Genomic DNA, 131,168 nt, shown 5'->3' with positions numbered 1-131,168 from the left:
GCCGTCCACATACTCTCTGTTCGCGCCGCTTAGGGTTATAGATTTAATCGGGAGCGACCGTGTTCGGCAATTGACTCGGTTGTGGGGATTTTCTGGAGCGCATTTTGGAATTCGGATCTCGGATTTCCATTTTCTACATTCCGGGTGAGCCAGTTATTCCGTCGATCTTGACCTTGCAAACGGATTTGGTTGGGCTATCTCGCCTCTGCGACACATAGTTGCGGAGATCGATTCCTGTAATTCCTATCCACGCGGGTCGATTTGCGGTGGTTCATCACGGCCCCTCCAAAGCCCTCCGCGCAGTCTCAGCTACTCTTGGAAGCTATGGCTTCGGCGGAGCAGCGTGAGGAGGAAAAGTGGGAGCACCTCATGGCGAGCGTGGACCTCCTATTTGCCAGAGTTGGCTCGATTGATCGCAACCAACAGCAGATCAACGCTCAGTTGGATCTGAGTGCTCAAGTGATGGAGCGTGTGCTGCAGGACCAACAAACCCTGGCCAAGCAGATGGAGCTTACTGGCCAAGCGGTGGCTCGTCTCACCTTGGATCGCCATCCAACTCCACCATCATCACCGCGTCCCATTCATGGAGATACTCGTTTCACAGAGTTCCATCACGGGGCTTCTTCACGCAACAGGGAAGTACCACCTCCTGAACATCGCGACTCTCATCGGTCTCACTCAGATCATCACAGTTTTTCCCGTAATGCACTTCCTAAATTGACTTTTCCCATGTTTAGTGGCGTCAATCCTGTGATTTGGAAGGATAAATGTTTGGATTTCTTTCACTTCTACAATATCCCTGAGACTCTGTGGGTTACATCTGCATCTTTGAACATGGATGAAAATTCTTCTAAGTGGTATAAAACTTACAAGCTCACCAATGGGATAGGAACTTGGTCCGAATTTATTGCTGCTGTGGAACAACAGTTTGGCTCATATGAATATAGAGATGCTGTAGGGGAATTGGTGTCTTTATATCAGGAGGGCACTCTGGAAGAATATATATCTGCATTTGTGGATCTTCAATATCAGATTACTATGCACAATACAGGAATGGACCAGGTGTACTTTGTCACTCAGTTCATCAAAGGGCTTAAACCTGAATTGAGAGCTGGGGTGCAGTCTCAAGTCCCTGAAGATATGAGGAAGGCAATTATGTTAGCTCGAGTACAACAACAGATTGTAGAGAGTAAGCATTTCAAACCACCAAAGTATCAGCACTTTTCTAAGGCCAGCAGTCAGTCTACCAAGTCTGATAGCCGTAGTACCACTACTACGGGTTCATTGTGGAAGGAAAGGCAGCTCCGCGATTACAGGAAGGCTAATGGTCTTTGCATGTACTGTGGGGACAAGTTTGATGCTGCACATGCTGCTAGTTGCACTAAACGTCCACAAGCTCAGGTTCATTCTTTGGTGGTGAATAACCTGGATCAACCTCTCTCTGATGATGTACTGACTCAGTTGGCTATGGAGGACTCTCTTACTGAAGACTTACAGCAGTTGTCTCTGAATGCTTTGGCTGGTACAGCAATGGGTGATGTTCTCCAACTTAGATGCAGAATTCAAGATAAAGTAATGCTGGTCTTGTTGGATAGTGGCAGTTCTAACAGTTTTGTCAGTGCCTCCTTCTTGGAGCGTGTGGGTATTACACCAACTCCAGCAGCTCCCAAACAAGTCAAATTAGCCAATGGCCAGTTGCTGATCACTGACCAAAAAGTGCACCAAATGGAGTGGTGGTGTCAAGGACAAACTCTGGTGCATGATATGCAGGTCCTAGAGATGAGTGCTTATGATGCTATTCTAGGGTATGATTGGCTCAAGTTGCACAGCCCTATGAATTGTTTATGGGATCAGTATGCTGTGGAATATATGGACAGAGGCCGTCTGATCAAGTTGCACGGGGTACAACCATCTCCATTAGCTGTCTCCCCTATGTCAGCTAATAAGTTGATGAAGCTTCATAAAGGAAATGATGTCTGGGCATTGGCTATGGTCCACTTGTCTACTCCATCAGACAGTAATCAACCTGAGGAAGTCAAATCTTTACTACAATAATTTGAAGATGTGTTCTCCAAGCCATCTAGCCTCCCACCCAAGAGGCCTTATGATCATACTATCCCATTACTTCCAGATGCAGTGCCAGTGAACTCTAAGCCTTACAGATATTCTCCTATGCACAAAGATGAGATAGAGAGGCAAGTAAGGGAACTGTTGGCAGCTGGACTAATCACCCACAGTAACAGCCCCTTTGCTTCACCTGTTTTGCTTGTCCAAAAGAAGGATGGCCAATGGAGATTCTGTGTGGATTATAGAAGACTCAATTCTCTCACCATTAAAAATAGATTTCCTCTTCCTATCATTGAGGAAATTTTGGATGAATTGGCAGGCACAAAGTTTTTCACTAAGTTGGACATGACTGCTGGATACCACCAGATTAGAATGGCAGAACAGGATGAGTTGAAAACTGCCTTCAAGACCCACCATGGGCATTTTCAGTTCAAGGTGATGCCATTTGGGCTCACCAATGCCCCAGCAACATTTCAATGTGTTATGAATGAGATCCTTCAATGTAGCAGCACCGTCCAAATTAAACCGGCTTAAATGCACTAACCATCATCTTAATACTTAATCCAGTTACTGTGCACTTAAAACGGTGTAACCTGACAGGCTGTCGGGTAAAATCCCGATTAAACTACCGTACTCCAGGATCACAATTGCACTTAGACCCGTACGAAGACGAGCACAGGTGATACCAGCACACAGAAGTCTTTAAATTAATTTACAACACCAGTTTTACATAAAAGATTCGAATACAAACGACAGAGTTCAAACGCACAGCGGAAATTTAAAACTGAGTTTGAAATACAAAACGATAGCTACGACGACGATAAAAGGTGAGCTCCACATCCTGCCCACCGATGTGATGCCAACCTGCCCAATCTTCACGGGGAAGACGGGGCCCACTCGACGGTCCAACCTGGAGGAAGCGGCTGTCCAATCCAGGACGCACAGATCTCCTCGAAGTCCGCCGGGACACAACCTGCTCAGAAGGTTTACAACAACAACCCTGAGTATACTAATACTCAGCAAGGCTTACCCGACTCTGGGTATACTTAGCCCATTACCTAGACATGCAAAGCTTTTTGGCTCTGAAGTTCCTTTGCTGAAAAGCTGCTAGAAGTGAATCCTTACTTTCAATATTTTAGCTCCGTTTAGTATCTCAAGTATTAACTTAAGTTTGCCTAATCATCTAGAGCACACATGGTAGATTAGATTAAATCTTCAGAACAACAGGTAAAGCATTCCATTGCTACCTTTCCATACTTATTCCACTTCTTACTACGATGTGACGCAGTGACCAAGGTTCTCTTAACCGAGAGAGACGGCGAATCGATCCGATTTAACCTTGCAAGGTGGACCTAACTCACACGACACATGTAAGCCCCGCCGGGCCATGCGCGTCAACTGTTCCCACATTACCACGGCATCTGAACTACGCCTGCTAAAACCCAGGTGATGGGCCCCTCGCGGTGAACTCCCGGAGAACCCGGAGGCGGCATCCTATCCAACACCCGCCAACTCCCACGCCCAGCGTAGCATGGCGGAATTCAAATCACCGCTGTAATGTGGTACACAGCTTACCGGTTTCGACTACCTCCTACTTCCGGTATGTGGTTAGTACTGTTCAAACTCGGTCATCAGGGCCAACAACGGTACGGTCCTCAATCGACACAGGCGGGAGTCCATTTTCTCACATAAACCAACTCATTCCCGCCCGGTCTCCAATTCTTTTTACTCAACAACGAACTTCCAAGCCAAAGCTAAGGGATCAAGATCCTAAACTCGCGAGTGACAGCAATCACTCGACTTCTACCGAAATCCTATTTAGCAAAGCATTTCTATCGACACCTGCATACTAGTATAGGCCCACGGTACCTAGGGAAACATGCATACTATGGTTCCATTCAACTCCTAGAACATAAATGCACAATACTTAAATAAACATTGAGTAATTTTAAATTATGGTTATGCTCCGGGGCTTGCCTTGCAGGTCAGCGGGGTTAACTAGGTCTCCGGGGGCGTGCTCAACGGCGTCTTCCTGCTGCGCTCCTGGTCGTGGCTCCTGGACCGGCTCAACGATCAGCTCGTGGACAGCTTCGTTCGTAGCGTCTACACGAATAAAATATGACATGCAACAGTTAGGATATGGTGCAATGCATACGTGCTTACGATGCGAAAACCAAAGATCAACATTTAACCTGAAGTGCTTCCAACGAAAACAACTACTAAAACGACTTAGGTTAGCATGGATTAACAGGAGTTTGCTTTGCATGCATAAAACAAGTAACTAGCCCTAGCAAAGCAATTAAACAACAATTAGATCCACACACTTGCATATAGAACAAGCACCTGAAACTTTTTCAGTGAACTACACATATCAAGAGTAAGCTACTGCAAAATTTTCATAATTTTTAGAGCCATGGAACTACCTACAATAATTAAACTAGGTTTAACGCAAACTGAATTTTTCATCAGAGAAAAAGTAACAAAATATAGGCACAAGTATTTTTCCTCAGAAGCTTGTGATTTTAGAAACCTAACAAAATTAGTTTGGCATTTTTCGCATTTTTCTGTGAATTTATACGGATTTTTAAAGTTTCAGCTAAAAAAATGAGAAAATGGAAAACATTTAAAGGGGGCTGACAGCCGGGGTCCACCCGTCAGCGACCCGGCCCGCCCCCTTCCTCTGCTTCGCATCCGCACGCGCGGGGCGCGACCGAGCAGCCGCGGCGGCGCTCCCCGCCGGCGGCGCTGCGGGCCGAGCCGTGGCCCCGGGGCGGCCGGAGGTGCGGCGGCAGGCGGCGCGCACGGGCGGGGCCCAGGGCGCGGGCGCGGAACAGGGGCGCGGGCGCAGGGCGGCACGCGGCTTGGAGCGGCGGCGGTAGGGGTGGCGCGGTGGCGGCGCGGCCGGGCCGGCCAGGGCAAGGCCAGGCGGCGCGCGGGGAGGGGCGGATGAGGGCCAGGGGCCCCAGGCGGCCGTGCGGCTCGCGGCGGCGCCGCACGAGCGTGCGCAGGGGGCCCCCGCGGCGTGCGGCAGCGGTGGCACGCGGCGGCGGCTTGCGGCGGCGGCGTTCCGGCCGCCGCGGAGCTCGGCGGCCGCGGGAGCGGCCGGCACGAGCACCAGGGCGCCCGGGTGGCCCTAGGGCGCGCGTCAGCGGCGCACGGGGAGGCCCAGGGAGGTCCGGCGGCGTGTGCGGGCGGCGGCGGCGCATTCCGCGGCGGCGCAGCGGGAAATCGACGGCGACAGCCGCGGATTCGGGTGGGGAAAAGGCCGGTGAGCGAGGGGAGGTCGCGATTGAGCTCACCGTGGGTCGATTTTGGGCGGAGGAGACCTCGGAGAGGGAGCTCGACGAAGAGGGGCGGAGCTCGGCGGGAACGACGATGGCGAGCGGCGGTCTGAGCTCGGTGCTAAGTCGATTCGGCCGAGGTAGGGCACGGCCGCGCCCGTGGAGGGATGGACGAGCTTCGGGGCGAGGTGTAGTGGTTTGGAGCGCGACGAATCGAGTTGCGGCGGCGAGGACTTGCCGGTGCGACGAGCGGCGGCGGTTGCTCGGTGCTGCTCGCTCGAGCTTGGCTCGTCGTGCACTGAGGAGGAGAAAGGAGGATGGGGACGGCACCAGAAGCTTCGAGGTCGTCCGCGAGGTGAAGAGCGGCGCTCAGCGCGATGGCCGACGCGTGGAAGCTCGCCGCCGGCCACAGTCGCCGGTATGGCGTCGAACGTCATAGTGACGAGCACAGTGGAGACACTGTTCACTCGTTTAAATGATTTTAGCTCGCGTTTGACCAGTTGAAACTCAAATTTTCATATGGGAACATGAAATTTGGCCAAAATAGAAGTTGTAGAGGATTAAAAGATCTACAACTTTCGTTTCGGGCGGAAGTTGATTTGGAGCTCAGATCAAGGACAAAAACGAGATCGAACACGGCTAACTAGATGTTTACTAAGCGACGCGATTAGCGTTAACGACGAATTTGAGTCCACGATTAGCGAGATAAATCGTGATTAGCAGGACGATTAACACAGGGGTGTTACAGCCTTCCCCCCTTAAAAGAATCTCGTCCCGAGATTCAGGCATGAAGGAATAAAGATAGATGAGAGGGTTCGAAGGCGAATTACCTGGATGAGCGTTTAAAAACTCCGGATACTTGGATTTCAGAAATTCCTCCTTCTCCCAAGTCGCTTCATCTTCGGAGTGATTACTCCATTGTACTTTGAAGAATCGGTTGGTTGTGCGACGAGTAACTCGATCCTTGCGATCAATAATCTTGATAGGATGCTCAGAATAAGTGAGATCAGATTCTAATTGAATTGAGTCACTTGCCACAGCTTCAGTCGGAATTCTAAGGCACATTCTGAGTTGCGATACATGGAAGATGTTATGAACTGCAGAAAGATTTGCTGGAAGGTCCAACCGATAAGCCACAGGACCGCATCGTTCCACAATTGGATATGGACCGATGTAGCGGGGAGCTAACTTTCCTTTTATTCCGAACCTTTGCACGCCTTTCCAAGGTGATACTTTTAAATATACATGGTCACCGACTTTAAAGATGAGTGGATCTCTTCTTTTATCCGCATAGCTCTTCTGTCGGGACTGTGCAATCTTTAAGTTGGCTTGGATAAGGCGGACTTGTTCTTCTGCCTCTTGAACCATGTCGGGCCCAAAGATTGTTCTTTCCCCGGTTTCAGACCAATTCAGAGGTGTACGGCATCGACGACCGTATAAGGCTTCAAAGGGAGCCATTTTGATGCTTTCTTGATAACTATTGTTATAAGAAAATTCAGCTAATGGCAAACATTGATCCCATTTCTGTGGATAGGTCAAGACACATGCACGAAGCATATCTTCCAGAATCTGATTAATTCTCTCTGTTTGGCCATCTGTTTGAGGGTGGTAAGCAGAACTGCGAATCACCCGAGTTCCTAAGCAAGTATGCAATTGTTCCCAAAAGCGAGCAGTGAATTGGCTACCACGATCAGAGATGATAGTCTTGGGTATACCATGCAGGCTTAAGATACGCTCAACATATAACTCAGCATATCTTTTTGTGGAATAACGAGTACTGACTGGAAGAAAATGTGCTGATTTGGTTAGCCTGTCGACCACAACCCATATAGAGTCATAACCCTTTTGAGTTCGAGGTAAGCCGACGATGAAATCCATACTTATATCTTCCCATTTCCATTCTGGAATATTCAAGGGCTGGAGAGTCCCAGCTGGTCTGAGATGACTGGCTTTAACCCTCCGACAGATATCACACTCCGACACATACTTGGCTATTTCCCTTTTCATCCGAGTCCACCAAAATCGTTGCTTCAGGTCTTGGTACATCTTGTTGCTACCCGGATGAATTGATAGTCGTGAAGTATGGGCTTCATCAAGGATCTGTTTTCTAAGCTCAAAATTTTTAGGCACCACTAGTCGGTTCTTGAACCATAGTACATTCTCAGTATCCTGGTGGAAGCAATTCACTTTAGGGTCGCCTTCTGACAGTCTTCTCTGAATTTCCTTCACCCCTTTATCTTGCTTTTGTGCCGCTATGATGAGGTCACGAAGAGTAGGAGTAAACTCTAGATGAGTCAATGTGCCATGTGGTACAATACTTAAGTTCAGCTTTTCCATTTCAAAGCAAAGAGATTCGCTTAATGGTATAGCTGAGATGCAATGACAGTGAGCTTTGCGACTCAGCGCATCGGCAACTACATTCGCCTTGCCAGGATGATAATGCACTTCGAGTTCATAATCTTTAATCAATTCAAGCCATCTTCTTTGACGCATGTTCAAATCAGCTTGAGTGAAAAGATATTTGAGACTCTTGTGATCGGTATAGATGTTGCACAATGAACCTAAGAGATAGTGTCGCCAGATCTTTAGTGAATGGACCACAGCTGCTAATTCAAGATCATGAGTGGGATAATTTTCTTCATGCCTCTTGAGTGATCGAGAAGCATAAGCAATCACTCGGTTCTCCTGCATCAAGACACAGCCGAGTCCTGTGCCTGAGGCATCACAGTACACATCGAATGGTTTTGTAGTATCTGGTTGGGCCAAGATTGGAGCAGAAGTGAGAAGTGTCTTCAATTTCTGGAAAGCTTCCTCACATTGATTACTCCAATAGAACTTGACACCCTTTTTCAGAAGTTCAGTCATCGGCTTCGCAATTCGGGAGAATTCTGGAATAAATCGTCGATAATACCCAGCTAAACCCAAGAAACTGCGGATTTCAGGAACTGAAGTGGGAGCTTCCCAATCGAGTACATCCTGTACTTTACTGGGATCCACAGAGATGCCCTCAGCAGATATGACGTGACCGAGGAATGGTACTTCCTTCAGCCAGAAGTCACACTTGCTGAATTTGGCATAAAGTTGGTGCTCTCTCAGACGCTGAAGTACTATATGAAGATGCTGGGCATGTTCTTCCTCATTCTTGGAGTAGATCAAGATGTCATCAATGAAGACCACGACGAACTTGTCTAACTCCGGCATGAATACCGAATTCATGAGGTACATGAAATACGCTGGAGCATTGGTTAATCCAAAGGACATCACCAAATACTCGTATAACCCATAACGAGTAGAAAATGCTGTTTTTGGTATATCCACCGGTCTGATTTTTATCTGATGATAGCCAGATCGAAGATCTATTTTTGAAAATACCTTAGCTCCGGCTAGTTGATCAAAAAGAATATCGATACGAGGAAGTGGATATTTGTTTTTGATGGTGACTGCATTCAGAGGTCGATAATCCACACATAGCCTCAGTCCGTGATCTTTCTTCTTCACGAACAGAGCCGGACAACCCCAAGGTGAGGTGCTCGGTCGGATATAGCCTTTATCCAGCAACTCTTGTAACTGGATTTTTAATTCAGCTAACTCACTGGGAGTCATTCTATATGGCCTTCGAGATATGGGCGCTGTGCCAGGCTGTAACTCAATGACAAACTCAATATCCCGATCGGGAGGCATGCCTGGCAAGTCCTCCGGAAACACATCGGGGTATTCACAAACCACTGGAATTACCTCTAGGATTTTCCCCTCAAGATGGTATATGACAGTGGCTGGAATTGCATGCTGGGAAAGATGAATTTCCATAGAACCATACATGGAAGAGTTGAACTGAAGGATACGAGAAGAGGTATTGATGATAACGCCATGCTTCTTCATCCAATTCATTCCAAGTATGATATCTATCCCTTGACTTGGAAGGACAATGGGAGTGAGTGGAAAATTTTTCCCACCCAAGGTAAGGGGAACATTTCGAACTACTTGGCCAGCATTTAACCGGGTGCCAGGTGTCTGAATAATGTATGGTCTCTCTAAGCATGTTACTTGTAAGTGAAGTCGTGTCACACATGCTTCACTGATAAAGTTATGAGATGCTCCAGAATCAAATAGCACAGTAACAGGGCAGTGATTAACGGAGAACGTACCCGCCATCACTTGGGTGCCCTCCGGAACTTCCTCCAGAGTAGTGTAGTTCACACGACCAGTCTTGGCAGGTACAACCTTCTTTTTCTGATCTTTCTGGCTGGAACCTTGACTCAGTGCTGGAGTCTTGTAGATATTCTGCCGAGGTGGCAGACGGCAGTCACGTGCAAAGTGCCCCAGGTTACCACAGTTGTAACAGGGGTAGTTGTTGGGGCGTGGAGCTGGTAGCATTAGCGGCCTCTGCTGCTGTGTCGGGAAACGAGGTACCCACGGTTGCTGTTGCTGGGGTGGCCTAGCGACCCAACGGCCCTGCTGTGGAGGACGGTTTGAAGCCTGCTGATTCCCTGTCTGAACCAGCTTGTACCTCTGGGGTGCATTGCTGGAGGATCCAGCAGGTGCTTTTCTCTTCTTATCAGCTTTGTGTGCCAGTGTGGCATCTTCCTGAGTGATAGCTTTATTAACCAGATCGGTAAAGTTGTTGCACGTGGTGAGAGCTAGTTTGTCCTGAAGTTTTGTGCTGAGTCCCCTTCTGAAGCAATCCTGCTTCTTCTCATCAGTATCCACATGAAAACCGCCGTACTGAGATAGCTGATTGAAGGTTTGAGCATATTGCAGCACGGTGTTAGTTCCTTGTTTCAGGGCTAGGAACTCTGCCATCTTTCGCCTCATTAAGCTCGTAGGGATGTGGTGAGCTTTAAACGCTGCCACAAACTCATCCCAAGTGAGACGTGTACCAGCGGGAAGTAAAGCCTTATGATTGACCCACCATATTTTCGCAGGACCTCGCAGCTGTTGCGCTGCAAAGGCGGCTTTGTCCATCTCTGTGCAATTGAGGATGCTGAACTTATCCTCAATGGTGCGAATCCAGGCATCAGCCTCAAGGGGATCATCGGCCTTGTGGAACAGAGGTGGCTGGGTGGCCAGAAAACCGACATAGTCAGTTTCTGCTGGTGCTAGCGGGGGAGCATGTCGACCTCTGCCGGCATTGACTTGGGATTGCACCAGTTGCCTTATTAGCTCAGTCTGCTCATTACGATCCGCGATAAGAGCTGCAACAGCTTGAGCCAAAGAGGGAGGTTGTTGGGGCAGTGCCTCGTGATTGTCATTGTCATGATTATCACCCATCTGCAAAAAGAATCATTCCCCTGGTTAGCCATTTCGCTAGCAAGACTAATCCATGCAAGTAAAGAATGTGCATATATAATATGAACACACGGCATGAATCATTTCTCTCGCGAGATGGTTCACCAAGGGAATTAAAATTTACTTGCTTTGGTTGAAAATGCATCAACACAACAAGTTTCGTCCAACGTAGCTCTAACGTATGCAAAACTGAACCTCGCTCAACAATGTTTCAGATTCGAAGACGATCCAAACACAACTCAAATCTGAAAATTCACACACTGACAGAAAAGATCATTACGGAAGTAAAATTTACATTAAGCAGCCACGCTGCTTCAGCTGGAACAAGGTTCAGTACAAACCAAGCCGTGCTACGGCAACAAACTAACATGGGAGAAGGGTTCACAAACGACCCTACAACACACCACTACGGGGTCTTACACGACCCGGCTACACACCACACTAGGAGGGTTATCCTACATGACTCGAACTACTGAGCCACAAAAGAATTCTCAACCCAAGGTTAGCCTAAAGCTCTATGTTGGTCATCCTACCCAACTATCCTACAGTAAGGCTACACTGCAAGGGGAGAATCAACACTATCCATCCACGTCCTCAGGGAGTCCCGGGTCCCGACTCGACTCCAGACACTCCCTCGATCTCCTCAGGGTCCTCTTCCTCTTCTTCTTCTTCTGGCTCCTCCTCTGCTGCATCAGCCTCCATCTCTGCTGCTGCCTGCACCTGAGCCTGGGCGTCCTCAATCCACTCCTGGGCCTGCTGAAGCTGCCCCTCAAGGTGCTGCACCATCTGAGTTCTGTTCTCTAACTCCTCCTGCAACTCCTGAATCCTGATCTTCCTTGCTCTGGACTTGGCCTTCAGGGTCTTGATCTTGTCCTGGGTACCAATCATGTGCTGCTCATGAAGGTGAGCCTCTCGAGCCTTGCTCCTGCATATCGCATTCTCCTCACGAAGCTGCTCATACATGTTGCTCAAAGCTGAGGAGTAGCTGAACGAGAGTGCTGTCCTGACGCTATAGTCGGGCATCATGATGTTCAGGTTGCGGTTCACCCGATCTGTATAGGCCTGAGTGGTCTCATCCCTCAGAGGAAACACACTGTAAGGAGTATCTATCACCTCTGCATTATGCTTCTCTGAGAACTCCTCAATAGCCCTCCTAGCTGCAATCTCCCAGGAGTCTGCCAGCTTCCTACCATAGACAGTGAGCTGCCACGAGTCCCAGTCCAAGCGAGCGGGGCAAGCAGGAATCTTCACAATCATCTGACAGCGCTCGGTGCCCAGCAAGCTAGACTCGTGTCCGGAGTACTGTGGGGGCTCAGTGTAGTCAAACGCCCTGAGCATCTGCCACAGCAGACGAGGAAAGTGGCCGGTGTGGAGGGCACTGGAGTGCGCCCAACCCTCAGCGTCCACGATCACGTGCGTGAAGCTAGCCATCTGTAAGAATACATAGCGCTGACGTAAGTGACAGTTTTCAAAAGAAACAGGTTTAAACTTGGCAACGCAACACAAATAAATTTTTAAAAACACACAGTAAAAACATGGTGATCCAAATAAATTTTTGTGAAGCGCAACCGAAGGTAACAAAAATAAACAACAACTCAGGAATGCAAGATGCAAGATGCATGCCACGTTCTAGCGTATCTCACCCAAACAAGTACCAAAATATGGTATACGAGAGCAATCGGTGGCACAATTACGTTCTCTCCCTATATATAGACTAGTCGTTCCTACAATCAAGGATTTTATAACGCGCTTACGGAGTTAGTTTCCTGCAGAAGAACACAGAGACAGATATAAATATCCATTTCTGGACCCTTCGTGCCAGCACACACGAACGGCCCCCATGTGTCCTACGCCACACGGGTAACGCATATGCAGTTTCCCACATATTCACACATACATTACCATCCACTATAGAGATGGCACCCAGACGTTCGACGCTGAATGGGCAGCGCTGCATACGTCATAACAACGTATTCACTTCCCGTACACTCGCCTTACGGGACATCCAAGGGTAGACGTGTCCCAAGGGTCACGGTCATGGCCAACCGCATGACAGGTTTACATCTCGTAACATTGCCTTACGAAATGGCCGTGATCACAATCACACGACATGAAATCCGCACTCCATATCAGGCGGCAGATAGCGACAGGCTCGTTTGAATCGAGCCTTATCACCTCCTCGTATGCTCAACATACGGGACCCGCGCACGTATGAAACACGTGGGCTATTCTAAGGACTACCAGAATGCTTACCTTGCTTACCTCAGCGTAGGTGCGTCGTTACCGAAATAAGGTTTAACAAAAAGGAAAAGCTGGAAGTGCTGGAATAAAATAGATACTTAGTTGCCACCTAACTTATATAAAACATAATTAGGGCATACGAACTATCTATTCTATTCCTTAGCGCATCTAGCGTCAACTTTTCGAAAACCTTAAATCGTTGCAAGGTAATCACCCCAGTGCAATTTAGAGCTCTGATGCCAGCTGTAGCAGCACCGTCCAAATTAAACCGGCTTAAATGCACTAACCATCATCTTAATACTTAATCCAGTTACTGTGCACTTAAAACGGTGTAACCTGACAGGCTGTCGGGTAAAATCCCGATTAAACTACCGTACTCCAGGATCACAATTGCACTTAGACCCGTACGAAGACGAGCACAGGTGATACCAGCACACAGAAGTCTTTAAATTAATTTACAACACCAGTTTTACATAAAAGATTCGAATACAAACGACAGAGTTCAAACGCACAGCGGAAATTTAAAACTGAGTTTGAAATACAAAACGATAGCTACGACGACGATAAAAGGTGAGCTCCACATCCTGCCCACCGATGTGATGCCAACCTGCCCAATCTTCACGGGGAAGACGGGGCCCACTCGACGGTCCAACCTGGAGGAAGCGGCTGTCCAATCCAGGACGCACAGATCTCCTCGAAGTCCGCCGGGACACAACCTGCTCAGAAGGTTTACAACAACAACCCTGAGTATACTAATACTCAGCAAGGCTTACCCGACTCTGGGTATACTTAGCCCATTACCTAGACATGCAAAGCTTTTTGGCTCTGAAGTTCCTTTGCTGAAAAGCTGCTAGAAGTGAATCCTTACTTTCAATATTTTAGCTCCGTTTAGTATCTCAAGTATTAACTTAAGTTTGCCTAATCATCTAGAGCACACATGGTAGATTAGATTAAATCTTCAGAACAACAGGTAAAGCATTCCATTGCTACCTTTCCATACTTATTCCACTTCTTACTACGATGTGACGCAGTGACCAAGGTTCTCTTAACCGAGAGAGACGGCGAATCGATCCGATTTAACCTTGCAAGGTGGACCTAACTCACACGACACATGTAAGCCCCGCCGGGCCATGCGCGTCAACTGTTCCCACATTACCACGGCATCTGAACTACGCCTGCTAAAACCCAGGTGATGGGCCCCTCGCGGTGAACTCCCGGAGAACCCGGAGGCGGCATCCTATCCAACACCCGCCAACTCCCACGCCCAGCGTAGCATGGCGGAATTCAAATCACCGCTGTAATGTGGTACACAGCTTACCGGTTTCGACTACCTCCTACTTCCGGTATGTGGTTAGTACTGTTCAAACTCGGTCATCAGGGCCAACAACGGTACGGTCCTCAATCGACACAGGCGGGAGTCCATTTTCTCACATAAACCAACTCATTCCCGCCCGGTCTCCAATTCTTTTTACTCAACAACGAACTTCCAAGCCAAAGCTAAGGGATCAAGATCCTAAACTCGCGAGTGACAGCAATCACTCGACTTCTACCGAAATCCTATTTAGCAAAGCATTTCTATCGACACCTGCATACTAGTATAGGCCCACGGTACCTAGGGAAACATGCATACTATGGTTCCATTCAACTCCTAGAACATAAATGCACAATACTTAAATAAACATTGAGTAATTTTAAATTATGGTTATGCTCCGGGGCTTGCCTTGCAGGTCAGCGGGGTTAACTAGGTCTCCGGGGGCGTGCTCAACGGCGTCTTCCTGCTGCGCTCCTGGTCGTGGCTCCTGGACCGGCTCAACGATCAGCTCGTGGACAGCTTCGTTCGTAGCGTCTACACGAATAAAATATGACATGCAACAGTTAGGATATGGTGCAATGCATACGTGCTTACGATGCGAAAACCAAAGATCAACATTTAACCTGAAGTGCTTCCAACGAAAACAACTACTAAAACGACTTAGGTTAGCATGGATTAACAGGAGTTTGCTTTGCATGCATAAAACAAGTAACTAGCCCTAGCAAAGCAATTAAACAACAATTAGATCCACACACTTGCATATAGAACAAGCACCTGAAACTTTTTCAGTGAACTACACATATCAAGAGTAAGCTACTGCAAAATTTTCATAATTTTTAGAGCCATGGAACTACCTACAATAATTAAACTAGGTTTAACGCAAACTGAATTTTTCATCAGAGAAAAAGTAACAAAATATAGGCACAAGTATTTTTCCTCAGAAGCTTGTGATTTTAGAAACCTAACAAAATTAGTTTGGCATTTTTCGCATTTTTCTGTGAATTTATACGGATTTTTAAAGTTTCAGCTAAAAAAATGAGAAAATGGAAAACATTTAAAGGGGGCTGACAGCCGGGGTCCACCCGTCAGCGACCCGGCCCGCCCCCTTCCTCTGCTTCGCATCCGCACGCGCGGGGCGCGACCGAGCAGCCGCGGCGGCGCTCCCCGCCGGCGGCGCTGCGGGCCGAGCCGTGGCCCCGGGGCGGCCGGAGGTGCGGCGGCAGGCGGCGCGCACGGGCGGGGCCCAGGGCGCGGGCGCGGAACAGGGGCGCGGGCGCAGGGCGGCACGCGGCTTGGAGCGGCGGCGGTAGGGGTGGCGCGGTGGCGGCGCGGCCGGGCCGGCCAGGGCAAGGCCAGGCGGCGCGCGGGGAGGGGCGGATGAGGGCCAGGGGCCCCAGGCGGCCGTGCGGCTCGCGGCGGCGCCGCACGAGCGTGCGCAGGGGGCCCCCGCGGCGTGCGGCAGCGGTGGCACGCGGCGGCGGCTTGCGGCGGCGGCGTTCCGGCCGCCGCGGAGCTCGGCGGCCGCGGGAGCGGCCGGCACGAGCACCAGGGCGCCCGGGTGGCCCTAGGGCGCGCGTCAGCGGCGCACGGGGAGGCCCAGGGAGGTCCGGCGGCGTGTGCGGGCGGCGGCGGCGCATTCCGCGGCGGCGCAGCGGGAAATCGACGGCGACAGCCGCGGATTCGGGTGGGGAAAAGGCCGGTGAGCGAGGGGAGGTCGCGATTGAGCTCACCGTGGGTCGATTTTGGGCGGAGGAGACCTCGGAGAGGGAGCTCGACGAAGAGGGGCGGAGCTCGGCGGGAACGACGATGGCGAGCGGCGGTCTGAGCTCGGTGCTAAGTCGATTCGGCCGAGGTAGGGCACGGCCGCGCCCGTGGAGGGATGGACGAGCTTCGGGGCGAGGTGTAGTGGTTTGGAGCGCGACGAATCGAGTTGCGGCGGCGAGGACTTGCCGGTGCGACGAGCGGCGGCGGTTGCTCGGTGCTGCTCGCTCGAGCTTGGCTCGTCGTGCACTGAGGAGGAGAAAGGAGGATGGGGACGGCACCAGAAGCTTCGAGGTCGTCCGCGAGGTGAAGAGCGGCGCTCAGCGCGATGGCCGACGCGTGGAAGCTCGCCGCCGGCCACAGTCGCCGGTATGGCGTCGAACGTCACAGTGACGAGCACAGTGGAGACACTGTTCACTCGTTTAAATGATTTTAGCTCGCGTTTGACCAGTTGAAACTCAAATTTTCATATGGGAACATGAAATTTGGCCAAAATAGAAGTTGTAGAGGATTAAAAGATCTACAACTTTCGTTTCGGGCGGAAGTTGATTTGGAGCTCAGATCAAGGACAAAAACGAGATCGAACACGGCTAACTAGATGTTTACTAAGCGACGCGATTAGCGTTAACGACGAATTTGAGTCCACGATTAGCGAGATAAATCGTGATTAGCAGGACGATTAACACAGGGGTGTTACATTCAACCCTTCCTCAGAAAATTTGTCCTTGTTTTCCTAGATGACATCTTGATTTACAGTCCAACATGGGAATCTCATTTGCAGCATATCAAGGCAGTCCTGCTTCAACTCAGGCACCATCAGTTTTATTTGAAAAGCAGTAAGTGCTCCTTTGCCCAGACAACACTGGAGTACCTGGGTCATATCATCTCACAAGAGGGAGTGGCAACTGACCCCACTAAAACAACAGCCATGCAGCAATGGCCTACTCCAACCAATGCCACTGAGTTGAGGGGTTTTCTAGGCCTTACTGGCTATTATAGAAGGTTTGTGAGAAACTATGGTGTGGTGGCTAAACCATTGACCAATCTTTTAAAGAAAAATCAGTTCAGCTGGTCCCCAGCAGCAGATCAAGCATTTTACAACCTGAAACAACTCATGTCCAGCACTCCAGTATTGATACTGCCAGATTTTTCCCTCCCTTTTGTCATTGAGACTGATGCCTGCTCCACAGGCATTGGAGCAGTGCTTATGCAGCAAAACCGCCCTGTGGCTTATCTCAGCAAAGCCTTGGGACCCAAACACCAAAACCTATCCATTTATGAGAAAGAGTTTTTGGCTCTCATCATGGCAGTTGAGAAATGGAGGTCATATTTGCAAAGACAAGAGTTCCTCATAAGAACTGATCACAAGAGCTTATCCTACTTGACAGAACAGAATATACATTCGGATCTACAGAGGAAGGCTATGACACGGCTGATGGGGTTACAATTTAAAGTGGTCTATAAAAAGGGAATTGATAATATAGCTGCAGATGCATTATCTAGAGTGGGGCACTTGATGGCGTTACAAGCAGTATCTGAGGCAACTCCACTATGGATTCAGGAGGTGCTGAACTCCTACTATACAGATTCTGAAGCTCAATCCTTACTGCAGTCCCTTGCCATTCATTCTCTCAATGCTCAGGGCTACTATCTGGACAATGGAATCATCAAGAAGGACAACCATATCTGGCTTGCCAATAATTCTGCTCTTAGAACCAAAGTCATTGCTGCATTTCATTCCAGTCCCATTGGAGGCCATTCTGGTATTACTACCACTTATCACAAGGTGAAACAGTTGTTCTTTTGGAAGGGCATGCGCCAACAGGTGGAGGATTTTGTCAAACAATGTGGCATTTGTCAGCAAGCTAAACATGAACATTGCCATGTACCTGGACTGCTCCAACCATTACCTATCCCAGCAGGAGCTTGGCAAGATATATCTTTGGACTTCATAGAAGGCCTTCCTCTCTCTAATGGAGCTAATGTCATCCTGGTTATTGTGGATCGTTTTACCAAGTACGCTCATTTCCTGTCCCTCAAACATCCATTCACAGCTCATCAAGTTGCTCAATTGATGCTGGACTCTGTGGTTAAGTTACATGGTATCCCAAAAACCATAGTATCAGACAGAGACAGAATTTTCCTTAGCCATGTGTGGCAGGAGCTGTTCACTGCATTGGGTACAAAACTGTTACACAGCACGGCCTATCACCCGCAAACAGATGGTCAAACCGAACGAGTTAACCAATGTTTGGAAATGTATCTCAGGTGTGCTGTCCAACAATCACCTCATCAATGGAGGAAATGGCTCCCTTTAGCAGAGCTGTGGTACAACTCTACTTTCCACACTGCACTTGGTTGTTCTCCATTCAAAGCTTTATATGGGTATGATTCCAATATGGGAGTGCTTCCCTCCCAGACTGATCCACCACCCACCGAACAAACAGTGCAGGAGATGTTGAGTGACAGAGAAGAACATATTGCTATGTTGAAAAATCAGTTGGCAGTGGCTCAAAACCGTATGAAGTTGCAGGCTGATAAACATAGAGTGGACAGAACCTTTCAGGTTGGAGAACAAGTGTTACTTAAGTTGCAACCCTACGTGCAATCTTCGGTTGTCAACCGCCCATTCCCAAAGCTGTCCTACAAATTCTTTGGCCCTTACACAGTGTTGGCGCGAATTGGAGGTGCTGCTTACAAGCTGGACTTACCACCCGATAGTAAAGTTCACAATGTTTTCCATGTGTCCCAATTGAAGCCTTTTAATCCAGACTTCACACCGGTGTTCTCTGATATTCAGAAATTGGTGGATCTCAGCGTCCACAATCCACAACCTGAGGCTCTTCTGCAACGTCGCTTAGTAAAGAAAGGTAACACAGCTATCCCTCAGGTACTAACTAAGTGGACTGGCTTTTCTTCAGACAATGCTACCTGGGAGGATCTTTATGTGCTCAAGCAGCGTTTTCCTCTGGCTGCCGTTTGGGGGCAATCGGCGTCTCAAGGGGGGGAAGATGTCATGGCTGAGGCCACGCCAAAGGAGTAATGCGCCTACCGGAGATGAAGACGTATAGATATGATTACGTATTCTATTGTAATGTGAAAGTGAGTTGGAGTCGCTGACAGTGGGCCTGAGGCCGTGTCGCCCGTGTGAGCTTTATAGGCCGCGGCTGAACATCTTGTAAGACAAGTAATATGCTATGAAACAAATCGGAAGAGGAAGCTGTCCTCGTCCCGGCGAATCCCTGTGTTCTTCTGTGATTTCTCACGTCTGGATTTGATCCAAGGCTACGGGTATTACACAGCTCCGGCCGGCGGGTCGAGTCGCCACGCTGCGGCAGCAGGAAGGCTTCGGCGGCGGGGGCTCTGTTGTTCTGCCGCTCGTCGGACGCCGTCGACGGGGCTGTCACGTTGGCCAAGAAAGGCAGCTAAGCCTAGCTGGCTACCCATCAATGCGCCCGATTTGCTGATGCCTTGCATGTTGTAGCCGTTGTGCCATTCTTGATCGGCCGATCCTCGGAGTGCAGGGTTGTGGTTCTTGTGTGATTTCCTTTGGCATTCTTTGCAATGCCTTAGTATGAACTGTACATAGTACGCCAATTCTTCATCGAGGAAAAGAATTACACAAGATGTTATCTTGCTAATTATTCATAGGTCATGATATTCACTGTCGTTTGAGCCCGACACAAATTCAGAAGCCAACGGGCAACAAGTTCGTTAGAGATCCACGGTACGGCCCCCCAAGAGCAGTCTCTGCAACACTTGAATATCTGTACGAGTACGGAAGGCAATTTCTTCAAACAACGGCGCACGAACCATCACATGCCTTGACATCCAGAGTAGTATTCAACAATGAAAGGACACAGCTAAATGCTCCAACAGGACAGCGTCATGTTTTTCAGAAATTGTTGCGTGACAACAAACAAATTTGGTACTGGTGTTGTACCAGTTAATGGCCTAAATTTCAGCACTGCAATTTGTTGGCCAATGGCCAATGCAGTCTGAAACTCAGTGTTATAGCAAGACACTACTTTTGTACAAGGTCTAGTGAAATTCTTGTTGCATTGATGTTGCTACCAACGATACATCCTGCATTTAACCGCTTCCGTCGAGTTGCCCATGGGAGAGGAGATGTGCCAGGTATTGCTGAAAAATACAGATAATGTATATATCAAAACTGTATATCAGGCAACAAGATTTGTTGATGGTAAGCATGTATAGCAAACAACCAGATGAAAGACAAGTGGGTAAATCCTTACAGCGTGGTATGCATAGGGTGGTTTCCCCTGCCTGTCAAAATGCTTTGCCATGATGGAGAATTCAATCGGGCCCCAGTCATCTATTTCAAAACAATTACCTAATGCGGCCTTGTAAAGCTGCAACCACCAAATGAAATCAGAACAACTCCTTGTGCAAGTTGGCATGGGAAATAAATAAAATATCACTTTTAACATCTTTTAACATCTTCGTATCATTGGCATTTACAAGCACTCCGGGGCATATATTGATAGCAAGAAGGATATTCAGACCACACCTTTGCAGTGTCAGTTAGTAGCTCAGTACCAGCAGGGTAGGAGGCATAATACTGGTCCGCTCTAGAGATCCCAGCCCTTGTCCTATGAAAAGCTCAAGCAGAGAATACTGGCAGGTGAGAACAATTGAAGAAGTAATGTGGTTATGAAATTGTTAAAAAGAGAGGTAATCTGATTCGGCCGTGACATACGTATTGCTTGTGTAAGCATAGGTAATGAGGGTCGTGAAGCAGTAAAATCCAGCGTAGGACGCTATCCGTCGAAACTTCTGGATCTTCAGGATCTCTTTACACTGATAAAAGATGTCCATCTCACTTAAGCTCGATGCTGGTTCAGGAGGTAAAGGAAACATCAGTCAGACAGAAACTTAGCTCTACAGAATAGCAAGATGATAAGAAGCTGCATGTAGTATAACTGTAAAATAATGAAAGTCACTCCATGTAAAGATTCAGTATCTTAAACTGCTTATACTGAATCCCATATTCCTAGTTCAAATACCATACAATCAAATTGACAAAGGCAAAGCATTTGCATAAAAAAACATGGCAAGTAAAGAAACAATTTGAGCATGGTTTCTTCAGAAGGTCACAGAATACCACATGGACACGCAACAAAAAGCAAAGGACCAATTGACAATTGTTATTCGTTAGTCGTTACTTAGACCGGATGCTTACAGTTACAGGGTGCACAAATGGTAATGGCATTACAGATGATGCACATTCAACAGGTGACGAGCTCCCAGAGCTCTGTCAAAATCAATCTGCAGAATCTTTGCAAGAATGACATTCATTATCGTTCCCTAATCATCTAAGAAACAACAAAGGTTTTTTTTTATCAAATAACCAAAGTACCGAACCATACATCCCACATGACCATATCAAATGTAAATTTTGCTGTCTTAGCCATTGCTCTGAGAAATCACTTCTGGCCCCCAATCACCATTCCCTATACTCCACTGGACTCTTGAGTGTCACATCGATTCAACACATCAGTTGATCCACATACAGCTCACATGGATAAAGGATATACACCTCTACAGCTCGATGCTGGTTTCAGAAGGGGAGGGGGAGACATCACTAACTTAGTTCTAGAATAGCAAGGTGACAGCAAACTGCGCGTAGCATAATATTGACAGCCATGCCAAGTCAGCACAAGAATCAGTATCTTAAACTACTTGTACTGAATCCCAAGTTGCTAGTCCCAGAGTGAAAAAGGGTGTTTTGCATCCCCAGAGCTTGGCAAGTTAAGCAATAGTTTTGGTATAGTCTGTTGAGAAGGTCATGGAAGTCAGAATACCACATGGATATGGAATAAAAAGTTAAGGGCCAGCTAAACAAGCAATGTTTGTGATTATTATTTCTGCTTAGACCGGATGCTTACAGGCTGAGCAAATGGCGATGACATTACCAAGGTTTTCATGTTGCTTTGAATTTTGGTTAAGCATTTTTGCTACAACATCAACAGCAGCAGGCGCATTCAACAGGTGATCAGCTCCTAGCGAAGTTATCACAAACTAAACCAATATGCAGAACCTATGCAAGGGTGAGATTTCAATTTCAAAAGTTATCCATTCTATATTCCTATAAACAATTATGCAGTTTTTTTTATCGAATAACCAAAGTACCAAATGGCACATCCCACAATCAAATGTAAAGCGTTCTGTCTTAGCCATTGTTTTGAGAAACCATGTCTGGTTCCTAATCCTTATTGAGTATATTTCATATATATCACTAGGCACAGGCTCACTACAGTGTCTCGGTGTCATAATGATTCAAAAAATGAGCTGATCCAGCTCGCATGTCACATTGATTCAAAAATTCAGCTGATCCTGATCGCATGTCACATTAATTCAATCTGAACATGATAATCTAACGAAAGCGCGCAGTCAAAATCGAAAAAGAAAATGCAAGAGCATTCCTCTCGGGAATTTCCACAAACACCTGTGCTACATTCCTGCTAAATGCCCCTGCATCTAAGATTCTTTCCTCTAGACTCTAGAGAACCTTAGAACTGCAACCATGTGCCAATTATGACTGCACAACTCCACGTGAATTCCAAAAGGCAGGAGGATTTGATTTTAGCCAACTCTTTGGCTATGGGGCATCCTGCTCTGAAGTCCAGACTCGAGTGCTGGATGTGGTTGTGGAGCGGTGGAGGAGGCAACGGAAAACGCAGAATGGGAGTGGAGGCACACATAACGAACCTTGACAACCGGGCGTCACCGCCTCCGTCTAGCAGCTCGGCTTCCGAAGGCTCCGCCGGCCACCGCGGGCGCCGATGATAACAGTGGGACGAAAGGGAGAAAGGGAACTGGGCCGTGGGTCCAGTATGTTAAGTTCTCTTGGGCTTTAATGGGCCCGGTGCAGGCCTGTCCGGGCGGGCGCTTTTTTCTTTTTTATATTTAAAAAAATAAAAATTTCAAAAATTATGTCCGTTTTGAAAAATTTCAAAACTATACCCCGGTCGTCCTATGGGGCGACATGCCCTAAATGTATTTTTTTTCTTCAAATTTGCATCGAGAATCCTGGCTGGGGCGCACGCGTGCAAGGGGGCCTGTCGACCCCCCGGGCGACCGGTGGGCCACGTCCACAAGCGCGACAGGGGGGCCTGTCGCCTTCCCCCGCGGGCGACAGGGTCTTGCCCTCCTATATAACCATTCTACCCTCATTTCCTTCTCATTTGAGCCAAAAATTCCACCAAAAATCCAGAAAAAAGAGGGGTGAGGAGAAGGGAAGCGGCGAAGCCCTGCCGGATTCCGCACTTGTGATCTGCAGGTTAGTACATTTAGTTTATGTATTTTTGCATTGATATTGTAGAGTAATTTAATTTAATTAGTGCTATAGTACAATTATGCAGGTTAATACGATTTAGAATAGAATTTCGCATATGCAGTATAGAATTTGAGTGTCATCACATAGTTATGAATACTTATATGTTGTATCTAGCTGCGAGTACGAGATCACAGGTTGCCACTGTTCAGCACGGCGATCACGAGTTTTCCAAATGTCACATTGTTTGCCCAGACATACGTGACAAAAGACGACAACTCAATAGCAGTGCCCTTCCACTATTTCAAAAAGATATGACAACCCGGCAACCACACCAGCTCACCTTCAAAGCAGTCTCTCTGGCGAGGACGACGGACCTGTCATTTTACAGCGAAGGTCTGTGGCGTGTAGTGGGGAAGGCGGTATCTAGGCGCGATCGACCGAGCGGCAGCAATGCAGTGCTGTGAGTCTGCATGCACTTAGATGCTCTACATGCACAAAGAGGCATCGAGTAGTCATTTCGAGAAACGAATCTAGCTTTTTCAGTGTTAGGTCTGCTACCATCTTCACTGTGTTGTCATGTAGGCTTTTTAGGTGCATTTACACTCCACACTCCGGGTATCAGACCTTTGTGCGGCTATAAATACCCCGAAGTTTGTGAACTCCCAGCAGCACTCAAACATCAAAGCTCATTGTATACCCAATGTCTGGAGGTGGGTCTAGCAGGAAGAATTACTACGGTTTTGAAAAAGAAAAAGGGGGAAGAAAGGGGGACCTCATAATATGGGAGGGGCCTCTTGGACCTGATTCCTTTCCGGAACCGGTGTTTGAGTTTCCGCCACAGCACAAGAGTGAATTTACCAATGAAACTCATCTTCGACAATATGATAACCGTAGAGAACCGTGACCAAAATGCAGACATGGTGATGACTGCTTTAGTGCAGATGTGCACCGACGGGATGGATGACGGTCGACGTTTCTTTAAATGTCCACACACATGGGTAATACTCGGTTGTTTCATTTCTTTATCTTCAATGAGACAGCTTATATGAAATTTGTTTTGCAGTCTTCCGATGCTCCAGAAAACTGTGGTTTTACTAGGTGGGTCGATCCTGCACCAATTGATTCTGTTCAGGAGTTCATCGAGTACCTCCAGATAAATATCTTTGATCTGGAATGCAAGGTGAACCATTATGAGGAAGTGAGCGAGGGTAACAAAAACGACGAAGATGATGATACCAGCAATGCTACCGGTTCACAGGATGAACCATGCAATATTCCTTATTGCAACTGCCCTTGTCACAAGAAGAAGGGCCCTGCGCCTCCGGCACCACCGCCTGCACCACCTGCAATGGGTGGATACTGCGGAGAAGGCTCAACGCAGTTTGCTACGTGAGGGTACGGCTACTAGGACTACCCTAGTGCTAGTGACATGCTGCATCGTTGTGTTTGTTGTGTGTTTTTTTTAAATTACCTAAGGCATGTTAGGTTAGTCCAGAATCTGTTTACCATAGTTTGCAACGGGTTCTGCCATGCCACTGCATGTGTGACGTGTGTTTCATTACCGTTGTATTATGATGTAAACTTGATGGTTCACATTATGTAATGCATTTCTTAGTTCTTATTTCTTCTCGTTATATTAATTAAATGTGTGCTTTTTAGTATTCTAGTGACATGAAAAACTCCGAAAATATTAAGGACAAGTTCAAAGATTTCATAGATTCCCGGCCACAACTGCAAATTAATGGTAAAAGTTACAACACACAGAGTCAAGCTCTCAACTAAAAACATAAATAACTAATTGCAGTGGCATGTGCACGCGACAAGATAATTTCTTGTTGCATCTAAACCTACCATACCTTATGGAATGTAAAATGCCGGGATTACATGATACTACTCTACTGAGTGCACCGAGGATATTTGCCCTTCCTAATTGCTTCGGGCCCGGCTTCCTTCGCACGGCGTGCCCTCTCTCGCTTTCTCTTCCTGTCAGCTTCACGTTCCGCCGCCGCCTTACGATCCACCTCCTCCATCCTCTTGCGGATCACTTCTTGCTCTTTCTTGCGCTTTCTTGCGCTTCTCCTCTTGCTGTTCCTCGTGCTTCATTCAGCGCCAACGTTCTGCAGCCCACCTTGCTTGTTGTTCCACAAAGTCCTTTGCCTGCTGCGACTGTACGGTGTCGAACCACTGCATAAAATCACAAAGAGGCGGAGGAGACTTTGTCCAACAAAAGTTAGAATCATAACTCAATGTTAGGTCACAAAGAAAAATAACATCTGTTGTCCTGCTACCTTGGCCCGGTCTTTACCGTATCGCTTAGGTGGATCATATTCGTAGTTCTCACACATAAAGAACCTCATGCCGTAGTCATCTCCTAAAACCTCAGATTGCATGAACTTGCATAACGAACCGCAGAAGCACATTGGCACATCAATTCCTTCAGGTACGGTGGCTTCACACTTGCTCCACGGAATGTAGGTTGATCCTGACGAAGACATTGGCGCTATAGTGTGGTGCGCCAAATGACGAACAATGATTTCAATAATGCACATATCGTATACCAAATCAATGCGTAAAAATATAGGTACTGTCCTAATTCTATTGTCTTATGCTGCAATATTAATAAGGTACTATCATATTTCTATTCTAATTCATAATTAATTTAAAAATAAGTCTGTAATAGTACTCAAATTGTAATACTAAACGAGTGTTCTAAAGCACCAAATCTAATTCAGCTAATCCGCTAATTAAATTAAATTATTATATAATATCAACGGATTCATACGGAAGTTACCAGTAGATCACAAGTGCGGAATTCGGCAGAGCTTCGCCGCTTTTCTTCTCCTCACCCCTCTCTTTTTTCTGAATTTTTAGACTCAAATGAGAAGGGAATGGCGGTCAGGGCTTATATAGGGTGGGAGAACCCTGTCGCCCCTGGGGGGCGACACCCCCGGGCCAAGGACCTCTTTGCAAATTCAAAAAAATTACATTAGGGTCCTGTCGCCCGTGGCTTGGGCGACAGGACCCCTGTCGCCCCCCCCATAGGGCGACAGGGGGTATTTTTGAAATATTTCAAAATGGACATATATTTTTTTAAATTTTGATTTTTTTTAATATAAAAAAGAAAAAAGTCCTCCGAGCGGCGCCGCGGAAGGGAGAAAGGGACAGCGCCGGCTCGGGGCTGCCCGGGCGGCGGCGCGGAAGGCAGCTCGGAAGACGGAGGCGCGAAGGCGGCAAGGAAGGAGGCGCGGGGCGGACGGACGGCGGCGCGGGGCGACAGGGCGCGAACCAAGGCTCGGACAGAACGGCTGGACTGATAAGCCCAGCCAGAATCAGCCGAGCCAGGTCTTCTATGGGACGGCGTCTGCGACGGATCTAGATTGGCAAGTCACCAGGTAACTGGCGGGCCAATCTCAAGACGCTCATGATGAATCGAATGGCTCCAAAAAGAGGAAGGCAAAAGCTCCCCTGTTTTTTCACCGCTGAACATCGATCCCAGGCTCGGTACCGCCGCACCGCACCCAGCCGCCGCCAGGGAGGCCGGCCCGGCGCTGAACCCGGCCTCCGCCGCGCCGCACCCGGCCGCCGCTTCGCTGCGAGGGAGGCCGGCCCCGTGGCGCACCCGGCCGCCGCTCCGCCGCACCGATTCGCTAGCGGGCCGGCCTCCCACGCAGCTCGCTTAATAACAGAACGAAGAAGATAACTGGAACGAAGAAGACCACGTGGTGTTGATGTGGTCGGTTGCGGCAGCGACAAGGTCTGCTGGCCTCCCGGCTGCCTCTCGCCACGGGCCTGGCGGCCTCCCGCAGCGGACGCCCGGCGGCAGCGCAGCGGCGGCCTTCCGCGGCGGGCGCCCGGCGGCGAGGCACGGCGTAGGGCGGTCCGGCGGCCACACGCAGCGGCCTCTGGCCGCGGGCGTCGGCGGCCTGACGGCCAGGTGCTGCGGGGGGCGGTCCGGCGGCCAGGCGCGACGGGGGGCGGCGACGCGCGCGTGATTTTGGGTGCTGGCCTGCCCAGGGAGGAGTTGAAAACGGAGATTTCTTTCTGAGCCCTTAGATTCATCATGGACAGTTAAGATGGACCTGCCAGACACGTTGTGACTTGCCTACCGCAAGTCACCGAATCTGGATCCGTCTGCGACGTGTTTCAGCGGAAGAAGCAAAATAAATCCCGCCAAACGGTCTGTGGCGAACGCGCGTTCGACAACCGCGCTTAACGTGAGAAGCGAGCAAATGAACCGGGAGCAGCCAAACGCGAGAAGCGAGAGGAGAGCCATGTTCGGCTTATTCGCAATCCGCTTCCGCACACCACGGTCCCAAATAGGGCTTTAGCCCATCCGAACAAGTTGATTACTGGAGGAGTGCCTACTCTGCGACCGGTCAAACGCAGCCCATCTCCTACGCTATCTTCTCGCCATCGCCAGATTCGCTACTGCCATCTCCACCCAACGAGCTCGCAGCAATTTTCTCTTCTCATCCTCACACCGTCCTCCACCATCATCTCTGATGTCCGGAGCCGAATTCACCACCGCTACCTGCCGCCACCCAACCTAGCTTTAGCGGTTATCTCATCAGAACACCTTTGCCTCCACCATTGCCCATCAGATATCTAGCTGCTGGAGGAGGAAGAAGATGGTGTGCGCTTGGATCGTCGTGGGCCATAAGTGGATGATGCAAGCGGATTTGTAGCGCATCCGAGCAACACATATACCCCGCCGTCCAAGCTCACCTCTGGATGCAGCAGCCCCACAATTTTTTTCCGACAGCATGGCCATGTTTAGTTCCCAAAATTTTTTCTATAGTACTCATCATATAGAATCTTTGAACATATACATGGAGCATTAAATGCAATTAGAAAAAATAATTAGTTATATAGTTTAACTGTAAACGACAAGATGAATCTTTTAAATTTATTTAATTCATGATTTAATATTAATTGTTAAATAACATTAAAAGTGCTACAGTACTCATTTTCGCGAACTAAACAAGGTTTATATTAAGTAAAAAAATCAGTGTGACCGTTTCACTGCCATGGAAAATACATTTCGAAGTAATACAAACATGCCTAACTTTTGTTAGATGATTGGTAGCAAACCAGATGATAGCTAATTTTTGAAGGCGCTGCCAATATTTCGCATAGTATCTTAAGAAAGTTGTACAATAAATGCATCATTCCGTGTTCCAATTTAACATATAGTAGGATCCCTAGAAGATTTTGCAAAAGGATAATACTATATCTACACCACGCCTACTGTATTTTCTTGCTTTTGTTTATTGTAGCCTTTTTTTTCTTTGTCAAGTTCTGCAACGTCTATATTTAATGCTTGTCATTTATAAATTGGCACGATTTTGGATTCTCGTTTTCCAAGAAGACATTCAAGTAATTTCAAGCCTTCTTTATCAATACATAAGGACCCAGAGAAAAATATAGATTTTCAATTCCAGTCTCCTGCCCCACTTGATGATCTCTGCCTACAGGCTACAGCCGCCTACTACAGCCACAACCAGGCGAGCGTCCACAGTCCACACCACCACCGACTACCGCCACCGCCCATGCCGGGCCTACTCAGCAAGGTGTCCAGCGCCGTGGCCGCCTGCGCCCGCTGCGTCTCGCGCGCGACGCGCCGCCTCCTCCGCGCGCGGCGGCCGCGCCCGCGCCGCGACCGCAGGCAGCTCCTGCCGGCCGATGACGACCACCAGGAGTACTCCGGCGACGACTCCGGCGGGGAAGAGGGCGGCCTGTGGCGGCGGGCGATCCTGATGGGGGAGCGGTGTAAACCGCTCGACTTCCCCGGCGCCATCCACTACGACAGCTTCGGCCGGCGGCTCCCGGCCGCGCCCGCGCCCCCGCCCCGCGGCGGCAAGGCGGCGCCGGGCGCGGGCGCGCTGCTCTGCCGCTCCGCGCGCGACGTCGACGAGGCCGCCCTGGCGTACAAGGTACAAGAGGGCTAGCTAGGCACGCGCTGCCGCTCCCAACCGATCGGCGTCAATGGCGGCGCGGTCCGTGCTCGATCGACCCGACGCCCATGGCGTTGTGCTGGTTTTTTTTTTGCTAGATCGATTTGCTAACTTTCGTGCACATGTTGCTTGTGTTCGTCATGTTTTTCCTGTTGGACTCTGCAGTACACTAGAAACCTCGCGGCGGCCAGTGGATGTACCCGTGATATGCTTGATTTTTTTCTTCGCGTGCGGTTGTATAGCTATTTTTATAAATGAATTGTAGAAGCACTTTGGATTTCGGGCAACTTTTATATCGAGCACTTTTTTATTTGAAGACATTTCGGTGTTCCAATTATAGGAAGAATAGCTTTGGTTAATTTGTATGCATTTGGATGAATTTATAGAATGTATTTAGAATTTGTTCTAATTAAATAATGCATAGAAGGGCAAAAATGGAATATTTAGAATGTAGTCATAGTATTTGTTCATATGAACATCATGGCGGTGGCGGGGCCTGTATTACGATGTGGTATTATATTTGATGTAGACTTTATTTCGTGCATAGAGTAAAAATAATTGTATGTAGACAGATGTACTTTTTAAGGTACTTAGATAAGACGTAATATATATTATTTATTTATTGGTTTACTATACAATTAGTTTCTGCAGATTTATTCATAAAAGAAAAAGATTAATAGGTATAGAAAAACCTATTCATATGCTAAGCACTCATGTTCTACTAAATAGTGTTAAGTAAAATTTACTTAAGTAATTCGTAAATTTTGCCTACATTTGAACAAATGTTTATAAGATAAGGCACTTGATGATTACTATGTGAATTTGTGGACCTTATCAAGTGAATTGTTTTTTTTGCATACGCAAACAAATTTAAATGTCCAATTTTTTAAAGGTACATTTGAATTGATTGTGGTATATATTTAAGTAATTTAAATTATTGTGAGTAAAGTGAACTCAAATATATGGCGTATTGCAAGAATCTAATGAATTTAAATAATTGCAACAAAAATAGAAAGGGAGCAAAAGCTGTTCGATTTGTCTTTCCACAAATACTCTGAACATTATTTTAATTCCTAACACAATAAGCGCGCTGATTTTACATGGAAATTCCAAAGGATTTGTGATTAATTGGCTGCTGTAGTCACAAGTTAGAGTCAAATGAGAAATGGTCCATGTGTTGCTGACGGTCATTGCCTCTGAGCCTTTGACTGGCCGGTACTGTTCTGTGGACCCGCTCGTGAACCATTCTGTGAACTCGCGTTGCTGAGTGTGGTTCACGTGAGGCAAGCCTGAAGGGGGTTAACCTCACCTGCATCCGGGTGGCGTGCTCCCATTGGTCACGTTGACGTGGCCGGCTTATCCTCTGCTCTACCTCACGTTCATGGGCTTACGGCCCCTCTGTTCTGTCCGCGCGCGAGAGAGAGAAAAGAGAGAGGGAGAACGAGGCGAAGGGAGAGAGCAAAGCGGAGGGGGGATGTGCCGGCGGCACAGGGCAAGGCGGAGGGAGCAGGGGGTAGCGCGATGGCGTCTGGCAGCGGCCTCAGCTCTGGCGATGGAGGGCCAGGCTGTGGCGGCTCGTGGCTCCGGCGTGCAGAGGCGAGCGTGGCGGCGCTCGGCCTCGAGCCGAGCTGAAAAGGAGAGTAGCGGTGGCGAGCTCCTCGGCTTCGGCGCCGATTTCTTCCTCTTCCCCGTCGTTGCCGAGCAGAAGAGGGCTGTGGCCGGAGCGATTCTAGCTGGAGGGGCAGCGGCCGCTGGCGCCTGGCGGCCATGGCGGGTCCGCGCGGGGCCATGGCGGCGGCGGCAGCCTCGAGGGCACCTGGACGCGGCCCTGGAGCTTCCTCACGGCAGGATCCGCGCGGGGCGCGGCGTCTCCTCCCTCCCGGCCAGCGCCTCCCTCTCTGGCCATGGAGGTAGCGGCGGTGGCGGCACGAGGCCGCGCCCCCTTCCTTTGCGGCGGCGTGGCCTCGAGCTCGGCCTGCGTGGCGCGGCGGCGTGGCCTCGAGCTCGGTCCACACGGCCTCGAGCTCAGTGGGGCCACGGGCGACGGCGACGAGCTCGCGGCGGCGGCGTACGGGCCTCGGCATCTGGCCTCCCTTTCTCTCCCTCCTCTCCCTCTCCCTCTATCTCTCTCTCCTGCGGCTGTCAGATCCGGCTCCGGGGAGCCGTGACCAGGCGGCCGGAGCTCGGGCCGGTGGCGGGCCCGCGCGGCGCGCGGCGGGGCGCGAGGAGCCTCGGGCCTGCGCTACGAGGAGCCGGCAGGGCGTGGCCTCGGCCAGCCGCCGGCCGTTGTTCGTCGGATGGACGGGCACGATTTTTTTTTGATGACGTGGCCACGCTCTCCTGCCTTCTTTTGGTGCGGAAATCGTAGGTAGAGATTTCTCGGTGAAAAGTGAAAAGTAAAATGTAGAAGGCCATTGCTCGAGTTTATCCCGTGAATTCCCAAATTACTGCCAAGTTTGAGGCTTAAAACGAGTTTGCGTTTGCTGTGTTGTCCATATATGTTTCAACGGATGGCCCACCTTTAACAGGTGGTTTCCTAGGCCACACGTGCGCTGCACAATGGCACCACGAGAGCCACGTGTTGGAGTTTCAAAGATCATACCAAAACAACCGCAAGGTGCCATTTCTGCTGAGGATTCAGGTGCACGTACAACTCGCACCACAGCGTGTACCATCGAGTTCCATCAGGCAACAGCTCACGAACTAATGTAATATGCATTGATCGAGAACCAAAGAGGCATTATCCAACGGCAGAAAGGGCAACATCAATGGTTGAATTGGGCATTATTAATTCAACATGATCTTCTCTGTTTCTTTTAAGATCCAATGAAACCTCAATTTACTGATGGTGCCGGCATTACAGTACTATAGTTGAGCCTCACAAATTTCAACTAAAAGCATCATGAGTTCAACCACTTCCATCGAGCTGCCCATGTGAGAGGAGGTGCGCCATGTATTGCTGATAAAAAGTAGAGGTAAATATAAGGCATACATATAGTGCAGGAAGAATATTCAGATAAACATGGAAAAAGGAGCTTTTCTCCATAAAAATAAAAAACATGTGAATGCTAAGTATGAGAATAGGACACACTAAATGAAACTAGGAAAGACAAGAGGCCAACAACTTACAGAATGGTAGGCATATGGTGGTTTGCCTTGCCGGTCAAAATGCTTTGTCATGATCGAGAATTCTATTGGGCCCCAGTCATCTATTTCGAAACAATTACCTAATGCTGCCTTGTAAAGCTGTGAAGCACCAGATGAGATCAATCATTAACGCTCCCTAAGCGATCATTTGATACAGGGAAGAAACAAAATCAACAATTCTGACATTAACAATTCTGACATCAACATACTATTTGAACTTGCATAACTTCGTGGTCATAGGCAATGGCAACAAATTTCAGTGTGTCCATATATATCCATACCTTTGCAGTATCAGTAAGTAACTCAGTGCCAGCAGGGTAGGAAGCATAATACTGGTCAGCTCTAGAAATCCCAGCTCTTGTCCTACAATAAGCTCAAACAGGAAATATTGTCAGGAAAGAACAAGATGCGTGGAGATTCTGTAAACATGTGCAAGGGAGGTGATTCAGCTGTGACATACGTGTTGCTCGTGTAGGCATAGGTAACGAGGGTACTGAAGCAGTAAAATCCAGCGTAAGACGCTATACGTCGAAACTTCTGGATCTTCAGGATCTCTTTGCACTGATAAAAGATGTCCATCTCACAGCGGCTTGATGCTAGTGTGAGGACAAAGAAAGAAACAAAGAAGAAAGTCAGTTGACTTACAGAGTATACAGAATTGTCAGTTGACAAGATAATGCCATCTGCAGCGATCGGGAAGTATCAAAATGGAGTGCTTATCTGCTTCTAAAGAGCACAAGTCCTAGGTTTGTGTGTTAATGGCAATAATATAATTGGTGCACAAAATTGAGAAAGGCAACGTGGCTGAATAAATCTTGGCAAATAAAATAACAAGATATAGGCATAGTTTCTTGAGTAGATCAGTATGCAAACAATAGCCAAAGGTCATTAACATAAGATCTTTTATGATATGCATTAATTCCTCACACTAGATTATTAGAGATTGCAAAGTGGTTTTATAACACACTAAACTAACAAGCAAAGTACTTATGGCGAGGTTAACATCATCAAACCTATGGCGATCGGCTGTTGGGAACCAATCACCCCATTCATCATTATGCATGAAGCATAGAAACTAGCATGGCAATTTGGCAGAGCCTAACATAGAACTTCAAGTAAACGTCCCATTCTGGCATTTCCACGAACACCTTCCCTTCATGGGTCCAACAAACTCCATGGAACAATGCACACTACCACTACGTGCACATTCCAGAGGCTGGAATTATTAAAGCAACCAGGGGAAAGGAGGGAACACCCCCACGATATGATAGTTTACCAAGCTAATTAAGAATCGCTGCTTTACATTCCCACAAGTACAAATTTGGTCCCGAATCAAAGGAGATAAAGAAATAGGGAAAGTAGACTCTACCAAGAGGACCTCCGGCGTCTGCGTTGCGCAGCGAATTCCCTGGATAGCAGGATAGGTCAGTAGCCTAGCAGGCCGCTGCCGTCGCCGCCGCCGCCGCCGAGATCATGGTTGTCATCTCGTGGTGTAGTAGACGCGAACCAACATTGCGAAGAGGAAAGAACGCCGAGAATGCCGGAATGGGCTGGGTTCTACAGAGTTTGCCACTAGTGCAAGTTGGGCCAGGCCGATGTGACGTGAAAGAAGTATATGGGCCATTTTTGTGTCCTAGCTGGCTGTTCTTTTTTTGTTGTTGGCAAAATTTCGAATTTGCACCATCAGAGTGTCAACTGTTAAAGAGCACGTAGTCTAGTGGTTACAAAAGTCTCGGTAGCACCTGAGATCCTGCGTTCGACTCCCCATAAGAGTGAATTTTCTAGAATTTAATGTCGTTGTGCATTCAGTGATAGGGGACGTTCCCGTCGACAATAGGGGTGTGAGTGTCTGAGTTGTATTGTGTAATTAAAAAAATTGTTAAGTTTCAGAGAAACAGGGAGAGTCAAATTTCCACCAAAACTGAACTAGTACTGTAGCATTTTCTACATGCAAGGTTTTAGTTTGAACGTAAAATCTCCACATGAAGAATTAGCAGACAATATCACAAACAAAATGGCTACTGAATCTTGCGAAGAACAAGGCAAGAAGAAAAGATATGAATTGGAAGTTCTTTTTGTTTAGCGGAACAATTTTTAACTGAATGCCTAATCAAGTGCTTCTGAAACCTTGCCGTGTAACCTTGTAGTTTCTTTGGATCTTTATAGAAGAAGAAAAAAACAAGTCTTTCGAGAAAAAAAAAGAGAAGAAAAACAATGGCGCCAATCAAGAGCAACGGACGCACTCTGCAAACCTATGGGCTGGAAGACCTGTCACAAGCTACTGGTCGACTCGTGGTGTTACAAAAATTGCATAAAACGCAGGCCTGCCCAACAGGTCGTCGCTGGTGACCCACGCAGTATATAGTACCGTACGATGCCGAGTACAACTGATGCACAATTTTGTTGGTAGATTCTCTATGAGCCGTGCAAGATTAAGCAAGTCGGTTTCCTGTTCTTTTTAGCATTCTTTTTTCTTCCAGGAAGAGCGAGTAGAGCCAGTTTTGTGTTCCAACATTAGAATGAGATGTTGTACCTACCCGTATCATGTGAGGTTGGTTATTAGCTTGGCGAGGTCGAGGAGCTTCTGTTTGTCATGTTGTACCTGATGTCCGCACCTTGTGTGTGTCATGTATGCTTGGCGTGCCTCTGAATCCGCAACTGCTACTCACGTTTCTCTGCCGAAAAGACGGTTTTACATAGTACCTCGGTTGTTCAGTACTATGTCCCTACCTGCAACACACATGAGCTTTGCACTGTAGGAAAAGCTGTTATGAAGTAGCTGTATCCCAGCGTCACCTGATATAGGCATCGCTAAACGAGAGACGGCAATGACACGTTATGAATTCTGAGCAAGGTGTGCGTACCAAGTTGGTGACAAAATGCTGACAAAGCTGTAGTAGCAGCAGATGATTCCCTTTGCAAAACATAGAGCTTAGCTTGCATGATTTGTTTACAATGTATAGTGCACGCAAGCGGAGGGAGCCACCCACATCCCGGATACCATCATCCCGTACTGCTCATTGTCCGCGCTCCACCCACACGCCTATATCCCTTTCGACAGAGACAGGTCCTTCATCACCATTTATCCAGATTGACTATATTCTTTGCCATTGCCAGGTAAGTTACGTTGATCAATCCAAATTGATCATCTTTTCGCCGCGGTAGGTTCGTTCATCTATCCAAAACTCCAAATTGACCCGAAAGCACAACTTTCCCGAAACAGGACGATGAGACCACAGAATCTGTTGCGCAACGTGGCCGCGTCACAGCGAGCGCCAACAAGGCATCGCTATCTCCTCCCCTCCAGGGCGTGCCAGCAGCTGCCGACCTCTGACCATACCAAAGTGCACCCCCGTCTCCTTTTCGCCAACTCTGGCGGACGAAAGAGTCACCACCAAAAAAAAAACCATGGGGCGAGTAAAACGCGATTCATAATTTCAACAGGATGATCTGAATCTGTGTCACACTGAAGAATCGAACAGCCAATTGGGAACCAGGATTAGAGGCAGCAATCGGACGTGATTGTCATTATCTCAATCGGCGAATATGGATACACATTAACTGTTCATGGCACGACACACCGGGCAAAACTAGCACTCACTACTGAACCATCATCCGGCCGGAGGAGCGAGCAAACCACGACTCAACACCAAGGCAAAAACTACTACTACAGGGACTAGAGTACTAAACCACGTCTCGTCGAGTTCTTCCTCGACGGTCGCCGGCGGCTACCTGCCGCTTCCTCTCATCTATCGCTCGACGGTGACGGAGACGTTGCCGCCGGCGCCGGCGCCGCCGCGGACGTTGCCCGAGACGACGGTGGGCAGCTCCACGTTCTTCTCCTTCTTGGGGGTGGTCTTGTAGTAGCAGGAGTAGAGGATCAGCTGGACCAGGCCGAAGAAGGCGCCGAGGGCGTTGGGGATCTGCATTATTTTGCGGGCACAAGCAGGACAAACAAAATCAAATTTAAGGTCATCAGAGGTTCGAGTTCAACTTGGATGTGTCTCGAAAAATGAGAGATCCAATTCAAAAATACTCCTAATTCATGGAAGATTAGATAGAAAGGTGCTGACCGTGACGTATAGGTCGAAGCGGATGAGGGCGTAGGCCGTCCAGCAGACGCCGTTGAGGAAGCTCACGAGCGACAGGGAGAAGGGCATGTACTCAACGCTCTTGGTCCTGATAACGTTCCCCTGCACAAAAACTCGTCGTCAGTTCAGAGTTCGAAAGATGACATCCATCCATAAACATAGTATAACAACCACATGTATCTGCAACTAGTGTTCGGTATGTTTCAACACGGGGTGCTGTGGAACACACAGGTAACGGTGACCACGAGAAGGTACCGGCAGCATACTGATAGTGGCCGCCACTGTACCTTCCTTTTATCTGCAACGTGACGGCTTCACAAAAGTTTGGCAAAGAGAAGGATCACGAAAAGCTAGCACAGCACATGTACTCAGCTTCCATCCAGGGAATCCCAAATCCATGTAGTATCAGGCACAACCACTACCCCGCATACGTTTGTGATGAAAGGTAACTGCCAATCGAACCACTAACCTGCACACGTTTGCGACGGAAGGTAACCGCCAATCGGTTCCTTTCGTTCCAAACCCGTCACCTCAGCACAACGCGAGTTTGGTGAGCGCAACAGAACAAGTTTGGTTTGCTCAATCCAATGTGCACAACAAAGACAGAGACCCTATATGGAATGCAAGGACACCAGATGAACGGGCACGCACCACGTAGGCTGCTGGCTGATCTATCCGGTAGAGACAATAGCCTTTTTTACCCAACACCAAAGGAAACCATCTTCTGAAAGATCACGAGGTGTCCCTTGTCCAGGAATACAGAGACAATTTGACTCTAAGCAGGGGCACGTTGTTTTATACCCAGAGAGCAAAGATTTGACACGATAGTTTAAGCTTCAAAAAGGCAGTTCAATGCAACTTTTAGAGATTTTAAACGAAATTGGCTTTCCCATCTCTTCTTCAGAGACAAACAACTAATCTAAGCTTTTCGGAAGAAAAAAAAACTAATCTTTGCTGCTAGTACATGCATATATCAACTAACTACAACCTGATGACTCACACTTGGATGCCCTGTGTAGCCTGCAAAATCCCTACCAAATCCACTCGTGTCTAGATCATGCAACAAGTTTTAAAGGTGATGTGAACTCCTGACCAGTTAGCAATCAACTAACGCTATAGCTTACGCACATAACCTGGAGAAGATGTGTAAACATATTTTTGCATGTTCCAGAACAACAAGCCCAAAATAACCTGAACTGGAAACCCCTGAGCCAATCCAATCAGCAGACAAACATTTCACTGGCAAGCAGGTCCACCAAATCCTTGCTGAACCCACCAGCCAGTGACCATGTATACCAGATTAGGCACACGCATCCTTTACAATTACAACACCAGCAGCGGCCCCCAACCAAATTAGGCACTCATACCTCGATATCTCCCCCCAACAGTATCAGAGCTGTACTAGTAACTCCTATCCATATCGATAAAAAATTAGCTAAACTTCCACCGACATGTGGGCCCCAAAACCCATGCAGATAAGCACTCACAGAGATATGCCTAATTATTGCACCCTGATCGATTTAACCGGCAACGGCAAATATTATCCACGCAATTAAGCAGCAAAATCAGGCAGGAGACGGATTCAAACACACCACTACATTCCGCACAATGAGGGAGAGGCAGAATCGGATGGATGTTCGTTCACGTACCATGACGGTGAGCGGGGAGGCGTACATCATCGCGCCGAAGATGACGCAGAGGATGCCGACGATCATGGAGCGCTTGTCGTGGGTGTGCGCGGTCAGGAGCACCGAGACCACCACGATGACCATGAACACAATCTCCACGGCCAGGACGGCGAACGCCCTTTTCTGCACACGCGAATTGAGGCACACGAATCAAACTCGAAACCAGATCGATCGGATCGATAGAGGGGGGGGAAAAGCATGATACGCAGGATCGCGGCACTCACGCGCTTCTTGCTGTCGCTGTAGATGAAGAAGATGGTGAGGTACGCGGCCTCGATGACGAGCCCGATGCCGTTGATGGTGACGACGAGGATGCTGTTGGGGTGGACGATGGGGAGGCCGTAGAAGACCCAGAGCATGCAGTTGAGCAGCGTCGCCAGGTAGGGGTCCGCCTTGAACTCCTCCACATCCTTGGCCTTGCAGATCCGATAGAAGGTCGGCCTGCACACAACACGCGGGCGCAAATGCGGGCGCCGCCGCCTCACCGTCAGCACGAACAAAACCCTACCCAGAACCACCTAGCTCGTCGGAGGCGGATGCGCGCGGCGCGGCGCGGGGAAGGGGGGCTTACACTGGGGAGAGGAAGAGGCCGAAGGAGATGACATTGCCTGCAACCAAAGCAAAACCACTCGTGAGCCGCCGACCCGGCGAAATCGAACCAAACCAAACCAAACCCCAGCCCCCGCCGTCGATCGATCCAGCGTTTGGGTACTTGGATCGCCCCCCTAGAAGGTCCCAATCGAACCGAACTACAACTTACCGATGATGCCCACGACGTTGCGGGCCGCGTCGGCGGAGATCATCTTGCTCGCCGGCGGTGGGGGCCCCTCGCGCAGTCCTCAGAGAGCGAGACGGCTCGGCTGCGGCCGGCGAGGTGCGGGTTACTTTTGGAACTAGGCTAGACGACGAGGCGTGGGCGCTGGAGGACGCGGCGCTCTGCGATGCGCGATTGGGGATTTGGGGGGCAGGTGGTTGGCGGCGGGTTCGCCCCGGCGGCCTTTATAGGCGCGCGGCGCGTGAGGGGGTGCCGCCGCGCCGCGCCCGAGTTCCTGGTCGCCAGGCGGCGTGTGTGCTTGTCCCGTTATCGGGAGTTCGGGACGGACGGGGGGCCAGGTGGTTAACCCCCCCCCCCCCCCCCCCCGTGTTACCGTTGGGTGATTAGGGGCTGGGGGAGGCTGGCGCGTGGGACCGGACGGAGGTGAGGGCCTGCGGCGCAGTGGCTCGGGGCAGGAGTTTCGGGCAGGGAGGATATCTAGAGAGCTATTCACACGTCGGGGGATTTTTGACCGCAGGTGTAAACCGTTGCGAGCTGTAAATGTTAATCTTGATCGGCAAGAAGAAGAGAGCCAGGTGTTGATCTTGATTACAATCCGATTAGCATTACACGATCTGCTAAATGTTTTTATCCACATGTATTACTCGGACTCCTGTACCGATATCCTTATCCTAGGAGTACGTCCTATCCACAGTACATCATCGGAGTAGTTTTGTTAGGATAATACTACCAATTCCTAGTAATTACTTCTTATCCGATCCTTATCCAAATCTCTCTGAGCCCCGAATATTTACTAGCTAGCTGGCTGTGTACTAATCCGATGTTTATCGTATATCATAGTAATGATGTTCTTGATTGCTACCATCAATGCTCTTGTCTGTATACCCCCATCCAAATCTTTTTTTTTCGAGGATTCAAATTTTATGTCTTTTTTTTTTGCTGGGATTCAAATCTTCGTTACAACCCCGGAATCTAGATAGATCTATTCACAAGCCGAGGTCTTTTGAGTTTTGACCGCATACATGTGACCCGTGAGCATGCAGCCGTCAACACATTATTCTTGAATCTTGATCAGCAAGTAGGTAGAGATCCATGTACAGGCCAGTACCTAACTAAATGGACTTGTTGTTGGATTATCATCAAGTAAGCAATCGCATTATCGTGCAATGCCTAGATGTTATCTTTAGATATATGTCCGTTTAATTTGCATCGGCAAAACGAAGATAGGCCCTCATCCATTTTCATGTCAGATGTACTCCTATTACTTGCGAAACAATCCTTTCCTCTTCACATCTTATTGCATTCAAAGCAATATCAGGAATCGCCGAATCGGCCAACCCAAAACCGTCGTCATCCGCAACGGTACGAATCACTTCGCTCATTTTTTGCGATGACGGTTCCCCTTACCGGTGGAAACCGGTCCGGTTCCGGTTTGGGCCGGTACCAAACCGGCCCAAATTCAAAATTCAAATTTAAATTCAAAAAAATGAAAAATTCCCAAAAGATTCCTAAAAATACTTCAAGGTGCGACGAATCTAATAGTGTCAAATTTTCTCAAAAATTCGTTCGTTTAACATACTTTTCGGGCATTTAAAGTTAAAACAAAAAAGAAAAGGAAAAAAATGAGACGGCCCATTAAGGCCCACTTGATAAACCGGTCAAACCGGCCGGTATACCGGTCCAAACCGTTTACACATGCGATTTTAAATTTGGATTTGAATTCAAACCGGTCAAACCGGCCGGTAAACCGGTCAAACCGACCGGTATACCGGTACGAACCGGTTGAACTGAGTTTTTTGAATTCAAATTTGAATTTGACCGGTTTCTACCGGTAACCGGTCCAACCGGTCCGGTTTACCGGAACCGGAGTGCTCCGGTTTGGGGTGTCCGGTTGGGAAAAAAAAACTTCTAGCTAGACCGGCCCAAATATCTAGTTTCGCTCAGCCCGGGACAGGGACAGCCTTTGGCCCAACATCTAGCCTAGGGTTCCGTTACTCGAGCTGTCTGAACGGGCAAAAGGATTAAGGGACACACATGATCAGACCGAATTTCTTAGTTGGCGTTCGTTCGCCGGCACCCATCGCAGCGAACGGCCCATATCAGTCCACGCCCTCTACTCCACTTTCTTTTTTCGGTATCTGTGTCGCGTTGTTGTCCATTCCCACTTCTATTTTTTGAATTCCGTGACGTTTTTACTCCCCCTGCCTGCCGTCCGTTACCAATTCCGATTCCAATCCGCCCCTTCAGTGTCCCGATATTTTTCACCACCCCCCAAAATCAGACGCGCCACGCTCAATCTCGCTGCCGCGTTGAGGTTCTCGCCGGTCGGCGATTTCCTTCCTCGCCGTGCGGGATCAGAGCCGGGCCGAGAGAGGAGGGGACCCTCGCACGTTCGTCCTGGGAGAGTGGCTCGCCGCGTTCGCCCTCGTCAAGCGCCAACTACCGACTTCAATCTCGGCGCACGCAGCATCATCCTTGTCGGCCGCCGATTCGTCCTCATCGAGCGGAAGTCACGACGAGAGTGAGGTCACGTCGGCGATTCGTTATTGCCGAGAGGGAGGCGCGCGGCAGCGAGGGGGGCTCGTCGTTCTCTTCGCTGGCGATTTGTGGTCGTTCTCGCCGAAGGGGGAGACGCATCGGGAGTGAGGGCGGGTTCACGCGTCGATCTCGTCGCCCGGCGATTTGTCCTCACCAAGGGGAGGCGCGCCGGGAGCGAGGGTGGCGCACTCCCGTGCGTGATTTTCTCCAGCGGCCTGGGGGTGATTCATCTTTCGTCAAGGGAGCACGTTGCGAAGGGAGGGACGACTCCGTGCGCAGGGACCTGCACTCCATTCGCAGGTTTGTCCCCCCTTCCTCGCGGGGTTCTTACTTTTTTGATTGGAATTCATGTCAGGTAGTTTCGTAGGATTTTAGGTGTGAAATTTTTCATGCTACACGCAGAGCTTGCCATTCGAGGTTTGGTCAGTTTTTGTACATCTACTTTATTTTGATTCGACTACATGGTTGAGAGAGGAAAAAATACAGAGAAGACTTATAGTCTGCACATGTGACATGTGCAAGGAATGAGCAGTAGGGGAAGCAGAACATTTCGAAATTTCATGTTAGCAGAAATAGTTTTAATGGGGACCGCCTATTTCTCCGGACTCTTTTTGAATAGCAATACAAACTAGTAATATGACTTGCTATCTGTGTCCAGATAAATGTACTAAAAACAGAAAATAAAATAGAGGAGGGTGTTTGTGTGGTTCAGTTGCCCCGCACCTACATAACACCATCGCCCAACTTAAACTGAACAAGAATGTTAAGGAGTCAAGGACCCTGAGCCCACTATTTTTTTTATCTACGAGCCCTTTTTTTGCATCTGCCTAAGATTTTGCCTAAACTCACTGACTGGGATGAGCTTGATTAAATTATGGTATTATCAGGTTTTGTGAGCGGTTCTCATAAGTTGAGCTATTAAATGTATTGCTAATCTCTCAATCAGATAGTGCTTTCTCCATGGAAGGTTTTATTTTCTTGGTAGGTTTGATGTTCTTATTTACTTAAAAGTAACTGCCTATAAAGTTTTGGACCTACGGAGGATAAAGCGTTCAAATGTTCTAGTTAAATATGTTAGAAGGTTCATAGTCTTATATCTGAAAAGGTTTTTGGAACTAAAAGTTTGCTGATGTGGTAGTACAGAGTTTATAGTGCCAGGTTTGAAAGTTTTTGGAACTACAAAGTTTTATTAATCAGATACCGAGTCTTGGGCCGAGACAATGAGAAAAGATTGAGACAAGGCTGAGCATCATTTTCTGCATTTGAGATTTCTGCGTTTTCTACAATGGATATGCTCTTTTTAGGAGGCCCTGGGGATCATTTTTTATTCATATCAAGTTTCTGTAGTTCTCTGTGGGGCCCTACTTGCTATTACCTGTGTTCCACGCAATATGGTTACTGCAAAGATTCTGATGCCGTATCTATCTTATTCTTGCAGATAGCATTCTTACACTAGTTCAGGTAGTTAAGGAATCAATTCAAATACAATTGTTTTCCAACTGATGCGCCTAAGCTTAGATTCTGGTGTGATCAGCAGTTAAAATGTTCTACTGTTTTCTAGCTACCATATCATGAATTTGGAACATACACAATATATTAATGATGCATCACTAGTTTATAGAGAACAAAGGGAATTCATTTCAATATTTATATATGATGTATATCATGTGGCCATCTAAACATATCATTTTTCTATACGCTTTGCTCAATAAGCTGTTTGAGCTATCCAATGGTTATGGGTGTTTCAAGTATTCATTCTGTTGCTAGCTGCACCAGTTGGTAGTTGGGTATTTGCCATTAATTGAAGACCCTGATTGCAATTTGGGTCCACGTGGCAGTGGCACATTGCCTCTGCAGTTTACTGCAGAGGATTTTTTGCCCCCCCTGCACTACATGTATGTAAGGACGGATTGACATGCAAATGCAAATAGTTTTGTTGGAGAGGGACATGACACTGAGAGGGGTTTTCTAACTACCTTAGAGGGAGGGTTTTCCTGTCCCTTTCATCTTATTTGCTCTCCACCAACTCTGATGAATTAGGCCACTGCCTGGTCTGTGTTGTGTGTGAGACTGGTGTGTGCTCTCTATCTCCTAGTGTCGTATAGATGAGAGATCTTTCTCATTCAGAATGCACAAAAATAGTAAAAGATATCTAATCTGTTATGTTCAGTCAATTGTTAGTAGTTTAAGTTCTACAGCATAGGCAAGGGCCCTCCCTATCACTAGCAAAATGTACAACCAATTTTTTTTCAGCGTCACGACTTTAATCCTGTCTGTTTTCGAATATTCTTTTTTGGCAAGACACTTATGCTTAACTTTCACCAGAAAAACTTTTAAGCCCTAGTGAGCTATTCTAGGAAACCGGTAACCCCTAGTGAGCCTATACGACTTATGTGTTACTGGTCACTTGTTGCAAGCATTGGTCAGGCACCCACTTTTTGCTATGTAGGGATCTTTTTCTTTTCTTTGAATGCCTTCTTCCCGATACTTCAGCCATCAGTTTTTATACAACTTCATTTTGGAAGTTTTATGCCCTACTAGCCACTTCATGCAAGCATTAGTCAGGTAGCTATTTTTTGCCATGTAATTAAGTACCCAAATTTTTTTCATGCCACAACAAACTCCCAAGGAATTATATATGTAATAATCTCATCATTCTCCAATAGATAACTTGCTAGTAAAAAAATTATATGTATTTAAAAGTTTTAAGTATACCATTACAAAGTTTTACTAAACCATGTACAAAGTTTTCTGATTGTGGTTTTAAAGTTAGTGGTGTACAAAGTTTATAAATGTATATCTTCAAAGTTGCTCTATATAAATTTTTCTGATATGTCTCCAAATTTTGCTAAGTTTTTTTAGAAAGTTTTTCTGTGTCTATTTAAAAGGTTTGTTTCCATCTTCAAGTTGTTAAGTTTTCTGGATTCAAATTTATGGCTTTCTACCATTTTTCTAGATTCAATGTTCCGATAATCCAAATTTTGATTATAATACAATTTTTTGATTCAATGTTTTGGATTCAATGTTTTTACTGAACTATGTAGAATTTTTTATTCAATGCTCTGGATTCAAGTTGGTCAGTTGTGATCGCAAAGTTTTTTCAAATGATGCTGAAGCTGGACTTTAATAATTTGAAAGTTTTTCATATCCAGTCTCAAAGATTTATAGGCATTTACTTAAAAGTTTTGGATTGTGCACATTTATTTATATATGAAGTTTCAAATTTGCCCTCAGATAAATTTTTACTAAAAAGCCCCTAACATGTGCTTTCAAAGTTTTTGTATTTGCAAAGTTTTCAATCCAGGTGTACAAAGTCTATAATATGCTTGCATAAAGTTGAAAATATTTTAGTATAAATTTTTCAATCCAATAGTATAAAGTTTTTGAATTTACTGTATAAAGCATGTCATTGAAAATATTTTAGTTGAAGGTTTACTGATTTGTCTTGTCAATGCCTTTTCTGCTCATTGTGTATAAAGTCAAGATGCTCTGAACATGTGTTTTTACAATAACCATTTTTCAAATGCGCTAGTACAAAAATCCTGCAGCCGTTACTGCAAAGTTTTAAGAACTGCAAAGTTTTCCGGATCAGCAAAATGTAATTATGTGCTAGTACAAAGCTCATAGTTTTAGATTTCAAAGTTTTCTTTTTTCTTGTTGTTTGTCTGTGGGGGGAGGGGGTGTGTGTGGGGGGGGGGGGTGAGGTGGGGGGGGGAGGGGGGGCTATAGCAGTTTTACTAGTGTGCTAGTACAAAGTTTAATGTTTTCAGTTTTCCAAAGTTTTTTGGGGGGGGGGGGACCAGGGGAGTCTATTATTGTGCTACTACAATGTTCATAGTTTTTCATTTTTCAAAGTTTCTATGGCTGCAAAAACTTGATTACTGTGGTACTACAAAGTTCATGGTTTTGTTTTCCAAAGTTTTTTTTTGGAGCTGCAAAAGTTCATAGGTTCGTATTTCAAAGTTTTGTGGGAAGCTAAAAAAATTTATTAATGTCATAGTAAAAATTTCATAGCCTTAGGTTCAAAAGTTTTTCAAACTAATACGAAACTCCCCTTACTGTGACATAAAGTTTATAGCTTCAGAGTTCAAAGTTTTTGAGAACTATAAACCAGAGTTCATAGGTTCTCTTTTCTAATGTAGAAAATATCTTAAATAGAATTTTGTGTTTTTTCTCTCGCACAGGAAGATGCAAAACCACTGCGTGAATGCATATCCTACTACTTGCTGACACACCCATGCAACGAAAAGTACGAAACTCTTCTCGAGATCAAAAATATATTAAACATGCATGTAAGTTCATCTATGAATATCTTTTTTTCTGTTCAGTTTGCAAACTTATTATATATAACAGTTGAGCACAAGAGTCACATTTTCATTTCCAAAAATTTTTCAGAGCGTGACCATCGAGTTCTATAAGTGAAGATGGTGGTGTGCAGATTTATGGTTACAAAAAAAGATGACCTTATTGGATAAATATTATGGACGCATTGTTTATTCCATGTTCGAGAACAACAGCCAATCAGTTTTTTCCTTTATTTAAAAAAAATTCACCCCCTGTACGCCCGAGCATGAGATTCTGGAGAATTGTTCCACATTTTAATTAAATATTTGGGACCTTTTTGTTTCTATTTTCTCAATGTTCTACATTTCATATGTATGTGAAACCCCCCGCCCATTTTACTCACCCACACACCCGCTGTCCCGAAAAAGAAAAATGTAGAAGGCAGAGTAAGCACGGAACCAACGGTCAAATCCGAAAAAGAAAAAGGTAGAAGGCAGAGTAAGCATGGAACTAACGGTCAAATGATATTCGCTGCTACTTACTAGGGCTGCACATGCGCTGCTTGCTACCCACAGCGCTCGTTCGCCGCTTCCTTGCCGCGGCGCGCGATCGCCAAATAGCGGCCCCTGATCAGACACCAATCACCCAACACGATTTGGCATGTTGCCAGTACTCGTTATGCAGCCGCACGCAATTCGCGTCAGGAAGCCATTGGGGGCACAGCGCAAGCATTTTGTTTCGCTCGAAACAGTTAGACACATGCACGGCAGTGCCGCTGCCAGACCCTTTTACAAACTGGAGGATTCTGTACTTCACGCATATCAGATGTTTCAGTCACAAGTGAATCAGCGAGGCGTCAAAATAGTTTCACATATCAAAATTCTTCCAGGGTTTAACAGTTTACAGGCGTTTGTGCAGCAATATAATAACGAATGCAATATAACAACATTACTAAGCTACAAAATCACGGTGTGTATGCCCAGCGAAGGTGGTTTCAAACGGGGAAGAGGTAAGCAACTTCTACATTTTCAAACCACCACAATGAGAAGTGGAAGCTCAATGGTTTTGGCAGTATCGCTCTGGAACAGTTGATCAAGTCACGAATCCTTTCCGTGCATCTGCCCGGAAGCATCTGTACGTCGCACAAATATCAGTGGAAATTTTTCCAACTTTCAATTCATATGGCTTTCTGCTTTTGTGCCTTGGTATGATTAACTGTTTGAGTTTGACCCCCAGCTTTTCGAACAAGTGGATGCAGTTCTCAGCTCTTCTCTGATGGCTGTATCCTCCGCCTTTTCGGAGGTGGTGTCATGAAAAGCTTTCTAACAGATGTAAGAGGGTCATCCTCCTGAACCATAGAAAACCAACTATGAGGTATGTTCTAGTGATACAAGGCATGATTAATGGAATACAAGGCATGATTCAATGGAAGGAGCCTACCTCATCCAGAAGGCCAATCTGAACCTCCCCTCGCGAGTCCCCATCAGATCTTTTGTCCTGAGTAAGTAATGCTGCGAGAGTCAGCCTCCATCCAGGCAAGGATTTGCTGTCATCAGGGGAAACCCAAGGGCAGAATGTCCGGTGCTGCTTGATAGGATCAAACTCATTCATTCTGTCATATAATCCTTGTTTTTCTGTCACAGAAAGCGAAAATTCGCGATTAAGAACTGTGGACACTGATGAAGAATTTTCATTACATTACATAACTAGATTGAAAACAATGGCAAACATGGTAAACATGCAGAACCTTCAGTCTAATTCTTTAAGACAGTAGTAAGAAATAAAAAAATTATGCCTCAAGAAAGAAAACTCAGCACCATAAGGGCAGTTTGTGCTAAACACTTTTTTCCTTTGCATATGCTAATTATATTCAGAAAGTTACAGCAATATGAAGTTAGGGCGTTAGGCTAAATGACATTTAATAACGTTTTTTGAACCTTGAGTTAGGCTAACAGACCGCTATCAAGTTACTTGTACTATCAGCCTTTTTTTCCCATCCCCTTCAATTTCACATTACTACTTGTTTAGTGACTTCAATCCCTTACAATTGTGACAACTACAAAGAAATGACTTATTTACCTGATGGCCCATATGCACCTTTTTCCTTGTTGGCTAATGATTTTGTTACCGTGCTGAGCTCAGTTGGCCTGGAATTGTTGGCATGTGTCTCTGCCAGGGTTGCTCCATTAGAAGGTTCTTCGTTTGTACCCTGAACTGATGGAAATCTAGGTTCGGATCCATGTTGATCAAGTGCCGCATCTGTGCTTGTTATACTTTTTCTTGAAGGAGAACTTGATTCTGGTTGTTTTTCATTGGAAGCTCCATCCATATTAATATTCTTATCTGTATCTGAATGTGAACCACCTTGTTCCTGTCCATTCCCCACTTCTGAGTTTGGTATGCTCTTTTCAGAATTATCCCCAGGCTGGTGTGGCTTTGCTCCTATGGGGGATGTATCAACATCATCGGTATCACCTTCCAACAAATCAGGCTGATCTGTGCTTCTTTTCCGTTTCATGGAACCTGAAGTCTCCGAAGCAACAGGAACCATGTGGCTATCACTTCCAGAGGAAAGCAAATTCCCACGGTAGTTCAAGTCGGCTTTCAAATGTCGACTAACAACAGGAAATGAAACCTTTGGTCGGAAACTCTGTCTAGTTGGTGGAGGACCACCAGCAATGGTGAAATTAAAGCCAATGTTTGCATCCTTTGAAAGTCCTACTCCACTGACTACATTGGCATGTCCATTATCCTTATCATCTTGTCCATTAGAATCTGAAACCAGCTTAAAGAGTTGAAGAGGTCGTTCTACAAGATAAAAAGGCCACAAGGCAACACATGCTCCGCAGAATTGGCAATCCAAAACAGCTGACAATGGATCATAATGCTGATCTTCTTGATTAGCATCTGCAGATGCTCGGGCACCATTAGCATCATTAGGTGAGTAAAGTATGACCCGATCCTCCATAGTCTTACTTATTTGATGTGGTTGGGCCAATTTAGGGGTAGAGCTGGCATCCGAATGAGACTCAGTTCCACAGTCAATAGCATAAGGAAGTAGGCGGGGCTCCCATCCACATAAACTTATTATCTTCAGTGCCTGCTACAAAATTAAGTGTTAAGTTGGAAGAGAGTTGAATGATTTGATGCAGCATTGAAAAATCATTAAAAAAAAGATTGTAAAGGAATACAGATATCTACATGAACGAATATGGAAGGTTTTTGGTGTTCTTGCCCCCTGCTTCGAAGTGCAATTGTGGTTTTGCCCTCATTTTTTTGACTTTGTTATTTTGCCTTTACTATTCACAAGTCAACGCAATTTTACCCCTAGCCAACGGTCAAAATAGGGGCAAATACGCAAAGACCAAGGGTCAATGTCTATCTAGATAAAATAATCTAATTCCAACAAAACCAACAAATAAGCTTGCTACAGATATAATTAAGTTCTTAAACATGCAGTTCAGACCTTATTCTGTTTCAGCATGCGTCTCATGTATAGAACATATAAAGAAAATTCTCACAGCACCTCCACACATAGATGAAAAAGAAAATCACCTGATAGTATGTGTCAGCATCTTGAAAAGCATCATCCAAATCCTTAATTGTAGAGTCTTCAGTAAGCACAAATCGCCCTTTGAGGACAACTGATGAAGAGGATGGTTCTGATAGGAACTGCTCTAGCTGTGGACTCCTCTTTTTCATCATCTCCAGAGAAGAGCACGAAATTCTAGGAAGTGCTAAAAGTCGCAGCAGAGAGGAGAAACACTCATAGTAGTTCTCAACTAAAACAGGTGGAGGCGTCGGTGGGAATAAGGCAAGTGATTCATCACATATATTATCAATCCATGGGCATAGAAGTTTATGTCCAGTGTCCAACTTCAGGCTGAAAACAGCAGCAGCCTTTTCAACTGCATAAAACACAGCTCCCGATAAATAAAAGTGAAGTGAATATAAACAGAGATGTCATATCAAGCAGGTAAATGAAGCCTATATGCTCTCTTACAGATGAAAATGGAATGTGTTATAATCGTTCAATTAATCATCACAGACGTTAAGGACTTCTAGTTTGTCGACATAAATTCACAGATGTGTGTATTTCATATGAGAAAAGCACACACGGATGTCTTCTTTAGTCATAGACTCAGCATAGATGCAGACCTTGCTGTGTTGTCCACGAGGAAGGAGTGGAGAACAGGAGCCGGGCGCCACAAGCTTCACATGTTATAACATCTGGCTCAATATTAGTCCATCCTCTTCTAGCACAGTTAACTGGACTAATAACCTGGAAAAAGCAACTAGTTATCAACCGCCAATACAAACCACCTGAATGCACGATCATCAGCGGCAATGCTACATCAGTACACAATTACTCACTCTGCTCTTACAAATCCTTTACCCACAATACAATATACATACTCTGACCAATCCACAAAATTACAGAACATCCCAAACCTTCATTTGCATTTTAACTAGTTTACTCCCTCCGTCCTCGAAAGTAAGTCATTCTAGAGTTTTTAGAGCAGATTATGGTTGTGTAGAAAAGACTCTTCCACCCCTAATTATTAAGCACTCTTCTACCCCTAATTATTAAGCATTGGGAATGTGCTAATTAAACTAGCATGCCTTTTTCCATGCACCTCCCCCACATGTACCTCCCCCTACATGGTTGCATGCACATCTTTCTATTGGGAAAGACCCGAAAACGATGCACAATTAAGATGGTTGGATCCACTCTCAACCTAGAATGACTTACATTTGAGGACAAATTTTAAATCCCAGAATGACTTATATTTGAGGACGGAGGGAGTACTAAGCAAAAAAATGCGGTGAACAGCTCATTTGGTACCCAAAAAAGTTAGCTCAGTATTCATCATTCAGTTACAAAATATGCGACGTCTCCAAAGAGGAGTAAAAGGTTTACAAAAAATTCAGTGGCAGGTGCCCACCTGAATACCATCAATCCAACAAGCAGCACAAAGCTAAATAGTACTGTGCAAATGTGTCTGTACCTTGGGCTTGGCGAACCAGGTCATCGCCTTGAATGACCCGAGCCGGCGCATGAGGTCGGCGCGGTCCCAGGGGCGGCACGGCGGCGGCGGCGAGATCGCCGACATGGCCGCCATCTGCGGCGGGAGCCGCGACCCGCGCACCACCCCGAACCTCCTCGCCGCCTCCGCCGCTGCCTTCCCCACAGGCCTCCCGGAGCTGCCGCGCCAGATCAGATCAAACGCACGTCAAAGCCACAGTCAGATGGAGAGAGAAAGACGCACGGGAGAGGCGAGCGAAAGGGTAGGGCAAAACCTTGGAGCCGGGGCCGACGAGGAGGAAGGCTTGGAGCCGCTGGGCTTGGGCTTCGGGAAGTGGTAGAGCTTGTCCATGGCCTTCTTGAGGCGCCGCTCCGAGTCGGCGCCGATGTCCCCACCTCCGCCTCCGCCGGCGGCCATAGAGGTGGCTGGCGCGGGGTGGGGGATCGGCGGTGGAAGAGACGGCGATGGGGTGGTGATGCGCTTACAAGCTGCCGCTGCTGGTAATTGCTGCCTGCCATTAGGCATAGTAGCGGTGGGCCGCCCGGTGCCGATGAGCCTGGGCTCTGAAACTGTTGGGCCCTGTACGCATCGTGTTTTTATTTGGGCCCTGTAAAACAAGTGCTTTTCTATCACCGTTGTAAACACCTGTATTGTTTCAATCATATATACGCCAGCATTTTTCAAACCTGCTAAATAGAGATGCATCATGTCTTAGCTAGTCGCTACCGTATCAATTATATTTGTAGGTCGTCCAATTTACTCCTCTCACCAATTCACTTTGTGCACTTAATCCTCCGAGCAAAATTTAGGCTCAATTTATTGGTTCGACAGTTTCAATTAGTCCAATCTACCCTCTTATGATATTTCTCTTTTTTTACATTCAAATTTTGCAAGTTTATATAGAACATGATGCCCTATGTGTTAAATAATATATTAAAAAATTTCATGGTTGTTTTCATATGTCGGAAACATTTAACATGAAAATTATCACGGAGATACAATTCAGAATGAAAAATATTCATAAAAAATTAATATATTTTCTAGCATAGGGCATTATATTATAGGTAATGTTACAAAATATGATGTTAAAATTATATTGTAAGAGAGAATAAAAAAGATAAATCTCAGTAGAGGTAGATTAGACAAATTAAAATAGTTTGGGCAAATAAATTGAGCCTCAGTTTTGTTCAGGGAGTAAGTTGACAGTGTAAATTGTTGAGGGCAGTAAAATGGATTTTTCCATACTAAAATAATATTACACACTATAGCTTAATATAATATTTATGTAGAGTTGACCAAATATATAGAAAAAATATAAATATATAATAACAACTACAACACTAAATAAGTACATTATGTAGATGTATTTAATGTTAGATTCAATGAAACTAATTTGATATTGAAGATGTTGGTGTCAGATAAGTTTAATTTTGAAAAAAAACAATGTAAACTATAATTTGAAACTAATGGAATACTAAGTTACTAACCAACTAAAAACATTTTGACACACACAAAAAAAAAATCCAAAATTCCACACGGGCCGACTTCTATTTACTGCAATAAGCCATAAGATATGCCCCTGCAATGATAATATGTGCGCCAAATTGAAATCATCCCATAATTTTGTTTTTTGAAAAAACAGTGACAGGAGCTTGAACATTGTTAATTCAAAGAGAGGAAGAAGGTACACAGTTTACCGCAGATTGCAGGGATAAGAACTCATCTATGCAGAGCAAAGGGCAGAGAAAAATATCTCATTTAAACAAAGGAGAAATACAGATGAAAAATGAAATGCAAGGAAAGTTCAGTCTAGAAGCAGTTGCACGACAAGTTGCTTTCCTGAAGGCTGAAGTCCGTCGATCCATGAAGAATTGTTTGGGCAACCTAAAAACAATAATTCACACGTCATCGAAAATCCAAACAGAAACCAGTCGAATCACTCACTCATGACTCATCATGCCCAAATCATGCGCAGATTACGCGTCAGTTTACCTGCTGCTAATCCGCCGCATCATCATTAAAAAATCAACACCGCCATGGCAAGTCAAAATGCACACGACGAGCACGCGATCAGTGAGCCCGCGGGTCCTCCTGTCAGCGAGCACCTCTCGACCATTGCTGGGCCAGGTCCCAGCGCGCAGGCGAGAGCTACGGACCCGACCGTTGGCGCTCGATCCCTCCCCGGGATTTCAAACCCCCGTCCCACGCATCCGCCGTCCGTCCCCGACCCCGTTCTAATCGGACGGCCGAAGTTTCTTTCGAAAAAGATCGGACGGCCACAGGGCGTCCCCCCCCCCGGTTCCCACCACGTCGTCCCCCAGGGCCCAGGCCCCAGCTACCCTACTGTTACCACTCGCTTTACAAGAGACGAACGCCTTCTTCCTCCGCGTCCCCTCCCAGATCAAGAGACCCCTGCCCCCGTCGAGCCCGGAGATTTTGCGAAATTCGAGGGCGATTCGCGTCGGTGTTGAGAAATTGCTCGATCCGGTGCGCCGGTTCGAGCATCTTGCCGGGAATTGGAGGAGGATTCTGCGAGGGAGCCCGAGCGAGCCCGTTTCTTGGATCTTTTGTCTTGAGGAACGGGGGGGCCGTTGGGTTCGATGCGGAGGCTGAGCGGCGGCTTGTGATATTCAGATTTGGTGCGAGGACAAGGATGCCGGTCGCGACGCGGTCGCGGGTCACGGCTGCCTGCGTCGGCGGCGTCGGCGGCGAGGGCGCCCAGGCGTGGGGCTCGGCGTCGGCGGCGCCGGCTCCGCGCGATGGCGTGGCTAGCTACCACCACGGGCTCAAGGAGAGGATGCTCGCGCTCACGCTGCAGCACCAGCAGCTGGTCGCCACGGCGCAGGCCGGAGGGGCCGCCGCGCGGCAGCACCGCCGCAGCATCCGGTCCCCGAGCGCGGCGGAGGTCGTCAACGACGAGAACGCCAAGAACGCCGAGGAGGAGGAGGACCAGGGCGGCGGGGTGGCAAGGCGCCACCATGACGACTCCCCACGCGTCCCCGAGGCCGCGGTGCTGAGGGAGAACGTGGCGCCTCCGCAGCCGCGAGCGTCTTTCAATTCCAAGTACAGCCGCGTCGTCGTGTTCCCGCGGTCGGCGGAGCCGCAGGAGAAGGACCCCATCAAGAAGGCGGTTCGGGTTCCGGTGCTCCCGGCGCCGCCGACAAGGAAGCTGTCGCTGGGAGGCGTCGTAGGCTTCAAGGCTGCAACGGAGGTCGGGGCTGGCACTGCCGAGGCGGCGGAGAACCGAATCCTCGTGTTCGTGAGGCTGCGCCCGATGTCGAGGAAGGAGGAGGCCGGGTCGAGGAGTTGCGTGAAGATCGTCAACAAAAAGGAAGTGTATCTCACGGAGTACGCCTCCGAGAACGACTACCTCAGGCTGAAGCGCGTGCGTGGCCGCCATTTCTGCTTCGACTCTGCCTTCCCTGATTCGACGACGCAGGCGGAAATCTACAACACCTCGTAAGAGCACAAAAATCCCCAGGCTACATGCAAATGGAGCACCCAATTTTCGATTAGATGCACATATTCATATTCTGTAATGTTATTTGCTCATCCGATGATGCTAACATTTGAATCTGCCGATGAAACTGCACAATGTGATAAATTTATTTTAGATACGGGTCGCTCATTTCGTGACAATTATTGAAGTATAGGACTAGTATTGTTTGCTTATTGTTTGCTTATCACATCTAAATGACAAAAATCCCATGCCTCTACTTCATGCAAAATTCATATCATTGTTTACTCAGTTATCTGATAGTGACAGCTCAATTTACTGTTGGAACTGGCCAATATTCATGACAACTGTTCCAATCATTTGCAAAGTTATCACAGTAATTTGTTTAAACTTAATTCTCTGTTTCTGATTCTGCAGAACAGCAGATCTTGTGGAGGGTGTTCTTCAAGGTAGGAATGGGACTGTTTTCTGCTATGGTGCTACAGGGGCCGGCAAGACCTACACCATGCTTGGGACAATGGAAAGCCCAGGCGTTATGGTGCTAGCAATAAAGGATCTGTTCTCCAAGGTGAGGCAGAGGAGCTATGACGGCAACCACTCAATTCAGCTGTCGTACCTTGAGATATACAATGAGACGGTGAGGGACTTGCTGTCTCCTGGTAGACCCCTCCACTTGAGAGAAGATAAGCAGGTACATGAATCAAAGTCAAACTGCTTAAACATGCTTTCAATGCAAGTTTTGTTCAGTGAATTGATTACTATTAGTGAATCCTAACTAGTTGTTAGTAGTTAGTATGGTAAAAGTAAACCCTGCTGCAGAAGAACCTCAGTTCTGATAATAGCAAGTGCTAAATTTAATTACTACCAGTGAAATGAGTAGTCAAATACATCAATTTTCAGTTCTGAATATGTGTATTTTCCATAAACCTCATTACTAATGCTATTGTAACAGAAAACATATTTGTGGTATTTCAGGGAACTGTTGCTGCTGGTCTTACTCAATATAGAGCATATTCCACTGACGAGGTAATGAGTTATCTATTGGGCATGGTTAACTTGCTTGGCTTTCAAGCAAAAATGGTAGGAATCTTCATACTTGAATATTTGCTTCTTTTGTAGGTTATGAAATTACTTCAGCAAGGTAACAAGAATCGAACAACTGAACCAACTCGAGTAAACGAGACCTCATCACGCTCCCATGCGATACTGCAGGTAGGGTTCCTACATTCACTTGATCTGTGATGAGTAATTTCTAGAGCAAAACCACTCACCGCCTTTGAAAATTTGCAGGTTATTGTAGAATATAGATTCATGGATGGAGTTAGCATAGTAACACGAGTTGGAAAATTATCTCTCATAGACCTTGCTGGATCTGAAAGAGCTCTTGCAACTGACCAACGTACACAGAGGTCGATTGAAGGAGCAAACATTAATCGCTCTCTTCTTGCACTCAGCAACTGCATCAATGCCCTTGTGGAGGGGAAGAAGCACATACCATATCGCAATTCCAAGCTGACACAACTCCTGAAGGACTCACTTGGAGGATCCTGCAATACTGTGATGATTGCTAATATTAGCCCCTCCAACCTTACGTTCGGTGAGACGCAGAATACGCTTCATTGGGCTGATCGTGCCAAGGAGATAAAAACAAAGGTCTCATACTGTCATTTTGTGATTAAATATGTTACGTTCTACTCAATAGAACCATGATTAATTGTAATCATCTTATGATTTTATAGGCACTTACCATTGCGAATGAAGAGGTTCTAAACGTACCAGATTCTGAAACTGATCAAGCGAAGCTATTACTGGAGCTGCAGAAGGAAAATAGTGTCTTGAGGGAGCAACTGGTAAAGCAGCAACAGAAGCTATTGACAGTTCAGGCTCAGTCACTTGCTTCAAACACATCACCACAGCAATCTCCGGTTCCCTCGTCTCACGTTTCAACTCCATGCTCAACTCAAAGAAAGGTCAAGCGATCAATCTTGGCTGGGAACTGCTTCAACACACCAGATTCGAAGAGGCCCGCAGCCGACTACGCAAAGGTTGGGGAGCTCCAGAGGAAAGTGAAGACATTGGAGGCTGAGATCGAGAAGATGAAGAAGCAGCACATACTGCAGCTCAAGCAAAAGGACGAGTTCATCCGTGACCTGATCAACAGGAAGGCTTCCAACTACTGTGAAGAGGCAACAGGTGACAGAAGAGTCATCACGAGAGCAAGCCTGCGAAAGGCACAGAGAGATGCATCAGCTGCAGGTGAACTGAAAAGCCCGAGCCACCGGTTCACATCGCCAGCCCCAACTGCGAAGAAGCGTACTTTCTGGGACATTGGAGGCAACAGCCCTTCAGTTCTTGCTGCCAATGGAAGAAAGACTCGAAGCCATGTTGCTACAGAGACACCTAAGAAAGGTCCTTCCATGCTGCGTCAGGTATAGACACATATATAATAACCGTCTCAGTTCGTCTTTCGAAAAAAATTCAGTTCTTGCATCACACGAGATTATTGCTGGAGGCTTTTGAGCATCTGTATTGTTTTTATTGATCATTCCATTTCACTTCCTTTCAGCCGGGATTTGCACGGCAAAGAGCAATCAATTGAGGCATTTAACATGAACAGGAGGAGACTGCCTCCAGAGTCCAGAGGATAGAGGTGTTCATAGTATTTAATTTTAGCATACCATTTTCAGCTTTTTTAATCGGAGTTTAGTTGAAATTCATTATCCTAATTTGATTTCAGTTTCTCTGAGAAAATTGAACCAGCATATTGTTTTTTCTTCTTAGTTTTTTTTTTCAAAACCATTTGAGCCACTGGAACTGTAAAACATTTGTTCAAGAGAGAGAAATGAGCTGGTGTTTAAATTAACTTGACACAGTTTTCAGTTCTTGCATCACACGAGATTATTGTTTTTTCTTCTTGGTTTTTTTAAACCATTTGAGCCACTGGAACTGTAAAACATTTGTTCAGGAGAGATAAATGAGCTGATATTTAAATTAACTTGACACAGTTTTCGTTGGCTTCAATCTTTGCTTAAGTTTATACCTTTTTCCCCATCTGATTGCTGTTGAAACCGAAAAGGTGGCAATAATTTTGACTTTTAGAGCCAGCTGAGCTTGCAGAAGTGCTGCTCTTCAATCGTGCAGTGGCCAAAATAATAAGATGAATAACAGGGTCCGCCTGCATGGATTTGGCTGTGTGTGGCTGTAGAGGCTAGACATTTATCCATTGTTTTTAAAAAGAAAAGATAACAGGGTTCCGCATCTCTTTTTCTTTTAAGGCCTTGTTTAGTTGCACTTGTAAATTTTTTAAATAGAATCTTTTCACATTTAAAGTATTAAATATAAACTAATCAAATTAATTACAAAACTCGTCTGTAAACTACAAGACGAATTTATTAAGACTAATTAATCTGTCATTAGCACATGGTTAGCAATTACTGTAGTAATTTAGTGTCTAATCAGGGTGTAATTAGGCTCATTATATTTGTCTCGTAATTTACAAGCAAACTATGCAATTAGTTGTTTATTTCGTCTAGATTTAATACTCAATGCATGTAAGATTCTCATTCGATGTGATAGTTTTGAAATTTTGAATTTTACAACTAAACAAGGTCTAAGTAAAACGAGAGGGGTTGATCCCCTACTCAGCCAAAAAAATGTTGGCCCTGACGGTTCTGAGAAACAGGCCTAGCCTGTTGTGGTGGTCCTATGCATGAATTGCTGGTCCAGAGTAAGAAATTCGCACCACAACAGGCTAGGCTAATCAGTTCAAGATTCATAATCAAGCGATTTTAGCCAAACAATTTCAAAAGTTAACCGAATAAAGAGACTGTTCCTGAATCCGGAACGTTTGCCACACAGAGGCCGAAACAATAAACATGGGGAAGAACAGGTAGTATATATGTACATATATATAAATAGAGGGAGTCTTTTATGTGTATGCCCTTATGAAAGTTGGTGTCGACCTGTGTGCCCCTAAAAAGTTTGGTTGCATGTGTATGCCCTCGCTTTTTTTTTCCGTGACCTGTGTACCCTTTTGGATGAAACAGGGGGTAACTGGGTAAAGGCAGTGTAAAAAGACCTCTTTGCCCTTCTATGAGAGAGACAGTGAAACTTTGGTAGTTTACCTGTATATCTTTATGAAAGTTGCTCCTAACCTAGATACCCCTAAAAAATTTTGATGGCACCTGTGTGCCCTTCCGTATGTAATGTTGTTTTCATATTGTTTAAAAAAATTAGATTCAATGAAAAATAATAAATCTTGTCAACAACTTCATCGACCAAATCTTTGAAGTTGGTGAAGTCAGCATCTACGAATTTATCCAAGCTGTACCAACTACCACATATGCAACAATCTGAATTTCTAGCTTGAAACAACTATTGCCGTCCATCCTACAGATGAATAACAATGTAGTCTCATCACATATGCAAAGCAAATACAAGCAAATCTTTCTCTTTACTTCTAGTATCAGTCTAACAATCCATTCTAATGAACAAAATAAGCAAACATTGAAGTAATATACCTGCTACTCGCTGCTTATCGCCTGCAGTCACGGCCGCTCCCTCCACGCGCGGGGCCTCCACGCGCCGGCCCCCTGCGCACTCGCCCAGGCGCCGCGGCCGGCGCAGGAAAGGGCGGCCCCTGCGCAGGCGCCCAGGCGCACGCAGCGGGCTCACGTGACGCCGCGCCTGCGGCCCCTGGCGCGGCACGAGGGCGCCTCCAGGCGAGCCCCCCGTCCGGATCTGGCCTCGGGCCCCACGTGCGGCCTGGCCGCCGGAGGGGGAGGCGGCGGGGGATTGTGGGCCATGGTGTGCGCCCGTGACTAGTAAAGGATACGGATAGCACAAGGGTGCCACGTGTCAGAGTTTTTTTACCGTTCGATTCTAACAGAAGGCCACACGGGTAAAAAAAAAGAAGACATACATGTACGACCAAAATTTTTAGGGTGAGTTGGATCCATGCCACTCTAATTTCTTGAAATTGGATTTTATGTTGAAAATCATGCCATTGAGTGGCATGATTTTCAACATGACACCCAATTTCACGGAGTTGTGGTGGCATGAATCGAATTTTCCCAATTTTTTAAGGGCACACAAGTTGACACCAACTTGTATAAAGGTATAAACGTAAAAAACTCGTATAAATAAGAGAAACACGGAGGGGTGCTGATCAAAGTTTACGCCGATTCGGCGATCCAGATAGGCACTTCTGCATCTCCGCCGCTACGCCATGGCGGGCGAAGGATCTCCGACCTATCCGCCGTCGGCGAAGCGCCAAAAGAAATCGAGCGCGACCACCGCCGCCTCCCTCGGCCTCGACGTCCTGCTCGACATCTTCATGCGCCTCCCCTCCCTCGCCACGCTTGTCCGGGCCGCCCACACCTGCCGCGCGGTGGCCTCCTCCCGGGACTTCCGCCGCCGCTTCCGGGAGGCGCACCCGGCGCCCCTGCTCGGCCTCTTCTTCGACCCTCGTCCCGGCGCCGCCCAAGGCCCTGCTCTCCCCGTCTTCCCCTCCTTCGTCCCCTCGCGCCGCGCCGACAGGGACCAGGCCGCCGCCATCCGCGGCGGCGACTTCTTCCTCAGCTCCCTCCAGGAGCGCCCGGGCGGCCTCCACGGCTGGGACATCCACGACTGCCGTGGCGGGTACATCCTCGTCGGTAACAGCCATCACAAATCAATGGCAGTGCTGAATCCCTTGGCGCGACGGTTCTTTGATCTTGGCCGCCATGGCCACGAGGACACCCTTGATGTTGATGGTAACTGCGGCCTCCCGGTGCCCCACGACGCGTGCCACCTCTGCTGCTCCAACTCCGAGGTGTCCCTCAACGCCCGTTTGCTCTGCTCCGAGGAAGACCCCATGTCGTTCCGCGTGGTCATTCTTGCCCATGACAAGCCGTCCAGCAGGGTACGGGCGACGGTCTTCTCCTCGGACACCGGCGAGTGGTCCGTTCATCCGTGGGTGGATGTCCCGCCGCTGACACCACTGCCAGAGCCCTTCAAAGCGTGGCCTCTCAACAGCAACATGCAGGCGAATGGGATGCTGTGTTGGGCTTACAACTATCTGACACACATGCTCACACTGGACACGGCGACAATGGAGTTCTCGGTGGCCGAGCTCCCTCGATGTGTGAGTACACGGGAATGCAGCTTTGTCGTTGGCGAGACGATCGACGGTGCGCCCTGCGTTGTCTATGCTCTGAAGTTCAGAGTCTGCCTGTTTCTGCAAACATTGGATGGTGATGGCGTCAAGAGGTGGGTAATGGACAAGGCCGCTTCCTTAGGCCGTCCACAACGGGCCGAGCATCCTAAGGAGCATCTCCTCCTCGGTTTCCACGCCCTCTCTGTCTACAGTGCCAAACAGTGCGTCTACAGTGCCAAACAGTACATTTGCTCCTCCATTTGCTCTTTTCGCTGTGGGCGGTCTTAGACACACAACTTGATGGGGTCTTGGGAAACTTGAAGAGCAAGTACACCGAGCTGAAGGTCGTGGCAGTCAGGGATGGCTTCGCATACTTGGCAACATCGGTGAGGTACCGTTCCGACAAGAGCCCGAGCTGGGTGTTGTCCCTCTGCTTGGAAACGATGCCACTGGAGAAGCTGTTTCAGAGGCCTTATGAGTGTTGTGTGCACCCCTATGTTTGGAAACTGCTTGGAAACTGCCTCGTTCGGCTGGCTGGTGGCTGGTGGCTGGGCTGATCTGGCGTGAGAGAAAAACACTGCTGGCTGGCTGGCTGGCTGGTGGCTGGGCTGATTTGGCGTGAGAGGAAAACACTGTTGCTGGCTGGCTGAAGCTACCAGCCGAACAAGTATGTTATGTCATGGCCTCTTTCATTAGTTGGTAACTATGGTTGTTTCGCACTCAAAGATGGCCCATGAACTGTCCCTCCACCGAAGCCACTATTTTTCGCGAACGTGCCTTAGCACGTATTTCATTAAGAGGGAACACCGAAGCCACTATAAAGCTTGCTAGTTCACTTTACACGCAGTGTATGTGGCGAAAGGATCAAATGTTTGATAAACAGAGTAGCCTATGAAAGAGGAATAATTTTTCTTCAGTTAAACTCGTTCTGTGTGTTTATTTATGTGCAGCTTTCAACCAGCAGAGTAGCCGTTTTCAACTTTGTTAGTGGGAATTCAGTTGAAATCTATGTATCCATGTTTAATTTCAGAATGCCCGAGCAGATTGAACAGCATAGTGTTTCTTTAGCCTTTTCAATCCATTTGAATTATTGAAATCGATTTTTAAATTAAGACCCAGTTTTGCTTAGCTTCTACCATCTGAAGTACCTTTTTCTATTTACTGTTGTTAAAACTGGGAAGTCTGCGATAATTCTGTGCTACTTGGGTAATTGTAAGTGTTCATTCTTGTCGGTTGTCTGATGGGATATCTGAATGGGGGTCGTATGCACTTCAGTATCAACCTACACACAATATAACAACGAAAATCCTGATTTTTTGGAACATGGCTACTCTGCATAATGAATCCAAACTAATGCTGGAAAGACTCAGCAGCAGTAAAGATTGAAGATTTACATTGTATCAAGTTCCAAGTCGTAATTAACACTGCCATCATATACGGAATTGTCAAGGTACTTCAGTTAGTTGAAGAAGTTCGCCTCCTCTTCAGCGAAAGTCTCTTGATGGAGATAAAATCCTTTACTGTTTCCATCCGTTCTTCCTTCTGTGATAAGGCATTGCCACTGCTTCCTGTGCATTGCTCCTCAACGAACGAAGGGTTCGTGAAAACATGAAATGGGGATTCCACATCTGAGGGGCATTCTTCCTGAACTCTCTCTGCGATGTTAGCAGTGTTGGAAGGTCCAGCCTCTTCTACCGACTTCAATCTCTCGTCGATATCCGTACCTTCGGAGCTAGTAGAACTACTCTCGCTATCGTCAGAGCTGCTGGTAGAGGTATCACTCGGAATGTTGAAAACATGAATGCTCTCGTCCGGTGAGCTGTGGAAGGAATGGCTCTTGTACTTGCCATGATACAGTGGCAACATGGGGGAGCCTTGCTTCAAGCCGAGCCTGTCCCTGCCCAGGCTGTATGATGCGTACAGCTTCCTCTCCACGCCTTCCTTTGCTCTCACCATTTCGCCCAGCTCTCCCAAAGTTTCATTCGAAGCGGCGTCTTCTGCTGCCTGCTGCTCAAGCTCTGAGATCATCTTGCCCAAACCTTTCTTCTTACTCTGAAGGGAGCGCTGCGTTTCAGAAGGTGGAGTGCAGGTGAGTCCTAGGTCAGTGTCAAGCTGAGAACTCTGAACAAGATGAAATCAAAGGATAAGTGCAGATTCCATTGTGCCTACCCGCTTCTCCAGGAACTTCTGCAAGCCTTTGCCTCGGAGCTTTTTCTTCCTCCAAAAGATGCAACAAAAACAAAAGGCTTCGGCTTGTATTACAATTATGATGAGTAGGAAGACCAACGGCAGAAGAAGAACAATGTTATTTTCACCTAATGGACAGAAGTTGTTCAGTCTGTAATGATGTCATTTTGACATAAAAGCATAAGTGGAAGCAGTTAAAGTTCACCTGGATCAGCTTGCGCAGACTTGGTTTTAGCTTGCCTGCAAGTCCAAGCAATTGTTTGTCCTTGCACAGCAAAGATGTTAGGACCATTTTGTAATGACAAAAAAATGTGATGCTTAAGAGAAGAAGCATACTTTTCGTGTCGCACTGCGTTGCGTTGCCGAACCCTGTGCCAAGAAATTTCAGGAGAGAAAGTCATCGCAGATTAGTTGATTTGAAATATTTTGGTTCTGTCAGTTAATTTAGATGTGTCAATTTCAGAGCTATACAAAGACTTACTTGATGCAGATAGAAGAGTGAGAAGAATAGTCTCATCTACCGCGAAGTCATTCAGGTCACTGGACATGAAATTTGATAATTCCCCTGGAAAACAATTGGTACCGCATATGATACTCAATGTAACTTTCAAGAGAAAAATGACATTAACATTTCAAATTTGATTTATAAAGTATAGAGGAACAAACCAGGATACTCTCCAGTCCAGTAGATTGTTCCATTCGCTGGATCCAGCAAAGTTACCAAAATGCGTGATGGCTTCATCACCGATACAGAGGCATATTCACCAGTTGTCCAGATTAATTTTCCTTCCACTATGGTCTTAGCGACATACATGGAAAACCCTGAGCAGTCAAGAACTGGATCAACAGGGATCACTGAATCAAGTGCTGTTTCTTCAAAAAGTTTTCTCATGTCACCATCAGGAGATATTGAATAGAGGATCCCATCTAGTGAGCCAATCGACATCCAACCTGTTACAGGAATTGAACAACTTACCATCAGAGATAAGTATAAACAAAATTGAACAACTACGAAGAGAACAGCAAAGAAAAGAACAGAGAAAAGAAGGGAGAACTCCATTTGGTTCTGATCAGCCACACGTGGTGCAGCAAGACGGAATGACCTTCTGATTGAATTAAGAACATGACAATTTTGGGTGTACCAGGAAAACAAGAACATGAAAGATAATCGTGGAACACGAAAATACTATGGGCACAATGAATTTTACTAAAGTAAAAACCAGTTAGGATAAATATGATCTGGATTATAACGAAATAAGGCATTTCTTTACCGTTGTTATCTACAGTTGGAAAACTTTTCTCATTACTTAGTGGACCAATACTCTGCTTCCAAGAAACGTTTCCTGTGGAAACATCCAGCCCCACCACAATAGACTTCCGTGGAAAGACAATGTATAGGCACCGATTGCTCCCCGGCACAACCGTCATCACTTTGTCAAGTGAGGTCAAGTCCTGGATCCACCTCAACGCGTGACTTTGAAAGTTGAAGGAATAGAGCAGGCCTTCAGTGTTCAATATCTGCAAGAAAATGATTGATGAATCCTCGAGCTCGTACAGAAACTTCCAAGACAAAATTATGGGAAGCGTAAAAACCAGATCAGTAGGAAGGAACCTTACATAAAGGGCGCCCGCAGAGTGATCAAGGACAGGAGCTGAATCGAAGTAGCAGACGGAGATGTTCCCCTTGCAGCCAAGACGGTAGCCGAACCAATCGAGCACGGGCCCAAGGCTCCACTGGAGGTCGCCCTCCAGCGAGAAGACGAAAAGCCCCAGGTTCTTGATGGTGAGGAAGAGGGACGAGTAGCTGCCGGTGACCGACAGGCCGACGATCTCCTCGGACCTCCCCGGCGTCGCGTTGTAGCTGAAGAACACCTCGGATGCCGGCTTCGCGGTGCGCGCGTTCGGCGGCGTGACCTTTATGACCTTGTCCTCTGCCACCAGATACACCTGCAGCGCAGCAGCCAACACACTTGATCGTCAGATATCACAGTTCACAACTCATGTTTCCTCGAGGAAAAGATGGGGAAGATATCAGGCTTGATTTGCGTTTCGATAATAGTATATAGCAATGTGCTGTCAGATCACGCAGAGCTTCAGATACTGAATGGAAAAAAATTTCCTCAGGGGGAAAGAAAATGCAGAGCTTCAAGTAGCACGATGGGTAGGCTTGCCTTGTGTCCGTCGGAGACCGGGCTGATGGTGTCGTTGCACCTGAGGCCGAGGGGGGCGACCCACGCGAGGGAGCCGTTCCCTTGGAACGCGAGGAGGTCCTTGCCGGAGCAGGCGACGACGCACCCGTCGCCCGCGATGAGGGGGCGCGACAGGACCCTCCGTGGCGCACGAGCTGCAACGGATCGGAGAACCGTCAGCAACCGCGGCCATGCCACCACGGCGAGGACCCCCGATGGCCCGGTCCCGTACGGCACGAGCACGAGGAAACTGGGAGAGGCCTCTTACCGTTCCCGGCGGCGCCGCCTGCGCCGAGCAGGAGGCAGGCGAGCAGGCACAGGGGCCACGGCACTCCCACGGCCATGGCTTGGAGCGCGTGCTGCGCCCGGTGATGATCGATGGACCGACGGGGGCACTTGCTCGCTCGAAGTCGAAGAACGCAGGCTTCGCGGCGAGAGCGCGAGAACGCAGCGCAGGGCGTAGGCAGTGGTGAGGGCAAACCAGCGGTTGGGGCAGCCAAAAAGTAACTGGAACCGCCGTCGCCTGTCTCTTGGGCCATGCACACTTGTACAGACAGTTACTGCCTTTGGGGGCGGGTACCGCTAATTTGCGGTCAACCGTGCGGAATCGATGCGTGCGGTCGATTTTCCGACACGATATATTTCCATATCTGGAATGAAGTTACCCCGCCACGTGTTTCCAAATTTGGGATCCAGCGAACCCCACGTCCACCTCCCGAACGGGCCTTTAGGTTCTCTTTCTGTGGGCTGTTTTTTGTGGGCCGTTTCATTCTCTTTGAGGCTTCTAGATTGAATTTTCTTTTAGCGGCCCACCAGCCGCCCTGGGCGGGAGAAATTGAGATTCCCTTTCTCTTTTAGCGGCTGAGCGGCGGGATATATTTGAAATTTTCTTTCTGCGAGCAACCACCACGCCAAATTGAAATTTCCATTTTCTTTTACCGATAATAACATTTTCTTTTATGAAGCTATACTTTTTCGGGGCCATGGGAAATGGGTATTGTTTTGGGTTGGGGGGGGTGTAACATAGAAGTTAGTTTCAATCAGGAAAAAATTATTGAAACATAATATTTTGATTTGTACGTACAAAAATAGACTGATGGTGAAAAAAATGTTACATGAAACAAAAATAGACAATTCATTCATGTACCCTCTGTGTGAGACCAAAATATAAGTACATTGAAACAATAGACAAGGATGTTTTTCAAAACAAATTTAGTATCTCTCTGTGCGATACGGAAAAAAATAACATCTTCCAATGATAGTTGTTGCGAATCACTTTTTGCTGTACCTGACAGTGACATGATATATAAAATTTGTCGTGGAAATTAAAAGGAATGCATAAAAAATGAATAAAAAATGGCTTAATCTTTTATTCTTGCCTTTTGAAAGTAAACATTTTTTTGAACAAGCATATATTCTCAACAAAAAAACATTTCGTACGGGAAAAAAAGATGATGACAAAACTTTTGAGGTAAAAAATATAATTAATGTAAATTTTTTGATTTTGCAGGAAAAATTAGGGAATGAAAATTTTTCAAAGAATAATTGATTTGTACATACAAAAATAGACTGATGGTGAAAATAATGTTACATGAAACAAAAATAGACCATTCATTCATGTACCCTCTGTGTGAGACCAAAATATAAGTACATTGAAACAATAGACAAGGATGTTTTTCAAAACAAATTTAGTATCTCTCTGTGCGATATGGAAAAAATAACATCTTCCAATGATAGTTGTTGCGAATCACTTTTTGCTGTACCTGACAGTGACATGATATATAAAATTTGTCGTGGAAATTAAAAGGAATGCATAAAAAATGAATAAAAAAATGGCTTAATCTTTTATTCTTGCCTTTTGAAAGTAAACATTTTTTTGAACAAGCATATATTCTCAACAAAAAAACATTTCGTACGGGAAAAAAAGATGATGACAAAACTTTTGAGGTAAAAAATATAATTAATGTAAATTTTTTGATTTTGCAGGAAAAATTAGGGAATGAAAATTTTTCAAAGAATATTTTTTAAAAAAAAATTAGATAGAAAGAAAATTTGGATAGAAAAATTTTCAAGAGGTAAGATGAAAAAATATTGTATAAGGAAACTTTTTAAAGTAAACTTTAAAGAAGCACTATTGTCAACAAAAAAAGAGCATGACAAAAAAGTTGAGGACAAAATTTTATACTAGAGAATTTTAATATGAATTTTTTTGAAAGTAAACATTTTTTGAACAAGCATATATTATCAACAAAAAACATTTCGTACAGGGAAAAAAGAGATTATTAGAAAACATTTGAGGTAAAAAAATTTAATTAAACTAATTTTTTTATTTGATGATTTTGCAGAAAAAATTAGAGAGAGAAAATTATCAAAGAATAATTTTATTAAAAATATAAGATATAAAATATTAAATTATTAATATTTTCTTTTATGAAGCTAAACAAAAGACGATATTTTTCTTTGTACGTCCAAAAAATAAGCTGATGGTAAAAAAAATAGTACATGAAACAAAAGACCATTCATTCATGTAACCTCTCTGTGTGAGACCAAAAATAAATACAGTCATCAACAAAGCACGATGTTTTTTGAGAGAAAAAATATAAAATATAACATCTTCTTCCAATGTTAGCTGATGACAAAATCACTTTTTGCTGTACCTGTGAGTGACAGGATATATAAAATTTGTCATGAAATAAAAAGGAATGTATAAAAAATGAAGAAAAAGTAGCATAATTTTTTATGCTTGCCTTTTCATCCTTGCTGTGTAGTTGTCCAACTTGATTCCCTAAAAAAATAGAAGCAGTATGAGGTAACATTCAAAGTGTAATATTAGCATTATGAGATTTTGATGCTAATTATCTAGGTCAATGCTCCACTAGTACAGTTAGCAGTTAATTAGGTCGATGCTCCAAAAAAGTAGCTAATTTAATGGTCCTGACCCTTCTGAATATTTGAAAAGTTTGGATTCGAGTAGAATTCAGTATATGGCCTTGTTCAGACGGGGCATGCATGTATAGGGCCTTGGTTTCTGTAGAATTCAGTACAGTTGCATGCTTACCCCCGCTGATTGGTAATCAATTAAAAAATATGGTCAATAAATTGTATATTCTAATGGATTAGTTAAGAATTTAGGTGTATAATATTAGTGTATGAGGTAATCAAATCACTGACAGTCTGCATGATGAAAAAAAACATATGGTGGTTCTGGTGGACACTTCTGCTATAATATACCACTAAAATGACAGCGATAGAGATAAATTTCTGATTAGCTGCTAGTGCTAATCAGTTGGGCCGAGTATGGCAAGTTAATGAGGTGGGGCCTAATCAGTTGGGGAGATTATGGCTAGTGTAAAAATGATTGTCCCTAATCAGTTGGGTCGTAGTATGATAGTATGACGTGACTGACCCTAACTAGTTAGCACAAGAATGGAAGTATTACGTGACTGACCCTAACCAGTTAGGACGAGAATAGCAGTATGACGTGATTGACCATAACCAGTTAGGACGAGAATGACAGTATTATGTGACTGACCATAACCAGTTAGGACAAGAATGGCAGTACTACGTGAGTAACCCTAAAAGGAAACCATGTCATCCATAGTATATAGTAAAAAGCCATTTTTAAAAAAGTAAATGGTCATGGAGTCGAATCCTAAAAAAATCCAGAGCACCCTAACTCGTTGGGCCGAGTATGATAGTATGACGTGAAGTATATGGTCTTAGTGAAGTACGAAGAAAGACAAAACAAAAAAATGTTGACAAAAATATTGTACTGTTGGATAAAATTGATTGGGCAAAAAAATTTAATGATAAGAAAAATAATTTAAAGTAAACTTTTTGATAGCAAAAAAAGGTGATGACAAAACTTTTGGGTATAAAATATAATTAACAGAAAATATTAAGACAAAACTTTTCCAGGAAACATTTTAAGAAAAATGAAACAATTTGGAAAAGATATTTTTCTAAAAAAATAAATAGAAAAAATATTAGTTGAAAAAAAAACAAGATGAGAAACAAATAAAAAAGCCTGGGCAAAAAAGATATATAAAAATTTTGCTCTAGAAAATTATAATGATGAAATTTTTTAAAATAAATTTTTTGAAGAAGCATATTGTCAACAAAAAAAGAGCAGTACAAAAAAAATTGAGAAAAAAACTTTATACTAAAAACTTTTACTTAGGAAAAAATTTTGAAAGTAAATATTTTTTGAACAATCATATATTCTCAACAAAAAAACATTTCGTACGGGAAAAAAGAGATGATGACAAAACTTTTGAGGTAAAAAATATAATTAATGTAATTTTTTTATTTTATGATTTTGCAGGAAAAATTAGGGATTGAAAAATTTTCAAAGATAGAAAATTTGGACAGAAAAATTTTGAAGAGGTAAGATGAAAAAAATTGTATAAGAAAACTTTTTAAAGTAAACTTTAAAGAAGCATATTGTCAAAAAAAAAGAGCAGGACAAAAAAGAGTTGATGATAAAAATTTTTAGTAGAAAATTTTAATATGAATTTTTTTTGAAAGTAAACATTTTTTGAACAAGCATATATTATCAACAAATAAACATTTCGTATAGGGAAAAAAGAGATGATTAAAAAGCTTTTGAGGTAAAAACTATAATTCAACTAAAATTTTTGATTTGATGATTTTGCAGAAAAAATTAGAGGGAGAAAATTATCAAAGAATAATTTTATTAAAAATATAATATACATAAAAATTTGGAAAAAGAAAAATTTTTCAAGAGGTAAGGTGAAAAATATTGTATACTTTTTTTGTGGAAAAGAATGATAAAAATTGAATGGAAAAAAACTTTTGAAAAAAAAGTGTGTCCGTAAAAATTAATGAATGCATAAAATTTGAAAACTTATACTGACCCTAACCAGTTAGCACAAGAATTGAAGTATTACGTGACTGACCCTAACCAATTAGGACGAGAATAGCAGTATGACATGATTGACCCTAACCAGTTAGGACGAGAATGACAGTATTATGTGACTGACCATAACCAGTTAGGACGAGAATGGCAGTACTACGTGAGTAACCCATTCAGAGCATCGCAAGAATTAAACTGTAGAAGCTTCCTTATGCAATCCAATTAATTAATAAATTAAGTGTGACCAGTTGGTGAAAATGAGATCAGATGGTTCATATGCTGGGCAAAGGTATAAGCGCAAAAACAAAAATTCCACACATGATAATCTAGCTGATAATCTGATAATCTGCCAAAAATTCATAACTGACAAAAATGAGATAGTATGGAGTTGTGCAGTACACACATCTAGCTCACCTTGATCATCCCCCCTAAGGACTCATCAAATGAATCATTGTCATCCTCATATTTCCTTCTGCTTGACCAAACATCCAACAGTTCTACAACAAGCAAAAAAAATAGTTGTTTAGTAGGGGGGCTTGCTTAAATAAGAAATCGTATAAAAATGTGGATAAAGTATATTACCATTGCGAACTCGGTGCTAAATGTACCACACAGATTTATAGACTCTAGTATATCAACTTTGAACTGTAAGAAAACAAAGGAAAATAAAGTAATCAATACTATAGGGGCCAAATTATCTGAAAACATTGCAGAAAAACAAAATGCACTATTATTAAAATTGGCAAGCACCTTGTGTCTATTTCCACACATATAAAATTCTACAGCAGTAAAACAATGGCCTCTTTGTATTAAACAACTGGCAAGACAACAAGGTTAAGTAAGGTATTACTGGATCTAATCAGCAAGCAACTAAACTCATGTCACTCAGTAAGACTGATTAGGAACATCATCAGAGTATATGAATAGTATTGCATCCAGCATGAGCATCAAAAACCATGTATGACACTGACATGTAACCTAGGTAGGAAATGTTCAGTGCTTAGCATGTATAAATTCTCTGGTAAAAGAAATTCTGCATTGCTAAGAACTAGTCGTTCTTGTTTAACTGAATTCATGGCTTCAAGTTCCAGAAAACATGAAATCTGATCAATCCAGAAAACAACGTCCAACCAAGTATAACATTGTTCAATACAGAAAACAACGTAACAGGGGGCCATTGTTTTAATGGCGTCAATGCCCCACACACTAACTAGCAACGTCCAACCAAGTATCACATGAAATCCGATCAATCCAGGAAACAACTTAACAGAGGTGACACACACACTAACACTGATAACATAGATGGTGCGTCAGTGCCCCACATAGGCAATTCATCAATCATTTGACGGGCAAACCAAAAACTTACTTGAATCCATCAATGACAGCCTTGCACACCTCCCCTGCCAACAACACAGAGATCAGAAATGCATTAGGCATGGGGAACAAAAAAGACAACGAGGTGGAAGGCTCACGAATCGCAAGTGTAGTATGCTAGCAAATGTCTGGGGTCCCTTGCTTGTTGCGTAAGCGGCTCAGCGTTGGCCTGCCAAGCTACCACCGTGTCTGCTGCCTGATCCAGCCATAAGCACTGCGCATAGAGTCGGAACAACCATCACTGCAGGATCCGCCGCCTACAACGCCGTGCTCCGACCACAGCTCGTAGGAAGCGGCCCGCTCGCATCGCATCGCCCTCTCGCGGTCGAAGCTTGTCACATCCGCCTTCGCTTCTGTGGGATCCACGCCATCCCCAGCTCCGTCTCCGTTTCCAGCACTGGAGCGTGTCGAGGTCGAGCCCGAGCCGCCTCCTCGGCGAGCAGCAACGAACGATGGGCGCGGATCGACTCAGCTCTTGGCGGCGCCAGGAAAACCTAGGTGAGGGAAGACAATGGAGGAATAAATGGATAGGAAACGAGAGGAAGAGGTTGGGTGTGGGGGGTAACCGCTGGACGTTCGCGGCGGAGTGCGCCGTCGGCAGCGCTCGAGCCGCCTCCCGGCGGCGCCGCTGTAGATCGGGAGGAGGGAAGGGAAGGAAATGGGAAACGCGAGAGAGGAGGAAAGGGAATGGCAAATGAAAGAAAAACTGGGAAAAGGAAACAAGGGCACATGTGGCGGACGGTCGATCCTAACTAAACTAAATTTACGTCGGGTCGATCGTAGAATTAGCATTGGGTTTGGGGGCGCTTGCTTTCGCGTCGCCGGCCGCATTAGCGCGTGCCCGACGCGCTTCAACTACAAGTGCATTACCCTTCGGAGACATCCGACAAAAAAAAACAGCAAACTAAATTCGGAGACATCAGTGCAACAAAAGGATGTTCTTAGAATTTAGTTTCCAACAAAAGGACCCCCCCCCCCCCCCCCCACCCACAAAAAAAAAAGGATCCTAGCGTCCCGCGTTGTACGGCGGCATCGAGTAATCTAACACATTTATGGCAGGATCTACAATACAGAAAGAGACATAACTTACTAGAAGTATATCGGAATACTCGTCTTCTTCCAAGGATTTACAACGCAGCATTAGAAAGAGCAAGAGCTCCGAGGGAGGGTGACATTAGGTTCTCAGCTTTCCTGCCAATCGTTGCCGCATGAGTGATAGCCTTGATCTCGGGGGCCTTTCGCGTTCGTCCTCGCTCTCTTCACTGTCTGAAACGACGATGTTCTCCACGGCAACCGCGTTTTGTTTGACAGAGGAATTGCCTGAGCTGGCGTCTTTCTGTCCACCAGCAAAGCCGTGGGTCTTGGCTTGACTTTCAAGGACTGTTGGAGCTGACAATGGCAGTTCATTGGGTGCCACGGCCTCACCTTTGGGGATTGGTGCTGGTGGTGCTGGCAATGGCAGTTCATCGGGCTTCTTATAGGTTACAGAACAATTGGGTGGCTTATACTCCTTGTCACAGGCACTGTCCGCTCCAAGCAGCTCAGATCTCAATGACAGCCTCCTACTTAGTGAACACAGCTTCTTTCGACCTTGATTGCACTCTTCATTTGTTACCATCTGAATGTTTGACTGTTGATGTTCCGTAATAGGATCCTGTTGAACCAGTGCAGGACCTCCGCTGAATTTGTTCCTTGAAACAACATCTAAGGGCCTTTTCTGCAATTTGTTGAAGCCAGGCTGTGGAGGCAGGTGATTTGGAGCCATATTTTCCTTCCGATCATCATTCTTCTTTTCAGGCTTTACTGATTTCAGCGACAACTTCAGGCCCAGTGTCCTGATATTCCTTCGATTTCCTTCTGGTGGTTTATATGAACTATCTGATGATCCACCAATGCTCCATGGCAAACTGTTCCTTAAAATGTCATCAGAAGATTGCACGGCGTGATCATTAGCATCGGATGGTGATGTTGGAAGATGATTAGGTAACATATCATTGCCATCGCTCCTTTTGCTAGGAGCTTCTGACTCTGAGATAACAGAAAGCCCCAGGCCAGGTAACTGCAAGTTCTTATTATTTCCTTGGCATTCTTTCTTTGAAACCACTCCACTAGCAGTCCTGACAGACATGTTTTCTGAAATGTCATTCTGTCTGCCTGAAACATCAGAAAAACAAGCAGTAGGATTGATGGCTAGGGCCGTGGATGGTAAGTGGCTAGCAACTGGATCTTGCTTGACAGTTTTCATATTCTCTTCAGATCTTTCAGACTTCAGCAATAACTTTTGTCCCAATAACTGCATCTTCCTTTGATTCCCTCCACAATCTTTTTTAGAAGCATTTGGCAATGACCCTTGGCTCTCTGTGTCCTCCATTTGTGCATTCTGTGCCTGAAGTTGCAGAACACAATAAATGCTCAATAAAGCATCAAGAGAAGTTCTGTTATATGTTATAACACAAAAGTAGCAAAATAACAGTTGAATTCTTGTTTACCAGGACACCAGCATCTACAGAACCCCAACTGCTAGCACCAACAGCAGAAGGACTAGCATACTTCTCAATCCATAACCGAGCATTTATGTCAAAAACTTGCCTGTTGTATTTGAATTCTCGACTCTGTCTCAGAAAAAAAATGGATGGATGATGAGCAGAAGTGCATTTGGTATCAATATATAATTGACCATGCAGCCACTGCTACAAAAATGTGCTTACTATTTCAGCCATAAGGCCATCATCAGGGTTTGGTTCACTTAGCAGCAAGCCAATACTTGTCAAAACAGTAGCAATGTTCAGTGATGGTTGCCAGGCTCCCTGTGCAGCAATAATCATCATCATCAATGACAAAAATTGTTGGTATTAGTAATATGAGTTTCGAAGATTTCTAAATTGTTATTCAGCATGTGCCCAATTCCTATCAATTACCTTTGGGGGTAAATTGAGAATATCAAGGCAAATGCGTCCTCCATTGTCAATATTGGGATGATAAATGGGAGTGACAAAAGTCACATTGGGTGGTTGAAAAGGATACCTGCATGTCAGCAAAAGTTTGAATATCAGAAATGATAATATAAGGGGGGTAAAGATGAGCTTCTCTTCTCTGTGAGGCATAGGGTTTGGTTTCCATATTTATATAAAAAAATCACACACCTTTCAGGAATTTGTATCTTCAGAATGAAAACTCCCTTAGCATATATCGTTCCCTCAGGCCCCTCAATTCCTTGATTTAAAGAAAAGGGAATCAGCACACAAAACGATGAGCATCAAGTTGCAAGGCCAAACTTATAGAAGATTAAAAGTAAATCAGAAGTAATAAAATATAAAGGACATACTGGCTTCAATACTTGATAACGAAGATAGGACATTTTCATCTTTAGAAAGATTAAGCGAGACCCCATGGGGTGGATCATCCAATAGAAGCTTAATCTCTTTCTGCATTCTAAGATTCAGCCTTGCAGCCTGAGCCATCTTGTGGTTTACAGAAAATTCTACCTGGACAAAACACAGGGAATTACCTTTCAGTGTAAGCATATTAACTTTCAGGCAATTAGCTCAACTGCATAACATAAGATAGAAATCCCAGTTATCTTTTCAGACATAAGTCACAGATGGCACCATATTTCATCGTGAGTCTTCCGTATCAAGTATGCAGCTATTTTATACCTTTTTGAATAAAAAAATGGTACTATTTTATAACAACCAAGCCAGACCATTAAAAACAAAAATTGAACTACAATACTGCAGGATTCCGATAAGTCTCCAAAGTCTGACATAACTTGTTTATAGGTGAATGAACCCAGGAAACTGTTTACGCTTTAATATATATATATATATATATATATATATATATATATATATATATATATATATATATATATATATATATATATATATATCCACAAAATTGCGTGCAATATAATCAAGTCACGTATTTGCTTCGCTAAGGACGATGGCTTCACCGCGAGCTGTGCAACTATACAACTACATATCAGTCCCCTACTTTGAGGAAGCATAAATAGAGTCATCCAACCATCAAATCAGCACTTCCCCAGATCCCTAATTCGAAACCAACCTACCCTGCACACCCCACCGTCGCATTGTCCTACCAGCGACCTGCAGCGCATATTCGATCCGCACAGGCCGCCCATACAGCAGGCCGCTTCCGTATCCCTCTCCACGCCGGTGGGTGGGGAACTGCGCCGAACAGCCAGAGGCCGTGCTCCAAACAAGGAAATAATAAGCACAGAGAATAGAGCAAGCGCCCCTTTACCTTCGGCGTCGACAGCGACCGGCTCCGGCAGCGAACGAGCGGGGATTTCTCAACCGCGCTCCGCGCAGAGATCGGGGAGCTCCGGACCCCGCTCCCGCTCCCGCGTCTCAATTCTCAATTCGAATGAAGATTTTGGCCGCCGCGGCGGGAATGAAAGCGGCAACACGCGCGGGGAGGTGGAAATGAACGGGGCAAATCGGCGCTGCGTGTGGGCCCACCGGCTCAGAAGGGAGGAAGCGCTTGCTTTTTTGCTGGACACATGGGCTTTTGCTGGGCCTCGCGTACGGTCCAGTTACTTGTTCAGGCCCTTTCTTCCTTTCTCCTCCTCGCTGACGGCAAGCGAATCCGGTAGGCGGCTATGGCGACGGCGGCGGCGGCGGCGTTCGGCTGCTCCTCGGCGGCGGCGCTGCCGCCCTTCTCGGCTCTCCCGGGAAGCCTATGCTCGCGCCAGTCGCGACCCCCTCCCCGCGTGTCCCTCATCGCCTCCTCGAAGCTCGGGGCGACGGCGCTCGGGTGCGCTTCTTTTTGGCCTCTCCCCGCGTCGGTCTCGGCTCTCCGGTGTCTAAGCTAGCGCTCCTCTTCTCGCAGGTTGAGAGTTTCGTGCCGTAGAAGGAAGCTAGTTGTCTCTGCTTGCTCCTCCAGTGAGTCCAGTTCGGACGCGGCGGCGTCCCGGACGGTAAACTCTCTCCTTCGGCTCTACTGTATGATTTTTCGTGTGAGTTGGTCTGAATTCAGTACGCTCGGTGATGGGTATTTCATATTTGTAAGATATTCAGGGACTGCGGATGGGATCAGGCAGCCGGTGGTAACTGGGTCTGGGATACAGTAATTAGTTGGCTTATTGAGGCAAAATGTTGTCTGAATACTTTGTGGATAGAAATAGGTAGCATCGTGCATCATACCTGATTTTTACTTACAAGAGAGTGATTGTGCAGTACTATGCAAACGAGATAAGACCTGCTGTTATCATCTCTCGTTGTATGGTTGATGATCTACCCATTTTAAGATTCTTGGGTTCTGCCTTTCCTATTGTAAGGATAAAGTGTGTGTTTTCTAGAATCATGTCTTTTTTCTTCATTTGGTAAAGTAAACTATACGCAAACACAACAATATTGTTCTTCATATGAAATTGCTACTAATTTTCAAGTATTACTCTGGAATGATCTTTCATTGTTTGGGTGGGTTACAGATTATGGCGTTCAAAAGATGACATAATCTTTAATCTGTAAAGTTTTTAGGTTGAGAGCTTACTGATGTGAAAATATGGGGGGGGGGGGGGGGAGGAGTGGTCTTGAATTTTATTAGAATTCAGTGGTCGATCAAACAAAAACAGTGTGCTTGCTGATTGAGGAACATATTAGCTTCAGAACAGTAGTTTCTCAAATTGCTAGTACATGCTTCAGAAGTGCTGATTAAACTGTAGGCCAGAATGTCTGTAATGCAACTTTTGTGTGTGATGTTTCAGGAAGCCACTGTTGATATAAAGCTTCCAAGAAGAAGCTTGCTTGTCCAATTTACATGTAAGGCATGTGGTGAAAGGACCCAGCGGTTAATAAACAGAGTAGCCTATGAAAGAGGAACAGTTTTTCTTCAGGTAAACTTTGTTTTGTGTGTCTATGTGCAGATTTGAGTCAGCAGCTTTGCTCAAATTTGTCCAAACACCAATCCTATTGGTTATTCTTTTGAATCACTATATTAGTCAAAATGCACATCTGTGTGCTCATCTTTATTCTTCATTACAATGTAAATTTGTGTTCTAAGGTCCTGTTTAGATCACAACCCGTAAACCCCGTAAACGCAAAAAAACGTCACATCGAATATTTCGACACATGCATGGAGTACTAAATGAAGTCTATTTACAAAACTTTTTACATGGATGAGCTGTAAATCGCGAGACGAATCTAATGAACCTACTTAATTCATGATTTGCAACAGTGATGCTACGGTAACCATCCGCTAATTATGGATTAATTAGCATCATTAGATTCGTCTCGCGATTTACAACCCATTTGTGCAAAAAGTTTTGTAAATAGACTTCATTTAGTACTTCAAATTAGCAAGATTCCATCGCAAAATTTTTTTGCGTTTCATCTAAACAAGGCCTAACATACATTGCATGGACAGTGTGCAGGGTGCCAGGTGTACCACAAGTTTGTGGACAATCTTGGTCTAGTTGTTGAATACGATCTGCGAGAAGAAAATGTGCTACAAGAAGACAATGTGGTGAACACATATTCTGAAGATTGATAATATCTTGAGAAGCCATGTCGGTATGCAAACTGTTGTCTGTAGATTTCAACAATATTTATTGTTTGGGTACTGTACACATATTTATATTAAATGCAAGTTAAAATTGCTGCATATACTCATGTGAGTTAACCTGGGCCCATATGTACTTTACAATGTGGTATCTGATTTAAAGAGGAAAATAAAGTACCATAATACCAGAGTTCTCTAGTTCCAAAAATGATCTCTTATTAATACCAAAACAATACATTTTTGGCTGATTTTTCCAGTACTAAGTACTAACATATAATATGCACACTACTTGGGCATCATTCTTTGCCTGCATCGTTCAGCTTTTGATCGCCTGAGATGTCTTATTTAGTCATCATCTCTTTCGCATCCTCTTTGGCCACATGGTCTACATTCTCACCTTTGCTATCCTTGGCATCACTCTTCTTTCCCTTGAGGAACTGGATAAGGCCCTCGAGTGCAATGTCAGTGTTGTCATTCCTCATAAGCACTTCTGCAACCTCTGCTGGAGTCACCATTACCTCCTTGATCAACTCTTGTATCTCAGGGTACGTGTCGTGGTCACTGATGGAGTGGTAGTTGGAGGCCAGGATTCTGAATGACTCGGGGCAGCAGTACCCCATGTGGATGTGCATGTCCATCCTGCCTGGGCGAAGAAGCGCTGGATCAAGTCGCTCCTTGTAGTTTGTTGTGAAGATAATGATTCTCTCCTCCCCACTTGTTGACCAGAGGCCATCAACGAAGTTGAGGAGCCCAGATAGTGTCACCTGTTTCGCAAAAGTGAAGTGCCCAAAGCCACATCAGCACTGCAAAAAGGAAGCTATGGAGCCAAGAAAGGGAGTGTATGATTCCAAGTTTCTTACCTTGTCCTCTGAAGGATTGGATTTGGTACCGTCCTGACCTTCGTCCCGCTGTTGCAGATTGATAGAGCAGTCAATGTCCTCGATGACAAGGATTGACCGGTTGGTCATCCCAATGAGCAGGCGTCGAAGTGTTGAGTTCCAGTTCACCTCAGTCAGCTCGAGATCATAGACATCGAACTTGAGGTAGTTGGCCATGGCTGCAATGAGGCTGGACTTGCCCGTCCCAGGCGGGCCATACAGGAGGTACCCCCTTTTCCACGCCTTGCCAATCCTCTTGTAGTACTCCTTCCTCTTGACAAACCTATCGAGGTCATCCATGACCGACTGCTTCATCTTGTGGTCCATGGCGAGCGTGCTGAAGGTGGATGGGTGGTGGAGGTCGATGGCGAACCAGGACTCGCCCTCGTTCATGTAGATCTTGAGCGTCCTGTCCTGCTCCTTGATCTTCTTGGCCGTGGCGAGGATGTGCGGGAGGTAGGAGGTGATGGCCTTGTCCTTGTGCTTCTTGTGGAAGCTCATCTCGAAGGAGCGCACCTCGACGCGGTAGCTGCCGTTCCCGCCGCGGCCGCCGTTGCCGTTGCCGGCACCGGCGCCCGGGTTGTCCCGGCAGACGAGGCGCCACCTGAACTCGGCGCCGTCGTGGATGTCGGCCATCTCCTCGCCCTCCTCCATGCTGAATATGAGGCTCTTGCCCTCGTCGACGCGGCTGACGCGGAGGCACTGCATGTCGGTGTTGATCCGCGTGGCGAGGTAGGCGCGCGCGGCGTCGTAGAGCTGGTTGGCGGCCCAGCCCTCGGTCTCCTCGATCACCACCGTGTGCTGCGACGACATGCGCGACCGCAGGTAGCCCAGCCCGGAGGTGAGCAGGTCCCGCACCTCGTACGGCACCAGCTCGTTTACCACGCCGCGCACCAGCATCGCCGACGCCGCCAGCGACGCCGCCGTGGTCACCGCCTTCTTGTACGACTCGATGGCCTTGTCGTAGGTCGCCATGGCCCGCCGCGCGCCGACCCACCCGGTGCTCGGTGCTTCCTCCTCACCCTCTCTACCCTCCGACCTCGAATAATTCTCTCGCTCGAAATGCAGGGAGAGGACTGGTTCAGGCGGCTGGTTAGTTGGCAGTGCTGGACGACGACGGTGGAGGGGGTGAACAAGAACAATGGGCTGGGTGCTGGGATTTATGGACGCCGGACCGGCTTGGGCGCGCAGCCAAGTGACTGATGAGTCGGTCAAGTTACCCTTAGAAAATGGGGATTATCCCTGTGCGTTGTCCACGGAAGGAGGCCTCTCGCCCCTTGGGCGCGAGTAGAAAAGTAGCAAGGCCAAGTTTTCTACTAATTTCCACGCGTACGGGCATGTTTTCCCCCTTTTTTTTTTGGCCGTGGCCCGTGGGTGGCGGCAGGACGGAATAGACAGACGCAAACATCTGTTCGGCTGACCGCATAAATAGTATAGGGTTGATAGAATGAATAGTATTTTGTGAAAGAAAATAAGTTGAAATAAACCGAGACAAGACAAGACAAGCCGAACAACCTCAAAGCCCGTTGTTAGTTGGGTACTAAAGGCTTTGGGAAAGCTCGGAAACCGAACTGGGGCGGCCTCGCTGGACGACCCCGCTTTAGACGGTTCTATGTGCTCGCTTTGGACTTGCGGATGTTGACCTGCACGGGTCATGATCGACGCATTAGGTGAGGTCTTAGGCCGTCCACAGTGTGAGTGATGCCCAAAACTATTCACTGGTGCCACGTCATAGAGAAGCTAGAACTGCTTTTAGGTTGCAGTGTTCAAGCACCACTCAAGGCATCGCTCATGGTCCCACAAACTGAACAAAAGAATCTGCGTATGGCTTCTTTTCATCTACCTGCTCACTGCCTTACCTGTGCAGCAAAGGGAATCAAGGACACAGATTTACTTTTCCCTTTGTTTAATCAATGGAGCATCGGTGAACCTACAGGCACCGCTGCTAGAATTTTTGGCACAGGCATCACTAGCTGCAGCGTAGACAGCGATGCTTATATCTTCTCTTTCATGTTCAAGCATCACTCTGGACCAACGCTGTGGAGGGCCTTAGAGTTCAGAGGCTAAGGAATCCGGTTGTGGTTGTGGTTCGGTTGGGCATCTAATTTGCAGCTAGCTCGTCTTGGGTGTAGTATAGTACGTGTGGTCTTGTGCAGATTGTTTTCTAAGAAAGTCTTGTGCGGATTTTGATGTTAAAAAATCAGTTTGAATTTGTTCCCCCCGGGTGCGAATCTGGGGATGAATTTCTGTCGAATTGGCCTTGAAAACTTGCAATTTCTCGCAAATGTGCACCAAATATTTAGCATTCTTTTGGAAATAGCAGCTCATATCAACAAAAGTGGTATTCACAATTTCATGCGAATTGTTTCCTCTTGGATGCTGCTTTGTGGGCAAGTCTCCCTCTGGTTGTTCTCAGGAGAGAGCTGTCGCCTGTACAATTGCCAGCGCGGCGTTCTGCCTCCATCCCTGCACTGCACGGGTGCCACAGTGGCGCCACTAGAGAGCGGGAGCGCCCAGCGCCACCACCGTCCCGGGTCGCGTTTTCCACGGTCTCCACGCGTGCTGCGCTGGCCCGATTCCACACGCCTTTGGATCGCTTTGGATCATCCATTGGTTCGTTCCCATCCGGTGGTGTTTGAGTTGAGTGAGTGAATGTCGTTTTGGGCGCTTAAATTAGGCGTGACGATGGTGGGTTTTCTGGTGTCGGTTTTTGTTGGTCATTAGAGAGCAGCGTGTGCCATGCTGTTCGAGATTTACCGTTTCAGAATACGTACATGTTCGCTGAGTTGCAACATCGTCGTGATAGGGGAAAGATGCAGCGACGAGAAAAAATTGGCGCAGTTTGGCGAGGAGACAAAAAAGTGGGCAACGGGCCAGGGGGAAGCATCAGCTCGATGGAGAAAAACTAGGAAACTCCTTGCCAGTTGCGACGCGGATGCGTGGCTTGGATCAGTTCCGGCCACCCACTCGTGTCCAGCGTCCACTCCGGCAGGCCCAGCCAGTACTAGTGCCCCCTGGCCAGTGGCGCGCCAGCCGGTGAGATCTTTTGCCCAAAAAGGGTGTGACAGCAAGGGAGCGCGGGCGCGGGCCCGGTGCCCTCCATTGCTCTCCACGTCCGCGCCTGGCCCGACCCGGAGCGAATCGGAGCAGCCGCCGGTGGTGGGTGCACCGTATTACTGAACCAACCGCGCGCAAGGCGGCGAGCCCTTCTTTCCGCCGCCGCCCGGTCGTCGTCGGCAGAACGAGGAAGCGAGGAAAGGCAGGCGACACACCGAGGTAGCAGTATTGTATAGTGAGGCCCTACGTGGATTCTCCAAACTTATTATAATTTATAAGTTGCAGTGGCCGGTAAAAGATAGGTTTATAATTTTTCATAAATCATAAGCCGGACAGTTTGGATCAGCTAAGCTTTTATTAGCTGTGCAACTTTATTTTTAGAGAAGCTGTTGGAGTTGCTCCGGTTATAAGCCGAATCGTTTGGATCGGCTAATAAGCTTTTTTTAGCGCTTCTTCTGTAGGTGATCGAAATGGCACAACAATATAATGTAGCCACTATTGTTTTTCCTCGCAAGGTTTTAGGGGGCATGCGGTGTCGAAAGAATAGTCGCCGAGAGGATCTCATGATGGTGCCTCGTGGGCGGCTTGCAAGTTGCAACATGGATCGATCTGCACCCATGGCTAGTGTCTTTTAAGCCTTGGTTTGATTGGCAAACGTTGGATGAACAGCTCTCATCGGTGGCGTGTTTGCTGGGTGGGAGTATATGCGAGCTGGAGGGCATGCACGGTCATATGGTCGATCCTGGGAAGACGCCTTTAAACACTTTCTGACGAGACGGCACATGAACTGCATGCAGACATCGAGAAAAAAGCTCGCCGGGGCCGATCTGAAAGTTGTCGATGCACATCCCGTGGTCTCTTTCTTCTTGGATCGTCTTTTCCTCCGGTGACAAGGGAGGATGGCAGCGTTGCACTTGTTCGCCCGTTTGCCGGGCGGCCCCCTGTATGAGGCCGTGCACCTGACGACACGTCATATATAGGACTTGACTACTAGCTTTGGAGCCTTTTCCTTTTTTTAGGGTTATTGATAAAGGAGATAGAGAAGTATAGACTGGCAGATTCGCACAGGCGAACACTTTACTTGTCAAAGAGCACAGCTCTACAACTTCTCAACCAGCTACCATGATCAGATACAGCTGAATGGAGATAAAGAAAAAAACGAAAATGAAATTCGGGCATTCAAGAGATTTCACAGTAAAAAGGATGTTACTATTAAGATGCTAACCTTTGGAGGAAAAGTCTGCCCGACAGCTACCACTAATACTACAGAACAGGCCTTTTGTCCCGGTTGGGAAATGACTTTTGTCCCGGTTTCCCAACCGGGACCGCTAAGGCGGGACAAAAGGGTCCTCTTTTGTCCCGGATCAGGGAATCGGGACAAATGAGGGCCAACCGGGACCAAAGGGTCTGCCAGCGCCGACGTGGCAGGCACACCCTTTGGTATTTTTTTCTGTTCCTTTTGGGTTATTTCTATTCCATTTCAATTGAATTTTGTATTGAAATTTAAGCGGAGTATGAACTGCAGTAATATAAATATAAATATATATTCATTTACTCATATAAAGTGCAACACAAAAGTTAATTATATACAAAGTGCAACAAAATTTTTACTTAATATTGTCATATTTACTCCTATTATCTATATTTGATCTTCCATCATAGTAGAATTCTCCTACCGGATTCAGGACCTCATGAACAATAAATCCGCACATGGCTTCTTGAATCGCCAGGATCCTTTCCTCTGGTATGAGTGTGTCTCGCATATCACTGACATGTGGAAAAGTGAGAATATTAATTACAACAATTTACAAAACGAGTTGCAGGCAAGCTAAGTTTGATAAAGTTTTTTACTTCCTGCTGCCATGCGGTAAAGGTCCTTTGAGGACCCATTTGGGTATGGATATTCTCTATGACATAGTATGCGCATAAATTAGTTCCTTGCGCCTGCCTCCGACACTTCAAAAGAAAAAAATGAAGTAATTAGCTATCAATGTATTCATATATACTAAAGGATATGGAACATACTAAGAAAGTAGAATCCCACCCGTACCGGATAGTTTTTCCTCCTCTTTAGTTCGGGACTGAAATTATTGCCACTATGGTTCCAAACGAATTTCTTCCAAACCCTGAACACGAACCAAAACGAATAAATATAGTTGTCGTTGATTTCAAAATAATGGTGATTGAGGTGGTAAATTACTTGTCCAACATGTCGGTCATGTCTTTGTATTGTTCTGGATCTCTGCGTAATGAGTCCATAACAATCGCCAAGCTCTTGTCAGGATATATGTTAATTAGTATCCAGTGATCTCTGCAAGATTTCATGCAGGGTTAATAAAATTCAGTTATATAGAACTAAAATAGTTACATGTCAGAAAAGACTTACCCAAAGTTGTACGGAAATGCAATGGTCGACTTATAGTGCTGAACGGCTAAGTATTTGTACAAGTTTTTGGAAGTTTTTTTAGGATTGCTGTTGAGATTCTTGCAATTCACAACTATTGGGTCGACGAAGCCGACATGGTAATACCCGTTTTTCTGGCAAGTTTGAATCTCCATCCTACGAGATACAAAATGAAGTAAGGAATCAATAGGTTTGGAACTTGTAATGAATCGGGACTTCAAGAACACACTTACAGCAACCACAAAGCAACGATAGAGATGTCGAGGGAGTCCTGATGGTATAGTTGGTAGATTTCTTCCCAATCAATCCATATGATGGCCTCTCCACGAAAGAAATCTTCGTCTGTAATCTTTGCGCCCTGCATGAAGTTACAGTCACTCATCGCCTTCATGTACAAGTCATGTAGCCTTCGCATTTGCGTTGGAAGCAAAGGCACAATCTCTGGGGGGACAAGGCTGGTGCCCTCCTTATATGCCCATCTCACCACTGGAGCTATCAGATACTCTTTCTCCGGATCTGGATTTCAGTTCGAAGCCCCTGTTATGTCATCAGTAGTGAGCCTTGATGATTGCAAGAACCCCAGAAAGCCTTGTTGTTCCTGGTTTAGAACAACTAGCGGTTGTATTGACTGTTTCTCTTGGGCCCCCAGCTGTGGAACATCGGACGATGATGACCTTGATTTACTCTTCTGGTATGATTTCTTAATTGAGCGATCGTAGTTTGAAAGAGGTTTCTCAATAAACTTTCTCCTATTTGCTTCTTTCATTCCAATAAAAAATTTTAATTTTGAAGGGTCCAGTGGTTTATCCTGATTCTCTGGCTCCGTCTTTTTTTGCTTCTTTGGCGGTGACGGAGGAGGTGAGCCAGGAGATGGCGGCTCAGCAGGAGTAGTCAACGGCTGCCTAGGAGAGGCGGCTCAGCAGCAGAGTGTTCTGGGGCAGCTCCCGGAGACGGTGGCGGAGGAGGTGAACGACGATCGGGTTGCGGCGATGTCGGCCTTGATCCCTGATCGGTAGGCTTGAGGATGATGTACTGCTTGTCCCATAGGATGTAACCATGAACAACGTCTGCTAGTATTGTCTCCCCGTCACCTCCAGGAATATCGAGCTCGAGATTCTTCCAATCATTGCACACCTCCTCGACCCCAACTTTAGCGTATCCAGCCGGGATCTCCTGCCCATGGTACACCTCGCCTGGTGTGCTTGGCATGGCGGAACCGTACGCTACCGTGAACCTTAAGTTCTTACTGCAAGTTTGAAGCACACAAGGTGTTCGCTGGGTGATCTCATCCACTGGATAGTGCTGCTCGGCCGTCGTATCAATAATAGTGATTCCCGTATCGGCAGGGAGGCCCGTGGAGGCGCAGCTGCTTTCACGTTGAGATAGGCCGGCCGCATCGACAATAGGCTCTGCAGGCTCCGTTTGCTGTTGCTGCTGCTGGCTCATTGCTAAGGCCACCTGGCGTTTAACCTCTTCTGCCATTCTTTTATCTTGTGAGAGGAGTTGTTCCTCTAGCCTTCTCAAGTGCAGGTGCTCCTCGTTCTTCCTTCTATCCCGGCTTCTATATGTATCGATGTAATCTCTGAAGCCATATTTCCACGCAACCACTCCCTTGCCCCTTGTACGCCACGGATGTTCTGGGTTCTGAAGGGCGTATGTCAGTTCGTCCTTTTCTCTATCGGGCTGGAATGTGCCTTGGCTAACTGCTTGTATGGCCTCCTGTAGTCTGCGGGCCACTTACTGAATTTTCTGGCCAAAGATGCACTCACCCGTCTCTGGGTCCAATGTTCTACCATGAGCATAGTACCAGTTCTTTGAACGTTCAGGCCAGGTGATGGTCGCAGGCGTGATATCTTTGTCAATCAAATCCTGCTCCATCTTCTCCCATTTTGGTTTTGCCATCTTGTACCCACCTTGCCCTAAAGTGTGATGATATACTTTCTTCGTGGCATTTTTCTTGGCCTTTTCCACGTTCCGAATTCCAAGCTCTAAAGACATATGCCACAAAGGCATTCCAGTGGTCCTTCTGCTTTGCAAGGTCTCCAGTGAACTCTGGCGTTTTCCCTTTCTTGATATAATTCTTCGTCAGATTCTTCTTAAATGTCTAAAGTTGTTCGTCCATCTTGCTCAGGGTCCAGCGCTTAGCTGCTTCTTCTGATTCAGCCGAAACCGTGAAGCTCTTCTTCAGCTCCCGCCAGAGCCACTCCTTTTCTCTTTCAGGCACCGCATCCCTTTGCTCGCTTGGATTGTTAGATTTCCATAACCTAAAGCTGATAGGGATGTGGCTCCGGACAAGACAACCACATTGCCTAACGTATTTCTTTGCGGCTGCTTCTGGAGCGATTGGTTCACCATCTAGAGCCACTTCAGTTATGATAAATCGCCCTTCCAATTTCTTGGTCGGGCCTCGCTTCGTTTTTTTTGTCTGCTGACTTGATGATCCAGATGGCTTCAAAAAAAAATAAATATATATTCATGGATATGACTCATTGTAAGTATGACTTAGAACACAAGGATCGATGTTCAGGTATATACATTTGCTTCCTGGTCAGCAGCAACGGCTGTATTTTGATCAATTTCCTCGCCACCGGACATATTGAGGTATATGTCGGTATTGGTGGTGTCGTCGGCATGAGAAGTCGCGGCCGTGCTACCGGATGCAATCATGTCCGTTAAGAATTGCTCATCATCCATCTCGTCACGTCGCGAGTCCATCTCAACTAACTATTGAATATACAAATTATTTTGATCAAATTAAAGTAAGTATTCAACTTTGTCGTGGTGTGCAAACCCACAGCCGGGTGACGTAGTGCACCCGTCTAAACCCAGAGGGTGAGTACTCGGGGGTTAGCTAGGATTAGTCCAATCTAGATGCAAGATCACGATGAACACAACTGGTTTAGAGTGGTTCGGGCCGCCGGAGCGTAATACCCTACATCCACTATGTGTTGTATTGCTTGCGCTGTGAGAGTCTTGGCGTGTGTTCTGCTTATTCTCGAGAGAGCCTGAGAATCTCGGGAGAGTCTGTAATGTGCAACGAGCGCCTCCCTTTTATATCTCAAGGGAGGCGCGTACATGGTCGTTGGGTTCCCGACAGGTGGGCCCAACGATGTAGTATAAAACGACATACTGTTAAGACATTATGGTGTTGCAGGCGAACGAGATCTCATTATGGTCCAGCATATCCATGCCCTGTCTTGTCGAAACGGCGCCAGGGGGTAGCTTGCGGCGTTGCCTGCCGCGTAGCTGAACGGGCCGTGTAGCTTGCGGCGTAGGCGGTTTGATGAAAAGGTGTCGTGCCGTCGTATCCATTTAATGCGGCAGACGGGCTCTGCGCGGATGCGGTGCATGTGGTTGTACTGTGTACCTCGGTAATATGCGGTCTTCAGTGAGGCCTGACAAAAGCTGCCCCGCGTGCCGCCGCGGCAGAACACACCTCAACCACCCGCATTGAATGCGGTTGGTGGGTGAGTCTTCCAGCTGAAGACTCGCGCCCGCGCCTGCGCCTGCGGGGCACGTGGTGCCCCCGGACCCCGCCCCGGCGGTATGTTGGTTTTATGCGCGTGGGAGGTCCGGACGGACGCGGGGAGGTCCCGGACCCCTATGCGGGGTCCGAGCCCTCGGCTGTTGGCTTGGAGCTTCCCCTCCTCAGGGACACGTGGCGTCACCGGACCCCTCCCAGAGCGGGGAGCGGGTCCAGGGCCATTGGCCCGGTGAGGTAAGAGCCTGACTCATGGGGCCCGGCTGCTCCGCCCCTTATGGCGTAGTTACAGATGACTACGCGAGTCCTGGCTTGCTGCAGTAGGAGTGGGTATCCCTGCTACAGGGTACCGACAAACTTAATTTCCATCCAAATTTAAACTAAAATTCCAATAAATTTCAAACTAAATTTTAAACTAAATTTCAATCTAAATTTCTAAAGTAAATTTGTATATTAATTTTCAAGGATAAAAAATTCCAAGGATAAAAAATTCAATGTAAATTTCTATCTAAAATTCCAACTAATTTTCCAAACTAAATTTCGGGCTAAATTTCTAAAGTAAATTTCCATACTAATTTCTAAGGATCCGAAATTCCAAGAATAAAAAATTCCATCTAAATTTCCAACTAATTTCCTAACTAAATTTCCATCTAAATTTCCAATGTAAATTTCCATACTAATTTCTAAGCATAAAAAATTCCAAAGATCAAAATTTCCATCTAAATTTTTATCTAAATTTCCAACAAATTTTCCTAACTAAATTTCCATCTGAATTTTGAAACTAAATTTCCACGGATCCAATTTCCAAGGATCAAAATTCCCAACTAAATTTCCATAAATAATTTCCAAACTAAATTTCCAAGAATCCAACTAAATTTCCATATATCAATCATTTCCAAACTAAATTTCCATCTAAATACATCCAAATTGAGGTTAAATTACAAACAAATTAATGTGAATCACAACAAAGTAACTTCAATTACAAAACAAATGGGACTTGAATTACAAACAAATTAATGCACTAAATTTGAACCGGATTAATCTAGAAATTAATGCAACAAATTGAATAATAAAAAATAGTAGTCCTCAAATTCGAACCTAAAATTTGAACCAAGGTTCAATTTGGGGCTACTGTTCCAAGCTAGCAGTGCCCTGCAGGGCCGCCCGCCGGCATGCAATGCCGGCTTGGGCAGGGGGATTGGGGTGCAGCTCACAGCAATGGATGACAGCGCGGCGGCGCTCGTGGCGGGGCGGCGGCGCTCGGGGCAGACGCTCGGGGCAGCTGTGACGGCCCAGGTTTTTAAATAGCCAATTTAGGGTAATTAGAACCAAATCATGCATCATTAAATAGGAGACCTTGAATTAATGCGTGTGTATGCATGAATGTCTATATGTATGTGTGTCTATGTGTGTGTTGGAACACAGGGGAAAACACTTAAATAACTTTTGAACCGATGCACGTGTGCATATGAAATTGATTAGACATCTCATTAACATTGTGATAAACCAAAGTTAAGTTGATGTCAAGGGGAGAAAATAAAATTTTGTACATGAAATGACGAGTTCTTCAAATCACGGGTTTTAAATATTTAAATCATCTTTCAAATCGTAACGAACAGGTATTAAAAATGAATTTTAAACTGTTGCTCCAATGAATTTTTGCGAAAAACCAATGTTATGGGTTTTCGAATGACGAACAACTTTCGTGTTCAAAGTTTTTCGAGTTGCCACACAAAAATGGGAGAAAAATTTGAATTTCGAAGAATATAGTATCTTTTCAAATGTACTCAAGTTTCAAATTTTATCTTTCAAACGAAGCCTCAAATGAACTTTTGCCTGAACCGAAAGTTGTAGATCTCGAAATTTTAAGTAAGTTTGGTATTCACAAGTTTTTCATTTGAGGCCATGAAGAAGGAGAAAAGCTGAGTTTACGAACTGGAATTGGGAACTTCGAGTTATTTACAGAACTGCCCTCATTTCCATCTCGCTCTCTCCTTCCTCTCTGTTCCTCGCCGTGAAGTCGCGTTCGCCGCCGACGCGTCGCGCCCCCGGCCAAAACCGCCTTCCCCGTCCCCAGTTTTGCCCCCACACCGGCATCCCTGGCGCCTTTCACGCTCGCCACGCGTACCCGTCGTTCCTCCGCTCGACACGCCGTGGACGCCGTTGCCGTTCTCGACGTCAGTGCTACACGCGTCGTCGCGCCGTTCAACCACCGTCGCCGCTCAAGCCGTCCTCATCCAGTCGCGAGCCAAATCGCTCTTCTCCTCTTCACTCTCGTTCCCTCCCCGAATCGAGCTCTGCTCGCACGTCATCGCCGGCCAAGCGCCGCTCCACCCCGCGCCGTCGCCCCTCAAACCCCAGGCCCCCTTGCTTCGAGCCCAGAAGCTCCCTCTTCCTCCCTCGTCCTCTCCTCACACCTAGAAGGGCCCCAAACCGAGCTTCTCTGCCCCAGAACGGCCGCCCGCCGCCCGCCATGGCCGCCAGCCGTCCCTGCGCCGTCGAGCTCCCACCTCCGCCCTTCCCCGGCTCCAATTGACCCCGGGAACGGAACCCTCTCGCCCCAGAGAAGCTCCCGAGCCCGTCCATCCCCTCCTTGCCTCACCGGCGAGCTGCCGCAGCAACACCCCATGGCCGCCGTCGCCCTGCTCCCGCGGAGCTCCCACCTCCGGTCTCCCTTCGTCCAAACTGAGCCCGGGAATGGCTCCACGACCTCCCCCTGAAGCTCACCGACCCCTCCACCGCTCCCCCTGAAAATTCCTAGAAAATCGTAAAAAAATCAGAAAAATAGAAATCCAAATGTTTTGGAATCCTTGCAACAAGACCTACAACTTTTGTTACATCCACTTTTGCATTTGACCAATAGTTTTATCTCTATATTAAATATTAGTTTTGTCCACATTTGTATGTATCTCAAGTTCTACCCATTATCTATAGCTGATTTTAGAACAGTGTGCTATACCCTAGATGAGTAGCTTACTGTAAAAATTTGAGGACATTTTGACAAATCTAACTATAGGTTTCATTAGATCTTGGTTTATGCCTTTGTTAAATAGAATTAAATCCACAGGGTTCTATTTTAGTTTTCCTGAGCTGAAATTTTTACAGCAGCCTTACTTTAGTTTCTAGATGCTATAGAAAATTTTTGGGAACTTTTAGTAATGTATAACTAGTCCTTTTGATTTATTCATGAATAAATTTGTAAATCGAAATCCCTAGTTTCCTTCATTAGAAAAATCTCAGATTTTTACTAGAGCTTGGATTTCAGAATATTATCATGCCTGTAAAATTTTAGCCACTGAAACTAAGTAGTTTACTCTGTAGATTTGTAGTTAGATAAATGCCTAGGAAAGGAATCTAAATTCCTAAGCTTGCTGTATAGCTCAATAAATTATGAAAACTTTACCACAAGCTCATCTTAAGGAATCTAACCTACTGGTAAAATTTCATTACCAGAACTTGCATTCTTTACCCTAGAGATTTGTTTTTGTACACTAGTAGTAATAGATTCATGAGTTTTTATGATTTATTCGTTACATCAAATGACCTGAAAATTTTACTGCACACTAGTGAACCAGTAAAGCATCTCTCATAATAATATCAGCACTATTCTATGCTTTTAGCTTTAGTTATAGTTTTCTCTTGTTTTCCATGTGTTAATATGATGAAAAACACTTTTTCTGTATTTTTCTGTACTAATATAAAAGAAAAGCAACACATTCAGCTCTTTTATGAGTTAGTATAGATAAAATTACTACTCTATAAATGACTGCCCAGGAGATGTTAATTAAGAAGTTCACATCCAAACTCACATCATGTTGGACTACAACTTTATCGTGAAGGAAAAATAATAACATTTACATTGTTGAGCAACTCGAAACTGTGCATTCATAGATATGCATTGTTGCATTTCATTTAGCTACGATAGATGAATCACGTGAAGGACGCGACGTTGGAGTCGAGCCAGAAGACGGTGAATGGTGGACACATCCAGAAGATGGACGGATGGATCCCGATGTACACGACCGAAGGAAGATGTTCGCCGAGCAGTTGTTCTCTAACTAACACTAACCTAGTGTTAATTCCAGGCAAGCCCCGGAGCATGTCCTATCTATTTTAAATTTATGCAACTTATTATTATTTCTATCTACTTGCGCATTTATGTTTACAGGAGTTGCTTGGAACCTTAGCTACATAATCTTAGGTTCCTATGCTTGAACATTAGTATGTGTAGGTCGCAAGATGGCTAGGCTAATGGTTCGGTAGAAGTCGAGCGATTTCCTGTCACTCGCGAGAATTATAGGAGTTGAATGTTTACTACATACTGCAACTATAAGGCTCACGGGCGGGGTTGTGGTACTTGTGATACCCCGTCTGTTTAGTGAAAATGGATAAGGCCGCAGTGTGTGGTAGTGGTGGTTAAGCTTTTGAACGTACTAACCACATGTCGAGAAATATGGTAATTGGTAAGCTTAAGTACCTGATCGGCCCGGCGAGTGGACTTTACTTTCACCCTCTTTGAACGTTGTTCTCATGCGGCCACATGCGGGTGCAAGGAGGCTCACGACCCGGCGCCGTACCGTGGCGTGGATCCTTGTACTCGAAGTGGGTGACCCTGATCCACAACCCGGAAAGAAAGGGGAAGAGTCGTGTGGGTGACTTGGTTCCCATACGTGTGTGTTAGGTCTGCCTGGCCAGGTTAACAAATTTGATTCGAATCGTTCGCTTCTCACGGTTTGGGACTGCTTAACCCTTTTGCCACATAGAGTAAGAAGTGAAAGATGATGATGAATATGGTTGATTGGATGATGAAAGATAATTGTTTCCCACTATGTATGCTATTGGATAGATGCTCACATAGAACGGTTAATTGAACTAGAATTTGGAAGCTAAAATATGAAATTAAGGATCTCACTGCTTTTCGGCAAACAAACCCCTCAAGCCAAAAGCCTTGCTTGTCTAGATAAAGGGCTAAGTATACCCTTAGACGGGTAAGCCTTGCTGAGTATTAGTATACTCAGCATTGCTTGTGGCTTTGTTTTTCAGGTGGTACGTCTGAGGATGTGGCTGACGTTATGTACGGGCTTCATCATGACGTCTTGTTTCGTCGCTAGATTATCGTTCGTTTTCCGTCAAACTTGAACTCTGTTGTACTTTTATCAATTCAAACTTGGTTTGTAATAATAATTCAGTTTCATACTCTGTACAGTAAAATTTGCGGAATGTTGTATTATCTGAACTGCTTTGTCGATCCTATTTCAAGTGGTTTAATCGGGATTTTACCCGACAGCACTGCCGGATTACTCCGTTTTAAGTGCGTGTTAACCCTAGTTACCGTTTCGGTGATGGTTAGCGCACTTGTCGGTGTCCCGACCCGGGGGCCTGGATCCCAACTAGTAAATGCTGCGTGTTTCCTCGTCCCAGATGATGATGCAAGAGGCAACACAGTAACACATGGTTTATCCTGGTTCCGGCCGCCGGGCCGTACGTCCAGCAAAGGGGGTGTGCGAGTGCACTGTATTATCTTGCACCCGGAGTGCTTGTAGTAGGGGGTACAAGCAAGGCGAGAGAGGGAGAGAAGCTCCCAAGTCTCAGCTAGGAGTGGAGTCGGTTGAGATTAGTGCTCAGTAGTCCCTGAACGTCCTCTTGAAGAGAGAAACCAGTGATACCAAGGAGACTAGAGTCCAGACCTGAGAGTCTAAAGGAAGCCCGCCTCCTCCTTTTATAGTCACAAGGAGGGGCGGCGTACATGGGCGGGGTGTGGAAGTCACCGTCCTCCCCTGAATCGTGGGGGTACAGTGGTCGGACACTGTAGGAAGCATACTGTAGGAAGTACTATAGGAAGTACACTGTGGGAAGGCGGCGTGCGTCGCTATCGTCCTTGGTTCCGCAGGGATTGCGCCGGTCGTCATGCAGTGTTCCGGTGGCAGTAATGGCACGAGACGGCCCCGGACCCCCTGGTCGGAGTGCGGGCGTGCACTCTAGAAGGTCCGGGGGACACGTGGAGGTCCCGGGCTCCTCAAAGGGGGAGGACCGGGGCTCCGTCCGTGGACGCTGGGCGCTCCATTTGGTAGGACACGTGACGTTACCGGACCCCTTCCCCAGTGGGAGGGGAGTCCGGATGGTCGGTGTCGGCAGAACAGGAACGGGGGCCTTGCTGGGCCCGTCTTGTCCCGCGTTGCATGTCCCACAGTGCCGCTACAGCCTTCGGGATTGCGGAGCGGTGACCGAAGTCAGCGGATGGGACCCCGGTCACATCCACTGTGGGAGTGGTGGCCTGACGCTCCTGTCCTTTGAGCCGTGGCAGAGTGGCTGGCTTTCAATGCCTTCGTATGGCGAGCGGTTGGGCGGCGGGGCCGTTTGTCCCTTGTGCTGAGAGACAGCCTCGAGCGAGGCGGAGATGAGTCACTACTCGAGGGTAGATCCGCTACCCTCGAGCGAGGCGGAGGAGCGTTGCGTGATCGAGGGTCCCGAAGGGAGCCCTCGAGCGAGGCGGAGAATGAGTTACCCGCTCGAGGGTATATCCGCTACCCTCGAGCGTGGCGGAGATTGTCCAGCGGGCCCAAGAGGGACCCTCGAGCGAGGCGGAGAATGAGTCATCCGCTCGAGGGGAATGTGAATGGGCCGTGTGCTGGGCTTCATTGAGTCATTTCCTTTCTTCCAGATTGGAAGGAGGCCGTGGGCCTAGTTGCCTTAAAAGGTGTTTGTGTTTTTAAAAGCGGTCTTAGTACCCCGATTAGGGTGTCCCTAATTGTGATACCCGACAGCACTTAAGCCGGATTAATTTAGGCAGGACTGCCACAACAGCGCAAGGGGCGGGGCGGGGCGGCGGCTCGGGGGTCGAGGCGGCGGCGCGAGCTCTCGAAAGCGGTGGACGGCGGCGGCGCGGTGCTCCGGGGCCGGGACCGCGCGGGGGACGGCGGCGCGAGGGCGGTGCGTGGGGTCGACGAGGCGGCGGCGCTCGGGGCGGGGACGACGACGTGGCGGCGTGGTGCTCCGGACCGGGGACGACGAGGCGGCGGCGCTCCGGGGCTGGGCACGACGATGGCGATCGACCGACGGCGGCTGCGGATGGATCAAGAAAACCACCAAGTGTTGGGGAGGAGGCAGGGGAGAAGGGCACCGGGATATATAGGGTGGGAGCCTTTGGTCCCGGTTCCAGCCACCGCCCGGGACCAAAGGCCCCACCCTTTGATCCCTGGTGGAGCCACGACCTAGGACGTGTTTTGGCGAGCTGCGGCGAAAATGCGCCTGCGGCCCACCTTTAGTCCCGGGTGGATCTAATAACCGGGACAAATGAGGCCCGTTTTTCATTCTGGCGCCAAAACTTTGGGCTATCAGCTTTTTTTCATTTCTTTTTTATTTGTTCTTTTAAAATGGGCTATCAGCTTTTAAATGCGTAGGAAAACATATTGAGTCCAAAAATTATCAAAAAAAAGTTTCTATACGAATTTAGATTCTATATGTCCAGCAAAAATATTGCATTTTATTTAAGTGATAGTACTCATAATTTATATAACTTTATACATATTATAATTTTTATTTTGACCATGCAAATATGTATTAGATAATATAAATATTTCAAAATATTGGCTTTCGAAATAAAATGAGTTTCCTCAACACATTAACATTAAAAAAGTGATTTTCACATATAACTTAATCAATTCATGTTATTAGTCAATGTGTTGTTTTGCAAGCAGTTTTGTGGGTGTCAATGTGCGAGGAGAAATTGATGCAATACATATATAAATCGAAATTTTCAAATTCCCCATCACATGTTTATGAAATATTACATAAAAAAATTTCTAATACATCAAGGATCAGCAGGTACTGGTACGGTAATAGACTTCCTCTTCACAAATGTCCCTTGATTATAATCACTGCGCAAGTATGGAGCATCCTCATTGGCCAGCAGGATGCATGGATCAGCATTGACTGTGAAAGGTGGAATGTCAACAAAGTTATTATAGTCCTCTGGCAAGTCTGTCCTGTCCTCGACTCCAACGATATTTCTTTTACCTGAAAGGACTATGTGTCGCTTTGGCTCATCGGTTTGCTTGTTGATCCCCTTCTTTGGCTTGCTAGACATGTCCTTAACGTAGAAAATCTGAGAAACATCATGGGCTAGGACGAATGGCTCGTCTCTGTACCCAAGATTGTTAAGATCAACTATTGTCATACCGTACTGATCTTTTGTTACTCCAGTCAGCTTCACCCACTAGCACCGAAACAGAGGCACCTTGAAATTGGGACAGTAATCCAGTTCCCATATCTCTTCAATGTAACCGTAAAATGTCTCCTTTTTTCCATTGTTGTCTGTGGCGTCCATATGCACACCACTATTTTGATTTGTGCTTTTTTTTATTTTGGGCTGCCGTGTAAAATGTGTTCCCATTTATCTCGTACCCTTGGTACGTTAAGATATTCCAAGACGGCCCCCTAGACAACAAGAATAGTTGTTCACCTATATCCATATTTAGCATTAGATGTCTTCGCAACCAGCTGCCGAAAGTGTCGATGTGTTGACGTGTAATCCAGGTCTCAGACTTTTCTTGAAATTCCGAGGTTACAATCTTCTTATGTTCCTCAATATACGGATCCACCAAGGACAATTGTTGAAGAACCGCGTAATGCGCTTTCTTGAACGAGTCATCATCTGTGCAGACATGAGATTTTTTTCCCTAGTGTGCCCTTTCCACTTAGTCTCCCTGTAAGGATCACCGGGGTGTCCGACCCTAGAGGGGGAGGGGGTGAATAGGGTCGCTAATCGCTTTTTAACCTAGGGCTCAAACTAATTGCATAAGATAAACCTAACACATCCTATACATGCCAGTTATGACTAAGGTTTATCTATGCTACTCTCTACTTACCCCTAAAAGACTTGCAACCTAGCCAAACCTAATCAAACTAACTAGGAAAGTAAAGGTACGCAAGATAGAGTAAATGCGGAAACGTAAAGTGGTAAGTAAAGAGATAAGTGCAAGAGGGATGCAAACTCCCGAGTAGACACGGTCATGTAACGTGGTTCGGCACAAACGCCTACGTCCACGGGACACCGAGGCTCTTCCGATCACCGTCTTGCACTTCGCCACCAAGGCGATGCCGGCAAGCAAAGGCAAGTGCCCCTAAGACACCGAGTCTCGTGCACCGCCACCGTCTCTCTCGGTCACCCGGCCGTAATCCACTACGGAGCTTCTCCACCAAGGAGGGGGCCTCCTCTTCCCCCGCACAAAGTGTCGTTGCCACTCCACACCAAGACGGAGGGTCACACGACGGATCACAAGTTGCTTGCCGCAGCAAGACTTCTCTCAAGGGAGCTCTCGCAAGAACTAATCCCTATTACAAGCACTAAGCACTCTCACAAGTGTGCTTAAGCCTTTATGATGTACAATGAAGCTCTATAGTGGTTGGAGATGTTCTTGGGTGTGTGTGGGATGTCCAGCAACTCCAGCACTCTACAAATGGCCGGGGTGAGGCGTATATATAGGCCACCAAGTCTTATAGCCGTTGCTCCAACGGTCAGCTGAAATTCTGCGTATCACCGGTTGAACCGATGCCTCTGGCAGGGGTAGCGTCGGTTCATCCGGTCACTCATAAACCGAAGTAGCCGTTGAGCTTCTGACAGCTGACGTAGTGATCACCGGTTGAACCGATGCATTGTACCGATGCATCACCGGTTCATCCGGTGCTTAAGAATCTTCTCCTGGGCGCTGACGTCATTGCACCGATGCCATACTCTGATGCACCGTCGGTTAAACCGGTGCTGAAGAAACTTCTCCTGGGCACTTGACATCGTCTCTGGAACAAAGGACGCCCAATGCACCGATGCCCTTTTCTTGGACCGTCGGTAGGGGCAGCCCTTCGGGCCTTGCTATGTCTATCTTCTCTTTCTCTTTGTCATCACTTGAACCTAAAAGCCTGAGAATAGTCATCTTAACAATCATATTAGTCCAAGTGTTGTGTTGTCATTTGATCACCAAAATCACTTGAAATGGCATAAATGGTGCCATGTTCCTTACACTCCCCTCATACCGTGATCTAGGAACCCCAATCGGTTTAAGATCATCAATAAAATCAACACAAAAGTCAATAACCTTCTCTGTTCCGTACGCACTGGCAATGCTTCCTTCCGGACGAGCACGGTTACGAACACATTTTTTAGTAGACCCATGAACATCTCGAAGGGGAATATATTGTGTAGAAATACAGGTCCGAGGATATCAATCTCTTTCACAAGGTGCACTAGAAGATGTGTCATAATGTTGAAGAATGATGGTGGAAATATCAGCTCAAATCCAACAAGACACTATACCACATTGTTTTGCAGCTTTGTCAGATTGTCTGGGTCAATTATCTTTTGAGAAATTGCGTTGAGGAAGGCACATAGCTTCACGATGGTTAACCGCACGTTCTCAGGCAGAATCCCCCGCAGCACAATGAGAAGAAGCTCAGTCATAAGCACGTGGCAGTCGTGAGACTTTAGGTTTGTCAATTTCTTCTCTTACAAATTTAGGATTCCTTTTATATTGGATGAGTATCCAGATGGGACCTTGACACTGCTCAAGTATTCAAACATGCTTTCCTTTTCTTTTTTGCTAAGAGTATAGCTGGTGGGACTTAAATAGTGTCATCCATTGTCTCGCTTTTCAGGATGTAGGGCATCTCTGTCTTCCATTCATTGCAATTCCTGACGTGCTTCTAGTGTATCTTTATTCTTTCCGTACACTCCCAAGAATCCTATCAGGTTGACGCAAAGATTCTTTGTGGGGTGCATCACATCAATTGCATGGCGAACATCTAAGACTTCCCAATATGGTAGCTCCTAAAAATAGACTTCTTCTTTCATATGGGCGCCAATCCGTTGTCGCTCGGAACAGGTTGGCTACCTGGTCCCTTTCCAAATATTACTTCTAGATCTTTGACCATTTCCAAGACATCGCTGCCAGTACGGTGCTTCAGTTTTGTTCGGTGGTCCACCTGCCCTTTGAAATGCTTGCCTTTCCTTCGTACCTGATGTCTGACGGGAAGAAACCGATGATGACTCATGTATACACACTTTCTGTAGTGAGTCAACCATATACTATCGGTATCCTCCAAACAGTGTGTGCACGCTCTATATCCCTTGTTCGATTGTCCCGACAGGTTACTAAGAGCAGGCCAATCATTGATGGTTACGAACAACAATGCTCGTAGGTTGAAGTCCTCTTGTTTGTATTCGTCCCACATCCGTACACCTTCTTTACGCCATAGCAATAACAGTTCCTCGACCAATGGTCTTAAGTACACATCGATGTCATTTCTGGGCTGCTTTGGGCCTGGGATAAGTATAGGCATCATGGTGAATTTCCGCTTCATGCATAGCCATGGTGGAAGATTGTATATGCATAGAGTGACAGACCAAGTGCTGTGCCCACTGTTCATCTCACCGAAAGTATTCATGCCATCCGTACTCAAACCGAACCTTATATTTCTCGCATCCAAGGCAAAGTCAGTGTACGTTCTATCTATTTTTGTCCACTGTGACCTATCCGCTGGGTGTCTCAACATTGAGTCTTGCTTGCGTTCCTCTTTGTGCCATCGCATCAACTTAGCATTATCTTTATTTCTAAATAGACGCTTCAGACGTGGTATTATAGGCGAGTACCACATGACCTTGGCGGGAACTCTCTTCCGGGGACGCCCCCCTTCGATGTCCCCAGGATCATCTTTTCGAATCTTGTAACGCAATGCACCGCATACGGGGCAAGCATCCAAATTCTCGTAGTCACCTCGGTAGAGGATGCAGTCATTGGGACATGCATGTATCTTCTGCACCTCCAATCCTTGATGGCAAATAAGCTGTTTCGCTTCGTACGTCGTGCTAGGCAATTCGTTGTCTTTAGGAAGCATTTTTTTCAAAAGTTTTAGTAATTCACCAAATCCCTTGTCTGATACACCATATGTTGTCTTCCATTGCAGCAACTACAGTGTGGTGCCAAGCTTCTTCAACGCATCCTCACATCCTGGGTACAACAACTTGCGATGGTCCTCTATCATCTGCTGGAACTTTAGCCTCTCTTTTTCACTCTCACAATCTTTCCGCTCACCGCACAATGCATGCCCAAGCTCGTCGGTGGGCTCATTTTCTGCATCATCTGCTTCAGGCTATTCCATGGCAGTATCATCGTCAAAGGCACTAAATCCAGCATGGATTGAAATTTGGGCATCATCATAATATACTTCTTCATTGTCTTCCATCATAACACCCTTTTCTCCATGTTTGGTCCAACATAAGTAATTGGGCATGAAACCTTGACGGAAAATGTGACTGTGAAGGGTTGTTTTAGAGGAATAATCTTTATTATTCTGGCAGTGTAAGCATGGGCAGCACATGAAACCATTCTGCTTGTTTGCCTCGGCGACATTCAAAAAATAATGCAAGCCATCAACGAACTCTTTGGTACGTTGGTCAGCTTTGTACATTCATTGCCGGTCCATCTGCATTGTTTGAATAACATGAATAGAAAAATAAATTGTCCAAAGTAATAACATTACTCATACACCACGATTAATTAAAAGGTCTACATAATCCATCACACAAACATAATAATTTAAATGGTCCAAGTTGAAATAATAGCAAATACAATACATTCATGCTAATACAAACTACTCACAAGACCTATTGATCGAGGCCTCGTGAACCGCCTCGCGAAGTCTCTCCACATTACGGTCAAATTCTGTTAGCCCTGACGCTTCACGCCTTGCATTATATCGAGCCATCAATTCACGATCGTCATCCATACCATGTAATTCAACATTAAATTCACGCTGAAATTTGTAATTTTCTCGACCAAGTTCAAAGCATTGAAATGCTCTCTTAACCCAACGACGAATACAGCATTTCAGAAGTCCAACACACTCCTCAGGTCGGAACTCAAGGGAATGTCCGGTGGCCTCCATTTGATTGCGTACCGCCGCCCGAGTGGACGCACGACGCTCCAATGTACTCACAGGTGGCAAACTCATACTCTCTACACTTATCTTTACAATAATATAATGAAAACACATACAAAATACAACTAATTATTCATAATACAATAAAAAAGTAATAAAATACTAAATAGTCACATTGTAATATATACATACTCACATTGTAATATATATACTCTCATTGTAAACAAAAATCTAGTTTTAATTTATAATAATAATATGAACTCTCTATACATAGAAAATCACACATCAACTCTCTATACAAGAAAATCACATATCAACTATCTATACTCATCTAGATAAATTAAAAAAAGTAAATCTATCTATATATGCACAGCTAAAAGTACCACACACATTTGAGTTCAAATGTTCTAAAAATGAAGAAACTTTCACAATGAAACCTCTCATTATTTCTCTATTTCTAAACAATAAAAACTGAGCTAAACAAAAAATGAATGATAAGAGGAACAAGCTCCTAAACTTTGTAGTTATTGAATGGACAGGGAATCAAAGAGTCTTCACAAATCGTGGAAGAAATGGGCAAGAACTCCCCCCACCCGAGCCAAGAACAACAAGAACACTGAGCTGGATGGCTCAGGCGGGGGAGAAAGAAAGGGGATATAGGCAGGGGTCTTTTGTCCTGGTTGGAGCCACCAACCGGGACCAAATCCCCTCCATTTGTCCCTGTTGGTGGCTCCATCCGGGACCATCGGATGGAGCCACCAACCGGGACAAAAGGCCCCTGCCCTCCCACGCTGCCCTGGCTAGCCGTTGGACCCGGGACTAAAGCACTCTTTGGTCCCGGGTCCAAAGACAGCCGGGACAAATGATTTGGACCAAAGTCCTATTCTGTAGTAGTGTACGGCTGTTTGACACTATTGGCATCCAAAGAATGTAGCTTCTTTTTTTAGCCAAAGAGTTTGCGGGTCAGTGTCATTGATCTCATGGGTCTTTGGAACTCAAGCTTCTTAAAATGTTGAAAGAAAGAAAAAGCGGTAGATGTCACTTAGAATGTCGACACAGTGAAGCTTAATCCTAAAAAAGAAGTTGAAACTTTGTATTTCTATGAAAATGTGTTATTTCAAAGAAAGATAACCAAGCATTTGAAAGTAATTTTTTTTACTGAATCTATCACGTATTGTTAATCTATGCAACTTTCTTATGTATCCAATATTGATGGCCAAAGTCAAAAGTTTATCTGGAAAAAATGGATAAATATTCTTAAACGAGATGAGAAAATTTAGAGAAGATGAATGAAATCTTTGTTTATTCCAAAGTAGCATGAGTTGTTGAAGTTTGACGTTCTTTCCTCTTCCACTATCTAGTACTATCCATGGGGAGCAAGAATTAGGGTGCTTTTTTTTTTTGTTAAAAGATGTTGTAGCTCAAGTCTTACGTGTCCACTAACCAAGTAACCATACCATAGGAACTGCAAATCTAGCTCTCACATGAGAAGGTCGTACAAATCAAAAGTAAATGTGCATCATCTCAAACAATAAACCAGGAAACTGGCAAAACCTTTTTCTCATGTGAACGTCGAGGCACTGAGCATCTGGCCCCACCACTCTAGAAATCTGGAATTTTCCCAACTACCAACAACCTCCAGGCTCTCTAGAGGGGCCCACCCAGTAACTGCAAACAAGAAACTGAAAAAAAAAAATCTCCCCATCTGCTTGAAAATTCTTCAGTCATCCCTCTCCTCTGTCTGGAACCCGACCTCCGAACCCCAGGAGGCCAGGATCCCGGCGAAGGGCAGGCGAGAGGATCCGCTCTCGCGGCGGCGATGGGTGAGGGGGACGCGAGCGCCGGCGCAGATCCGCAGAGGCTGAAGCGGATCGCCGCGGCGGCGTACGACTACGAGAACGACGCGCGGTGGGCGGGGTACTGGTCCAACGTCCTCGTGCCGCCCCACCTCGCCTCCCGCTCCGATGTCGTCGACCACTTCAAGCGCAAGTTCTACCAGCGATACATCGTGAGCCCCCCCCCCCCCCCCCCCCCCCCTAAACCCCCCGCGTCCTGTCGTTCCCAGATTGGATGAGCCTCTCTGTCAATTTGGGTTGGATAACCCTCTTGCTGCTGTGAACTCGATCTGTTTGACTATTGCTTGTACCGGGAAGAATTATGAGTTCCACCAAAGGGTTGGTGCGCTTCTGTTAAAAAAATGTTTAGACAATGGAAAGGAAGTGCCTCTTTTAGGTAGTACCAGTAGATTGTCTTGGCAAAGGAACAAAAGCACTGGTAACTAGTGTTACTGTAACTGTACTACTGTAGTGTACCATTACTAGATCAAATTTGGTACGAGCTGTATTCATGTCGCCATTTTGCTCAGATCCTCAAATTTGCTACAGTTCTACTAATATTATGGCTTACCATTTTCACTCGTGTAATTTTGGTGAAATACACTTTTTAGTGTGGAATTATTCGTGAATAATTGAAGGGTGGTTCATCAGGGCTTAGATTTTGGGCTCTGCAATACTCTTTTAGCGCTATAAAAGAAATTACGAATTGTTGCTTCAATAGATGTTAAACCCGAGCAGTACGAACACGAAAACACAGAAGAAATTATATATTGAACCTATTACCTGGTCCTTGACTCTCTTTTGCGGGACATGGGTTTGCTCTTATTTCTGTTCTATTGGAATTCTTGGTGCTTTTGCTTCCTCATATTCACCTCAATACGTTGCTGCAAGAAAAAGACCTTTTGGAGTCTCACAATTAAGGATGCAGTAAAGAGCTGGCACTTTGTTCTGTTAATTCCCCCCTTTTCATCTTATATGTTTCATGAAATGGAATCATATTTATTGGCCAGATGCTCATATTTTCCATTTATGGATGCAACCATTTTGTTTCCTTTGTGCGGCACTGCCAGAGTAATATGTAATGTAACATACACGTGCTTTTTTCTCTCTTTATTATCTAATCAATGTTTTGTTATTATTTCAGTCGAAATCCTCCTTATTGTTTTTTTAATGTTTCAATTTTTACATTTTTTGCTGCATACAGTAGCTTCTGTGCAGTCAGGTCAGCTTTTAATTTTACAAATTTTGCTGTTTGTGCTGGATCGTGTTAAGGTGACATGATAACTAGGTAAAAGAATACGTGCTAGATTTGTAAAAGAATTAAATTCCTTTCGTTACATATCAGGATCCTGGTTTGGTTGTCGAGCCAATGTCCTCCATGACTTCAACTCAGTCTGGCAGACCAGCAACAAGGTCTTCAGCTACACCGTCCAGTGAGAATACCAGAGCTTGTGACGCAGGTATGATAAACTTATTCTTGAAAGCTTACTTTGTAATTTCAGTTTGAATTAATTGGAGGGGACCTACCACTATTTTCTCATATCTGAATAAGATTCAAAGTTGATCTCGTGCAGGATCTAGCACGAGATCAACCGGAGCCTCACAACAACCATCAGCAGAGAGGAGTGCAAATTCATTACGGCTAGATGGTCGGACAATACACTTCTCTATCAATGCCTGGGTATGGAAATGACTACCTCCTGAAACAAAACTCCTAAATGATCTAGTAGCTGCGAGCAGGAGCTGCCATTTATCTTGTTGAATTTTGCATTCACTTTAGTCATTTCACTTCATTCACCTTTTATCATTTCAATTCTTAAGGGCTGCCCACATATTCTGACTGTTAACCACAAACGTGGGCATTCATTTTTTTTTCTATGCTAGATATATTCTGGCTGACAGCCTAATCATTAGATCATACCTCTATTGGCAACTTATGAAGCAACCCTGCTGTTTCTCTTATTCTTATCACCACTATGGCTTGGTTAGTACTGTTACATGTTGGGCTGACCTAAGGCTTCTTGAGTTATGATTTGGCAGGTACTTGTTGTATCTAGCCTTGGAATACTCCCAGTTCTACCCAATCATATCTCAAGTAAAGCGTACAGACTTTCATTGCTAGGAACAATATGCTCATCTGCATATTCTTTATATAGCACTTATGGGGTAAGTGCCTGTCAATCTGAATGAACGGATAATTCACCTTTATTTTTTCCTGCGCTAATGTTCCGTTATATGGTTGTTATGCATTCTGTTCTGCTTGCAGAAACCAAGAGCTTGGAATATGACTGTAATTCAGCCCTGGTTGCAATCTATTATTGTAGCTAAGGACTTTGTTCATTTGATGTTCTCTCTTATGATGTTCACGTCTAACGTACACTTTAAGAGTAAGCCAAACTTTTGATCTTGTCCACTTTATCCAATTTGTGAGGCTAGTCTACCATCTGGTCTAAGCTGTTCATTTTCTTTTTCTTTACAGTTGCTCTACTTCCTGTGCTTTGCTGGGCGCTTGATCATGTTGCTCGATTCCTAAGGCGTAATTTTACACGCTCTTCTTTATACAGGTAAGTAAATTCAAAATTGGTTATCTGTTTTGTTGTTCTTGTGTGCGTGGTATATGATCCAATTGCTGCCATCACGAGCACCTGGTGGTTACTGGTTTCTTACTTTTTCTTGTTCAGGAAATACTTGGAGGACCCTTGCCTTTGGGTAGAGACAAACAACACTACACTCAGCCTACTTTGTTCCAATGCTGAAATCACCCTGGGGTTTCTCATGATCATCTCACTTTTCTCGTGCGTGCATTTATTTCTCAAAGAACTAATATCTGTATAAGTTCCCCCCCCCTCCCCCCCCCCCCTTATATGAGCTTACCTTAGATGTTTTATCATTCTGCTCATGCAGGTCGAGACGCAACATAATCCAGACATTTATGTACTTTCATGTGAGTTATACTGCTCTGGACAAATGGTTTTCCTTTTCTCCTCATTTTGTTACCCCCTCCTTTAGTAGTTTGGGAGAATATTAGGACTGTTTTCCCACTGTGAGTCTATGACTTGTACCTCAAAGTTCAAACTTCTGAGAAGTAGTTGTTCATATATACCAGTTTTGTTAATCTGTTTAGTACACTCTAAAGAAATCAAATTCTTGATATCTTGCATAAGCAGTGGAGTAATAATTAAATTATATATCATGAATTGTACTTATTGTTGACTCTTGGTTTTTTTATTTACAAAGACTAGGTAGAACTTCAATACCTAGCTAACATTTTTGGACATTTCTTTCGTACAGCTGTTGAAGCTTATGTATCATGCTCCTGTCACATCCAGCTACCACCAGAGTGTATGGGCAAGAATAGGCCGGGCCGTAAACCCCTACATTTATCGCTATGCGCCGTTCCTCAACACGCCCATTTCGGCAGTTCAAAGATGGTGGCTGAGGTAGAAGAGCATGAATCCTGGGTATCCTTGCTACAGAGGAAACATCCTTAAACAGAGCATGCCCTTCAGTTTTTTACAAGATGTTCAGCGTACCGTTTGCATAGCATTCTGTTCTGATGAATGGTCACGGTCATGTTCTCTGTTCATGTCTCACTGAACTATTGAAGGCATAATACCACCTGATAAATTTCTTACAACGTGCAATAGCTATTTAGCGAACTGTCCATAGGATTCGATTGGATATTTCAATCTTGAATAGGATGTCAAACAATGAATACGGGTGACACTATTGGTTCTTATAAATCGCCGTCGTTTGGTGTCACTTTTATTTTGCTTGGTAAAGCATCCGTTGTTGGTCGTTGGCATTTCGCGGTCAGGGCTGATTGTACTGCTCTTTACGGTGAGCGCTGATAACTTTTCTAGTGTTATTTATGGAAGAAATGTCTTGTTAACCATTTTGATTGGGTACACCGACCCAGTCCTGTGGCACGTATCGTGAGAATGCAGTTTTCTCACCTGTGCCACTTTTCACGGAGGAAATACATACCCAATCACTTTCCCAACACAGACCAATGTTCGTCAACAACCACGGTTTGGTTGCCGCAGGGAGGAAACCATCCAATTTGAGCGCGCCCCCTAGCTGGGTCGAAACGCAGCAGCAAACAAATATCCATCCTGTCGTCAAAACGCCCCCCCCCCCCCCCCCCCCCCCCAACGGAGCGCCCACGAGAGACCTCCCGATCATATCCATCCTGTCGCCAGGGGGCCACGCAACGGCATGCAAAGCTTCCGCCGCGCGGCCGCCCAGCCGCGCGACGCCATGCCCGCCGCCGCCCACCGCCCCAGGCGCTCGGCGTCCATGCCCTTCCACGGCGCCGGCGCCGCGAAGGGCAGGGACCCCTCCCCGGCCCCGGCGGCCGGCGGGCGCGCGCGGCTCCGCGACGAGCAGCTCCGCCAGCTCCGCGAGCTCTTCCTCCGCTTCGACCTGGACCGCGACGGGAGCCTCACGTTGCTGGAGCTCGCGGCGCTGCTCCGCTCCCTGGGCCTCCGCCCCGCCGCCGGGGACGAGATCCACGCGCTCATCGCCGCCATGGACGCCGACGGCAACGGCACCGTGGAGTTCGACGAGCTCGCCTCCTCCCTCGCACCGCTGCTCCTGGGGCCCTGCCGCCCCGCCGTCGCCGTCGACCAGGCGCAGCTCGCCGAGGCCTTCCGCGCCTTCGACCGCGACGGCAACGGCTTCATCTCCGCCGCCGAGCTCGCGCGCTCCATGGCGCGCCTGGGCCACCCCATCTGCTACGCCGAGCTCACCGACATGATGCGCGAGGCCGACACCGACGGCGACGGCGTCATCAGCTTCCCGGAGTTCACCGCCGTCGACTTCCTCGGCCTCGCCGCCTTGTGACTCTCTTCTCTTTCCCTCCCTTCCCACCGGTCGGTCGATTCCCCGCTTCCCTCCCTGTTCGTGCGCTCCGTGCCTCTTCGTCTCCATCTCGCAATCGCTAACGCATTTACAATCGAGCTGGATTGAATTGGTCTTGTGTATTGTGTGATATGTGGATGATGCGATGGTGTAAATATGTTGCTCTAGTGCATGTTCCATTTGACACTGCGATTCATCATGGAAAAAAGGGAAGAATTATCCTACCGAATTCATCGTGCTTGATAAGCTGCTTGATTCCCACAATTGGGGAATTGCAGCGTTCCTCGCTCGATCGGTAGTTTGCAGGTACGCAGAAAGAAGATATCGAAATTTTCTTTCTCGGGTTAGGCGAGACGAAGGATGCAGAGACCTGGTAGGATTGCAATGTCCAATGATTCATGGAGAACTTCAAGCATACGCATGCGCGCACATGTAGGGAAAACTAGGAAAGCGGACCTGGTACCTTTCTACTAAATTTAACAGCATTTCTTCTCTTTGCAATACTGATAGAATCGCCAAATAGCATCCAACGATTTGTAGATTTCCTCGTGCACCCAATTTGCACTTTTCAAAAGAATACCAATTTTTTTTTGGATTTTTAAACAACACCAATTGACCAAGGACCAATCTTGCATTGTGCCTCTACACGCGCATGGTTCCAGGCCCACTTAGCGCAGTAGGCCTAACAATTTGATAATTTAGGCCTCTGTGCTTCCAGGCCCACTTAGCTCATGGTTCAGTGGCCTTCTACTGAGAAATTTCAGGATTTGGATCAAATACGACTGCCTTCCAAGATTTGGGACTCAATTCATGTGCCTTTCAGAATTTAACCCCCAACACACGAATTGATTCAGTTCATGGGTTTTCCATCTATTTTCTCAATTACGCCTCTTTTTCCTTTTCTTTTTCTTTCACAGCCTACCTGAATTTCCAATCCTATCCCTGCCCCTTTGGCTCTCTCACGATTGAATCTGTTCCCAGCGATACACAATTGAATCTCTCTCTCTCTCTCTCTCTCTCTCTCTCTCTTTCTTGCGTCGCTACTAGGGTTCCTGGGGAGGAACGCAACCAGCAGATGCGGGCGATCGGAACGGGCTGAATGGACTCCATGGATCCCTCTGATGTGCCTCCCGGGTAAGACCGCACTCCCTAATCACTCTATCGGTCGGGTTCCATATAGTTTCAGTTTGGTTCGATTTGGGGGAAGGACGCATCCTTGACGAAAAATGTCGATTAGGATTGAACTTACTGATCCGTGTACTTGTTTTTTCTGTACACGGTAGGATTGACCCGGATGCTACGTTTAGATTGTCGGTCCAGATTTCACAGTTCTTAGCAAAGATGGATAATGGTAGCTCTGTTGATGTGCCTCGAAAATGCTATGAATGGATTGTAGACTACCGCTGCTACACCATGTTATCTTTAGAAAAAGACTTGGCTGAAAGAGTGACTTGGGGAAGCTCCCAACACCCTGTGATATCTGAATTTGATATGTGTACCGGTGGGGAAAGAAATTTGGGTGATGATGCAGCTTTATCACCGGCATTCTTTGAAAGAATTGCAGAAAAAAAAGTTGATGCTTTTTGTTGATGTCGAGGACAAGTCTGGACAAATACTTTGTAAGTCTACTGTTACAGAGGGAGCCATGAGTAACGTAGTGTCTGACAATGTTGGGACACAAGTATATTCAACGGATCCTACAGATGTTGGAAATGTGATAGACTGGGACATCATAGAGATAGAGCCAATTCCAGAAGAACAGACATGCTCCTATCAGATTGATGGACGAAGATGCTATGTATGAATTTGTTGGGCTGAGAGCAGAGGATGAGAGAGCAAGGATTGCAGCTGAAAAGGAAGCTGCAAATGGGTCTGCTCTTTTGAATATGGAACTAGAAGGTCCAGAATTACTTGTTGATGATATAATTCCTGGAGAGGAGTCAGTTGTTTATGACATGGAAGATCCTCCAATAAAAGTAGGAACCATCTATGCTTGTATGAATGAATTAAGGGCAGCAGTAAGGCAACATGGTATAAAGGGATAATTTGAGCTGGGAACAGAGAAATCTTGTAAAGACAAGTTTAGGGGCTATTGCAAAGCGGCAGGATGTCCATGGGCTATTGTGGCTAGGTTGATGCATGATGAGAAGCAAGTCAGGGTATAATATACATTTTTTGTTTATATTTATATTTATATATAGGTATCAAATAAGGAGCATATTTAGTATTGTAATTAATATTTATCCAATTTTGCAGGTTACTTTAAATAAAGGAGATCATTTTTGTGCATCTACTGCAAGAGTTAGGACTAAGATGGCTTCATACCATTGGGTAGCAGAGAAGGCCATTCCCTTTCTAAAGAAGGATGCTAACATGGGTGCAAAGAAACTGCAAAAAGAGTTGGAGGAAAAATATAATGTCACGATAGGATATGGAACAGTGTGGTCTGGTAGGCAAATTGCAGCAGAAAAATTTTTTGGCACCTGGGAGGAAAGTTTTGCTTTATTGTTCAACTTCAAGGCAGAGGTAGAGCTGAAAATGCCTGGGAGTGTGGTAGAGATACATGACATAAATAAAGATGATGGTGTGTACTTCCATAGATTCTTTTGTTGCTTCAAACCAAGCATTGATGGGTTCCTAAATGGTTGCAGACCATACTTGAGTATAGATTCCACAGCTCTTAATGGCAGATGGGATGGCCACTTGCCTTCAGCAGTTGCATTAGATGGACACAATTGGATTTTTCCAATTGCATTTGGTTTTTTTTTTTGAGAAGGAGACAACAGATAATTGGACTTGGTTTTTGCAGCAACTACAAAAGTCAATTGGCAACCTGCCTTACTTAGCTATAAGTTCAGATGCTTGCAAGGGCATAGAGAATGCAATAAATGAAGTGTACCCTTGGGCTGAGCATAGATAGTGCTTTTCTCATTTGATAAAAAAATTTGGTAAAAGGTTTCAAGGTCCAACATATGGTAGGATGTATCCTGCTGCCAAGACATATCAACCAGAATATCATGCGTATTTAATGAATAAGATGTATACAGCAAGTAAAAAGGTCAAGCCATATTTGGACTAATATCATAGTCTGATCTGGATGAGGAGCAAATTTTCAGAAGAGATCAAGTGTGATCATATTGCCAACAATGCTGCAGATGTTTGGAATATATGGGTCAAGGATATTAAAGACCTTCCAGTAGCTGAGCTTGCAGACACTCTAAGGTCCAAGGTCATGGAACTCTTTGCAAGAAGGAGAAAAATAGGTGAAAAGCTTCAAGGCCACACTATGCTTCCAATTGTTGTTCGACAACTTAATGTACTGAGCAGGCAATTAGGACACTCGAAGGTTCAAGAAGGTGGTAGGGATGAAGCTGAGGTGACTGAAATTACTACTACCCACAAGGTCATAAGACAGGTGGTGAATCTGAAGAATCAAACATGCTCCGGTAGGGAGTGGCAGGTTTCAGGAAAGTCGTGCCCACATGCTTTGGCACTCATAATTACTACAAGAAATCCTAAGATGGAAGATTTCCTCCACCCATACTTTTCAGTCTACCATCTTTTCATGATAGGGAAACAATATATGAATTCTACTTCAGTACAAGCAGCACATCATCTATTTATTGTAGGCTCCCTATTGTTCATCGCTATCATCTCCTTCTTGACCTCGTCTAATCCCATATGTAGCTTTTCCAATCCATGCATTAATTCGGGGACGGCATTTCACCAAAAGATTTTGCCCAGTAAATTTCTTCCTCCAGGAGATAAGCTTCATATACTCTTCTTGAGACATGAACTAGGCACCTGCATATTAAACTGAAATCAATCAGTACTCAATCACATGGTCGAATATGGGCGGAGGCTAGGGAGCGCGGCGGCGCAACAACAAGGAGAAGCGGCGGGTGCACAACAAGGGGAGGCGGTGGTACAACACCAAGTAGCATTGCTGGCGCGGCAGCAAGCGCCGCCCGGCCGCGCCTAACCCTAGCACCGCTGCTCGCGGCTCCGGATGGCTGTGACATGCCCAATAATGGAACGAGGGGGGCTCGAGAGGTGCAACGGGAGGAGCGACATGGGAGAGCGCTGGATGGGAGAGGGACGGCAGCGGCGGATGGGAGAACGCCGGCCAGGATGAGCATCGTCCTTGACGAGAAAGAACGAGAGGTCCGTGGCCTGATTCAATCGTGAGAGAGATAAGGTGTCCAAGGGGTAGGGGCAAGATTGGAATTTCAAGTGGGCTGGGAAAGGAAAAGAAAAGGGAAAAGATGCAAAATTGAGAAAATAGATGGAAAACCCCCAAACCGAATCAATTCGTGCTATGGGGGCCAAATTCTGGGGAAAATTCCTTCTAAGGTCCTGGAACAAATGAAAGTTCCTTCTATGGCCCTGGAAAACTGAAACGCCTTTTTTGATCTTCTTTTAATTTTCGTTCCCTTCTATGGCCCTACCGTTATCTCTCCAGTTAAGTCCCAGTTAAGTGGCTGTGTAAAGACCAAAATACCCCTAGCGCACCAGCATGTCATTCACAGTACACCACTCAGCCCTCTCCATCTTTCACCGACGAGTGGGGTCCACTCGTCATCTTGTTCCTTCATTCTCCCTGCACGACTGCACGAGCAGGGGATCGAACTGGGGCTGGGCAGGGTCGCCGGCGAGACGCTGCGCCACGCTCACCACCTGCGACCCCGTCCACCGCCGCTGTCCGCAGCGCCAGCCTCGCTCGCTGCCCGCGGCCCCGCCCGCCGCCGCCGTCCGCGGCTCCCCTTCCACCATGCGCGCCGCCATGCGCCTTGCCACCAGCCGCCATCTGCAGCACCGCCCCGCCGCCTAGCTCGACGCCCGTGGCCCCGCCGCCTCGTTCGACGCCCGCGGCCCCGCCCGCCACCACCACGCTCGCCGCACCAGCGCGCCTTCACCGCCCGCAGCCCCGTCCATCGCCGCCGTCCACCCTCCGCCGCGCCCCTGGGGAGGGCCTCCTCCGCGTGCTTCCGCCTGGGGGAGATGGCGCCGCCGCCTTGGGGGAGATGGGGGAGATTGGCACGGGAGAGGGATTGGCCAAGGGGTAGTTCAGTGCAAAAATTTTTGCTGCTCACCTCAAACCTCAAGTCCTAATAGATTGGGCTAACAGATTCAACGGTAAGTCATAGAAGGGAACATAAATTAAAAAAAGGCCATAAAAGGGCGTTTCACTTTTTCAGGACCATAGAAGGAACCTTCATTTGTTTCAGGGAATTTTCTCTAAATTTTGAAAGGCACACGAATTGGATCCCAAATCTTGAAAGGCAGTCGTATTTGATCTCAAATCCTGAAATTTTTCCTTTCTACTGCTCCAAGTTAAAAAAAAGGTCAGCCGAATTCAAAAAAAAAGGTCAGCCTTCACATTTTCACTTGGCCGCCGCCACCGGCGAAACGCCAAAAATAAATGGGTTTTTTTTTGAATTATACCATTACAATTATCGCAGTTCGAAGATATACCATTACTATTCGCGATATTGTAAATGTACCATTATAATTTCATAGTTCTAAAAGATATGCCATTACATATCTCTTTGATGAGTTTATAAAAAATTTTGGACAAAAATACCCTCATCTTCAACAGCTATCTCGTTTCTCCCTCGTCCTCTCTCTCCCCCCGAGTCAACAGCTACATCACGCCACCTCTGAAGACGGCTCTGCTCAACATGGTGTCCGACCAGGAAATTGCCAGCTGCGTCGAGTCCGTCCTCTGCGGCTTCGCCGGCGGGCCCAAGGAGGCCTCGCTCGCCGCCGTGCTGCAGCCGCGACCAGATGGACCTCTTCTTCGGGCTTGCGCCTCCAGCCGCAGCCGCAGCCCAAACCCCAAGCGCCTCTTCCTCCGCCACAGGATATTCCCACCGCAGCCTCCGTGCTGCAGCCCGAGGCTCAGGTCTTGCAGCAGGAGCAGGCCCCACCTCGTGCCCAGCAGATTCAGATGCAGCCGCAATGCCGCATCAGCACCAGCAGCTTGCGGCGCTCCAGCCGCAGCTCATCTTCCAGGCCTGATACTGCTATCCCCGAGTTGGATGAGGAAAGCGCAAGGAGCTAGCTGAGCTTTAGCGACGGGGCTGAGCTAATTGCTCGAATGTTGTTAGCTCCTGAGCTTTAGCGCCAGCAGATGAACATGAGAGAGGGGAGGAGGAAGGGGTAATTTGGTCAAGAAGTTTTTATAAATGTGTCGAAGGGATAAGTAATGGTATACGTTGAACATCTGTGAAATTATAATCGTATGCTCCCGATATCGTGAATAGTAGTGATGTATTTTTAAAACATAACAATTATAATATTATTGATCCAATTAACCGCCTCCTTGGCGAGGGAGTCCCACAGTCCCACTGCAGCCATGGCCGGTGGCCGCCGACGCCGACGCCGACGGAAGGCTCGCTGGGGTCCACCCATAAGCAAACTCAGCAACGATCTCGTGCTGGAGATCCTCCTCCGCCTCCCTTCCCTCGCCTCGCTCGTCCGCGCCGCCCTCGCCTGCCGGGCGTGGCGCCGCGCGGTCGCCTCCTCCGCGGCCTTCCGCGGCCGCTTCCGCGCGCTCCACCCGCCTCCCCTCCTCGGCTTTTTCATCGAGGCTCCTGCCTCAGGGCAGATCCCTAACGCTCCCGCCTTCCCCGCCTTCGCCCCCGCTCGCCCCCGCGACCGGGACCTGGCTGCCGCCGTCCGCTGTGGCGACTTCTTCCTCACCACCCTCCAGGATGGCCCCGGCGAAATCCCCTGCTGGGATGCCATCTACTGCTCCCGCGGCTACGTCCTCCTGCTGAATTGGGATGACGGAATGCTGGTGGTGCTAAACCCCTTGACGCGCCGCCGTGAAAATGCCGGCGATTTTTATTCTCTGAATGCCTCTGTTGAGTCCCGGGGCCGCGCAATTCGGCTATATCCTCGCTTGCTCTGCTCTGCCGGGGATCCCACGTCGTTCCTCGTTGTGTTTCTCGCGCACGATGAGTCGAGGGTACGGGCTGTTGTAATCTCCTCAAGCACCAGAGAGTGGAGAATTCACCCTTGGGTGAAGGTCCCTGCCCCTGTTCTGTCAGATGATGATAACCACCAGTGGATTCAGAATGCAGGTGGCGCGATGCAAGCGAATCGGTTCATGTACTTGGCGTACGAGGACCAGATGCATCTTCTTTCACTTGACACGGCCACAATGAAATTCTCTGTCGTTGAGCTCCCACAGTGCCTGAGGAACTCCAGCTTTGATGTCGGTGAGACAAAGGATGGTGCAACCTGCATTGTTTATTCAGATCAGTTGAGTATTGGCATATTGATGCAGCCAAGGGACGGCGATGGTGTTGAGATATGGTTGCTGGACCGGGTAGTCCCCTTGGGCAGTGAGCTGAATGATTTGGTGGAGAACCCTGACGAGCTGCTTGTTTTGGCAGTTCGGGAGGGATACGTGTACTTGGCAACATCACCGATGTATCATGATCCCCGAACTCCATGCTGGTTCCTGTCCCTATGTTTGGAGACGATGAAGCTGGAAAGACTATTTCGGAGGACATTTGACAGTATTGTTCATCCTTATATTATGGAGTGGCCGCGTTGCCTAGTTGGCAACTATGGGAAGTTTGCACTTGAAGATGCTATCTGAAATGCATTACCATGTATGGGTTTATCTGTAATATTGAACCACTTAACGCTGCTTAGTGTTGGTATGCAGCACGGATACGGATACGCGTATCGGTATCGGAAGGATACGGATACGCGGATACGGCAATTTTTTAAAAAACCCGATATGCGGATACGTTTTACTATTTTCTTTAAATAAATAAATAATGGTACATATTAAATTTGTGAAAGTAGTAAATTAACTTGCAATAGCAATTACTAGCCAAATCAAAGACTGGAAGCAAAATCAACCGAAAATAGAAATAGGAGATCACCTCAGTTAATAGACCAAGCCCAAATAAACCCATATGAGCCCTACTCGGAACAACTATATAAAAAGAAAACTCTACTCTCTCTTTCTCCGCACCGTCTGCCACCCCTTCCCTCCTCCTCCTGCTCTCGCCCCCGCCCTCCCCTCCTGCTTCGGCCCTCCTTCCCCTCCCGCTCCCGCCCCCGCCCCTCCCCTCCTGCTCCGGCCGCCGCACGGGGCCAGTCCGCTCCGGATCCGGCGGCGACGCGGCTCCTCTCCCTCTCCCTCGAGTGATGGCGGCGGCTCCTCCCTCTCCTCTCCCTCGAGCTCGGGCGGATCCGGCGGCGCGCGGCTCCTCTCCCTCTCCCTCGAGCGACGGCGGCGGCGGCTCCTCTCCCTTGAGCTCGAGCTCGGCCGGCGCTCGGGGAGGCTGGATCCAGCCCCGGCGCGGGCGGATCCGGCAACGGAGCGGGGCCGCGGCGGTGCGGGGACGCAGTGGCAACGACGGAGCGAGGCCGCGGTGGTGCGGGGACGCGGCGGAGCGGGGCCGAGGCGGAGTGGGGCCGGCGTGCGTGTGCAGCCATGCGAGGCGTCGCCGCATAGGGACATCGAGGCAGGGGAGCGTTGGCTTCTTGTTGGGCTAGCAAGGATACGTATCCCTTCCTTAGTTTCCGGCCCATTTAAATTGGGATACGTGGACACGTCACGGATACGTATCCGGCGCCTATTTGGTGCGTATCCGTATCGGATACATCTCCGACACGGGATACGCGCCTACCCTGGCGTATCCGTGTTTCTGAGTTTGGTCGGTGTAGCGTTCTGAAACTGGCAAGTTCCTTTTTTTTTTACATTAGGTGCTGGGTGTGGCATCGTTAGCCTCTTTTGTGGTGTCTCTTGAGAACCTTCTGCTCAAGACTGTTTCCTCTTCATTCGAACAGTATTCATGTAATCTTGGGCATGTTAGTTATCATGCGTTTGCTTCCTCAAATTGAAATGATTCACTCTGTTCGGCTGATGTGCTAGTTCAAAGTAACTATGAAAGACTACATAAATTTGCTTTTATGATTCATTAACCAGCTTTTGTCAAGTAAACGCCTGCAATTATCTTTATAAGCCTACTAAGTAATAACATGGGTAAGGGAACTAGTCATCTTCCATCAGTTATGCAGCCGTGTCTTAATAAGCTTGAAAGTGCACGCTATGCATAGTTGTTTTTTTTTACGAAACGAAGCTCTGCATAGTTGTAGAAATTGGGAAGGTAACAAAATAAATGGAGCAATATATCAATCAATTTGTAGACTCTATGGTGTCCTATCTCGACAAGGCATCAACGAAGCTTCCGTAAGGATGGTCTTTTTTTTCAATTCTGGGTGGCTGGAAGCATCCACCAAGATTCAATTAAGACTCTAATAACCCAAGTCTACCTTTTTTTAGTAAAATCACCTTGAAAGCGCTTCTCCACCTTTTTTCCATACTTCAGCAGATGCAAATCCATTTTGGGGAACTACTGTGACACTTAAGGACAACCCATTACTGTCAAGGGCGTCAAGGAACAGGGTAGGAGGACCCCGGCTACGTAGTTCGTAGCCGCGACCCGTGGTGAGGGGCGAGATTTTAGCCCTCAGCGCTTGATTGGTTTAGGGAGGAGAATTAGGGTTTTGGGATAATTGATACTGCTTGCCTTTCAATTGTTCGATTACAATATTATATAGGCACTTAGCCTGCTAACAAGGAAACAAATAAAACTAATTCCCCTAAACCTTTCCATCTTTATCGGCATTCTCTGTTTCCGCCGCCTGCTTTGTTTCTACCTGACCCGGCGCTGGTGCGCGGCTGGCGGGGTCTCGAGTGCGTGAGCGACGCTGATACTGGCATCCCCACATGACAAGTAATTTCTCATTGAACTTAAATTTAATCCGTTTAGTTTGCTCAAAATATTCTATCTAGAAGTAATGCTCATTTGTAAAATGATCAAGCCGGAGGCGAGTGCAACCATTGTGCAAAATGTATGTTTACTGTGTTTAGAACAGCATTATCATGGTCCAAGCAAAATTCATAAATCTTGTTGAAAAGGCTTTCCCAACTACAATCTGATAACATTTGCTCAAGAACAACTTTTGAAGATTCTACTAGGCGGGTAACAACATCACCAAGAATTTCATCGATTGTCTAAAATTTTGCAAAGAATCCCAACTTTCCTTAGGCTTTTTTTTTAACATTAGGTGCTGGGTGTGGCATCGTTAGCCTCTTTTGTGGTGTCTCTTAAGAACCTTCTGCTCAAGACTGTTTCCTCTTCATTCGAACAGTGTTCATGTAATCTTGGGCATGTTAGTTATCATGCGTTTGCTTCCTCAAATTGAAATGATTATGTGCTAGTTCAAGGTAACTATGAAAGACTACATAAATTTGCTTTCATGATTCATTAACCAGCTTTTGTCAAGTAAACGCCTGCAATTATCTTTGTAAGCCTACTAATTACGCGGGCAAGGGAACTAGTCATCTTCCATCAGTTATGCAGCCGTGTCTTAAATAGTTTGAAAGTGCACGCTAGGCATAGTTGTTTTTTCTTAAGAAACAAGCTCTGCGTAGTTGTAGAAAATGGGAGGGTAACAAAACAAATGGAGCAATCTATCAATCAATTTGTAGACTCTATGGTGTCCTATCTCGACAAGGCATCAACGAAGCTTCCGTAAGGATATGGTCTTTTTTTTCAATTCTGGGAGGCTGGAAGCATCCATCAAGATATCAAGATTCAATTAAGACTCTAATAACCCAAATTACCTTTTTTTGAGTAAAATCAGCTTGAAAGCGCTTCTCCACCTTTTTTCCATACTTCAGCAGATGCAAATCCATTTTCGGGAACTACTGTCACACTTATGGACAACCCATTACTTTCTCATTGAACTTGAAATTTAATTTGTTTAGTTTGCTCAAAATATTCCACCTGGAACTGGAAGTAATGCTCATTTGTAAAATGATCAAGCCGGGTGCGAGTGCAACCACTGTGCAAAATGTATGTTTACTGTGTTTAGAACAGCATTGTCATGGTCCAAGCAAAATTCATAAATCTTGTCGAAAAGGCTTTCCCAACTACAATCTGATGACATTTGCTCAAGAACAACTTTTGAAGATTCTACTAGGCAGATAACAACATCACCAAGAATTTCATCGATTGTCTAAAATTTTGCTATGAATCCCAACTAAGACATGGTGTTTCAGGAAATTTATACCTTACCAACTTCTCATCCAATTCTAAATTTTCTCCAGAGCTCAAAGTATTATTGCCTTAAGTCTTTAACATGTACTAATTCTATAATCTCCCTTCAGCATGTTTTCCGAAGAAAGAAATCAGAATGACAAATGAAGAAACTGAATCCAATTCTGCAGGAATCAATCTAGTCAAGATATGGGATTGGGACCATCCATGACCCCACAATTGTAATGTTTTATAGTTGATCTATTTCCTTATTCCTACTATCACAAGAGAAATGCATCAGACTACCAGTAAAATTTTTCAGAGCACATGAAACTAGCAAACAACAGTTTCTCTCTAATATTTCATGATTGCTGTAGGCAGCCTATACATCACAGGAAAATATTGCTACTTTAGGACCCAAAGCAACAGTTCCGAATAACAAACTTTTCAAGATTTAAAAGCATAAATCAGAATCTGCTGGCTGCTGGAGGCATAGCAGTTAAAAAATTGGTCAATGAAACATGCCATAAAAGCCATCAAATCCATGAAACATATCGTACAGAGAGGATGTAGCCACTCACCATCATTTTTCATATATTGAAAAGTTAACGTTGACTTTCTATGAGCAAAATGAACATAGATAAGGCTATGCATGCTTATTAGTACTCCACGTTATCCTTGCAACAATGGTGAATAGTACCTGTTCTATTCAGAGCAAGGATCTCACATAGAGACCCCTTAAACAAGACCTAAAAAAGGCTCAGTAGCGAACTTATGAAATAGAATCAAGTTCAGAACCATCACACCAATCATGAAAACTGGTAATTGAACAAAAATAACAAGCGCAAAAGATCAACTTGTATGATTAACTGGCGACAGAATCTTCAGCATCATGGAATTAGATGTGACTCTTCAGCATGATGCAGCTTCAGAGGAATGCAGTTGTTATGGCATCTCACTGTAGGAGGTTGGTTCTACTAGCTGCCCCTCTTCTTCCTTGTATCACATTTGTTGGGTAGTGATGCCCATGCATTTCACGTACCATCTTCAGTGCAAACCTCCCCTAGTTACCTACTAAAGAAGGCGGCCATGGCATAATGTAGGGATGCACTGAACTGTCGTACGTCCTCTGAAAAAGCTTCTCCAATATCATGGTTTCCAAGCAGAGAGACAAGAACCAACTAGGAGTACTAGAATCATTTAACTCATCTAATGTTGCCAAGTACACAAAGCCATCCCTTACTCCCACAACCTCCACCTTATTGTAGTCCTCCATTACATTGCCAAGGACCTGACCAAGCTGTGTCTCCAAGAGTTCGGCCTTGTCCAGCACCCACCTATCAACACCATGATTCTCTGCTCTGCGCAACAGCACGCCGACTGTGAAGTTAATAGCATAGACAATGCAGGGCTCACCATTTTTCATTTCACCCACAACAAAGCTGCAGGATCGATTCTGCAGGAAAATTGGGAGCTCATCGACAGAGAAATCCATTGTTGCAGTGTCCAGTGTGAGCATATGCTTGCGATTCTTGTAAACCCAGTACAAGAATCCTTGAGCCTGCACGTTGCAACTCCGAATCCACCCTTCTCCGCGGCCCCGCCGTGGCTTCCCCGGGATATGCACCCACGGGCGAATGGACCACTCGCCGGTGTCCGAGCAGAAGACAGTAGCCCGCACCCTGGACTTGTCATGGGCAATAATGACCACCCGGAACGACGTGGGGTTTTCGTCGGAGCAGAGCAAGCAGGCTCTATGTCCCACGGCGTAGACGCGGTGACCTTCAAGGGTGTCCCCGTGGCCATAATCGAAGAACCTTTCGCTCCGCCGCGCCAAGGGATTGACCACCGCCATTGTTTCCTGATCACCATTGGCGAGGAGGACGTACCCGCCGCGGCAGTCGTGGATGTCCCAGCCGTTGTGGACTCCGGGGCGGCGCTGCTGGAGGGAGGTGAGGAAGAAGTCGCCGCCCCGGACGGCGGCGGCTTGGTCCCGGTCGGTGCCGCGGGTGGGGACGAAGGAGGGGAAGGCGGGGAGCGCGGGCTCCTGGACGGCGCCGGGGGGGTTGAAGAAGAGGCCCAGGAGGGGCGCCGGGTGAAGCTGGCGGAAGCGGCGGCGGAAGGCCGGAGAGGAGGCCACCGCGCGGCGCCACCCGCGGCAGGTGAGGGCGGCGCGGACGAGCGTGGCGAGGCAGGGGAGGCGGAGGAAGATCTCGAGCAGGATGTCCTCGCCGAGGGAAGCGACGGTAGTGGTGGTGCTGGAGTCCATGCGGCGTTTCGCCGGCGGCGAATTCGTCGGAGATCTGTCTCTCGCCATCACGGCGGCGGTCGATGCAGAAGTGGGCGGCTCCCTCAATCGGTCAATCCATTCTCCGTCGCTCGTCGGAGATGCGGATGTAATTACCAAAACAGTCCTGGGCCGGTGAGTCCATAGTCCTGCCAAAGCCGAAGCCAAACCAAGCCTAAACTGGACCGGCCCAGCACAGAAAATTTCCAACTAGGTACGATTCCAAAAGTATTTTCCATGAAAGCCATCCATAAAAGTATTTCCCAGAGCCCGTTATCGACACATTGTTTTGTGGAACGCTTCCTCACGGAGTTGGATTCAGTCACCCCCCAAGTAGCGCCGGGGGGAACGGTGGGGGTGCAGTTATCTATCGCTTGAGGCCATATATGCGCCAACCATCACCAGAAGTAGAAGTAATTAATTTTTTCTATCGATGAGAATATAATTTTGGGCTGGGCCCATTTATTAATTATTTGCACAGATTTGATTAGGAGAAGTACAATCCAATCTCCATAACAGATCCACCCATGCAAGTGACGGTAAAATTGATGACATCATCCATGTGTAACGGGGTCAAGCTAAAAAAAATCTATAAATCTTGAATCGTACATCCAAATTAAATTCCGATTGCACCATTGTATTTCTTACAATAAGATCTTCAAAACAAGACCACACTTGACTATGTTTGCATCATATTTTTTTAAAAGCATTTTTTAATATTAAATAATCAATTCTGGATTCTAGGAACAAATATTTAAACAACACGAACAAATAATTATTTTTAAGAACAAAAAAATAATCACAATGAACAAATAATAATGTACAACGAACAAAATATTAAACATCGCGAACATTTAATTGTATAGCCTAATAATGAAAAATAAATATCACGAACAAATAAGTCAACATGTCGGAACAATTTAATCTACATAGCGAATAAATAATTTGAACACTACGAACAAATAGTAGAAAAGGGAGAAAATAAAAAAATATTAAAGAAAGAGCAAAATAAAAAAATATTGGGAGATCAATATGTGTGGGAACAATATAATAAGAATACCATGGAACATCAGGTTTTATTACTAAAGAAACTATACATGTATTTACAAGATCCGTGGTTACAAAAATTAAGAATAAATAAAATTATAAACATATTATGTACATATCAGTTAAAAATAAATCTATACAAAGATTAGATAGATAGAAAACATAAAAACATGAAGAATATCATAAGGGAGAAAAAGAGCGCGAGAAGACATGAAACGACAAGTACAAAGAAAATAAAAAAAAAACTATAAGCTTCAGTAGCGTAGTATGCTGGTAACAGCAGGAGCAATTGCAAACAACGCTAACAAAAAAAAAACAAAACAGTCCTAGCAGTCAATCACAACAATTTAATTATTTGCTGATAGTTAATGCACCCCACTATGAAAACCCACTACATACAAAAGAGCACTATAATATTGGGCTTCTTATGTGGTGCTGCTATTGGTCCAAATAATCTAACATACGGCCCACCAGCGAATTCCGTGTTACTTCAGGCGATGGATTGAGGATATGTAGCGCGAGCGATGCATAGCCCTGACGGAACGGTGGGGCTCAACCTCGACCTCCTCGGTGGATCCCACCTCTGCAGGGGATGATGAAGATTAACACTGAAGCTGTTATGTCGAAAAACTCCTCCACGATGGCCCTTGCTGCCGTGGCGAGGGATGAATATGGCGCTTTCTTGGGAGCTTCTGCAGTGGTGATGGAAGGAGTATCTGATCCAGAGACGGCGGAAGCGATGGGTGTTAGAGATGGCCTAGCTCTTGCAAGGGACCTCTTGGGGCAGAGCCTGCGGATCGCTACTGATTGCGCAAATGTGGTGAGGCATATGAGTGGCCAGGGGATGGGCCTCTATGGCCACATCATCAGGGAGATCAAGGCAGACATGGCGAGCTTCAAATCCATGAAAGCAGAAACTCTAACGTCGATGCTCATCTACTAGCTAGGAGCTCCATTTATGCTTCTGTAGGAAAGCATGTTTGGTTTTTATCTCCTCCTCATGGAGTTTGTACTAGCTACTCGGACTCATGATTAGAGATGGTACCACCCTAAAAAAAGGGTAAAGTCCATTTTTGACCATCCAACTATTGCGAAAGTCCGATTTTAGCCATCGAACTGCAAAACCGGGTATCTTTAGCCACTCAACTATCAAAACCGTTCGATTTTGACCATTGGCTGGTTTTGGCTGGCGGTTTTGCTGACGTGGCAATAGGGCCCACAGGTCAGCCGCCACCTCAGCGCTCTCTTCGTCTCCTTCCCGCCGCCGGCTCCCCCTACATGCTCATCCCCACCGCCTGCACTTCCTCCGGCGAGCGTGTCTGGCGGAGCTGGCGAGCGGCGCGGCGGCTCCACCGTCGCGGGACGACGCGGCGCGGTGGCCGGCTCCCCCTCCATGCTCATCTCCACCGTTCTCAATCCAAAGATACCGGGAGAAAGAGGAAAGGAAGGGGAATCCGTCCCAGGGTTCTTGATGTGGGTTGAGCCGTCGAGGAGGGCGCGCCGCGGGCAGCCATAGGAGGCGGCTCAGAGCTCCGTGGCAGGCCCTGCTCGAGCGAGCGGAGTAGAAATTGGAGGTGGGCGGAGGTTGAGGAAGACGTGGTGCTCCTCTCTACCGATTTAATTTGAGAGTGGAAGCCCATATCCATGGATTGGCTCGCCGACCGGCCTTTCACAGCAGAACAGAGAGGTGGTGCTCGCCGTGCGTGGGGAAGGAGGTGAGGGTGGGGGAGGCGCTGCAACGACGGCTTTCGCCCTGGGCAGCACGCTCCCGTGACGGCGGCCTCGGGCCTTGCTCCCGTCCGCCCAGCGCCCAAGCCAAGCCCGCGACGGCGGCCTCGCTCCCCCGGCGCCCAAGCCAAGCCAGCGGCCTCGTTGCCGCCTGCCCGGCGCCCAAGCTCGCGCCGACGACCGAGCTCCCCCTGCTGTGACACACAAGCCAGCGCTGGCCGTGGCGGCCGCACTCTCGCCCATGCTGGCGATGAGGCGATGAGGCGGGCGCCGGCGGCCGCGGGGTGGCTGTGGCTCGGGGGAAGGAGGATGGGGCAAGATGGAGAGAATGGCAACCGACATGTGGGCCCCATAGCCACGTGGACGCCACGTCAGCGAAACCGCCGGCCAAAACCGTCCGATGGCCAAAATCGGACGGTTTTGATAGTTGGGTAGCCAAAGATATCCGGTTTTAGAGTTAGATGGCCAAATCCGGACTTTCGCGATAATTCGATGGTCAAAAATGGACTTTACCAAAAAAAAATACGATTCCAAAATGGGGGAATTTAATTTATTGCCATCCTTGCGAATGTCACTTCCCCGTTTGCCGCTTTTACACGGGCACCTACATATTTGCCATCTAAATCACTAAACCTCCTACATATTTGCCACTTTTGATGACATGGCACGCCACGCAGTCAGCCAGCGTGGCAGCTGCTCTCCTCCCGGTTGCTGCTTATTTCTCGCCCCTCTCACTGACTTGTTGGGCCCAACAAGTCAGGGCTTTCTTCAACCTCCTGCCAGCAAAACGAAATGAGGGGAGGTGGCGGCGGTGGCCTGGTCGGGGTCCAGCGAGCTCAGGAGAGCAGGGCGCTCGCCGCCAGCGGTGTGCGCGTGGCCAGGTGCGGCCACGGCGGGCAGGGGCGCATGCGGCTCGGGGTGGACGCAGTCCTGTGGCAAAGGCGATCGGAGCTCGTGGGGCGGGGCGCACGCGGCCACAGCGGCCGGACCTCGCCAAAATGGATCCACTTGAAAATGCATAGTAAGATGAATTTCTTTAGAATTGGGAACAATTCGAAAAAAAGAGAGATTGTTAGTATGTGAAATACCGTGGCGTGATGGTTGTTTGTTTGGTCTCGTCGGGCCTCTTCTACAGGCGATGTCGACACGAGCCAAGGCGAATTTAGCTTTTCGTTTCCATTTAGTTTGAAACTTTGGTGTTCTTCTAAAGTTGTTTGCCAGTTCTTTTTTCATGCAGGAAACACAAACGCATTATTTTGAGTCCCTAGTTTTTGTATGACTCTAGGCCTTGGCACAATAAAACTTTTTTTTAAAAAAATGATGAATCTAGGTCATAGATCCACATGGACATACTAGCTAGCAAAACAAAGCAAACACGGCAATATGTCTGCAGATGAAAGCAAAGTATTCGCTATATGTAAAAAAAAATGCAGGGTCACTTATTTTTTTGTTTTTTATTTATGGTCCGTTTGGATGGATTAAAGTTAAGTGTACCTATTAGAACATATCTTTGCTAAAGTTTTAAGTCTTGCCTAAAGTTTAGCTCACCTCATTAGCACTTTTGTTTGGATGAGGTAGTGCTAAACACACTTTTGCGCTTTAGCACTTGGATCCTAATACCCCCTATAAGAGCAACTACAGCAATAGCATCTAAATCAGACCCTCTAAATGCTAAATGGGGGTTGCACCTATTTTTTAAGGGCTTTCAAATTTATTTCAACTCTAGCAATAGCTCTTGATTCTAACTTATAATAGACGGCTCCTAGAGACCTAGGAATGGAGGGTGGAGAAGATAATTTGGAGGCCTTCCACTAGAGACTTCCAAGAAATGGAGGATGAAGAAGGGAATTTGAAGGCCTCCCAAAATAAAGAGCATCTTTTAGATTTAACTCTCTAGACTTAAGATAAGAGACTGTTTAGAGGGTCTGTTGTGCTGAAATTGCTCTAAGACTCACCGAAGTCACTCTCTTAATCGAAAGGCAGAGCTCCTGCCACTAAGTTCAAAAAAAAAAAGACTCACCGAAGTCACAACCCTACTGGAGGAGAACCCACCCATCACAGGATGTGAGGAGAACCCACCCATCACAGGATGTCACGCGAAAGTGTCTTCAATTTCCCATTCAAGCCATTGGATATCAGCGAGCACCTTGGGATATCCTCCATACCAGTGTTTGCAATACAATCAGAATTTTGGGTATTTACCTCAATTTCTGCTGTCGTTGAGATATTTGGAAAACGAGCTTTGGATATATAGTAGGCTGTCGAGAACCCAGGCAAACTCGCTGCAGAATACTTCGACACTGCTTCCAGCTTCTTCGAGCTTGTGTCAACACCAACCAGGCAACCACCCAGCCATTTCTATCCTTCCGCTTAACCTTGCACGTCAACGTTGTTTCAGTCGCACAAAGTCGGGACGTCGAACCGAATTCGCCTCAAGGACTGGATAGCAGATCCCATTCTCGCGGAACCGAGGCGGCACATCTGATCTGATGCACGCCCATGGAAATTATCTTCAGATCGAGACTGCTATGTTCTCGCGGAAAGCTACGAGGCGCAACAAAAAAACTGCCAAAGGTGGCGCTAATGGAGTTAGAGAATGCAGTTCCATATGTAGGGTGAAACTCAAATAGATAGAATATTGGTAAGATACTCAAGTCTCAATGAAAACATAAACTAGGCAGAACTGGTGTTAAAATCAGCCCAGTGCGAACAGAACTAGAGCAAGCACTGGACAAAGCATGAATAAACATGCATATATCTTCCAAACGGGCCAATACACCTTGCATATAAAGGTACTATGTTGATTGATTTTGTATATAGCGTTGCTTAATAAAAGTTGCCTAAGCAAAAAATATTCCAAGCTTTACGGTGACCTTCAAAACAGATGCGGATTGAAAGTATTGTTCACCATTAGCCAGGTACAAAACATGTCCCTAACATTGGGGAGCCATGCATTTCATAAAGGCTCTTGAGCACATACTCCTAGAAGGAAGTGACTTCAATATGCAGGCTGGTGGCTGATAGCTCTAACACCAAAACATCAAAATGCATCTCCTTCATGCAACTTTGAAATTATGGCATTGCTTCTGACCTGCAAAATCAACAGAATGTTTTTCAGAATGATTATAGATGACCAATTATATTTAGAATGTTTATTATGATGAGAACAGATTTACTGGCCAACAGAACATATTTATTCAGTGATCTGCCTACTCAAATTCTTTCCATAGACACAACACGTATCAGAGTCTTATCATATGCACAAGCATTAAAACATTCATTTATTAAGCTACAATGATGATATGTGCTATCTTTACAAGTGATTGCAACAAAGCAAATACTCCCTCATTTCACAATGTTTGTCTGGTCCACATATCTAGACGAATTATGCCAAATTTGAATTCATTTGAAATTTTAAACAGTTCATCTATCAAAAAGGACACAGAACAACCAGAATTCAGAAGAAAAAAACAGTTAGTTTTTGAGCCTCGTAGGTGTGTGGACCAGCAAGGTTATTAACACGATGAAACGTTGAAACGATGGAGGGAAAATTTTGGCGTTTAAACGAACGTTTAAACGTCGTTTTAAACATATTTGAAAATGGTAGAAGTATGAATCGATGAAGGGAGAAAAGGCAAAAAGGAAGAAAGAGAAGGAGGAAAGGTAGAAGAGGAGAACGGCCCAGCCCACTAAGCCCCTCGCTGCCCCCCAGCCCGCTTCCACAGTCCCACCCAGGCCCCAGCCCACTCAGGCGCTCACCCCTCTGACTCTCTCCCCTTCGCTCCGCCCCTCAGGTCGCCCGCGAGTCGCGCCGCCGCCGCTCGCTCGCGCCGCCGCCGCCGCGGACGACGGATGCTCCTCTCAGATCGAACCCACGCCGCCGCCGACTCTCCCCTCCGCCCCTCACTCAAGCTGCCGCCGCTCCTCTCCGCCCGTCGCTCGCGCCGCCGACGCACCCCTCCGCCCCTCGCTCCCGCCGCCGGCGGCAGACAGGGAGGAGGCGGCAGGCGGACAGGGAGGAGGCGGCCGGCGAAGGGCGGACAGGTAGGAGCTCATCTCGATCTCGATCTGGACAGTGGCGGGCGGACAGTGGCGCCCCGGGCGACGGCGACCTTCGCCTTCCAGCGCCGGCGGACAGGGAGGCGGCGGGCGACGGTCAGGGAAGAGGCGCCCGGCGGAGTGGGAGGATAGCAGGACGTGCCTGGCGGAGAGGGAGGCCGCGGCCGGCAAAGAGGGAGAAGGCGGCCGGCGGACAGGGAGCCAGGGAGGACGCGGCAGGGAGGCGGCTTCGATCTCGATCTGGACAGGGGTGGGCCGTGGGGGCGACTGGGGGTCCTTGTTCTATGAATGGGAAGCCCCCTAAAACGCCAACCCTTCCTCGTTTCAAAGATTTTCACGAGAAAACATGGAAAACGAACGTTTAAACGTGTAAAACGAACGTTTTACGCGATTTCGGCAAAACGTTCGAGCGTTTCAAGACTTAGGGACGTTTTTTCATTTAAACGTTGTTTAAACGACGTTTTCACGACGTTTTAATAACCAGGTGGACCAGACAAACATTTTGAAACAGAAAAAAATAGGTATTTATTGGGGCACATGTAGGCTAAGCGATTTTGGCTTTTAGATCTAAAAATTGATATGTTATTTAAAGTAAGAAAATGCAGACAAACATAATGACAACAAAAGAGAGATAAAGAACTATAAACAGTATAAAAAAGCCAAGCTTCAATATCAGATGACCTTATTCAGCCTGTTTGGCAACTAACCAAATCAAACCATACAGGCCCTAAGGTCATAGACCTTATCAAAATGCGATCTATATTGAAATAGACACACCACATGGCAAAAATGTACTTATTTCACCCATGGTTCTTAATTTTGTATATCTGATATTGCAACATTTAATGTATAGTCCTGCATTATGTGTAGTATAACTAACACAATGAATCTTTGATTCTTAACACAACTTCTAAAGGTTTGAATTTAGCACACCCAAAATAAGTAGCATGGACCTGGCTATTTTAGTTGAAAAGTACATATTTTGATTTTTCATTAAGTTTATCTCAATTGTGGTCGTCTGAGTAGATCAAATAATAGTAAAGCAATGCCACCGACATATGTAGAGAACTAACTTATATCTCCTCTAAAAAAACCTATTTTATATCAAATTCATATAACACACCTAGTTTGCACTGTTGGCGCCATCTTGAACAAAAAAGCTCCCATAGTTTCCTAATAAAGAAGGAGGCCATGCCATAATGTAGGGATGGAAATGATGGGCACGAAAACTCCTCGGAAACAGCTTCTCCAGCTTCATTGTTTCTAAGCATAGCACCAGGACCATCTCTGATGTGGTCAAGTAGACAAACCCATCCTCAATAGCCATGACTTGCAGTGTATGATTGTTTATCGGTGGGTCTGCCCCTACCTCATAATGGACCATGCCACGCAGAATCCACCTCTCAACACCATCATTGTCAACTCTGTTCATCAACACACTAATGCTCAAGCCAGTGCAAAAGACAATGCAAAGCTCACCATCCTTGGTTTCGCCAACAACAAAGCGGCAACCCTGCTGACCCTTTAAGTACGGTGGAAACTCTGAAACAGAGAACTCCATTGTTTCTGTGTCCAGCTTCAGCATGTGCTCCTGGTTCGTGAAAGGCCAGTACACAGTGCCATTAGCTTGTGACCCAGACTGAAGCCAATATTTGTCAGCATCTTGTGGCGGCAGCCTCTCCTCTACCTCAAACCATATAGGAGGAAGTACCAATCGCTGGTGTCCGACGAGAAGACGACCACCTGAACCCTGGATTTTTCATAAAGAAGCCACACAAGTTGGAACCACGTGGGGTCTTCGTCCGAGGAAAGCAAATGCACGTCGAGCGAGGTAGGTAGTTGGTCAGTATTTCTTGCCGGAGCCTCCATATCGAAAGGGAAATCAAAGTATTCTGTGCTCCCTGGGGCCAAGGGGTTAACGGTGGCGAGTAGCCCGGCGTCCCAGTTCGTGAGGAGGAGGAACCCGCCGCGGCAGTCCTGGATGCGCCAGCTGAGGGGCGCGTCCAACGCGTGGTCTTGGGGATCCAGGAGAGGGGTGAAGGCGAAGTCGCCGCCGCGGATGGCCGCGAGCACGTCGCGGTCGCGGCGCTGGGCGGGCGAGAAGGCCGGGAGGGCGTCGCGCTGGGGCTCCACGACGAGGCCGAGCAGGGGCGCCGGGTGGATCTCGCGGAAGCGGCGGCGGAAGGCGGGGGAGGAGGCCACCGCGCGGCGCCACGGGCGGCAGGTGAGGGCGGCGCGGACGAGCGTCGCGAGGGAGGGGAGGCGGAGGAAGATCTCGAGCAGGAGGTCGTCGCCGAGGGAGTTGATAGTGGTGGGGCTCGATAGCATTGGGGATTTCGCCGGCGGCGGCTCGGTTGGGTCGCTGCGGCGGGACATTGCGGCGAGCCGGCGCCCGGCGGCGACTCCTAACCAGGTGCTCCTAACAACGGCGAGTGCTGAGTGCTTACGACTCACGAGGTGTGTCCAGATGGAAATAGAAATGGGCCTGGCCGCATGCCCGCGAAGCCCAACTACCCAACTGGTACACGACTACAAGGCCCATTGTTTAATGTAATTCGAAATTGATAACCCCCCCCCCCCCTTCCACAGTGACATATAGAAATTTGAAATTTCGTTTTCTTTCTCCTTTCTCCTTCCTCTACTCTAAAACGTTGGTCACAATTTCTAACACTAGTCGAATTGTTTGCCATATAGACCAATGCGATCACATATCTGTGTTGTTACTGTTTTCTGACAAGAGAATTTTGCCATCATCAACATATTGTCCAATACATGAATATCGTAAGATCCGAAATACACTAGAAATCCTCAGGCGGCGCCGCGTTGCCACGCCATATTTGAGCCAGCCACCGGTAATTTTGTGTGTGGTTCAAAATCTTCACAATTTACTCAAAAGATAGTACACAAGTTTTATGGTGCATTCGTGCTATGACTTGAAGCCATGTAAAAGATAGGAAGACTTCATAGGGTCTAGGCAACACAACTAGTTGCAAAGTGAATGTGAGACACAATAATACAGAAACACATGTAAGTGTTAGATTGCTCTGAGTCTTATTAACTGATGAAGCTATAAGAAACCTAACCTTTCCTGAAAATTGTTCCTTCAGATATGCATTTGTAGTCTACTCTTTTGCAATAGTATTACCAACAGATGCATATACTCGTCATGAAAATATCTTGTGGTGCAAGGTAACAGTTGACCATAATGGACTATCTTGAGTTAGACCTATAATAATGCTAGAATTTAGGAGCACGTGGAGATGGGTTTCTTTCCACCCAGCTTGGATTTTTCTGAAGAAAGATATGGACAAAACAACATGGTTGGTATTCTTTCAATTTTAAGAAACTGCCATTTGACGATTTGTTTAATAAGGAAATTATAACTCTTTTTTATTATTTGGTTAGGAACTGTCTACTGCTTATTACCAAGAAACACCAAACATTCTAGTTGTTGGGCGTTTGAGTTGTGTTATTTATTAGTGTATAAAAAGTTAGGCTCGAAAGGAAATAAGTAAGAAACAACAAATTTAATCATTTTTAATATAAATGGCATGTTGGCCATATATAGGCATAGACAACGACACAGGTGACCCTCCTTGAGAGGTGGGATCAACCTGCCAGTTCTCATCAAGAGTCCTTAACCTACATCCTTCTAAGCAGGACCTATCAATAGTTATTCACCCACCAATAAATTTTGTACGGATACGTCGAAGCATCCACAAGAAGTAAAATTTTGTTGTCATGGGAAGCTATAAAACATAGAGAATCACCTCTCAATTTTTAGTGATTTTTTTGTTCATTTACATCTTGTTAATAAACCGAAAAATAGGTAAAAGAGAAATTTGCAGGCCTTATGTTGTAAGTAATTTTCAGAATAAATTGATAAATGCTCGTGTGTAAGACTACAAATAAATAAGCCATTTTGATATAAAATATCAACCTCTTAAAGCCCCAACTAATCTTTGTTGAGAAAAAAAATGTGTGCCTTCAATAAATTCTATTAATAACGGAGAAGGGGGCACATGCCACCT

General features: G+C 46.4%; 16 protein-coding genes, 3 long non-coding RNA genes and 1 pseudogene across 27 annotated transcripts; 9 read left to right on the top strand and 11 right to left on the bottom strand.

Moving 5' to 3' along the window:
- Nucleotides 1–19,750: 19,750 nt before the first annotated feature.
- LOC120707339 lies at nucleotides 19,751–22,843 on the bottom strand. Its single transcript, XM_039992219.1, has 5 exons — nucleotides 22,681–22,843; nucleotides 20,669–20,804; nucleotides 20,480–20,561; nucleotides 20,205–20,321; nucleotides 19,751–20,091 (listed from the first exon to the last, which is right to left on the bottom strand). Exons 2-5 carry the CDS (start codon nucleotides 20,785–20,787, stop codon nucleotides 20,041–20,043), a joined length of 369 nt encoding a protein of 122 aa, XP_039848153.1. The 5' UTR covers nucleotides 20,788–20,804; nucleotides 22,681–22,843; the 3' UTR covers nucleotides 19,751–20,040.
- A 5,873-nt stretch (nucleotides 22,844–28,716) lies between these two features.
- On the top strand, nucleotides 28,717–29,522 carry LOC120707338. The gene has a single exon (XM_039992218.1). The coding sequence runs from the start codon at nucleotides 28,798–28,800 to the stop codon at nucleotides 29,194–29,196; it is 399 nt and encodes a 132-aa protein (XP_039848152.1). The 5' UTR covers nucleotides 28,717–28,797; the 3' UTR covers nucleotides 29,197–29,522.
- A 2,379-nt stretch (nucleotides 29,523–31,901) lies between these two features.
- LOC120707340 lies at nucleotides 31,902–33,902 on the bottom strand. Its single transcript, XM_039992220.1, has 5 exons — nucleotides 33,719–33,902; nucleotides 32,810–32,945; nucleotides 32,631–32,712; nucleotides 32,332–32,448; nucleotides 31,902–32,161 (listed from the first exon to the last, which is right to left on the bottom strand). Exons 2-5 carry the CDS (start codon nucleotides 32,926–32,928, stop codon nucleotides 32,111–32,113), a joined length of 369 nt encoding a protein of 122 aa, XP_039848154.1. The 5' UTR covers nucleotides 32,929–32,945; nucleotides 33,719–33,902; the 3' UTR covers nucleotides 31,902–32,110.
- A 1,946-nt stretch (nucleotides 33,903–35,848) lies between these two features.
- On the bottom strand, nucleotides 35,849–39,091 carry LOC120707337 (bidirectional sugar transporter SWEET6b-like). The gene is made up of 6 exons (XM_039992217.1): nucleotides 38,889–39,091; nucleotides 38,700–38,736; nucleotides 38,353–38,569; nucleotides 38,090–38,251; nucleotides 36,423–36,542; nucleotides 35,849–36,272 (listed from the first exon to the last, which is right to left on the bottom strand). Exons 1-6 carry the CDS (start codon nucleotides 38,929–38,931, stop codon nucleotides 36,099–36,101), a joined length of 753 nt encoding a protein of 250 aa, XP_039848151.1. The 5' UTR covers nucleotides 38,932–39,091; the 3' UTR covers nucleotides 35,849–36,098.
- Nucleotides 39,092–41,154: 2,063 nt separating this feature from the next.
- Nucleotides 41,155–45,890, top strand: LOC120710663. Its single transcript, XR_005689975.1, has 3 exons — nucleotides 41,155–41,741; nucleotides 45,626–45,733; nucleotides 45,837–45,890. It is a non-coding gene; the product is annotated as an uncharacterized LOC120710663 (long non-coding RNA).
- Nucleotides 45,891–46,566: 676 nt separating this feature from the next.
- LOC120707336 lies at nucleotides 46,567–51,305 on the bottom strand. Of its 4 annotated transcripts, none has more exons than XM_039992212.1 (7): nucleotides 51,027–51,305; nucleotides 50,735–50,930; nucleotides 49,884–50,007; nucleotides 49,281–49,633; nucleotides 47,805–48,828; nucleotides 47,166–47,359; nucleotides 46,567–47,073 (listed from the first exon to the last, which is right to left on the bottom strand). In XM_039992212.1, the coding sequence occupies exons 1-7, from the start codon at nucleotides 51,275–51,277 to the stop codon at nucleotides 46,987–46,989; spliced, it is 2,229 nt and encodes a 742-aa protein (XP_039848146.1). In that variant the 5' UTR covers nucleotides 51,278–51,305; the 3' UTR covers nucleotides 46,567–46,986. The 4 variants fall into 4 exon arrangements, with proteins under 4 accessions (XP_039848146.1, XP_039848148.1, XP_039848147.1 ...); XM_039992214.1 differs by having other exon boundaries at nucleotides 47,823–48,828; XM_039992213.1 differs by having other exon boundaries at nucleotides 47,805–48,825.
- Nucleotides 51,306–53,110: 1,805 nt separating this feature from the next.
- Nucleotides 53,111–57,209, top strand: LOC120707334 (kinesin-like protein KIN-8A). The gene is made up of 7 exons (XM_039992211.1): nucleotides 53,111–54,211; nucleotides 54,627–54,900; nucleotides 55,185–55,235; nucleotides 55,329–55,421; nucleotides 55,500–55,862; nucleotides 55,949–56,638; nucleotides 56,776–57,209. Exons 1-7 carry the CDS (start codon nucleotides 53,406–53,408, stop codon nucleotides 56,806–56,808), a joined length of 2,310 nt encoding a protein of 769 aa, XP_039848145.1. The 5' UTR covers nucleotides 53,111–53,405; the 3' UTR covers nucleotides 56,809–57,209.
- A 2,191-nt stretch (nucleotides 57,210–59,400) lies between these two features.
- LOC120707331 lies at nucleotides 59,401–61,267 on the top strand. The gene is made up of 2 exons (XM_039992207.1): nucleotides 59,401–60,487; nucleotides 60,634–61,267. The coding sequence occupies exons 1-2, from the start codon at nucleotides 59,437–59,439 to the stop codon at nucleotides 60,900–60,902; spliced, it is 1,320 nt and encodes a 439-aa protein (XP_039848141.1). The 5' UTR covers nucleotides 59,401–59,436; the 3' UTR covers nucleotides 60,903–61,267.
- A 324-nt stretch (nucleotides 61,268–61,591) lies between these two features.
- Nucleotides 61,592–71,854, bottom strand: LOC120707327 (protein GAMETE EXPRESSED 3-like). Of its 4 annotated transcripts, XM_039992200.1 has the most exons (12): nucleotides 71,070–71,845; nucleotides 70,964–70,997; nucleotides 70,180–70,242; nucleotides 70,012–70,094; nucleotides 64,150–64,479; nucleotides 63,804–64,050; nucleotides 63,199–63,483; nucleotides 63,014–63,097; nucleotides 62,869–62,901; nucleotides 62,738–62,797; nucleotides 62,515–62,660; nucleotides 61,592–62,409 (listed from the first exon to the last, which is right to left on the bottom strand). In XM_039992200.1, the coding sequence occupies exons 4-12, from the start codon at nucleotides 70,018–70,020 to the stop codon at nucleotides 61,801–61,803; spliced, it is 1,803 nt and encodes a 600-aa protein (XP_039848134.1). In that variant the 5' UTR covers nucleotides 70,021–70,094; nucleotides 70,180–70,242; nucleotides 70,964–70,997; nucleotides 71,070–71,845; the 3' UTR covers nucleotides 61,592–61,800. The 4 variants fall into 4 exon arrangements, with proteins under 4 accessions (XP_039848134.1, XP_039848135.1, XP_039848133.1 ...); XM_039992201.1 differs by having other exon boundaries at nucleotides 70,887–71,854; XM_039992199.1 differs by lacking the exons at nucleotides 70,964–70,997; nucleotides 71,070–71,845 and adding an exon at nucleotides 70,348–70,957 and having other exon boundaries at nucleotides 70,012–70,104.
- On the bottom strand, nucleotides 64,601–66,830 carry LOC120707333. Its single transcript, XM_039992210.1, has 2 exons — nucleotides 64,990–66,830; nucleotides 64,601–64,876 (listed from the first exon to the last, which is right to left on the bottom strand). The coding sequence occupies exons 1-2, from the start codon at nucleotides 65,258–65,260 to the stop codon at nucleotides 64,653–64,655; spliced, it is 495 nt and encodes a 164-aa protein (XP_039848144.1). The 5' UTR covers nucleotides 65,261–66,830; the 3' UTR covers nucleotides 64,601–64,652.
- Nucleotides 71,855–72,048: 194 nt separating the features above from the next.
- On the bottom strand, nucleotides 72,049–75,445 carry LOC120707329. 2 transcript variants are annotated; one of them, XM_039992205.1, is made up of 8 exons: nucleotides 75,323–75,417; nucleotides 75,235–75,289; nucleotides 74,297–74,456; nucleotides 74,115–74,184; nucleotides 73,890–73,995; nucleotides 73,680–73,778; nucleotides 73,461–73,583; nucleotides 72,049–73,357 (listed from the first exon to the last, which is right to left on the bottom strand). In XM_039992205.1, exons 3-8 carry the CDS (start codon nucleotides 74,430–74,432, stop codon nucleotides 72,146–72,148), a joined length of 1,746 nt encoding a protein of 581 aa, XP_039848139.1. In that variant the 5' UTR covers nucleotides 74,433–74,456; nucleotides 75,235–75,289; nucleotides 75,323–75,417; the 3' UTR covers nucleotides 72,049–72,145. The 2 variants fall into 2 exon arrangements, with proteins under 2 accessions (XP_039848139.1, XP_039848137.1); XM_039992203.1 differs by having other exon boundaries at nucleotides 75,235–75,445.
- A 61-nt stretch (nucleotides 75,446–75,506) lies between these two features.
- On the top strand, nucleotides 75,507–78,352 carry LOC120707332. Of its 2 annotated transcripts, XM_039992209.1 has the most exons (5): nucleotides 75,507–75,747; nucleotides 75,823–75,910; nucleotides 76,700–76,828; nucleotides 77,359–77,504; nucleotides 78,038–78,352. In XM_039992209.1, the coding sequence occupies exons 1-4, from the start codon at nucleotides 75,593–75,595 to the stop codon at nucleotides 77,479–77,481; spliced, it is 495 nt and encodes a 164-aa protein (XP_039848143.1). In that variant the 5' UTR covers nucleotides 75,507–75,592; the 3' UTR covers nucleotides 77,482–77,504; nucleotides 78,038–78,352. The 2 variants fall into 2 exon arrangements, with proteins under 2 accessions (XP_039848143.1, XP_039848142.1); XM_039992208.1 differs by lacking the exon at nucleotides 78,038–78,352 and having other exon boundaries at nucleotides 75,508–75,747; nucleotides 77,359–77,701.
- On the bottom strand, nucleotides 77,628–82,929 carry LOC120707330 (AAA-ATPase At3g50940-like). The gene is made up of 2 exons (XM_039992206.1): nucleotides 78,354–82,929; nucleotides 77,628–78,257 (listed from the first exon to the last, which is right to left on the bottom strand). The coding sequence occupies exons 1-2, from the start codon at nucleotides 79,344–79,346 to the stop codon at nucleotides 77,835–77,837; spliced, it is 1,416 nt and encodes a 471-aa protein (XP_039848140.1). The 5' UTR covers nucleotides 79,347–82,929; the 3' UTR covers nucleotides 77,628–77,834.
- An 18,998-nt stretch (nucleotides 82,930–101,927) lies between these two features.
- Nucleotides 101,928–105,821, top strand: LOC120707326. Its single transcript, XM_039992198.1, has 9 exons — nucleotides 101,928–102,251; nucleotides 103,424–103,538; nucleotides 103,653–103,759; nucleotides 104,119–104,244; nucleotides 104,345–104,465; nucleotides 104,558–104,642; nucleotides 104,760–104,873; nucleotides 104,983–105,022; nucleotides 105,370–105,821. Exons 1-9 carry the CDS (start codon nucleotides 102,063–102,065, stop codon nucleotides 105,520–105,522), a joined length of 1,050 nt encoding a protein of 349 aa, XP_039848132.1. The 5' UTR covers nucleotides 101,928–102,062; the 3' UTR covers nucleotides 105,523–105,821.
- Nucleotides 105,822–106,239: 418 nt separating this feature from the next.
- LOC120707325 (probable calcium-binding protein CML12) lies at nucleotides 106,240–107,170 on the top strand. The gene has a single exon (XM_039992197.1). The coding sequence runs from the start codon at nucleotides 106,297–106,299 to the stop codon at nucleotides 106,921–106,923; it is 627 nt and encodes a 208-aa protein (XP_039848131.1). The 5' UTR covers nucleotides 106,240–106,296; the 3' UTR covers nucleotides 106,924–107,170.
- Nucleotides 107,171–107,556: 386 nt separating this feature from the next.
- LOC120707323 lies at nucleotides 107,557–110,484 on the top strand. Its single transcript, XR_005688958.1, has 3 exons — nucleotides 107,557–108,075; nucleotides 108,225–109,100; nucleotides 109,198–110,484. It is a non-coding gene; the product is annotated as an uncharacterized LOC120707323 (long non-coding RNA).
- LOC120707324 lies at nucleotides 110,403–111,427 on the bottom strand. The gene is made up of 2 exons (XR_005688959.1): nucleotides 110,876–111,427; nucleotides 110,403–110,745 (listed from the first exon to the last, which is right to left on the bottom strand). It is a non-coding gene; the product is annotated as an uncharacterized LOC120707324 (long non-coding RNA).
- Nucleotides 111,428–112,083: 656 nt separating this feature from the next.
- Nucleotides 112,084–115,855, top strand: LOC120707322. The gene is made up of 2 exons (XM_039992196.1): nucleotides 112,084–114,610; nucleotides 115,622–115,855. The coding sequence occupies exon 1, from the start codon at nucleotides 113,300–113,302 to the stop codon at nucleotides 114,551–114,553; it is 1,254 nt and encodes a 417-aa protein (XP_039848130.1). The 5' UTR covers nucleotides 112,084–113,299; the 3' UTR covers nucleotides 114,554–114,610; nucleotides 115,622–115,855.
- A 2,731-nt stretch (nucleotides 115,856–118,586) lies between these two features.
- On the bottom strand, nucleotides 118,587–120,401 carry LOC120707321. Its single transcript, XM_039992195.1, has one exon. The coding sequence runs from the start codon at nucleotides 120,331–120,333 to the stop codon at nucleotides 119,080–119,082; it is 1,254 nt and encodes a 417-aa protein (XP_039848129.1). The 5' UTR covers nucleotides 120,334–120,401; the 3' UTR covers nucleotides 118,587–119,079.
- A 5,324-nt stretch (nucleotides 120,402–125,725) lies between these two features.
- On the bottom strand, nucleotides 125,726–129,550 carry LOC120707320 (annotated as a pseudogene).
- Nucleotides 129,551–131,168: the final 1,618 nt, after the last annotated feature.

Source organism: Panicum virgatum, chromosome 5K (assembly GCF_016808335.1).
Source record: "Panicum virgatum strain AP13 chromosome 5K, P.virgatum_v5, whole genome shotgun sequence".
NCBI classification, from domain to species: domain Eukaryota; kingdom Viridiplantae; phylum Streptophyta; class Magnoliopsida; order Poales; family Poaceae; genus Panicum; species Panicum virgatum.
The sequence above is the reverse complement of the archived record's forward strand: the minus strand, read 5'-3'. Positions and strand labels throughout refer to the sequence as shown.

What these genes read in the sequence shown, in the direction of transcription:
- LOC120707339 (XM_039992219.1), bottom strand. Translation starts at nt 20,787, where the DNA reads ATGGACATCTTTTATCAGTGTAAAGAGATCCTGAAGATCCAGAAGTTT. An exon ending in TATGCTTACACAAGCAATAC is followed by an intron (nt 20,562 to 20,668) that starts GTATGTCACGGC and finishes AGCTTTTCATAG; the next exon opens with GACAAGGGCTGGGATCTCTA. An exon ending in CACCCTATGCATACCACGCT is followed by an intron (nt 20,092 to 20,204) that starts GTAAGGATTTAC and finishes TGTATTTTTCAG; the next exon opens with CAATACCTGGCACATCTCCT.
- LOC120707338 (XM_039992218.1), top strand. Translation starts at nt 28,798, where the DNA reads ATGCCGGGCCTACTCAGCAAGGTGTCCAGCGCCGTGGCCGCCTGCGCC.
- LOC120707340 (XM_039992220.1), bottom strand. Translation starts at nt 32,928, where the DNA reads ATGGACATCTTTTATCAGTGCAAAGAGATCCTGAAGATCCAGAAGTTT. An exon ending in TATGCCTACACGAGCAACAC is followed by an intron (nt 32,713 to 32,809) that starts GTATGTCACAGC and finishes AGCTTATTGTAG; the next exon opens with GACAAGAGCTGGGATTTCTA. An exon ending in TACTTACTGATACTGCAAAG is followed by an intron (nt 32,449 to 32,630) that starts GTATGGATATAT and finishes GGTGCTTCACAG; the next exon opens with CTTTACAAGGCAGCATTAGG.
- LOC120707337 (XM_039992217.1), bottom strand. Translation starts at nt 38,931, where the DNA reads ATGATCTCCGCCGACGCGGCCCGCAACGTCGTGGGCATCATCG. An exon ending in GGCCTCTTCCTCTCCCCAGT is followed by an intron (nt 38,570 to 38,699) that starts GTAAGCCCCCCT and finishes TGTTGTGTGCAG; the next exon opens with GCCGACCTTCTATCGGATCT. An exon ending in ACAGCGACAGCAAGAAGCGC is followed by an intron (nt 38,252 to 38,352) that starts GTGAGTGCCGCG and finishes TCGCGTGTGCAG; the next exon opens with AAAAGGGCGTTCGCCGTCCT.
- LOC120707336 (XM_039992212.1), bottom strand. Translation starts at nt 51,277, where the DNA reads ATGCCTAATGGCAGGCAGCAATTACCAGCAGCGGCAGCTTGTAAGCGC. An exon ending in TCGTCGGCCCCGGCTCCAAG is followed by an intron (nt 50,931 to 51,026) that starts GTTTTGCCCTAC and finishes CTGGCGCGGCAG; the next exon opens with CTCCGGGAGGCCTGTGGGGA. An exon ending in CCTGGTTCGCCAAGCCCAAG is followed by an intron (nt 50,008 to 50,734) that starts GTACAGACACAT and finishes TGCTTTTTCCAG; the next exon opens with GTTATTAGTCCAGTTAACTG.
- LOC120707334 (XM_039992211.1), top strand. Translation starts at nt 53,406, where the DNA reads ATGCCGGTCGCGACGCGGTCGCGGGTCACGGCTGCCTGCGTCGGCGGC. An exon ending in CCAAGGAGATAAAAACAAAG is followed by an intron (nt 55,863 to 55,948) that starts GTCTCATACTGT and finishes ATGATTTTATAG; the next exon opens with GCACTTACCATTGCGAATGA. An exon ending in GTCCTTCCATGCTGCGTCAG is followed by an intron (nt 56,639 to 56,775) that starts GTATAGACACAT and finishes ACTTCCTTTCAG; the next exon opens with CCGGGATTTGCACGGCAAAG.
- LOC120707331 (XM_039992207.1), top strand. Translation starts at nt 59,437, where the DNA reads ATGGCGGGCGAAGGATCTCCGACCTATCCGCCGTCGGCGAAGCGCCAA. An exon ending in GGACAAGGCCGCTTCCTTAG is followed by an intron (nt 60,488 to 60,633) that starts GCCGTCCACAAC and finishes GGGCGGTCTTAG; the next exon opens with ACACACAACTTGATGGGGTC.
- LOC120707333 (XM_039992210.1), bottom strand. Translation starts at nt 65,260, where the DNA reads ATGGCCCAAGAGACAGGCGACGGCGGTTCCAGTTACTTTTTGGCTGCC. An exon ending in AGGCGGCGCCGCCGGGAACG is followed by an intron (nt 64,877 to 64,989) that starts GTAAGAGGCCTC and finishes GATCCGTTGCAG; the next exon opens with CTCGTGCGCCACGGAGGGTC.
- LOC120707327 (XM_039992199.1), bottom strand. Translation starts at nt 70,368, where the DNA reads ATGTGTGGAAATAGACACAAG. An exon ending in TGTGTGGAAATAGACACAAG is followed by an intron (nt 70,243 to 70,347) that starts GTGCTTGCCAAT and finishes GTTTTCTTACAG; the next exon opens with TTCAAAGTTGATATACTAGA. An exon ending in CACTCTTCTATCTGCATCAA is followed by an intron (nt 62,902 to 63,013) that starts GTAAGTCTTTGT and finishes TTCTTGGCACAG; the next exon opens with GGTTCGGCAACGCAACGCAG.
- LOC120707329 (XM_039992203.1), bottom strand. Translation starts at nt 74,432, where the DNA reads ATGGCTCAGGCTGCAAGGCTGAATCTTAGAATGCAGAAAGAGATTAAG. An exon ending in AAGATACAAATTCCTGAAAG is followed by an intron (nt 73,996 to 74,114) that starts GTGTGTGATTTT and finishes GCTGACATGCAG; the next exon opens with GTATCCTTTTCAACCACCCA. An exon ending in TTCTCAATTTACCCCCAAAG is followed by an intron (nt 73,779 to 73,889) that starts GTAATTGATAGG and finishes ATTGCTGCACAG; the next exon opens with GGAGCCTGGCAACCATCACT.
- LOC120707332 (XM_039992209.1), top strand. Translation starts at nt 75,593, where the DNA reads ATGGCGACGGCGGCGGCGGCGGCGTTCGGCTGCTCCTCGGCGGCGGCG. An exon ending in ACGCGGCGGCGTCCCGGACG is followed by an intron (nt 75,911 to 76,699) that starts GTAAACTCTCTC and finishes GTGATGTTTCAG; the next exon opens with GAAGCCACTGTTGATATAAA. An exon ending in GAGGAACAGTTTTTCTTCAG is followed by an intron (nt 76,829 to 77,358) that starts GTAAACTTTGTT and finishes TTGCATGGACAG; the next exon opens with TGTGCAGGGTGCCAGGTGTA.
- LOC120707330 (XM_039992206.1), bottom strand. Translation starts at nt 79,346, where the DNA reads ATGGCGACCTACGACAAGGCCATCGAGTCGTACAAGAAGGCGGTGACC. An exon ending in CCAATCCTTCAGAGGACAAG is followed by an intron (nt 78,258 to 78,353) that starts GTAAGAAACTTG and finishes TTTGCGAAACAG; the next exon opens with GTGACACTATCTGGGCTCCT.
- LOC120707326 (XM_039992198.1), top strand. Translation starts at nt 102,063, where the DNA reads ATGGGTGAGGGGGACGCGAGCGCCGGCGCAGATCCGCAGAGGCTGAAG. An exon ending in CTTTATATAGCACTTATGGG is followed by an intron (nt 104,245 to 104,344) that starts GTAAGTGCCTGT and finishes TTCTGCTTGCAG; the next exon opens with AAACCAAGAGCTTGGAATAT. An exon ending in ACACGCTCTTCTTTATACAG is followed by an intron (nt 104,643 to 104,759) that starts GTAAGTAAATTC and finishes TTTCTTGTTCAG; the next exon opens with GAAATACTTGGAGGACCCTT.
- LOC120707325 (XM_039992197.1), top strand. Translation starts at nt 106,297, where the DNA reads ATGCAAAGCTTCCGCCGCGCGGCCGCCCAGCCGCGCGACGCCATGCCC.
- LOC120707322 (XM_039992196.1), top strand. Translation starts at nt 113,300, where the DNA reads ATGGCCGGTGGCCGCCGACGCCGACGCCGACGGAAGGCTCGCTGGGGT.
- LOC120707321 (XM_039992195.1), bottom strand. Translation starts at nt 120,333, where the DNA reads ATGGCGAGAGACAGATCTCCGACGAATTCGCCGCCGGCGAAACGCCGC.